The 137,603-nt window shown below is 45.9% G+C and overlaps 8 protein-coding genes across 11 annotated transcripts; 3 read left to right on the top strand and 5 right to left on the bottom strand.

Moving 5' to 3' along the window:
* Nucleotides 1-3,616: 3,616 nt before the first annotated feature.
* Nucleotides 3,617-15,304, bottom strand: LOC144107399 (uncharacterized). Its single transcript, XM_077640390.1, has 9 exons — nucleotides 15,216-15,304; nucleotides 13,286-13,909; nucleotides 11,896-12,015; nucleotides 11,127-11,326; nucleotides 9,165-9,298; nucleotides 7,943-8,027; nucleotides 6,537-6,680; nucleotides 4,588-4,692; nucleotides 3,617-3,760 (listed from the first exon to the last, which is right to left on the bottom strand). The coding sequence occupies exons 1-9, from the start codon at nucleotides 15,277-15,279 to the stop codon at nucleotides 3,617-3,619; spliced, it is 1,620 nt and encodes a 539-aa protein (XP_077496516.1). The 5' UTR covers nucleotides 15,280-15,304.
* An 11,247-nt stretch (nucleotides 15,305-26,551) lies between these two features.
* Nucleotides 26,552-43,759, bottom strand: LOC144106176 (uncharacterized). Its single transcript, XM_077638915.1, has 15 exons — nucleotides 43,593-43,759; nucleotides 39,184-39,241; nucleotides 37,305-37,461; nucleotides 37,115-37,164; nucleotides 36,206-36,438; nucleotides 33,714-33,898; nucleotides 32,859-33,096; nucleotides 32,343-32,396; nucleotides 31,208-31,344; nucleotides 30,792-30,883; nucleotides 30,124-30,224; nucleotides 29,102-29,253; nucleotides 28,441-28,551; nucleotides 27,028-27,144; nucleotides 26,552-26,946 (listed from the first exon to the last, which is right to left on the bottom strand). The coding sequence occupies exons 1-15, from the start codon at nucleotides 43,652-43,654 to the stop codon at nucleotides 26,735-26,737; spliced, it is 1,959 nt and encodes a 652-aa protein (XP_077495041.1). The 5' UTR covers nucleotides 43,655-43,759; the 3' UTR covers nucleotides 26,552-26,734.
* Nucleotides 43,760-44,215: 456 nt separating this feature from the next.
* On the bottom strand, nucleotides 44,216-47,473 carry LOC144107398 (uncharacterized). The gene is made up of 4 exons (XM_077640389.1): nucleotides 47,335-47,473; nucleotides 46,038-46,120; nucleotides 44,700-44,845; nucleotides 44,216-44,290 (listed from the first exon to the last, which is right to left on the bottom strand). Exons 1-4 carry the CDS (start codon nucleotides 47,409-47,411, stop codon nucleotides 44,216-44,218), a joined length of 381 nt encoding a protein of 126 aa, XP_077496515.1. The 5' UTR covers nucleotides 47,412-47,473.
* Nucleotides 47,474-50,455: 2,982 nt separating this feature from the next.
* Nucleotides 50,456-57,003, bottom strand: LOC144107395 (uncharacterized). Its single transcript, XM_077640386.1, has 4 exons — nucleotides 56,973-57,003; nucleotides 53,858-54,042; nucleotides 52,652-52,862; nucleotides 50,456-50,693 (listed from the first exon to the last, which is right to left on the bottom strand). The coding sequence occupies exons 1-4, from the start codon at nucleotides 57,001-57,003 to the stop codon at nucleotides 50,479-50,481; spliced, it is 642 nt and encodes a 213-aa protein (XP_077496512.1). The 3' UTR covers nucleotides 50,456-50,478.
* An 8,520-nt stretch (nucleotides 57,004-65,523) lies between these two features.
* LOC144107477 (protein FAM135A) lies at nucleotides 65,524-97,659 on the bottom strand. 4 transcript variants are annotated; one of them, XM_077640491.1, is made up of 22 exons: nucleotides 97,325-97,465; nucleotides 96,345-96,454; nucleotides 94,426-94,520; nucleotides 93,562-93,701; nucleotides 91,770-91,840; nucleotides 91,232-91,409; nucleotides 90,041-90,069; nucleotides 89,304-89,406; nucleotides 88,495-88,654; nucleotides 88,362-88,411; nucleotides 87,487-87,558; nucleotides 85,050-85,279; nucleotides 84,466-84,638; nucleotides 81,534-83,310; nucleotides 78,074-78,133; nucleotides 76,151-76,260; nucleotides 75,393-75,484; nucleotides 74,521-74,618; nucleotides 72,505-72,656; nucleotides 71,153-71,263; nucleotides 69,585-69,701; nucleotides 65,524-67,159 (listed from the first exon to the last, which is right to left on the bottom strand). In XM_077640491.1, the coding sequence occupies exons 2-22, from the start codon at nucleotides 96,419-96,421 to the stop codon at nucleotides 66,954-66,956; spliced, it is 4,101 nt and encodes a 1,366-aa protein (XP_077496617.1). In that variant the 5' UTR covers nucleotides 96,422-96,454; nucleotides 97,325-97,465; the 3' UTR covers nucleotides 65,524-66,953. The 4 variants fall into 4 exon arrangements, with proteins under 4 accessions (XP_077496617.1, XP_077496618.1, XP_077496619.1 ...); XM_077640492.1 differs by lacking the exon at nucleotides 90,041-90,069 and having other exon boundaries at nucleotides 91,236-91,409; nucleotides 97,325-97,659; XM_077640493.1 differs by lacking the exon at nucleotides 87,487-87,558.
* Nucleotides 97,660-106,913: 9,254 nt separating this feature from the next.
* Nucleotides 106,914-108,983, top strand: LOC144106185 (uncharacterized). The gene is made up of 2 exons (XM_077638922.1): nucleotides 106,914-107,176; nucleotides 108,300-108,983. The coding sequence occupies exons 1-2, from the start codon at nucleotides 107,092-107,094 to the stop codon at nucleotides 108,860-108,862; spliced, it is 648 nt and encodes a 215-aa protein (XP_077495048.1). The 5' UTR covers nucleotides 106,914-107,091; the 3' UTR covers nucleotides 108,863-108,983.
* Nucleotides 108,984-112,381: 3,398 nt separating this feature from the next.
* On the top strand, nucleotides 112,382-113,383 carry LOC144107392 (presenilin-2-like). The gene has a single exon (XM_077640384.1). The coding sequence runs from the start codon at nucleotides 112,382-112,384 to the stop codon at nucleotides 113,381-113,383; it is 1,002 nt and encodes a 333-aa protein (XP_077496510.1).
* Nucleotides 113,384-122,320: 8,937 nt separating this feature from the next.
* LOC144107391 (presenilin-1-like) lies at nucleotides 122,321-123,673 on the top strand. Its single transcript, XM_077640383.1, has one exon. The coding sequence runs from the start codon at nucleotides 122,321-122,323 to the stop codon at nucleotides 123,671-123,673; it is 1,353 nt and encodes a 450-aa protein (XP_077496509.1).
* Nucleotides 123,674-137,603: the final 13,930 nt, after the last annotated feature.

Below are 137,603 nucleotides of genomic sequence, written 5' to 3'. Positions count from 1 at the left end.
TAACGTGCACTGACATCGCGCAGCACACGGGCGCCTTAGCGTTTCGCCTCCATCGAAACGCGGCCGCCGCGGTGAGGTTCAAAGCCGAAGACGACTGTCCACCGGCAAAGGTGAAAGCGGAAGCCCCTCCTTGAGGTTTGAGGGCAACGGCAATGCGGACGCCTTGGCCGGGCGAGCCGCATTGTTCTGAGGCATGTCCATGTCCTTGTGATGTGTGATTTGAAATAAAAAGATGGCTCGCGGTTTAGCACTGCTAAGCACGGAATACTGTGCGAGAGCATGGCTTTAGAGCGAAAGCTCTACTCTACTTCGCCCGTCCAAAGCTGTCCAAGTCATGTGGCTATGAAATTTGACCTGCAAACCAGGAGGAGCGTACGCTTCTCTTACGTCATGCCACGTGACTCGCCACGCTTAGCCACAGTTGCGTATGGGGAGCCGACGGCACCCTCACAACTGCCGGAAATCGCGTGACACGCCGTTCTATATATAAAAGCGTGCGGCGTGTGCTTTTCCTTCGTTTCTCCACTGTCTGCATGTGGCAGCGATTGTGGGCCAGTGGGCAGGCCCATGCAATATTTCTTTCTCGTTCTTCCTCCAGTCACAAAAACAACAGCTTACCTTCGTGCTCTTACCTTAAGGGAGCTTTCGCTCGTTTTGTTGTTGTTGTTGTTAGCGTATCAAAAGATGGCACATACCCACAATGGGGGATCGGCCAAGAATCGGGTGGCTATTCACCTGAACGCAGTTAATAAAAAGGAAAAGCACGTGGGAGCGCAACACCAGTGAATTCTTCCTCATGAACAGAAAAGGGATAAGAGTTTTGATTTCAAAATTGTAAGAATAATAATAAAGAGAGGGATTAAATAATAATGATTTAGTCAAAATGTAATAATTGATAGAAAAGTTTGGAACACTTAGCAAGGCAGTCGGTGAGATTCTATCAGGAAATTTAGAACAGCGGTACAAACAGATCTGTGGCTGAACCCAAATGTGGTGGCGCCAAATGATAGCAAAAGCGGGCTGCTCAAACTAAGGCCAAGATGCTGCAAGGGCTCCCCCAGCAGCCTTTTTCTCAGAGAGTTGAATCGGCGACAATACAGCCAAAAATGTTCTATAGATTCGGGCTCACGGCAAAATGCACAAAGGGGAGAGAACGCCAATCCCGACTTGTGTAAATAGAAATTTAGAGGGGGGATGCGACAGCGCAGCCTCGTCAGTGATACTTCAAGCTGCCGAGAGCAACAAATTTTCCTGTTCAATAATATTTAAGGTGCACATAATCCGCCGATGTTAAAAGTGTTGTGTCTTGCGTGCTTAAAAACGCACGTCGCCGAAATCTAGATGCTGTAATATAGGCTGTAGCAGGGATGATTGGCAACACGGGGCCGCTGAGAGAAGCCTTTGCGAGATTGTCAGCAATCTTATTTACTGTCACACTGCTGTGACCGGGAACCCATACTAAATGAACAAGGCTCAAATGCGGAGGAAGTAGGGATAAGAAAGTTGTTAAAATGGGACCGTCAACATGTGCAACGAGGGACGAGCACAAAGATAAAGAATCAGTAATTACTGCAACTGCTGTAATAGAGGGGCCTAGCTTGCGTAGAGCAAGTACAACTGCTAGAAACTCTGCTTGAAAAATAGGGGTGAAATCTGGAAGGCGCAGTGAAAAGGACCAGTCTAAATGCGAGCAAAATATTCCCACACCTGCTTTTTCATTGCATTGCGATGCGTCAGTACTAGGTTCAGCAGGGTTGAACTACAGCTAATTTCTTTTTTTTTCTTAGGTGGACACCATCGCCGCGCAAGCGTAATTAAAAGCGCGGTTGAGACGTCCACTGACGCTGGGAGTGAATTATGCGCCTTTCATTTCGTGACCTCACGCCCACCTTTTGGTTTTGAGGCGTAGGACGCTAATAGTGGTTTCGCACCGAAAAAAGCCGCATTGTATCGTTGGCGAAACTATGGAACGTATACCCTTCGATTTCTTTCCTGTCCCCGTCATGTTGCCCTTGCTCTGTCTTGTACGAAGAGCCGTGCAGACAGACGCGTCCGGCATTCTTTCCGGTGCCCTTTCCTCTATATGCATTGCAAACCGTAAGGTCACCTTGCTGTTACGTAAGTGAGGAACAGCCATAGTTCATATCCGGACTGGCTCCGGCAGCCCGGCCTCCCCGATTGCGCGTACCGGCAGTGAGGCGTCCGATGGAGAAGCGAAAGCCCGCCAAAGGCACGCCTTCGCAGTACGCAGTTGAGGCCGCGCCGCCGTGCGCTCGCCAGTAAGCACGGGTGGTAAAACAATCTTTGTAATCGCAATTATATCGTCTTTCTTTCTAGCCTCTATACTTTCACCGACACGGTTCCTCTCAGTGCTCACTTTCTATACTCATACCGCAGAGGCCTACAATTGATGCGTTGTGAGGGGTAAGCCTTAGCTGTGGACTCAAGACAAGCGTCCATAGCGACAGCTAGCCACAGGATAGGTAGCCACTCTGACCAACACATTAATTATTTAATAATTACTTATTTGATTATTTGGTTGATTAATTAATTGATTGATTGGGTTGATTGATGATAGGAAAGAACGAGAGAGAGACGCCAAAGTGAAGGACTCGGGGTTAATTTCGACCACCTGGGCTACACTGGCATCTTTTTCAATTAGATCCCATGAAATTTTCGCCCTCGAAGCCAGGACTTGAACCACGTGACCCGTGCTCAGCAGGCGAACTCTGTTAACACCCTACTGAAAGTTTCCATAAGGCGAGTCCCATAATCTTATATATTTCCATATGAATTATGTGAAGTCAGTATGGAGCTTATGGAGTCACTCATTATGGAAAGCTCGTATGAAAACTTGCGGACTCCATATCAGGCACATTTTTGGGAAGTTATATGGAAACTACTATATATATATAAAAAACGTATGGATGTCTATGTATTTTTCCTCATCATATGGACTCTATGTGACCATAATTCCATACAAGCGACTCATATGAAAAGTTTCAGTAATACAGTATGCCACAGCAGCGGATAACAAGGCGCTCCTGTCAGGTATGTGCACGGCGCAAAAAACAATGCGTTCGTCGCATAACCCTACCTTTTTCCGCTAGGACCAACCCCGCCCGCAGGTTATCTTGAATTCCGGGGTTCAGCCATTGCCGGCTCTAGTCACAGTATCACGGATGCTCAATACAGTCCTCGCCCGCCCATGTCGAACAAATATGAAACAATGAGCACAAGCAGTCGCAGGTTTTTGTCCAGAGCACGCGAACCAGTTGATTTTTTTACTGCCCAAAAGCACCGGAGAATGCATCCCAGTGAGGGACTTTGCCGCTGCTGTATGTTCATTCATTCATTCATTCAGAATTTATTTCAGACAACGAAGAGGTTGTCCAGGGTGACGTGGCAAAAGGCATACATTGCCTGACGAGGCCACACCACCCGGATGACAGGCGGCACCACCGGCTACACAAAATCAAGAAGAGCATTACATAATAGAACACACTTTCAGTATTTTTACACAATATATTAAGACATCTTTACAAAACACTGGCTTTACAATACACACACAGCATACATTAACGGCTGTATGTGACGGCTGCAGTTAAAGCCGCGGTCACACCGTTGGCGCAGGCCTGGGGAGCTTGAACGCACTCAGGTCCAGCGGTGGGCAGTTGGGATACTGGTCCAGGTGGTAGTGCTGGAGGTCAAATATCGCCACACCATACTTCGCTCGCTGCTTGACAGTGCTGTCGGGCAGCTGCGGCGTTAGTGCGTGTTACTCATTCCATTCAACGACATGCCAATGAATGCGAAACGTTAGCCTTGTTTTACGTGCATGACAGCAATGAACAAGTATTGGAGAAATGGGAAAACGATCTAATGATACTAATTATGAGAAAAGCATGTTCGGATATTTGCCTGGAGCGTGCAATGGTGAACAGACGGACAAGTGTTGTGTCTCAACAATCCAACATCAAAGATAAAATATACCAATACACGTCACCTGCAAGTGCTACATTCTCTACCGCCCAACAGCAAAAAACGATGAATTGTTGAGGTTTGTTACAACACGCCGTGTATCGCAGTCAGGAAAAATATTGCTAATAATTAACATTGATTCGGACTAGGAGCAAAGCCTTTTCATTATCAGTGGAATAGGTGATATTATGCGTTGTTTGGAATCTACGACAAAGAGGCAAGCTTATAGAAATAGTTTAAAACCTTACGTGACAGCAGTAATAATATTTTACCAGCGACTTTGCCCAAAGTGCCTTTTACTCTACAAGAAATAGTAAACTTTGCGCATTTATTGATTAAGCCTAGGCATTAAGGAAAACTGCCGCCGTGGCAACGAGGGAACACGAGCAAATACACAGGATTCAGATTTTCGGTCCTCATTTGGGCCGAAAATGACTACTTTCAGTTGAACTCAAATACAAGGTGTGCGCTTGACACAGGAGTTTAGGAAATCTCTTGGACTCTGCTGAGCAGGTTCTCTCAGTAAACTAACTTCCCTACTCGATCAGAAAATCTGACAGTTATAATACTGAACGCAGCCAAAAATGCAAAGCACAGAAGACTTGCCATTGAATTCGCAGAGTCGGTAACGAGGTATTCGATGACCACTCCAAGGCCAGGAATCACGCTATGCCCGTCCTGGGCTGCTCCCCCCAGCAGGCCGCATCTTTGCTGTAATAATAATAATAATAATAATAATAATAATAATAATAATAATAATAATAATAATAATAATAATAATAATAATAATAATAATAATAATAATAATAATAATAATAATTTGTTTAGGGGGAAGGAAATGGTGCAGTATCTGTCTCGTAGATCATTGGACACCTGAACCACGCCGTAAGGGAAGGAATAAAGGAGGGAGTGAAAGAAGAAAGGAAGAAAGAGGTGCCGTAGTGGAGGGCTCCGGAATATTTTCGACCACCTGGGGGTCTTTAAACCGGGAATTTAAATGCAGGCACTTGGCATCAGCAGCAGAGCAGAATAGTTTGATTGCTGGTTTTTTTTTTAGACACCGTGTGTCCAGTGTCTCTGGCTAGTATATTTTAGCCCTTGTTCAATTGCGCTATCTGTTCTGTGCATTTCTATAAGAAGAGGTTTTTTTGTTAAAGTTGCGGCTAGAGTCAGCCACATAAGCCCGAAAGCAAAAGGAAAGATTTCTTCCCGATTCTCGATTACTAGGTAATGCACTTCGAACGGTTACTTCCAACTTATTTTGCTCATTGGTGACCACTAGATATACTGTATAAGTACATAGAGTTGCGCGTATGTCTGCCGAGTTCCCAAAGAAACCATCTAAGTTGTGCGGCGAAGCCGCACTTCGCGTTTGCAGAAGACGCTGTACGACGCAACTCGGACGGCGAAACCACCGAGCGATTACCTTCGGTAATCCCATTCCTCATTTTTACAGTGCACCCTGCTGATTTATACATATAATTATACAGAATTAAAATCCCGGAGAGCCTATCTAGATCTGCGGCAACTCGGCATACCTAAGCGCAACTTTAGGTACTTATACATTAGCATACGTAATCAAGAAAACTTTGCTCAAGCCAAGACTAGACACTAGGCAGAAACACGCACACACACACGAGCGCAAACTCTCCCGGCAATCCCAATTATCTGCTCTAGTAAGCATATAGAGTAACTCTAGTGACCACTGTTCGCCATACATAACCCTGCTCTTGGTGGCGAACAAGAGCACAACTGTTAGGCGCAATACCGTCATAAGATTCATGTGGTGTCTCAGCCTTCCGTGTACAGCTTACGAGAAGTACTATTGGACAAAAAACTTAGCACGAAGCACATTCTCAGGAAAAAAAAAAAACTTGCAGCACTGCCTCGCAACTCAGCTGATGAAGCATGCACTTTCCCGCATGCTTTCATACATTCCATGCGACTGACATGCGTGACTCCATTTCAATAAAATTTCTCCCACACATCCGCATCTCGTAAGCTCTTGTGGCGGATAGAGGATACGCATTTTCGCAAATTAGTTTCATATCGGTAAAGCGCACTTGGAATGACATCACTCCTTAATTTCGACTGAGGCTAAATTCTAGAGGCCCGTGTACTGTGCGATGTCAGTGCATGTTACAGAACCCCAGGTAGTCAAAATTCCCGGAGCCCTTCACTACGGCGCGTCTCATAGCCTGAGTCGCTCTGGGACGTTAAACGCCCATAAACCATAAAACCTTAATGTGATTAATCGGTCACACGTAAGTAGGACACGTAACACACTGGTCTAGTGACCATTGACAGTTGGTCATGTGAGGCTGCATTCATTTGATGCCGGCAATGGCCACAAGATGTCGTGGGTGCTTGGTAAAGAGCCAACGCTGCAAAAGAAGGCAGCCGCTATTATAGGGACCACCTTGCAGAAAAATCTGACTCCTGGAATTAAATCTGCGGGCAGTGAAACAAGCAAAAATCAATAACTAGAACCCTAAAACTATCACGCACAAGCTCGCGTGGAAAGCAGAATCATGAAAGATAGCCGTAGTACTTACAGACGAGCGTGGGACCACTCTGGAACCTTTACAGTTGCTCCCGCGGTCGTTACGTTGGCCGTCGGTAGTGATTAAAAGCAATCCTGCCGTCGAAGATATTGCCACGGGCAGATCGATGTCTTCCGTCAGTTTAATCACGTTATTCTGCGACGCAATAAGAGCTCCCGCGTTATAAGCCGCCTTCTGCTTTGGCTTCCCCTTTCATTTTGAAAGAAATCAACACCAAACCAAACGGAAAGACGGTCAAGGGTTAAGTACGGAGCACACGTTCAACACCGTTGCCTTATGTTTTTGAACGTCTGCTACGTACTTCAGCTGCTTGTGTGTTTCTGACTATATCAACACGCATCAATCGGATGCTCTATTCCAAGGGAAGCTTTGCTGAACGCAACTGTCGTGCCTTCAAGGAATGTCTGTTCATTCAGTGATGGTGACGGGGGTATAATGAAGTTTTATGCTATGCGTAAAAACTCTTTAAAGGCACTGCATCATTAGTGGTATCTCACTGCGAAGCTCTTAACTTTAAAAAAAAACACAAAACAGCTCAAACGAGAACAAGAGCCAGACATGTAGCGCTTTTATTCAGTCCAGGTTTGTTTTTGTGGTGTTTATTTGCTCATCATGCACCACCAACAAGCACAAGCGTTGTCAGGCATGATACTACTTCTGGTTTCCAGGAACAACTCTGTCATGAGCTGCACGCGTTCTCTACATCTTCCTCTTCAAATACATCTTAATTGTTAAGTATTTGCTATCGCAAATATATTTTATTGATCAAATGATCAATTTATTGCTAATGTACGACCCCAGGACGAAAGTGACGACATGACACGGACCACCGTCTTGTTCTGTTTCGTGTAGCTTGTTTCGTCCTGTAGTCGTTTATGCTGCACAACCTTACTTTAAAAAAAAAAACATTATTGGATACTGGATGCGTCATTTCAATAGCATATGTCTACGAATCAAGTACGGTAAGCTTTGCCTTCGCGCTGGTGGCGGGAAGAGTTTCATCTGTTGCGACGTTACAACAAAGCATAACTGCAGGTCAGATCCATATGCACAGAGTCTAGGCTGCATGTGTTTTGTCCCTTAGTTTATGTCCCCACTCTGTTCACCCTCTCTATCCCATGCATCAAGCAGAGGTCCAGCTATCCACATAAAAAGGGAGCTCCCTCATCATTCCTTCCTTAACAGCCGATTTCTCCCCCTCGTACAACTCCTAAAACCCTCCCGGATACAGCTGTCATTTTGTCACCCTAATCACCACTTCATATAAGCGCGCGCTTTCCAGGTTTTCGAAGATTGTGGCCACCTTTCATGTGTATATCCCAAAGAGCCCCTCATTGGCTTACCCATGTTGCACTGGGTAATTTTTGTCAATATGCAAACGAATAATATCCTCTCACCTTATTTATCAAGACGTTGCTCACTGCAATCTTGCACGGCACGCCTTTGATTCCAGTGTGTGATTCGAAAATGACCAGTGAAACGCTGTAAAAAACCCAAGGCCAAAAACGTTACGGAACGAAGCGCTAATGCCAGAAACGCATTCGGTGCTGTGTGGTACAGGGTTACTGCGCTGCGCTGCCTAGAAATAGAGGGCCGTGTTTCAGCTCCGTAGCTTCTGATCCACTGGCGGAAAAAGTTGTGGAGTATAGTTGTTCTGCGTCTGCAACGAAAGCGTACTCTCCCAAGCCCGCCTGCGTCACATGACGACAAATCACGTGACCCCGACATGTCACTTTAGACCACCCCCAGCGAGGTCCACAAAGGGAAAAGCTCAAGGGGGCACCATTCTGACTGTTGAGTGTTTCTCATTTACAGCATACGAGGGTGACACCGTTACCCGCGCAGACAGATTCAAATAGAATTATTGTCATCATCATCCCCATCGTCAGCCACTGAAGACAAAGGCTTCTTCCTTCTGACCTGCAACTGACCATGCCCTGCGTCTTTGGAAATTCACTCTTTTAAGCTAAGCGATCACTGTTACATGTTCTCCGGTTTGCATATACTGCTTCCCGTTTTTTCTGGTATGATTTAACTTTATACAGCATGTCATTGTGATCTATTCCTGTCTCGGCTGTATCCCTACATACTTCCTTTCCGTAGCTCACTGCATTGTCTGTAATTCAATTCCAAGCCTTCTGGGACAAGCGTATTTTTTTCAACGGGAAGTAGTCTATGAACGCCATTTTGTCACATATCAGAAGATTGCACCTCGACAACCAATATATCTGCAGAACCCACCCCCACCCCCCTTCCCCGTCGAGACCTCGCAAATTTCTGCTGTTTATTGTCACAAAAGCACCCATTGGTTTTCTATGGCAGGCTTAACTAATCGGTGCGAGCGGAGGGAAGTCTTTAAAAAGCAAGATTTTGCTACGCATTATCAATATCTCCATAACAGTATCTTACAATATTCCACAGCCGCCTCAAAAATAGAAGTGGTGTCCAAGAAAGGTGGAATGAGTACTGACAAGATACAAATAGCACACAGATACAAATCATGATAGTCAAATATATAGGAAGAATGGTGGAGCGTATTTTGTGGGCTTTCTCAGGTAACGAATCATCCAATCTCAATATCATAGAAAAAATAAAGCATACAATGAGAATATTACTCACTTATTCACAAGGAGGAGTTGAGCGAGCTTTTCCGCATTCTCCTTCGTAATGTCGGCGTCCGTGGGGTTGATTTTGATGCCGGCAATCTTCGGCATGTGAGGGCGGCCTGTTCCCTCGATTGTGTCGAAGGCGTGCTTCCGAAAATAAGCCAGATAAAACAGGTGAGGCAGCCATGAGGACGCTACAGAAATGACCACTCCGAATGATAGATGTCATGTCTAGTGAAGCTCTACCTTGAGCACGGGTACCTCAAGTGAATAACATTGCAATACCATCAGATCAATACTATAAGATTTAACTAGCACCCAAATTGGCAGCGCCCTGCAAATAATCCGCAATTTTCTTTCCCGCATGCTTCGCTGCAGTTTGTATATTTTCGCATCCGTATGCGTCAAAGAAAATGGGCGAAATTTGTATGAAATTTTAAGAGCCTGATAGAAAACATCAGAAATTATAGCAGCAGATACGCGGAATGTTTCGGCAGCGATCATTTGGAAGTTATGAACAAAACATCATAATAAAAGTTCTTTTACAGATCAAAATTTTACATTTTTAATTAGGACGTTATTAACTGGTTTTCGGCCACTTGGTGGGCGTGGCGTGCCCCGCAGCAACTAGTCTGTCCTCCTCGTAGGTGCTAGTCACCCAGCTTTCTGCTACTCTTAATCATGCCTTGCCTACAGTCCGAGACAAATGTACGACGATTAGTTCAGGCTTCACCTTCTGTTACTAAAGTATCCTATAGCGGTTCACGGTTTCAAGGAAGCTGAACGAAACACCCAAGCTTAGCTAAACAGCTTGTTTTCTCTCTCCCAAACCGTCGTTCTTACTACTAAGTGATCATCATCAGCAGCAGCCGCAGCAGCATTACTACACCCACTAAAGGGCAAAGGCCTCTCCCATGACTCTCCAATTAACCCTGTCCTTTGCCAGCTGCATCCACCCTTTGCCTGCAAACTTCTTAATCTCATCCGCCCACCTAACCTTCTGCCGCCCCCTGCTACGCTTACTTTCTCTTGGAATCTACTCCGTTACCCTTAAGGACCAGCGGTGATCTTGCCTTTGCATTACATGCCCTGTCCAATCCCATTGCTTCCTCTTAATTTCGACTAGGATGTCATTAACCCGCGTTTGTTCCCTCACCCACTCTGCCCGCTTCCGGTCTCTTAACGTTACACCTGTCATTTTTATTTCCATGGCTCGCTGCATTGTCTTTAACTTAAGCTGAACTCTTTTCGTTAGCCTCCACGTTTCTGCCCCGTAGGTGAGTACCGGTAAGATTATGCTGTTGTACACTTTCCTCTTGAGGGAAATTGGTAACTGCGGTGTAACTGGTGGGTGCGTTAATGCAACGCTCACGTGACATGAATTTCACTTGATGTTATCTTACGTGACGTTGATGTCACGTGACCTTGTGTCACAGTCAACCTGGGTAATTAAGCCTAAGGGTGGCTCTGCTTGGAACAGCAACCTGCCAGTGCAGGGTTGCATTACTTGGCCACTGAACCAGTGCGATATTTTTTCTTTATTTTTTCTTTATTGCCTGGCTTTCGCCCATAACAAAGAAGCACGACAAAGACACACGACAAAGACGTCTTTGTGACAAAGACGCACGACCTGCCCGAATTTATTTTCGGGAAAGAATGGACTGCTTTCAGGCCATCCAGAAAGCCGCTGCGGAGCCTCCCGAGTGGCTCTCGAGGCTAGAGCCGCTCTGTGTGCTTCGTGAATTTTAGTATGACGAAGCCAGACTCATGCTGGCTGACCACGACTGAACCAGTGCGATATGAGGTCACTGTATCTTTTCTACCTCAGAATATCCCCAAAACTAAATGCCTACACAGCTATCACTGAATCTCGCGTTACAGAGTCGTAGCCGTCCTGTGAGTTTTTTTCTTCGGTCTTGTTTAGCCGTTACGGAAGCGACCGCACCTTCCAATCCCGTCAGACTGCGAGACTCACCTTGAGCCTCGTCGCCACCTGAGCCACGTCAGAGAAGTCATTGGCGAGCACAACTCCGAGGGCAGCGTAGCCGTTGTCCTCCCAGCCTTGCACGCTGCCCAGGTTGGCGTAGCAGGACACGTCCACCGAGCCGTCGTAGTTGAAGCCCAGGAACTTGCCCTTGTCCGCCAGTCCGGCCACCACTAGGAGTCCATTCTCGTCTGCTCGCGAGACCGGAAATGAAATTCTCGCCGAGCCCCGCAGAGTTGCCATACCATGCAATCGTGTGTACGGAATAAATGTCCGCGAGTGAAAGCTAAGGACGGCGCCGTATTAAAACGAGCTTTCACTCCCTCCTTTATCCCTTCCCTTACGGCGCGGTTCAGGTGTCCAACGATATATGAGACAGATACTGCGCCATTTTCCTTTCCCTCCAAAACCAATTATTCTTATTATTATTATTATTATTATTATTATTATTATTATTATTATTATTATTATTATTATTATTATTACTATTATTATTATTATTATTATTATTATTATTATTATTATTATTATTATTATTATTATTATTATTATTATTATTATTATTATTATTATTATTATGTCGCGATATCAAGCGCCCGCCGACATTTGACAAAAAAAAATTGGCAGTGGCTTAGCTCACCTATGCCAGGATATATGTAGCGAGGGCTGTGGTTCCCACCTGGTGGTCAGTTATACGACAAGCCTAGCGAGAAAAAGAAAGAAAGAAATACAGCGCGTGAAGAGGTTGACTGTCACTCACTTCCCGTCAAGCGGCATCTTGTCCCCACGCTGTACACCACGTTGTCGCATGGCTGGTACAGAAGAGTGTAATCGACGGTGTCATCTGTGGCTCTCTCCGACGTAACGCACGTAAGGCCAGCTGGAAGAGATAATATGCAAAGTTTTGAATGCCTTTACCACAATGGTACTCATAAGTTGAGAACTACTCCTAATTTAGACATCAATGTACAAACTCAGTATTTACTGTTTTCATAGAAGCTCACGCACAGCGCTGCGTGCCGTGATGACTGTTTGTGCGTCCTTATGGTCATGCACGTATACCACTGACCGTCAGAGAAACCGAACATTGGCTTGCACCAGCAACATGTGCGCCCTTAAACTGGCGATTCTTTTGCACCCACATTTAAAGCCCGGCAGCCACAACTGATCCGCCTGCCCTGTCGGCCTTATATGCACGACAATCCCCATCACTTATCTCAAGACCGGGAATTTCGGGACATTCTGTTTTCGCATTGGTGATCTGCCGCAGTGTAAGACCTCTACCTATCGACATTTCTGCACAATCGTTCTTGCCGGATGAGAAACAGATTTAAAGGAAGGAATTACGACCGGGGGGGGGGGGGGGGGCTCAGAAATAGTTTTGTTTTGGAAAACCGCATTCGCTTCAGTTCTGAAGGCGAAAACCTTACTTTAATGGCTCATCGCTGTCCGTCCGTACACGAAATCTGTCACTATGACGTCATCAATGGCATGATAGTTATAACCCATATACCCTTAGTAAGTACTGAGTAATGAGTTATTAGCAATCAGTCATTAATTTGTAATTAGACAGTAATTTTTAACTAGTTAAATACATTTAGGAAATAAAAATAAAATAAAGAAATATATAGAAAAATAAAGCATAAAAATAAGTAACTGATTAAACTTTAAAAGAAAATTTAAAAACTAAAAAGGAAAATTTAAAATGAAATAAATGTAAAAATAAAGCGTAATAATAAGCTGCAAAAATGAAAATAAACATTAAAAATTTTAAAATGAAAATTAAAAAATAACAGAAGCAGCCAAAGTGGGCGCAGAAAGGCTTTCGCCACGCGCGCTTTAGATCGCCAAAGTGCCCCTGAATTTTTGTCGACAAGGAACTTTCCAGGAGTGCGTCGTGCAGACGAGCAGGAAGAGCTTCGTAGCGATAGCCTGGCTATCACCCAAAAACAGCCCAGTGTTTTTAAGCAAGCACGCACATTGGTTGACTGTGGCCTCCAGAGTTTGCAGAGGGAAAGCTTCCCAAAATCTGAGAATAGTCGCTAAGCGGCGAGTCGGCCGTGCCCCAAAACGCCATCATTTCCTGGAAAATCAAATTTCCCCCTCAACGAGTGCACCTGCAGTCGTGCTTTGCTCACCGCACGACTTACCGTAAAGTTTAGAGTCAGTTGAGGGGCCAGCGTCTGTAGTCGTATCGTAGACCACTGTCGATGATGATTGTTCGACAGTCGTTGGCTCGATTGTCGTTAGTGTGACTGTCGTCGGTTCGACTCTCGTTGGTTTGACTGTCGTCAATTTGACTGTCGTCGGTTCGACTGTCGTCGGTTCGACTGTCGTCGGTTCGGCTGTCGTCGGTTCGACTCTCGTTGGTTGGGCCGTTGTTGGTTTGACTGTCGTCGGTTCGACTGTTGTATCTTCCTTGGTCGTGAGGTCAGCCGTCGTATAGCCCGTCGTCGTACAGTCTGTCGTTGTATAGTCTGTCGTCGTGTAGACTGTCGTCGTGTAGTCTGTCGTCGTATAGTCTGTCGTCGTGTAGTCTGTCGTCGTGTAGTCTGTCGTCGTGTAGTCTGTCGTCGTATAATCGATCGCGGTATCGTCTGTCGTGGTATGGACGACCGTCGCTCCCTCTTTTGTTGTCGATGCGACGCTCGTACTGTTCACTGGAAGACGCGGAGGCGCGATCGATTGCGGTGGCTGTGGAGCCTCTGGAATGCGCATCCGGGGATCCGTGGCGTCTGGCACGATATCCGTGGCGACGTCCGTGAGGCCGCTCACTGAAACATGATACAATGCTTAATAACTGTACCGCTCCAAAAGCCTACCTCAGAAAACAGGAATCTAATTTGGGCTATCTTCAGATACTGGCAGACGAATATATAGAGCCTTCTTACTCGAAAGATGGGTGGGAAGGGCCTACTTGCCGTTCTTGAGTATAACAGTTCGTGTAGAGTAACAATGTAAACTGTTTAAAACCTTATTTCCAGGTTCGTCTAATATTCGAAGACTAAGCAGCGTTTAAGGGCAATTGTCTTGAGTGTATGGACCTTTTTTTCAAACACCGCTGCAGCCTCAGTTTGGTGGCTTTCTCTGCTGCCTATTCCATTTACTTTTTACTCGAAGAGATTAAAGCACGCCGCTCATAAGGGTCACTTTTAATCATATTTTGATTTCATATCAGCAGTTGTATTTTAGCTTCAAAGACTGTGTGACATTCTGTATGATTTTATGTTTGTGGCTGCACTGATGTGCCGATTTTGAAAGAATCTCTCAATGAAGTTTCGTAACTGGAAGCATTAAAAAGCTGCGATGCAAGAATCGCAATCTTCGTCAGTGTCTTAGACAAGAAGAATACGAGGCTCAACTTATGACTGCCGAATTACAACACTTACTGACGCAAGTGACTTGCGAGCAGTTAGGTCACACACCACGTCGAAATAGATCCTATTTTTTACACATTTAGTGCACCCGCTTTATTGTTGTTTGATCTAATCCTACTTGAAGGCCCTTAGTGATTCACACTGTTTCCTTTCGAACGCTAAGGTTCGAGAGCTTCGGTAAAGAGAAACAGGCTATCGGGGAAATCCTCTTGGAAAGCCTCATGGAATGTCAAAAAAGGCTGATTTAGAAATAGGTTTTATTCTCATTCACACGAAGCATCATATCAGTTCCATATTATATCATATAGGAAGCAGCCAAAGTATTGCATAAGACAGCGGTAACTCCTGAACCCTCTTGCACCACAGAACTTCCTTCCAGACACTGAATCAGCATGCAATCGCATCCCCCATGTTCGGCACAAGTTGTGCAATGCACTGCGCAGAAAAAAATACAGACCTGTGGTAAGAGAAAGCCTGCACTCTGATCCAGTCTTCATTTTCTCGTTCACTTGTCCTGCTACCGTCACAGGGATAAGGACACGTTCAGCTAGATGCGACTAAAGGCCATCAATTTATATCTATTTACATGTCCTGTCTTGAATGGTCAATTTGGGACAAGCTGTTCCTGCAGCGATTGCATCAAGCATGGCTAGAACCTGCCTGATTTGAGGCAGAAGCATCTGTAGGGCATCCGGACACTCACCGAAGAGAACGCTGAGGATGGCGAATATGCAGGCTAGGATGATGACCGCACCAACAATTATCATCTGGGTGCTGTCTCTTGAGACGATGGTGTCCCTGCGCAAGTAGTTCCTTTACTTAGTTGAAAAAATTGTGGCTCTGCGGCGTAGAAAGCGCGCCTCGGTTAACCACCCAAATGGTTTATGTTGACTCCTTCACTGTTCAGCAATATACAGAAGCCTTATGACGTTGAGAATAAGCCCTCAAGACAATTTCGCTGTGCATTCTAGCCGCCGGCAACATCATTCTTGCAATCAAGCAAAAACGGATATTGAACGATGTTAATGTTCATATTGTTATGTGGCCTCAAATACAACTACCTATCTAACCGTCGTTATCATTTATTTTAGTGTTCACCTTACTGCTTCTGACATCATCGAAAAACCAAAATCTGTACGCCAACTAAAGAGCAGCCAGTGCCTCTTGCAACCTTTCCGCAAACACACATCACCGTGATCATTAGAATGCTGCTGGGCGCAAGTCGTTTGTATCAGCTAGCTCTTTCTCCACCCAAGAGATTTTTCCGAAATGCATTACTCACGTGCACAGAGGTGCCTGCTTTCAGCGATACTCTTGAATAAGCTTTTACCCCAGGCGCCACTTAAAGGATGCTTTTGCAAACTGGTCAAAGACGACTTTTCTCTCTTACGCAGTTTGTTCAAACGCTTTCTTTAATATTTCATTGCAGAACGCTAAATGCGGCAACACCGCGGTTAGGTTAAAGACACAAAAATGTTGGGATGGGCATCCATCTGTCGTTCTATTTTTCCTAATTTGAACGAAAAACAGCCCAACCATGTAGAAGCATAAAAGAGCACAAATATAGCCTTGTTTTCATGCGGTCGCGTTTAGAATGTCGTCTCACAAAATGTTTCCAGCTTCCCTGTCTCGCCATTGCCTGATTGGTCGTAAGAGGTCACGTGAGCTTCTGACGTCATCACAGCCTGCCCAACGTGGCAGGTGGCAACCTGCCCACTGAACTGAGAGCAAACTGCCGCCGTAGCGCTGCACATGGACCCTATGGGAAGTCAGGAAGAGCAACCTGGGTATCACAAGCCGGGGCAGTGGCTTATGCACTTGAGCACGGCGCTCTAACAGTGCTCTGTGGAGCAAACGACGCACAAATTTCGAACAATTATGGCGTACTCGAAATGGCATGCGCTCAAACGCAGTCGCTTATCTAAAGAAACGACAAAACACAACCACCGCCCCCTTAATTGAGCACCCGCGCTAATGATAGTCGTTTTAACGCACAACTTAAGCAATCTAGACGAGCCTGCTCATGTCTGCGCATGTCATCTATAATCTCAGCATAATAGATCAACTTATCCAAACACCTGTTTATAGACTCTTAGCGCTGTTCCATACATGACCCGTGCTAAGAAATAGAAAATAACCGTACGACGTGTACTGTAATTTGTAACGTAATCAATAAGCCTTGACTACAGCGCAACAAAACGCATAAACTTACTCGGTCTTCCCTGTGGGGAAAATCAAAATAGGTCAATATAAGTAAATTTGTAAGCTTACAGAAGAACAAACTTTATTAGCGGAGGATGAGCACAAAAAAGGTTCTGCAATTAATTAAAAATTTTGAGCCAATTATTCGCTACCTGTTACGAACATGTCAGTGCACCAAAAAACCGCCGTCTTCTGTTATTTTACTGTGCGGGTGCTCGTTCTTGTGTGCGTATGTCAGTTTCTGTTGAAGTCAGCCATTCTTCCTATGTAGTAGTTTTGTCGCTGCCTTCGGTATTTTCGTACGCGCTAACAAGTTTGCAAGCTTCTGGAGCGCATAAGTAATATTTCGTGAATTTAGTCGAATACCTCTCATGGAAGCAAGTAATATAACCGACAGCCAAGCGCAGCAACCATTTTGTAGCTGTGCTCGCTTAGCTCAGTTATTGAATCAGGTAATGTGAGACGCCTTCTCACAGAAGCAAAAAAAAATCAATGAACGCGTGTTTGACATGTAACATTGGGCTCAGTGGCAATGAAGAATATATCGAAATGTAATGAATATAGTTATAGAGAATGAAGCAGGAATAATTTGATCTGTTCAACTTCGATATATATAAGAACGGGATGTATTGGGAAAAAAAGCTTTTTTTTTAGTTTTCTGGTTCATGAAAACTTAACGCGTTCACTACGTTGTAGGTCATCGGTGGTTTAACGGCATTTATTCATGCTTTGCGGACACAAATTCTGAGTAAAATGATGAATCCACGGGTCAGATTTTATTGTGAGGTCCTTCGTCTTAGAACTAACAATAATCTCTGACTCGTGGCTTCATCATGTGACCCAGTATTCGTATCCTGAAAGCATGAATAAATGACGTGACCCACCGGTAACCCACTGCGCAGTGAACGTGTTAAACATCAAAAAAGGACTCCTCCTTCTTGCTTTCGGAATTGGCTACCGTTGGGAGTGCTCACGTTGCGACTAACGCTTTCAAAAGAGACAATAACATTAATAATAATAATAATAATAATAATAATAATAATAATAATAATAATAATAATAATAATAATAATAATAATTATAATAATAATAATAATAATAATAATAATAATAATAATAATAATAATAATAATAATAATAATAATAATTGGCTTTTGGGGAAAGGAAATGGCGCAATATCTGTCTCATATAACGTTGGACACCTGAACCGCGCCGTAAGGGAAGGTATAAAGGAGGGAGTGAAAGAAGAAAGGAAGATAGAGGTGCCGTAGTGGAGGGCTCCGGAATAATTTCGACCACCTGGGGATCTTTAACGTGCACTGACATCGCACAGCACAGCCATCGGACATACCATGCTGAATACGCCGGTTCTCGTCCGAGACAATAACGTTAATCATGCATTTAATTTTCGTTTCTTAAGGTTTTGGCAATGCGGCCAAAAACTAAAGAATCCCTGTCACTGACTTCAGCACTGCGACGCTTGAGGAAATAAGAGCGATGACATACGTACCGGTGCTGCCAGTCGTGGCCACAGGAAAGGCACCCTGGGGTGTGCCTGCGGTGAATGCACTGACAGTTTCAGTCAATAAGCCCTTCTTTCGTAATAATTAAGTTCTTATAATTCAATACCGATTCCCATGAAACTCACTTTTTTCGAATTCAAATATCTACAGCGTAATGGTAGAGCACATTATTTATATATCCAAGGAATAATTTCAAACGATACATATGCTTTGCTTTCTCCACATTATTATTATTATTATTATTATTATTATTGTTGTTGTTGTTGTTGTTGCTGTTGTTGTTGCTGCTGCTGCTGCTGTTGCTGTTGTTGTTGTTGTTGTTGTTGTTGTTGTTGATGATGATGATGATGATGATGTTGTTGTTGTTGTTGTTGTTGTTGTTGTTGTTGTTGTTGTTGTTGTTGTTGTTGTTGTTGTTGTTGTTGTTGTTGTTGTTGTTGTTGTTGTTGTTGTTGTTGGCAATTAATGAAGTAACAGTGGAAGGAAAAGATGTTGCTATCCGAGGCACATGCCATCGAAACCTGAAGCACCTGAGCTGCGTCTAGCATATGATACAAATGCTTTCTTCACATTATTATTATTATTATCATTAATAATAATAATAATATTATTATTATTATTATTATTATTATTATTATTATTATTATTATTATTATTATTATTATTATTATTATTATTATTATTATTATTATTGTGGTTGTTGTTATTGTTGGCAATTAATAAAAATAACAATGGAAGGAAAAGATGTTGCTATCCGGGGCATCTCCCATCGAAACCTGAAGCACCTGAGCTGCGTATAGCGTGAGGAAAAGGACAGGGAGAGGGAAGTAAGGAGGGGAGCTATAGAAAAAGCGGCTAGAGGTAAGGTGGTAATATACACTATATACAAAATACACGTGGGATTCGGTGACACGCATGGCTGCCAAGTGTTCTCGGCACGTGGGTGTGCAAATTGCTAGGTGGAGGGGAGCGGCTGGTCGCGACTTACGAGATGTCTTTCTCGCCTTTTCTGTTATATTTAATTCACCAAATGAACACACTGCATCTCCTCCTAAAACATTGTGGCTGTAAAGGAAGAAGCTCTGTTGTTTGTTTCAACAGCGCGAAAATATCAAAACCGAAAGTGTTGGCGTACCAGCGTTGAGACCCACGATTTCAGGAAAGGCATCCTCTCCTGCGCCTGCGGCAAGAGCGCTGGCAGTTACTGTAAGCCAAACAATCATTCAATCGGTTAATCAACGAATAATTCGGTGAGTGAACGCTGGTAATCAATCAATATCAATTGTTCAGTCAGTGAATCAATGAAAACTTAGGAGGCACCTATGCTATAGCGCAGCGTGTACGGCATGCCACGGTTGCAGGTATTCTCTCACAATAATCTGTGTAAAATGATCACAAAGAGAATGGGAGGGCAAAGCAAAACCACGCGGCAGTAAAAAAATAAACTAAGCTGTACGAAGCTGCACTAAGTAAAGTAAGGGTGTTCTCAAATGAAATACGAATAGCGGAGCCAGCGGCCTAAGGTCCGCTTTAAGCCGTCTGCCTGTGGCCATCAGAGCTCACTCGTGCTCATTCGGTCTGCGATAGTTTTGCTCGTGTTTTTGTCGTTCATTTTCCCGCTTTGCCATTAGAGCGCTGCATTCACTCTTTCCACTGATCTGAACTTGCGCACCACGGTTTCATTGGCGGCACCTGCTGTGACCCACGTGTGTGAAGCGAGCGTTCGTATACCTCCCTGGCCTGCAGCACTTTGATTTTGCTTCCATCATCGTCGTTGCTGGGCGAACAGTGAAAAAACGAACGGGTAGCGGTCGGTGCCAACGCAACAGTTGCGGAATCGCTTGTTTCTGGTAGCTTTCCCACCACCAGAAAAGCTCAGATAAACTGGGATCGAACATTCCCGCATCAGCTTACGGCCCGAAAAAGAGAGCGCGAATAGTTGCTCTTTACCGTCACGGCGTGCAGCAACGCGTCAAAACGGGTCGTCTACTGTCTGCAATTACCAGAATTTTCCAGACATTCTGTGGTGTGGACGGCTTGGAAACAAGCCTCGTGGGCGTAGAGGGTTACCGGCAAGGATCGAAACCTACTTATTGTGGCCGCTGGTGCAGACACACCCAACATTACGGCTAGTGAGGAAAAGGACACTCTTCAGTTGTGCCAGCACGTCAATCACTGGGCATCGTCTACTCGAGGATGTTCTGCGAAGCTATTGCATCGTCGCAGAAGCCAGCGGTCTCCGCAGCAAATAGAAAAGCAAGGCTTGTGTTTGCACAAGATTATGCATCACGGACTACGGAGGAGTGGCGCTGCATGATGTTCTCTAGCAAGTCAACGTTTTCAGCTCATTGGGACCAGCGTCAGCGATTTGGAGAGCCGACAACACCAGGTGTGTCTTTCCTGCCATATGTGCCTGTCTACCCTTCTATATATGAGGTAAGATTGCTTCAATGCAATGGTATCACATTGCGACTCGAGGAAAGGCATTCGTTCTTTTCTTAATTTAAGAAATCAGACGGCCTCTATTTGTTCACAGCGCAACCAGACGCTGATAACACACTATCGCTCATCTTGTGACAACAAGATTACTTCTCTGCCATGCCCATGCATCTAGTAATGATGCCGATTTTTTCCTAGATTTGAATGGAAGTACTTATTTATTTTTTTTATTACGGATACCTCAAGGGCCCTTGCAGGGCTTTTCGTTTCCAAGTTCACCCATGAAGATCATCAGCATAGTTTATCGCATTTTTTAGATTCACAGCTCACGTTTAAACTCAACCAGCTATCTAGGAAATCTTCCCTATAGAAGCGAGAAAGCCCCTTTTTACCTAGCTGATAACACGCCGCAGGCTCTGCTGCAGGCCAGGAAGAGCGCTCCTTAACCCACGCGATCTACAGCCGTGGCTGCCAGCGATACCACGCCGCGCAAGTTGTGATAGGAGGAAGCATTGCACGTGGCGCTCCAGCGGAAAAACGAGAAAACGGACCTCAAAGAAAACAGAAGCAAAACTGTCGCAAACCGGATGAGTGTGCCTATCTATGAAGGCGACGGGCAGACATAGTAAACGGGGTCTTTGGCCACGCGCTCCGCTATGGGAAACCTGCGCTGCCAAGGTGGCACTGCAATTGTTCCATTCGGTGACTCAAAACTGCTTTTGTCAGCCGCTTGGGCCGCTGCAAACGCGATAACACATTCTGCGCGATTAGATACCCGCGTTCGGCTGACAGCATTCATTGCCTAGCTTCTATCGCTGTAGCACAGATAGCTGATGCACGGAACGTACGCCTTCGACAGAGCGCGGAGGCTCACGCCAATAAGCCCCTGAAGGTGGCGCGGAAAAGTACTCAGAGTATTACCCAAAACTGCTTGCTCTTCTCGCTAGGCAGCGTGTTATGGCGCTGCAATCGGCACCGCAAACTTCAGCGCAAGTTCCCTATTCGCATTTCGTTTGACGTCGGTAGTACGTGCGTGCCTGCTTGCTGTTTGGTGTATAGGTATCTGTCTGCGTCTTTTGGGTTGTCGATTTTCTGGGGAACTTTCATTAGAATGCGCTCTAATAATGCATTCATGTTACGTTTGGTTTATGGGCGCTTAACGTCTCAAATCAACTCAGGCTATCAGGGACGCGATATTCATGTTACGTATATTCGCACTCGTATTGCAACTGCTTCTTAAGGCAGCAGTGATAACGGTATATTTAAATTCTGATTTCTTTGCACAAATTCGACCGCAACGAAAGATGTCGGGCTATCACTGGTTTCAGCAGCGTGAAACTATTAGAAAGAAAAATTTTCACGTACCGTCGGTGCTGTTGATTATGACAGGAATAACATCCTGTGCTGTACCTGCGGTCATAACGACGACAGTTACTGTGATTCGATAAATCCTTATATCACCAATCAAGCAATTAATAGATGAGTAAATGAGTGAGTCAGTCATGCAGCCAACTGATCATTGTTTCTAGAAGAGTAAGTGAGCACTTAAATATCTTCAGACCAGCACACAGACATTACAGGACGGGCGCTAAGTTTATTGAGACACACTCGTACATTTACCCAGAAGAAAGCAGTGAGCTCAAGCACATTTATCACCATAAAAAATGCATTGCAGAATAAGAAGGCAAGACAGCATTGTGTAGTCTGAAGTCGAGAGTTTGACGAAAACTCGTCTGCTCGGGGACGATCATAATGAAACTTAAAAAGGTGGACGCTGACCAAAAGTAAAAACGAACTTTTTTACATTTAAGTTTTATTATTGTATTGTCTATTCTTTAAAATCTCATTTCACTGGCTCACAGGAAGACTGAAGTGGTACTGATGCACTTGTCGCCTCTCTCCATCTTAAAAAATAATTCAGGTAATTCACGTGCTAATCGATCCTTAGCTCTCGTTAGAATTTTGATTTCCTCCAGTCATGTCTGCCTGTGTGCTTGTTTCAAAATAGATAGCGGCCAGTTATGTCCCCTTTACACGGACCGCTTAACTATAGTTAAGCTTAACTGCGGTTATAGAGCTTAACAATGGTTAGCGCAAACCGTAATTACCCGCGCTTACACGCGGTTTGGCCATGTTTCTATAAATACTGCAACACCTACTAGCCCCTCGACGTGTCTTCTTAAGCTAACCGATCAAAAGCTCATTTATCGGTGCGTTATTATATGTTAATTAGACTTCTACGCTACGGCGTACTCATCCCCCTCCCACTCATCCCAATCGCACAAAAGGGCCCACAGAGACACATGCGAACAAGCAAGGTTTTTGTCAGTTTGGGAAAGGCTAAGATTTCAGCAACTACCGCTGAGTCATTACGGCGAACTGCGTCAACACGGGCTACGCTACGAAGCAGCCTCCAGACAGATGCCGGGAAGCGTGTGCGAGATTTGAGCACAACTTCACATCACAAGGGGAAGTAGACAATAAGCCTGCAGCTTCTTTAAATTCACACCGCTACAGTTCCAAAGGAAAAAAAGTGCGAACAAAAATCGCCCACTCACCGGCCATCTTTACCCAGCGTTGACTTCAACTGCTTCTTCCCGAGACACGTGCAAAATGCCAGCGCGTGCTGTCGCAGCTCTTTAATCGCGCTCGAAATTGCTCACGAATATGTCGCGCAAAGGAAGTCCGGGGAGTTTCTTGGTACCGTATCTGCTGTCTAGACGGCTGTCATGCTTGCTGCACTGCGATAAACTGCACATGCATGCTCAAAGTATGCCAGAAAAAAAAAAGTGTTCATACGCTATTCATCATTGACAGCACACTGCACAGAGGGCGCTTCGCACGCCAGTTAACACCCAACGGCAGTGCGGTCATCACCTGCTCATCAAAATTCATTGAAAGTGTAAAAAAATGTCTACTATCATAATAATATTTTCTTTGTAGTTCTCATCCATTATCCAATACGACATACATGGGGCCTTTAAAAAAATAAAATGAAATCACCGCTCTGCCACCCCGTCACAAGCGGGAACTGGCTCCATAAGGTACCCGGAAACCATTCAGCCATTTAGTAACTGTAATCGCTACATGGACATTCCCATCGGTTACATGTTACATGCAGCATGGAATGGTTGCATGGGAATGGTGATCAATCGTTAATCTAAATGCCACCCATTCCGGTGGGCATGGTGCTCAAAATTCGGAGGCCAGGTTGCCACCTGCCAAGGGCCCGAGGTTGTGATGACGTCACAAGCTCACGTGAGCTTTCCCGACGAATCAGAGCATTTCGTCCCGGTCATTGGCGGGGATTTGATGTGACTAAAACGCAATGCAATCGCGATAAAACAAATTTTCGCGACGTTCGTAAAAATTTTAGCAACCGAAACTCTCATTTTTTACGAATTCAGGGAATTTTCAAGCTGCTGCAAATTAAGGGAAATTTTGGTTACGGTATCTCACCTAACTGAGCTGAACCTTGTACCAGTTCCGCTGGCAGACTGTCACTGTTATGTTTGTGCAACGTTCATCTGCGTTGTGTTGTGCGATCGTGGCCTGCCGCGTTCAGACCGAGACGGGAAAAGAGGTCCTTTCTAATTACTTTCAATAACTTCTGCCATGTGTAAGATACCGTCCACGCATAATGTTAGAGATTTTAAAAGCTCGCCATTTTAGCTCTCTGCCACCCCTAACGGCGCTTTTCTGCACATGGTATTCAGTGTGCCTTACAGGTTGTGCCCGGTATGCATAGTGGCGTTTATTATTAATCGCTTCTATTTTTTATCCTTTGAATAAGAAATGTGCTGCATGTGCTCCACCCTTTGGGATGTTGGCCTGGGCCCACGAGTGACACGTCACCGGCAAGTAATGACAACACGGCGCCCAAATATGTAAAGGCTGCTTTACTTGGCAACGCGACTAGAACAAGTTGTCAGAGTCCCATGCTTGAAATCAAAGAAACCATCCATGCTGAACAGTTGTATCGTAGAGCCAGTTGTGACCTACTGGTTGAGCAGTATAAGCACTACACTAGCAAAGCGTGGTTAAGTAGATAAGCTTCGGTACTGGTCGTGACGCCCTCTGCCGGGAACATCAGCTTGAGGAAGAGCACAAAAACACAACAAAGTAGAAGCTTGAAGAGAGCAATAGGAGAGGTTCTTCCAGGAGAATTGTTGTCGGTCGTGATGTGAATAAATGCTCAACGCATTTGCTTCATCCTATTTATCGACAAAAATTATCAGCCAATTATGGAAAAACAATTTCTAAAGCCTCCTTGATAAAAATAGTTGATGCATAATCTACATGCACCGATATCAAACTCCGCGGCAACGCTGCACCATTCGAACCCATGGCTGCGTAAATGGATGCTTCACTGAAGAATCTGCATTAGTTGTGGCTGTAAACTTACGCACGCTAGCCTGTAAGGGGAAAGGAGTGGCGGTGTTATGCAGACACAGGGCCCTTCAGAGATGGGAATATTTTCAAGTAGTCTTGAATATGACGACTCTCCGGAGTGAACGCAAATGACTGACAAGAACAGCTTAGGAACATTTTGATTAGACTATAGCAGTGTTCCCATTTGCTCTGCAGAAGTGTTGCACACCTCGACGAACATTTCCAAAAGCTACTCAGGCTATGAGGAACGCCGTAGTGGAAGCCTCTGGATTATTTCGATCAACTGCGGTTCTTTAACGCGCACTGACATTGCGCAGTACACGGGCCACTTAACATTTCGCCTCCATAGAAATATGACCGCCGCGGCCGGGATCGAACCCGCGTCTTTCGGGTCAGTAGCCGAGTGCCATAACCACTGAGCCACCGCGGCGACTCTTTTTACGAGTTCTGTCACTGACCTTTTCAAATACAGGCTTTCTGATGCCACCACAGCAAAGCTTCCACCAGAAGAGACGCCTTACAGCGCAAGAGACCTCGGAGCGATTTTTCTCAGCCATTTGGCGTACGCTTGCAAAATGTACAGATATGACGCTTAACGTATGCACTGCTAAATACTTCAGACAGTGATTGAAACATAATGCAGAGCAGAAAGCAGAGAAAGACTCCTGCGAAATTTTTGGGGCGCGAAGATTCATCTCAGTGGGGCACAACGAATCTGACATGGCATAAATGAGGCTTTCAGTGCACATCTCTATCCAGATAACATGCACATGGCCGTGCCACTGGCTTTTGGCCATTTGCATAGACGTTTCCCTTCCAGGGTCAAACAAATCAGCAAAAGGAATATAAAATTTACGGAGAGCTCATTTGCTCTAGAAATCAGACCGAATGATAGAACATGTAAAGGACCACTGTAATAAACTGCTGTGTTGCAATTGTTCTAACCGACCACCATCTTTCTTCAGAAAATGGCCATCAAGTAATGCATAGCATAAAGACCTCATATCGGTATATAAAATAATATCAATTAAATTAGAAAATGGTTTAAATACCCAACCCCACTTAGTCTCCAGCGCTTATGCAGTACAGCTAACTGTTGAATAATCAAGGAAAATAGAAAAATTGCGTTCAAAGCAGTAGTCAGCTTTTTTACACATAGAATTCATGCATTAAGAGCCACGAAGGCAGAGACTGTGCTGTTCTCTTCCCTGGAACAAAGCACTGGCTGCTGACAGATCCTCTCAGATTACTTATGCGCAACTAAGAAAATTTATACCTCCTGGAGTATGCATAAAAGTTTATGTGCTAAAGCTACAACAAGATTGTCCAGAAATAGCATAGCAAAGACCTTTTGACCATTTGAGTTGATGTTATCCGCCTTGCGCTTTTTGTTGTGAATCTAAATTAGTGTTTTTGGACACGTGAATTTGCTTCAAACGAAAGCGCAACGCTGCAGCTGAGATTCGTAGTTGTACTTTCCACGCAGAACACAAGAACAGGCGAAAAACTTCAGCTCTCTGTTTCTTATTCTACGTATTCTACGTACTACGTATTCTAACTTTAAAGCGTCAGTTGGTTCAGCGATACGGAAGAGAAACTTCTTTCGCACTCGTTGCCTACTAAAGCACAACGTTCCTCTTTCCGCCACCAGGGCGGTGCCAGCTGGTCACTTGAAGCACTCGGCGGCCGAGAGTAGCATGAACTTCTCGAAGAGGTTGCGAGACATCAGTGCGCACACGTGCGAGAGGCTGATGAACACCGGCTCCAGGTAGCGCAGCCGACCCGTGTCGTAGAAGACGTCGAAGCGCTTAAGCGTCACGTCCTCGCGTTTCAGGAGTGGGCCCAGCAGGTTCTTGATCATCTCGTCGTACGTCTTGCCTGTGTGCCCACACAACTGTAATTAATACTGTGCTTGCTCGAAGAAGTGTAAGAATAAATTCACAGAAATGACCGCCGTACCCACGACGCTGTTGTCGACGAGTGATTCGGGGCAGTGCTGTATATTCGAAGAATGTACCGGCACGAGCTTGTCCTGAGACGAACCTACGAGCAACACGTTCTTGAAGTACTCAAGACCTGTTGATGAAAACGACAATGGAAACAAATAAAAATTATGGGTACACATTCATCGCAGCTTCTATTGAAACTTCTGTGCGTGTTCGCTTATGTTTCTTTGCAATTTTCGGTCCATCAACTGCCATATTGGGACTGATAGCAGCAGCAGCTGGTATCCGCTATGCTGTGATGGTGCCCACATTTGCGTATATCCCATTTTTTTTATAACTTTTGATTTCGATTCTCTATATAGATTGCTGTCTAGAAACTAGGTTGCCCAAAACCCGGTGGTAAGCTTGTGATGACGTCACAAGGTTACGCGACTTCTGTAGACCAATCATCAACTTAATTGTCACCAGTCATGGTGGGCAGGTTGTGTTGTTGTCAAAAGACCATGTGGCCCCTCTCGACCAATCAGCGATTTTCGTCACAGACATCGGCGGGTTTTTGGTGTGAATATAATCCTGATGTTATCGCATAAGAAAATAACTAGTTATTAATGCGATATATGAGGCAGAGTATGCGGTAGCATTAGTCACCAGTGAACGGAGCAGCTGTTACTGCTCAAGGGCTCAGACCGTGCAAGCGGATAGCGTGATACATTATATCATTACTATATCGATTCAGTCCAACAGCAGCAGTGTGACATGCCCTACCCCTCACCACCCGTCATCTCTAATCCTTCCTTCTCTCTCCCTCCACCCACTTGAGTGGAAATAGGGATTTCTTTCCCTCCGCTTTGTCTCCTGACAACCGAGGCTTCATACGCCAACACCGACACCGCACACTTTTTGCGATCATGGTCGCTCTAATGCTAACGCATTAAAAAGTATATAAAAGAAAGGAATGTATGCACCGCAAAAGGGTGAGCAATCCTCCAAGTACACGTAAAATAATAATTCGGCTGGAAATAACAGGGCCACCGAAATTTTCAGGTAGAGTAGCAGCTTCAGGACACAAATTGATGCCTACTGTTTAGCTCTCATACAAGAGCCTAGATGCTAGCTGTTATTGCTGGCCACTCAGGGTGCAATAATGAGCTGGATTCGCTGTTGAGTGGACCAATCGCGATAGCTGTTGAGGCGACAGCAAAGCATCAGGCAAAAATAAATCACACTTTTTGCACCAGTTTGTCAAATTCGGAGCCCGATGACTCTTCACTAAACCGGGCAACAATTCTCTAATAAATGCGCAAAGTCACGTATCTATCTGTAGGCCTGTACCACTGCTAACGTTATTAGCGTCGCTTAAAATGATCCCAAAGATTCTTTTCTTTTTTTCTTTTCGTCACTACTATGGTTCGCATGCTTGCATCACCTGGTGCCCGGCTGAGGATATACAGGTAGCATTTCCGGATGTCCGCAGAGTCTTGAAATGTAAGCTCCTTCATTGATCCTTTCATGCTGATTTTGGACAGCACAGAAATTTCTGAAATCATAAAGAACTTCTGCAAACATTTTCCATAGTAACATCTTTGTTAAAATGGAGCGTTTTCTAGCTGTCTTGTGAAATGGAGTGTTACTCGCAAATCCTACGTACAGATTCCGGAAGTGTGACTGTTAAAGTATGCAGTCTAGTGCCTTGCTGCACTCCGAAGGTTCGAACTCATGGGCGAAGCTGGACAGGAGTGACTGCCCCTCGTGTACGAGCTTTTTTCATCAAGAAAGCACGTGCATGCCTGTTTTATTCGAACAGAAAGTTCAAAGATCCTATTATGCAAATAAGTGTGACCGCTCTTACTCAGTTGTCAGCCCACGAGAGCCCAGAAGCTGCAAACACACATACACGAGAGACGGCTTACACGAGACGATGCTGCTCTAAGAAATCAGATGAGGCGTTGATTCAGATTCATCTCTTCTACATCCTGCTCTGTGCTCGAGTGCTTTTGCGGTAGTTTAAAGCATCAATAATGTACGTATCAGGCCCGCGAAATACCAATTAGGAAGCCAGCAAAGCTCATTTGGGAAGCGATACTCACGGAACCTGAGGAATCTGTTCTTGGCGTAGACGACGCCCAGGTGAGGACCATTGAGGGAAAAGAAGGTGTGCAGGTTCCTGATGTACGGCCTCAGCTGAGCGCAGGTGAGGGCGGCACGAACCAAGACACAACCAAGGGAGAAGCCCACGAAGCTGTAAATTCGGAAACGCGAGATTGGAACAGAGGGACAAGAGACGCAGATGTGGGAGAGATGAGCATGTCTCGGCCGGCTACTCTACGATATGGGGAAGATAAAAGGAATAAATAGACGACGCCAGTGAGCAAAACCCGGGTATATATAATTGTTTTTTGTGGAAAGGAAATGGCGCAGTATCTGTCTCATATATCTTTGGACACCTGAACCGCGCCGTAAGGGAAGGGATAAAGGAGGGAGTGAAAGAAGAAAGGAAGAATAGGTGCCGTAGTGGAGGGCTCCGGAATAGTTTAGACCACCTGGGGATCTTTAGCGTGCACTGACATCGCACAGCACACGGGCGCCTTAGCGTTTTTCCTCCATAAAAACGCCACCGCCGCGGTCGGGTTCGAACCCGGGAACTCCGGATCAGTAGTCGAGCGCCCTAACCACTGAGCCACCGCGGCGGGGCCAACCGCAGAAACTGGGCTATTTTTGTCGGACATCTGAGTGGCGTTCTGTAGGATGGAAAGAGCTAGAAAAGGAAGGTAGGCAAAAGGAAAAAAATAACCGGAAGTGACAAGAAAGGAGCTATCAGGAAGAGATGGAAAGTTAGTTGGGAGACTGAGAGAGCGAAGAGGAAACACAATGATGTAATACCACTAAGAGCTGTATACACAACGTATCAGAAATATTACAATGGCAACAAGAAAATGTTAGGGGACTACATAAAATGCACTCCTCAAAACGGCCTCAAAGGATATGTCATTGATTTTCTAACATTTCACTTCGTGTCCAAGTAAAGGAGGAAGCGTGAAATGAATTAATGAGTGAAGTAGTTAATGAATCATTGAACGAATGAAGTAATCAATGAAATAATCAATACTACCTCAATTTGAAGTTCGTAGTGCCAATATTGTCCAGATATGAGGCAACCTCGATGGCCAGTCTGGCTCCGCAGACAGAAATCTCGTCAAATGTCTGTTCTTGCTGTAAGCATGACGAAGACAGGCGCGTGTAGGTAGATGTGTACTGAAATTAAAAATCTGTGGGCGCTAATGTTCAACACTCCGAAACAAGGTGATACCCTGACTGGATGGCTTTAAGCTTTTTACTAGCGAATCAAGCATGAAATGCTAGTCCATTGCTTAGTACTGGCCGCCTTGTACCAAACACACTTGGTGTGAAGAATTAGCGTTATGTTCACTTTATGCCATTCGACCAACAAAATATAGAAGCACGCTTGCGCCCAATTCCTGCCGGAATGTTTTTTTCCTACATCCGTAGTAATGAGAAATGAACTGGGTAACAATAATATTATTTATCTTTTCTGAGGGCCCGCTTGGAACGACTTGGTATAGAAAAGTACGACACAACGTACGTTTTCCCATAAAGGGTACTTGTCCCCTCAGGGTTGTCAGTTTTGTGCGCGATTGCATGAATATAATCACTGAGCGCTATCAAAGAGGCTACGAATTCAGAATCTTTTATTCCGTGTCATTAATATATCCAAAAATGCTACGGAAGCATCCGGTTGTATTAAAGTAGACCACGTACCTCGTTGGCCTCAGACCAGATGAGGATATGCTTGGGCGTAGCTATGAGCAACTTCATCCACCTCTTGGCCCAGAAAAAGTCGCTGCTTTTGCCTGTCAACAGAAAATAAAAAAAGAAAACAAGTGGCAGCGCAGGCATGTTACGCCAGTGAAATCCATGTATTGAGTTTCTTGCGGCGATTTGAGCCTCGGTAGCAAATGAAACGAATAAGATCCGTCACATTACTCACAAAAGATGATAATGCAGCTTAAATGTGGCGGCGTGAGTTCGAGATTATAGCATCAAGCATGACTTTGCTTGAGTCAAAGTTAACAAAATATGTTTCGAGGCAGCTTGAACAACGGCTTTTATAATAGGCACTGTTTCTCAGAATGAGCGAATCGCCACAATACAAAATAAACTGCGCAGTCACGCACCGCCAAGGCCGTTGACGAACACGACAAAGTGGATGGGCTCCGCGCTCCGGTAGACTGCCCCGATGGCTTCGCAGCTACCATGCAGCTGGCGGAACACCAGCGACCGATCGGCTAGGTTGACGAATTCGGGATCCGACCTGGGCCATTCGCTTTTGCTCGATCATTCGTTACATCTCTACGCGAGTACTAGTGCAGTTTTGTGTCTCGTACTTTAAAACTGCCTGCAGGACTTTTTCCGTTGGGGATGGCAACAATCGCTGTGTTTGCTAACAGAAGGCCCGACTTACTAGAATGATCTACGAGTATCGCTACCTTCAGTCAGCCGCGACCTCCTTGCGTCGACAAATCCCATTATCCCACCACTTCCACTGATTCCCTGCCGCACTAAATCACGCTTCACTTAACTGTGAGATGAGGTTGAAGCAAACCTAACTGCCTTAGGACGCCGGCACCCGCTTCAGGTGCCGCTCTTCTACAATCAGCAACGACGAGAAATGCTGTTATTCGTGGCTACCGTTAGCGACTGAGCGGTCAGTTCACAAGATGGCGCATTCTGGCTCAAGTGCTTTTAGATCCGACGTAGGCTATGAACTTGACAGTCATGAAGTCGCTTTTCATCGGCGCACAAACCTTTTTAATTGGGCCTCTGACTGCGTCCCTCATGGCAGTGCACTCTTGTATTACTGTGCACACAGTTAGAATTTCCATGAAATTCTACGGGTCATGGTTACAGGCGAAATTACCCTGAGATATGCAGGAAAGGGGTGTGCCTTTCGATATGTACAGCCTTAGTAAAAAGTGCCTGGCCCACAGTGTTCTCTGCAAAGGCATGTAGCAGAATACCTAAGGGTGCAAATTCTCAGGTGGTTCCAAATTTTCGTCTTCTCGTCGAGCTCTGCGAAGCTTTTGAGCATTTAGATTGCCCTAGCTGCCTTGCTACAGATCTTCACAGCAAATAGCGAGTAAGGAACAGCACTGAAGCCAAGATGCTTACGATTTGTAATGGACGTTCACAGTACTGATGTTTCATCAAGAAAAGTGCCCAGAACGATCAGTACTAAATAAAGAATGCAGTGGAATGCTAATTATATTTCCTCTGTGGTGTCATGTTGTACATTTTTTTCATTCCACTCACATGACCCAGTTCGTGCTTCCAAAAAGGTTGAGGCGAAGCTTGAGCTTGCGGTACCTGAAAGAAGACACCGAAGACCGGAATGTTGACGGTACACTCTGAATGCTGCGTGGAAAGGGGGGGGGGGGCTCTGTATATAAAAGCTTTCCCTGTAAACGACATCAAAGCGGGGTTCAAGGACAAAAAAATTCACGGGTGATCAATGCGCTTGATGCATTTTTAGGCGTGAAGCATGCTAGGCGTGAGCATGTGGGCTCAGACTTTGTATGACTTGAAATCAAACTTTGCTTTCTCATCATACTTCGGTATGACTTGAAAGGCGTCCGTGTTCATGGCAAAAGATCACAAGGTCCTCGCTTCGATTACATGCTCGTTGCGTTCTCGATAAAAGATCACAACGTGTTTTTTTGTGTCATGAACGCGACGAGCATGCAGAACGAAGCTAGGACAAGCCGTATGCAGGATCGCGGGCTGAGGTCGTACCTGCAGGCGCCATTTCGTGTCGGGCGCCCAACTAACCTGTCGTAAGCTCGCTTGTCAGTCTCTACGGGCATCTTCCTGACTGGAGGCGTAGACGCTGGGTCGGCCACTTGCGAGTTGGAGAAAAGCATGGGCGTGTAGCAGCGGGTAGGAGACCCGGATGTGGACATACTTCGGGGATGGTGGGCCACCACTGCCGCAGCTGGACCAGCTCCGGGAGAGCCATTGCCTCCGGCCCTGGACTGGACTCCCAGGTGCACTTCCGAGATGCAACCTGCTGCGAGTCAGTGCACGAAGATTGGACACATGAACTACTGGGGAGTGAATATAAAACGCGCCTCTTTCCCAGCAACTGTAGAGAGGACACAAAGTCCCTATTCTGAAACCACTTTGTGCGTTTGACCGGTTCCTGATTGACAAGCACCTGGAACGTACCTCCAGAATGGCTGAAGCGCTCTAGCACCAGCCATATGTTCTCGTAATCCTTACTTGCTACCAGTATTAGACATACCCAACAATTCTGAAGAAAAGCATTTTTTAACGGGAAAAAGTTCATAAGCGCAATTTTCTATATACTGTAAAACTGCACTATAGCAATAAATATATCCACAGATAGGCTTGCATTTTTTTTGCTATTAACGTTTTTGCTATCGTCAAAAGCGTTCCTCATTGGTTTGATATGGCAGTCTTAACTGCTGCATGCGAGCGATGGAAAAAGTTGAAAAGAAAGACTTTGCTACACATCGGAGTGATGAATCATTACCTTCAATTATATCTAACGGCACCATACAATTTTCTAATATCCAAAATTTTTCTTTTAGAATGTTTGAAATGCAGAAGATTAAAGCCGTGTGGTGGCCATGAATCGGAAATGCTGTCTTGCTCCTTCCTCACCGTACTGCGGGATGAGTCCACAGAGCGGGCAGAGGTCGCCGAAGCGGTCGTAGTTCTCCTCAAAGACGACCACGGGTCGGGAGGGGCACTCGTCCACATCGGGGCAGAAGGCCTCCAGCGGGGGCACAACGGAAGAGAATTGGAACTCCCGGATAGCCTTCGCCAGACTACGGTACGCGCCCGTCCTGTGTACAAGGCCGAGCACAACGGCACAGTAGCAGACCCCGCTTCATCCTCATCAGCCGAACAAGGTTCACTGTTAAAGTCCCTGAGAATATGCAACCCTACTTATTGGGGGACATACCTCGGGTGATTATCGACTGCAGGACAAAGGCCTCTGCCATTGGCCAATTAGCTCTGTCCTGTGCCAGCTGCGGTTAACATATCCTTGGAAACTTCCTAATCTCATCCGCCCACCTGGCTCTCTGCTGCCCCCTTGAGCGTTTGCATTCTCATGGAATGCATTCTGTTAACTTGAATGGCAATCGTTACCGTCCGTTCGGAATAAATGCACCGCCCATGTCTACTGCTTGTCGATTTTAACTAAGGTACATTATCTAGCGTTTGTTTCCTTAGCCAGTCTCCTCTTTTCCTCTCCGTCAACGTTATCCTTGCCATTTTCCTTTCAATTGCTCGCTATTCGCTTCCCAGCTGCAGCCGCTCGTGGGGAGAAACACAGAACCGATTAGGCAGGCTCCCGTGGCCGACCGACTTCGCGGCGCCCATAACGAGCGGCTGGAGGAATCGCTGCGTTTGTCTCTGCTTTTAATCTCTCTGTCGGCAACAGCCTCCCACCATTTTCTCTCCCCACTTCCTCCATTTTTTTCTCGTCTTTTTGGTCCGGCTGCTCAGATTGGTGACCTTGGACGGGCTTCGTCCACGCGACGGCTGGAGGTGTGCTCCGTAAAACGGGTTTCGCCGTAAAATAGAGGATGAGAACTGAAACTGATGTTGGATGACAAAGCGTGGGAAAAATTTGTGGGGTTGAACGCTGTTAAGCCAAACTGGCCGAGCGAAAGGTCTGTTTTGCTTGGTTTATCTCGATTTATAATGGCTCAACTTTTCTATCCTGGCAGCAACTGAACGATGACCTGACAAACCTCCATCGGCGCGGCGAACTTCAAATGGTATAGGGTTTTAACGTAGTCAAACATAAGGTGTCGACCAAAAGGTCTGTTTTGGTTAATTTATCTTGGATTAGCTTGTTTTTTTTTGGTAGCAGTAACTCGGTAGTAATATTCATAGGCGTGGCATGTCGGGCGACGATATTAGTTCGATAGTAGTGTTAGTTGATGAAGACAACGACGTGCAATGCACAGCGCGAGTGTGTTTCAGTTTAACATTAGGCGTGATCTGCTGCGGCGATAGCGTACAGTGCTCCTGTGCAGTGGCCAGCGAAGCTGATCTGTTCGCGCCGTCGCGGGTTCTAAACCCAATCGCGTCAATACTTTATTTATGTAATGTCGTTTCAAGGTCAGGCTTCAGCTATGACCCGGCCTTTGCACCTTAGGTCGTGAAGTAGAGCTTTCGCTTGAAAAATAGAGCCAGAGAGAAGGGAGCTCAGCAGAGATGGCTGCGCCACCACTGTCTATGCAGCCGAAGTATGGCGGTCGACGAAGATCGCACAGCAGCTAGAGCGGCGACAACGCGAAGACGGTGGATTTTCAACTGCTGTCTCGGACGAGGTTCGTGCGATGAGCTCAGAAGAGCCGCTCAATATCGGTAGAGTAGGAAGCGTCAGCACGAAGCAGATTTGCCACCAATGACGGCTCTCGCCGAATGTTTACACTAAGCCGTAGTGTAGCTGAAAACAGATTTTTCTTCGCCCACTTATTGTTGCTTCGTAGCGCGCTAATTGCCATAATGCACGTCCAAGCATCTCAAATCACTGCTCTGCCAGCGAAGCTTACTTTTTATTAAGTTTCTAATTTCGCAGGTGCGTTGGGACTAATAATAATATTAATTGGTTTTTGGGGAAAGGAAATGGCGCAGTATCTGTCTCATATATCGTTGGACACCTGAGCCGCGCCGTAAGGGAGGGGATAAAGGAGGGAGTGAAAGAAGAAAGGAAGAATAGGTGCCGCAGTGGAGGGCTCCGGAATAATTTCGACCACCTGGGGATGTTTAACGTGCACTGACATCGCACAGTACACGGGCGCCTTAGCGTTTTTCCTCCATAAAAACGCAGCCGCCGCAGTCGGGTTCGAACCCGGGTACTCCTAATCAGTAGTCGAGCGCCCTAACCACTGAGCCACCGCGGCGGGGCCGATGGGACTGCACAATCAGTGTTCGAGGTGTGTGTCTCAGTGCTATTTCGGTGATCCTAGTCCTCACAAGAAATTCAAATAGAGCTCGTATACGTTCGTATACAGAACGAAATGATGCCTTATACCCGTGCGCTTATAGGTCTGCTGATATTTTTTCTTGGCCGGCAAAACATCAGTGCGAAGCGGTAAATAAAATCTAGACCCGAGCAGAACGTTTTCGCTCACAGGCATCCCTGGGAAGAGAGGACACTGGCGCAGCGGTCCCTGGCGCAGCTGAAGTACAGCTCCTGGAATCGCTCGGCCTTCCTGTGGTAGTATTCCACGCACAGGGACTGCTTCACACTAGACTTGCCGACGACCAGGCGCAGCAGCGACTCCCACAGAAGGGCGTTCAGACAGCACAGTGTGGCCGCAGTCTCCCTCGCGAAGTCCACGAACGCCGGCTCGCTCGTCACAGCCTGCACAGAAGTTACCTTAGTTTATGAGGGTAAATAGTGCCGGAGACACTGCCACGCCTCGTTCGGTACAAGTATGGGCCAGATGCACAAAGCTGATCATCCGTCACTTCTGACGCAAGACGTCACTTCATAGCGAACGCAGCCCCACCTGCAAGGCGCATGCAGACAGCTCACCCAATATGGCCGATGTGCAACCAAATTTTATATGCCTTTCCGATAATGCAACCCGAAAAGGGGAACACGTATGCATAAGCAGCTGTGGCTAAACTCGACTGAGCCAGAATCTACAGAGAGAAAGCTCTGTGAAACATAATTAGACACCGTTTAGCTTTGGTTCATCTTTATTGTTTCAAGAATTCAGTGAGAGCAGATCACGTGATGCATCACGCGCCACAAGTGCAAGGGCGAGCGTCCAGTGCGGCGATCGGCGGACGTGAATGCCAAGTGCGCAGCTATGGCGTCGATTAAGATCAAGGCACCTGCAACCCGCGATTTTGCATATGCAGCGTACCTCCCGTTAGAGGTCAAATCTAAGAGCCAGATGACCTCCAGGCTCAGCATGGGAGGAGGTAAGCGCATAAAAGGAGGTAAGCGCATAATTGCATTGCGGAGCTGTTACCCACTGGCGGCTCCCTCAAAATTTGTTTCTGGTCAACTATCTGATGACGAAACTTACTTTAGATATGAACTGTATCTTCGCAAAGGTAGCCTCCAGGCATATCTTGTCTGAAAGAAGAAAGCAGCGCAGCATATTGTTCAGTTCACACATCGAGTCGGGCAGCGCATCGCGGTTGCCGTAGAGCTCCGAGATTTCTGCAACCCAGTAAAAGGCGGGGCTTGCAGTAGGAAGGCAGGCCGGTACTCACTGAGAAAACCAGCGTCTTCCCGCGGGAATAGGGCTTGGAAAGTCTGGAGCACCATGTGGTGAATGTTGCCAAGAGTGGTCAGCATGACGTAGCACATCTCTCGGTGTACAAGCCTTGCCGAGGCGACTCGACTTACTTCGTCCGTTTTACCCCGCTCCTAGAAAAAAAAAAAACACGAGGCGTTATAAGACGAGGAATTTGAACGAAAAATATTGGCTAAGCTAAGCTCTGGTTTAACTGTCGCTTGAAGTCCAGCGAGAGTTATTGCTCATAATTTAGTTACGGCAGACTTACATAGTTTTAACTTTAGTAGCCGTATCGATTCATTTGCATCTCCTGTTCAAATTCGGCTGTCGCTTGACCCCAAGTGGCACAGCGTTACTTGGAAGTGGTTAGCTGCCTGTCGGCTGCTGCCACACGTTTGCCTCCTTCCGCTGGCGTTTGCGATGTTCGCGTCGCATTATTTCCAGCGCGAGCTTCATCTGGTTGGATTTCCATGACAGGCGGATCGGTATTAATAGCCGGGAGGTCTGCACAGGTCTGTGGTTGCTGTGGCGCCCCGTAATAGCTGCCAAATATTGGGCCTCCACTCCACCGCGCTGTGACGTCATATGCCACCGTCACATGACTTCAGACCAGCCGGTGGTGACGTCATACAGCTGTGCGCCACAAAGCAGCCTCATTCACGCTTTGCGCAGAGGTACCACTCATAAGATATACAAATCTCGCTCTAAAAATACCTCTAGTCGCGCAATCAAAACTGGACCTTCCATGCACTAATGTGGGAAGCAACCCAGGCACAAAGGGGAAATTCTTCTCAGAAGACGCCGAACGACAAATGGCGTTCACCTACAGTCCTCACGTCGCAGCCAGCTGCCTTCCTAGAGGCCGTGGCAGTTGCAAGGCGGTTGAACACAACTACATAAGATAGACCGATGCTATATGTCGGAGGACGTCCTTTAAGAACATTTGCCGCTTCTTTCTTGAGTTTTATCCGACTATATAGCCAATCGGAGCCACTTGCCTTCATATGGTTACTCCATCGGGCTTATCGCAATGCAAAAAAGTTTGGCAGGACTTAACCGTGGTTATATCCAAAGGTCAACCGATAGCATTTTGGCAATGGTCCGAGCCAAATTTGGAGGTCGCCATCATGTTGTGAATTAGGGTTGGACATCAATTTTTGTCCAAATCTGCCAAGGTCGAATTTCGGAGGTGGCCCAGGCCAAATCAGGTACGGAATGGCGATCGACTTTTGCGTAGAGTAGAGCTGCCGCTGTAAAACGCCCGTGTACTGTGTGACCTCAGTGCAAGACAACGAACCCAAGATCTTTGATATTCATCTAAAGTCCTCCACTACGGCGGGACCCCTGACCGAGTATGTTCGTTCGCTCGTGCAAATCCTTCGATTAAACAATCAATTTTAACAGGCAAAAAATAAGCTTATAGCTTATAGAAGGCTGCTGCACTTGTGTGCAGTACTTCCTTCTTGCTTCTATGCCTACGCAAATGCAGTTTGAGTTTCCGAACATCGGAAAAGTAGTGCACTGTCGAGAGAGCAACAGTTGTGTGCGCCACACGATCTTCAGTTACACTCGCCGCGCCTCTCACCGGCACCACCTCCGGCCCAGAGTGAGCAGGATGTCAGCGATCTTATCTGGAGGCCTGTCAGTTTGCTCCTTCGCATTCGCTATGCCCTCGTTTAAATAAAACGCTGGAAAAGATTGCAAGAGCAGCGCAGTAGAGGCTGGCTATAAACCACCTAAGGGAATAATGCTCTCACGTGCCCTCATATACGCAAAACAACGCTAATATGTAAACTAATGCCACACGCATCTCTTTGACAAAGCCGTCCCGTAGCAAGGGCAGGTCTACAGACCAGATACGCAAACAGGGTGTCCTCGAACTTGCAAGATGTCCTGCACAGCGTTTCGAACCTGCGTGTAAAGAACGAGAGGAAAATCAGAGACGCCTATTAAAGTAAAAAAGTGCAGTCACAGGTTCACAAAGAGGTTCGTGTGCCCTCGCAGGTGGCTTCGTGAAACAGCTGCCCCACTGCCGTATTGCCGGTTCTAACTAGAAGTCTAGACTCCACTACAGTCAGCTTTCGGCAATAGTGTTAGGGCTGTACAGTTCAAAAAGCATCTAATAGATACGAAGGCGAGCATGAATTTTCGTGCCTGTTAGTCCTGAGTATTCCACTCTAGGTTCTGACTGCCCTTACTGCATGAAGCACAGTTGGACATTTATTTAAATAGTCAAATACCTTTTCGTTCCACCTCTGTCGGGAGAACTAACACGGACGACACTTCGCGGCCCCCATCATCTTCTTCTTCTTCTTCTTCTTCTTCTCCTCAAGTAATATGGCACATACCCACGTGGGGGGGATTGGCCAATGTATAGAGTAGAATGCCAATGAAGCATTTGCGCGGGGAAGGAAACGTCAGAAGACTGAATCAAGATGAAGAAAAATTGGGAAAAATAAAATGAATTCAAGAGGTATGAGTCATCCCGAATAGAAACAATCTAGCCTTTTTTGGACATGCGAAAGAATTTTGTATATAGCTAACAAGATAATCGATTAGTTGCACTTATGTAATTGTGAAGGTAGCCGCATACACTGCTTAACGGGAATCCCTTGGCACTCGCACCGAACGATAGAAGAACTGTAAGATACAGAGGCAGTCCTAGTCTCGAAAGAGGAACCTCCAGATATTGCTTTCTCTGAACCGCGAACCGCCGGCAAGAGAGGAGAAAATGATCGATTGATTCAACTTGCCCACATGAGACACAAAGGTTTGTCGCAGCGAACCCGCACCTGCATAAGTACAAGTTTAAGTGAGGGATTCTACATCGCAGGAGCGTCATGGCCACTTCACAAAGCCTTGACTTACACCACCGGATATTCCATGGGTACTTTAGGTGTTGAAAGTCCACGGTATTGAGCAACGGATCACTCAAAGTGGCTGAAATATGTTGGAACCGCTGGAAACGTGAAGCTGCTAACAGAATGAGGTGAGGGACGGGATATATTACAGGTGCGCTGAGAGCTGACCTTGCCAATAAATCAGCCACCTCGTTAAAATAGACGCCTGAATGCCCAGGTACCCAGACCAAACGGATCTCGCGCACTGTGCTCGGAAAAAAAACCTAATTGAACGAGTCAAGAAACATTTTTCCGAATTTTGGAGAGACAATAACTGAAAGGCAGACTGTAAGAATAAGAACCCGTGCGACATGTCTGGGAATTTTGAGAAGAGCCAAACCAATGGCCAAAAACTCTGCGAAGAATATAGGAGTATAAGCAGGGATACGAACGGAGTAGCTCCAAGCTAGATCCTGCGAATATATGCCAATCGCCGCCTTCTCACAGCTGCCGGAGGCATCAGTGGAGAGAACAGTATGATGTGGAAAATTCTGTAGGTGTTCAGAAAGAAGACCATTTAGGGTATGTGCGGGCATATGCTTCGCATGGGACGGGAAAATAAAGTCGTAATAGAAGACGGGATCAGCCTGCGTGTCAGCAACTCGTTGCAAGGAGATCAGATCAACCTGAAGCGGAGCTAACAGATTCTGCGTGAACCTAACTTGCGGAAGCTGATAACGTGGCCAGTGATTAGTCAAAAAAAGGTGTGGTTGGGATACAAAAATTGGAATACTAACGCCTGGGGCCGGGTCAAAAGACTTGAGGAAAGTACGCACTGTTAGAAGTTGGAAGCGGGAATAGAGGTTGGGGATACGGGCTTCCAGATAAAGGACAGCGTTGGAAGCTGATTTTGGGAGCCCGAGGCATAGCCGTAGGGCACGTCTTTCCAGTAAGGCTAATGGCTGCAGCTTGTAGTTCGCGCTACCAGAGAACAAGGGGCAACCAACTTCCAGAATCGGTCTCATATAAGCCTTATAGAGCAACAGTAGCGTGTCACGACGCATGCCAAACTTTTTATTGCCAACTCGGGTCAAACGGCCCAGTGCACGTTCCCCTTTAATAACATTATTCTTAATATGGTGTCGCCAGTCCAAATTTTTGTCATAAGTAACACCTAGGTATTTAACCGACTCCACCTGCGGAATTGGAGTGGAGCGGTAGGCTAGCGAGATGTACATAGGAGCGTCGGGTGGAAATAGCAGCACGCCACCTTTGCTGACATTAAGTGATAAATTGATTTGGTCCAACCAGACTTCAAGAGCATTCAGATATGCCTGCAAATACCCGTAGAGCACATGAATATCCTTTGCTGATGCGAAAAAAGCTATATCATCTGCGTATACATAAACTGTAACGTTAGGATGAATGGGGATGTCCCGAACTAATATGTTGAAAAGCAGCGGAGAAAGAACAGAGCCTTGCGGCACACCTCTTGATTGACCATAGGTATTAGAACAAAAAGCGATCGGCCGAATATTGTCTAATTGAAATCCATTGTCTGCATTTTTTAAAAGTAAAATTATTTTCGCAATTTTCCAACTGTGAGGAATCCAAGAGGTTTCCAATGACGCATTTACAATATCTAGAAGGTGAGTTGGAAAGTCGTGCGCTAAAATCTTTAACATGCCCACAGTAATCCCGTCAGATCCCGGAGCAGCAGAGTGCTTCGAGGAAAATTTGCAGGAGCTCCGACACGTCGACCTCAGGATAGTCCGAGCTTCTTCCTCTTCATCTTCTTAGAAGCTCACGAGGACAAAATGGTTAACCTAATATGTAGAAGTGCGCGCTATGTTTGGCGGTGCACACAATTCACGCTCTAAACTATATTACTGCTTCTCTGTTATCTCCATGAACTTGACCTATATACAGAATGAGACGTGCTCCCACACAGTCTCATATTATGCGTCTAGGCTATCTACTTTTACGTGCGGCGCTGCTTCTTTGTAGTCTTGCAATGTGTGCAGTATACGCAGTCATCGTCTGCCTGACTACACCCACTGCTGGGCAAAGGCCTCTCCCGTGGCCGTACATGGTCATTTCCACTGCGTGCGCTCGTAACGACTATAGGGTGGTATTTATTGTTAACGACGATGGCGTTTTATTGTTATTTAGACATATCCGCGAAAGGACGGACAGGGGGACAAAAAGATTTCATGCTTATTCGTGCTCGACCTCGATTACCTTGCTGTAGCGCAGTAGTGTGTTCCATTAAGCAGTAGGAATCTTCTCGATGCGCTTTGTTAAAGGAGCTCTCATTGAGGCCAATGTATTCTTCGACGCCATCATCTGCGCTTTGGACAACTGTTCCTGAAATACCGTCTGTGAGTTTGTACCACCGCGCCTCCTCTCCATGCGCTTGCTTAGCTCCTCTTTATTCTTCGCGCACCTTGCACTTTCCTCTAGAGAGAATAGGCATTGGGTCCAAGTGAAGCGGTACCGTCAACGAATGAAAAGAAGGAGAATTATACTCTGGTACCTGACTAGCCAGCGAGCGTCTTCTGCTACGATCCTGACTTCCCAGGTTGTGGGAAACATGTCTCTCCAGCCTCTCTATGCGGCTCACCATCACGTGTCGGGCGGTTCCACTTGGATTGGCGAGGGGTCATTAGCTCACTCTTGTGAGAAGCAGAAGTAGCGACGACATCACCACCTAGACGCCTGCGCCCGCGGGACTTACGACAGGTTCTTCTGGTTTTAGGCAGTGCGGCGAGCGGTTGTGAACGTCATGCTCGCCCTATATCCCACAGCAGGCGCCCGTCGCGGGCAAGCGCTCGCCCCTGAAGTCGCGCCCCTACTCCAGCCGGTGAGTCTAAAGCCATTCTTACTTAGTCTTCTCCTTCCGATGATGCTTTTAAGCTAGCTGACCCACTCGGTGTATTATTTTCATTACCAGTGAATAACATATTAGTGTAGGCGTATTTCAGTTAAAGGGACCCTGAAATTATTTCGATCGACATATTCTAGTGCAACAGATATGAAGAAGTGGTCTTTGTGCATTGGAGTCAAATTTGAAAGGTCTGCCTGGACCCTATAATTTAGAAAAAAATTTAAAAATCGCTGCTCGCACACCTCACCGCTCGTCTACATACCCTAATGACGTGTTGCCCTAATCGATTGCGAGCTGCTGCGAGCAGCGAATTTTAAAAATTATTTATGGATTATAGGGTACACGCAGAGCTTTCAAATTTGACTCGAATACCGACAAAGACCACCTTTACAGGTCTGTTGCACTCGAATATGTCGATCGAAATAATTTCAGGGTCCCTTTGTAAGCATCGTCCTCTTGAACATGGCCCCCTCCGCGGTTAGCAAGCGTGACGTCGGACATTCATACGAAGTCCCAATGTGGTAAAGTACCGCACCTGGGCGTTGGCGGGCAGATGTACAGCAGCGCGGCGAACACGGTGATGTTGAGCAGAGTCATGGGGCTGAAGCTCGTCACCAGGGGAACGTGAAGGAACAGGCCGCTGGTTGGATCGAAGTTCAGCACAAGCGTCCTCGTACTAACACACTCAAATTTGTCGTAAAAATTTCCCCTGCATTGGATGAGAGTACCACTGATCGTTCGACGTCTGTATCGATCAGTAACGAGGTGAAATTAACAGTATAACAATTATCCAGCTATTTCCTTCTTTCATTTCAATTGATTGATCCATTCATTCGCTCACTGGCTCATTGATTGATTGATTGATTGATTGATTGATTGATTGATTGATTGATTGATTGATTGATTGATTGATTGATTGATTGATTGATTGATTGATTGATTGAAACTTTCATTAATCGATGTGTATTTTTGAGCGCATCCAGAAGTTTCTGGATTTTTTCAGCAAACTACCCGAGTCTCTAATGCTCATATGTATTTCGCAGTAAACTATAAACATCAGTTACACCATCGATGCGAGAAAAGCCTCTGCGTGCATATTTTGGTTATGTATATTGTGGTCGTTAAAATGCAGACCTACAAAAAAAAATACCTGCATTCCTACCTGCATTCCTCCGTCGACCGGAACACTTGCACTTTGAAGCAAAACGTAAAAATTTTAAAAGCTTCTCGAAGCTGTAAAAAAGTAGAAAAACCTTATAAGGGCAAATTCAAACTCTCAAATATATCTAAAATAGAAACAATTTGAATTCTGCATGAAGAATTATTGCCGATAAAGTGAACTTCGTTAAAGTCATCACAGCGATTACTTTGCGGGAAAATTTTTTGGAACAAGTTTAACAGTACACCATACGTACACTTTTGGTGAAATCGCTGGCCAGTTCACTAGCCACGTGCCTTTCCATACATGCAGGCGTTAGAGGTATATAAAAATAATATGCTCCATTTGTTTTTTTTTTCGAGCGCCAAGATCTTCAAGCTCTTCGAAAACACATGCCAGTGTTCTTTCTCGATATAGTAATGCACAGCAATAGAGGAGGCCTAATGAATGTCGACCACCAGTGAACGAAAGAAATGAACGAACCATATGCAGGTGTTCCAAGAGGTGCAGCTTGAAAGAGAAAGTGTCCCCGAAATGAATCCTGCGATCGTGCGCTCGAAGCGAGCAAGTCTTGCTCACCCCGGAGCCGTTGTGTGTTCCGGCCGGAAAGCTGCACCTGTCCCGATCCTCTGGAAAGCGGACGCGTTTGTCCCGATTTAGTAATAGTGCAGGATGTATTTAAAAAGCCCACAATTAGTCGTGGTTTACATCTCTAAGAAAGCAGCAGCACACATCACTTTAAATGACTTCGGGACAATTGGCATTACTTTGATCATTTATAGTTCTTAGAAAGAAATCCCAGACGAGCAGGTTCACGTGACATCCTCGCTAGATGCATTAGCAAAACCAGAACATGAACAATTTTGATGGCTACGTATATAAATTAAAATAAATTCTGCCAGCAAAGAAGAACACGACTACGAAAATCATGCACGTCCAACTCACAGCTCTGCTGTTAGCGGCATCAGTGACGACTATTTTGCGGCGAAAAAAAATAAATTCATCACAAGGTTACCCGTCGCGGTGGCTCAGTGGCTAAGGCGCTCGTCTACTGAGCCGCAGTACCCGGGTTCGAACCCGATTGCGGCGGCCGCGTTTCGATGTAGGCGAAACGCAAAACGCGCCCTTGTGCTGTGCGATGTCAGTGCATGTTCAAAGATCCTCAGGTGGTCGAAATTATCCGGAGCCCTCTACTACGGTACCTCTTTCTTTCTGTGTTCTCACTTCCTTCTTTATCGAATTCCTTACGGCGTGGTTCAGGTGTCCGCCGAGATGAGACAGATGTACTGCACCATTTCCTTTCCTTAAAGCCATTTTTTAAAATTATTCTGAAGCCGTTCACTACAGCTCCTATTTTCCTTCCTTACTTTTACTTTCTTTCTTCGTGCTTTCCCCACGGCTTTGTTGAGGTGTAACCGAGGAGTCAGAAGCTACTGCGCCTTTCCTTTCCCAAGGATCTTTTTTTTTTCTTTTGGCCATTACTAAACCTGTGTCATATTATCTGGGCAAATTATTATGGTCCAAAACGTCTGCGTCGTGAAAATTTCCGTTTGACTCTATTTATACCCCCCCACCTGCTACAACACCCGATGTGACTGCAACCAAGCTCTCCAGAAAAAGGGACATTCCACGGCAGAGTGAAAGAAGCTTCTCTAGACTTCGTTCTGCTGCAGCTGATCTCGAAGGAATCACAATTATCCCGGAATTACTACCAATTTCGAACTATTAAGCGACTTAGACCTCGTGAAAGGTGATTGAGAACGATCAATACGGCGTGCAGTACGCTACTTCAGGGACGACAATCAGGTAGGCGCAACGTACCCGTTTCCAGGAGGTTGACATCACACAGCAGGCGACGCCGGTCTTTCTTCCTTATCAATGGCGATAAATGAACGTTGTAGTATCTGGAAAAAAATTCCAATTTGCCAGTTTATTCTCTTGCAAAAAGACTACACCAGCCACCTACGATGTCGGTACGATTCGCTAAAGAGATACCCACGACAGTGCGCCAGTACGACTATCCTGCATCCCGTGGCATTTCTGCATGTATGTATATAGGGGACTGTGTATATGAGCTTGGGGCAGGGCATGTAATGCGAAAGGGGGGGGGGGGGCAGAAGATTAGCTGGGCGGATGAGATTAAGAAGTTTGTGGGCATACGGTGGGTGCAGGTGGCAAAGGACAGGGTTAATGAGAGAGGCATGGGAGAGGCATTCGCCCTGCAGTGGGCGTAATCAGGCTGAGGCTGATGATGTTGATGGTGATTATAGGGGACAAAAACTGCAGGACGCGCAGCTGGTAATTTTGGCGCATAGATGCGGTGTGTGCTGATGATCGCCTGATTTCACTAGCACAGGCGAGAAAGCCTTAATCGAACTTTAATTTCCACAAGTATGGTCTAGGGCCAGTGGACGTTAAGCAGGCTATACGATTTGGTTGTAGCTCGCGTGCCCTTGGGAGATTCGACTGGCAGCGCAGTTATAGTAAATATCATTCATTTTGAAAGCAGAACGTTAGGTCTTTCTTAGACCACCATCAAGACAGTTTTAACGCGATAGCGTTAAGGCTCCTGCTGTGCAGAAAGGCGTCGTCGATGTCGTCGGCGTCATCGTCGGCGTTGTGATCGAAAAATAGGGTGGCGAAGGGTGCCCCAGGTGGCCACTCTCAGGAGAAGCAACTTAGGTGGGCCACCTAGGTCACGTGACCTTGTGGCGTCATCACAATCTTCCCATCGGATTGTGAGCAGACTGACCACAGTGGTAGGCGGCAGTTAAATTAATGGTTGGCCGCGAGAGGTTGTTTGGCAAGACCAAACTCGGTATCACAAGCCCCACCGATGGCAGCACCTGCCATGGCAGGGCAATATGGCGCATCCCTTAACCGCTGCATCTCTGCGCAAGTAGTATGTGGACTCCAAGAGACCGATGAATGCAAAGTTTAGAATGACCAATTGTGCACACATGGGCATTAACGCTGTCGAGTCATACCCTTAAGGCGGAGTTTAAATGCCCCATCCATTTTTTCTTCTTCACTGCGTTTTCGTCCTGTGTTTAGGAACGCGTGCTACATTTTGAGAATGATGAATGTACGATGGCTCTACCATACATTTTACACTTACCCGTCAATGCGATCGGTAGTGAAAGTGAAGTGGCTTACTTCGAGCACAATTTCGATAACAGATTCAATCCTACTCATCAGTGGGCCGGGGTCACCCTGGAGCTTGTATTCTAACCCTTTAGAGTGTGAACGGCCATGCCAGCCTGAAAATAAAATGTAAGACGAAAGTTTACCATTCAAAGACAACACACAATGCAACGCAATTGAAATGACTTACTTCATGCACTTCAACTCACATGTCACAGATATTAATGCAGGCCAATATTTCGGCTGACTTACCAACTGGGCGTGCTTCTTTTGGCCTGGCGGGTCTAGTCCCACCCTTGGCAGCTCTCCAGTTGACCTCGGCACGAAGACTGCCGTTTCAGGAGCGAAACGACCTCTTCGATACACTACCCCGAGCTTGCTGCCTTTCACATCGGCTGAGGATTGGCTCGGCTAGATGCACCGCCATATCAAACATGTTGATACTCACAAGACCGGGCAGATATTTATATTTTCTTAAAATAAAAAAAGCGCGTGTTTTGAGCTTTCTGCTGCTCATCGGCAGCGCATATGCGAGGAGTCAGCCCAGTACATCATCTTCATCATAATCTGCGATCATTCCTATTTCCTTGAATAGGAATGATCGTGAAGAAGACGGAGAAGATTATCGGATCATCGAACCACACTTGGGTTCAACCACAGATCTGTTTGTACCTAGCCTCTGCTGCACTGGCAAAAAAAAAATTGTCCCCGTGTATTATTAACATGTGCAAGTGACGTTAGGAAAGGCTTGTATTAATGTCCTTATTAAATCAATGAAATTGCCCCTCATATCCTTTTGTCGATGCGAAGATGTCCTGGCGTGGCTCACTGAAGGGAAGTGGCGAAACGTGCAGAATTAGCAGATGTAATGATAAAAATATCTCCTCGTGGAAGTGAAATTTTAATTCATCCTGATAAAAGTCCAGAGAGCTATATCCTGCTCCGATCTTCATTTATGCTGTCTTCCATCATCTATGTTGCCTTTTGCTCGTCGTCGTCTTTCCCACGAAGTCAATACACATCTTTTATCTTATATGTGCTCTTCCTTAATGATTAGCATTTTAAACAGAGCTAGTGACAATTTCCTTACAATGAAGAGTTCTTAGCACACAGTTCGTTCTGGAAATGTCCACGTATTCCGAAAGAAAAGAAGTGGCTTTCATCAGATGGAACATGATGCGGACGACAAGGGCGACGGCACTTGCTAACGCAGGTGCCAAATACTCCACTCCATAAGCCCCGCGTTCCATTAAGCCTGAGGACATCATCATCATCATCATGTGCTCAAGCCACGCGAGTCGCGGTAAGAGGAGAAGCCCACGGCTTTACCGACAAGATGTCTGCTGATGGCTCTCGGTGGACGCCTCAGTGCAAACGTCCTTGCTTACGAAGACCGGCGGCACTGGCTCGGTGTAAGATGGCCTCCCCGAGGCCACAGATGGCAAAATAAAAGGTGCCCGGCCCGCACCGCCAGAAGGCACAACGGGCTGGTTTTGGCAGACAGCCGGGCACGGCCAAATACCCTGCCATAACGATCAATCATACAGCCACTGGACTGCAGTGACTTGCGGAATGGGCGAAGGCGGGGGCCACCTCATATGGTGCCCCTGACACGCGGGGCCACATGAGAGGTAGATACCATGAACATGTTCATGGTGTCTACCTCCATTAATTTATTCAACACTTGTCACTCTTGCAGACTGCCCACCTTCCCAGGTCTTTATTTAGTTCTCATATTTTGCTGCCTTTATTCCCCCTCATATTAACATTCTCCGTTCAGACATACTCGGTAGGCATTGAGGGTTCCTTATTAGTGTTTGTAAACTCGTGTTAAAGCACTGGACTGGTCGGCACAAAAAAATTTCGTTCTCGTTTTGGTCCGTGTGGCAGTTTGCGTCGAAGTACAGAAAGCCTGCCATGCCTGAGAAATAAACGAATAAATATTGTTCTCCACTTTGGATACAATTCGGATAAGACGTAACCGTTACAGTTGCGTCGAGCTGTGGGTGTACGCGGGGCACGGCACCATAATTCGAAGCTGCAAGGGTGCTCGTTACATGTCGTCGCAGATCCACGGACTTCAGAAGGGAAAATTATAAATGTGCTGCTGTCCGGTAAGAAGTGCGCCATGCACGATAACACGAATTAACGGCTGCACAAAGATTCCGTTCAGTTACAGAACTTAGTAAACCATACCACGGCACTATAATTAAGTTTAAGAATTGACGACGAGCGCAAAACAACAGCAACAAGACAAGAAACGAAGTGTATGAGCTCTGGCTTTTAATAGCTTTTGTTCAGAAGGAAAACCGTGCCCACATGAACAAAACGGAACCCATGATCGTCGCTTGCGTGTAGTCTCAAGAAACAGCAGTGTATCCGGCATAAATGGCAAACCGGGCGATACCTTCGTAACTCGTGGATATTTGTTTATTTTTTAATTAAGTGGTCCTCAAAGGCCACATTTAAGGGGCATTACATGAGGGGTGGGCGGGGAGTACAGCAGTTATGACAAAAAATGATTTTCGACAGAGGATCTTGAATTGCTGCACAACTGTTAAGGGAGCAACGTGGCCGGTTAGGTCGTTCCAGTCTAGAGCAGTAAAGAGAAAAAAATGATTCGTGGGACTTCGTGCTGTGGACACGCAGGCGGTAGACGGCCTTGGCGTAGCTAAGACGGAATAAATGATGGGTTGGACAGATGAACACGTTGTCGGGTGGCAAGCTGTAAAAAAAAAAACGCGATGAGAAAGGCAAGCTAGTTTGCGACGCTATGCTAGAGTACGAAGTTCAAGTTGGGATTTTATTTGGATTACGCTAGTGCGATAAGAGTATTTCGAAAGAATCGTGAAGCACGATTCTGAATAGATTCCAATAAATTAGACCGGTTAGTCTGGTGAGGATCAAATTGTAGGATAACACGATTGATCATCCTTAATCACAGAGTGACCTATGATGATGGTGGCCACAGGCATACATTTCAGAGCAAAGAAAATTGAAAACAAATGATGTATAAGTAGCCAGTCTTTTTTATTTACTCCGTTTTCAAGAGATGCGACGGCACTTTTCTTCTTCGAAAAAAATACGGAATCGCTTGTTCAAAGTTTCCTGCAGGGACTCAGTCATCGATGTTGCGCATGTGGAGAACGGCCATTTTTTCGCTTGCTGCAGACTTATATGCAGTTGAGAGTGTGTGGCTGACGGTCGCCAATGTTTGAGATATCATTTTGCTATTGAAATCGCGAACTGCGTCTTCGGGTAAGTTCATGGACACGTTGAGGGGCTTCAACCGGCCGGAGGCATTCTCAACGGTGGCGTTGGTGATGCGGGAGCCTGAAAATAAGCATGCGCAGTGTCTTTGATGATAAAGAAGAATGGCTGAGTCTCGCGAAAGCGACTCTTTTATTACATGCCATCTAGTCAGGCGGTTACAGGTTTCTGCTGAAGGACTAAAATGTTGTAAAACGAACACCACAACTCACAGATCACTAGAGGTAGCTTAAAAAACGGAAAGAATTTCGGAACACTGTGGCTCCGTTTTTGCGACTGAAGACAGCTAATAGCAAATTATTAGCATCGTTAGGGTGGTGGGTGCAGTAGGTTCTATTTTATGGCTTAGTCTTGTTCTGTGCCTTTGCCGCTTTTAGATTCATATTAGTCGACACCTCCGTAGTTAATACTTCAACTTTGTTCATGTCTGATATGAAATGGAGCAGCTGATTATGCACTCAAGTTTCAAAAAACAAGATAGGTGAAATTTAGAGTACAGAAAAGTATGCAAAAGATTACTGCAACCCAACTGATAGTAACAGGTTTTAACGAGGCAAACTTTCGAAAGCCCAAAATGTCTGCATCGATCAAAAAGGTACACATTTTTCTAGCAATGGTAACAACAATAACAACAACAACAACAACAACGACGACGACGACGACGACAACGACAACAAAAACAACATGGGTCTCTCAAACCTCATCGGCGGCTCCTTCTGAAACAGCCACCTACCGGCGCAGTAGCATTTCGTGTATCAGATAGTGACTGAAGCTGGAGTGTGATGGTTCATCATGGAGTTACCCGCATCTGGGTACCACACTGAAGACAAGAGAAAGACAACCAGGAGGAGGAGGAGGAGGGGTGGTGCGGTGCGCCCCTTAACAGTCCCCCACTGTGGGTATGTGCCACCCAAGAGAGGACAACAACAACCACAACGGGAATTAGGGATAGAGGCCTAGTTGATTGCTTCGCCACCGCATGGAGCATGTCAAGAAACTATTGGTTGTATTTTCTTTAAAGATGATCTGGAAGCGGCCAAGGCTAGATTCGAGCGTCTCTAAATCTGCGCCGTTAACGTTACAGCACTCAGCAACGGCGTGACTTATACGTACGCGTAGATGCATTGGCTCATAGCCCTGCAGTTTGAGATGCGGTGACGGTGTAGTAAATGTATAATTTTTTAAAATTGTTTCCCTTTCCTTTAGAGAAACACGGCGTTCAAAATAGAAAGCTCAGTCACTACTATATTCCAAGGCGCGGGCGAAACGAGATTGGAGCAGTACATTCTCCGAAATCGATCTAAATTTCCGTCGTTCCCATAGACGCCGATTGTTCCAGCTTTGAATTGTTTCGGCACAAATGCTGGGCGAATCGTCGAGGCACCGCTGCCTTCCCTATAAAAAAAAAAATTTAGACAGTCCAAAGACTGTCCATAGAGTTCTGCCGATGAAGTCTATAGACTCTCTACAGACAAATCCCAGAGGATTTGTCTGTAGGCAAGACAAATCTCCTAGACAGTCTATAGACAATCTATAGATTTATGGTCATACACTTTTAGCAGACTTCGTCTATAGACAGTCTACAGACTACGAATAGACAAAAATAAATATAGGAAGGAAATAGAGTTTATAAGAAATCTATAGACTGTCTAAGACCATTTTTGTAAGGGCTGATATGTGTGGCCGAGGGTCCTAGAATCTAAAGCTTTACTAGAATCTCCTACCACCGCCTAGAATCGATGTCCGGTTGAAACACCCGGTCTGTTAATTGTCTCCACACTGTTAAGCAAAAAAACAAACGCGACTTCTGTCTTTTGAACGGCGTAGGCTGCCAAGCTCAGCGGCTCTAGCCAGCAGCTGTCCTAAATTCCTGTAATGCTAAGGGCGCTTGCGGGGCATCGAAAGGGGCTCGTTTTTTCTACGCGCCAAGCACTCGTCAAAGGTGTCATGCATCCTTCACGGCCAAATCAATCACCTCACTCTCAGTGCTCCGGTTCAGAGCATGTGCACGTGTAACTTAGAGTTCTTGCAGTAATAATTCGCCACGCCTATCCACATGAGGAGGTCTCCGCCGTCCACATGCACTTCGGCGCCCTTCCAGAGAGACAGGCTTTCCTCGACAGTCACCTCGACGTCGTACCTTGCCACCAAGCCGCGAATGCTAAAGCGGCACTCGACCGGGATGATTTCAGAGCGGACGTTACTTCGCTTGCAGTCGCTCCGTCTTCGGACCTGCGTGAGGAGAGGAGGCTTGTTTTTCTTCCATGCAGGAAAGACTTCCAAACTTCCCGGCCTACTGTGGGGTGAAACCGCGTCAGCCATAGCTTCAATACGCATACCGCTCCTCCTTACCCTTAAAAAAAACAAAAAAACACGAGTGTTCCGACGTCAAAACCCACATGGGCAAGTTTACATGCGTTACGTGACAGAAGAGCGCTACACTGCGCATACTGCCACTTCTGGGCTTGATTGTAAAGACTAGGAGCTGTTGCTGCGTTTTTAGTGTGCTGGCACTTATAGTGGCCATTCCCCGCATTTAGCCGTTGTGGGTTTGTTTGTCTGAAGCCTGTTTTGTGAAAGGCTGCTCAGCTACCCACCAAGTGCTGGTAAGCGGCCTGCCCACCGTGTAATGTGGCAGCTCAGTTAATTAACCGTGAGAAGCTGCTCGAGGAGAACCACTTGGATCGTAAGCCAACCCAAGCATCCCAAGTCCCCCCTATATGGCAGCAGCGCCTGCCATAGAAGAGCAATGGCGCATCGTTGGACCGCTGCATCAGTGTCAGAAGGGGTAGGAAGAATCCCAGGGATGTATGAATGTAGAGAATGACCAATTCCGCATACATGGACATTGACCCATTATATTGCTATCCGAACAACCATCAACCGTGAACGCTGGATCTCAACACCAGCAGCGAAGTGAAAACAACTGCCAGCACACCTAATTCGCATTTGGCCTAACTACGCAAATCGACCAACATTTTTTTTAAATCTCGCATAAACACGGCGACAAAACTTTTTGATTTTAGGACTGACTCCGTCAGCATTTTCAAGGATCCTTGCCCCACGACATAGGTATATGGCAACGTGTCGCAGGACCGACGCGTGATTATTTTTGATGGGGAGAAGAAGCGCCACTCGAGTCGTTGCGGTTGACTTGTAACCTCTCCTGGCCTATCGCCCAGGGACCCGAGCATAGGCAGAAAGACCTGCACAGGTGGGGTACCTACCCTTCGGCGCAGGTTGCGCACAGTACCGTTCTCCAGATGAAAGCCGACGAATCCGGAGAAGGTCCAGTTAGGTTGGCTGTCCACGTCGAAAGAGGTCGCCACAAGCGGAAGCACGTCAACGTCGACGTGGTTCAACGCCTCGTCGACCGCGAAGTTGAGGCGAGTGATGCTCGCCCAAGCACAACCTACCGCGGAGAGAGAGGAGGGGAGAGTGATGACGGTTGAGAACGAAGAGGACTAAGTAGTAGACAAAAAAAATACAGAAAGACCAGACATCTTAAGCGAAAATTCTGCTAAAGGAGTACTACTTCGATGCTTTTAAACTTAACCGAGGCTTGACACACGCGACAGAATCCTGTGGCAGAATTCTGCGGACGGTAGAAGACAGCTAGTATAAAAACGAGTATGTGCAGAAAACTGAAACGAACTCTTTAAAACTATGTTACGCGCCGCGGTGGCTCAGTGGTTAGGGCGCTCGACTACTGATCCGGAGTTCCCGGGTTCGAACCCGACCGCGGCGGCTGCGTTTTTATGGAGGAAAAACGCTAAGGCGCCCGTGTGCTGTGCGATGTCAGTGCACGTTAAAGATCCCCAGGTGGTCGAAATAATTCCGGAGCCCTCCACTACGGCACCTCATTCTTCCTTTCTTCTTTCATTCCCTCCTTTATCCCTTACCTTACGGCGCGGTTCAGTTGTCCATCGATATATGAGACAGATACTGCGCAATTTCCTTTCCCCCAAAACCAATTATTAGTATTATTATTATTACTTTAAAACTATGCAGGTATGAAGTCGCTGTCATATTCTCTGCCTCAACATATCGTAAATTACACATACCTTAACAAATGCCACCGATTATGGCGTTACGCAGTGTAGCCGTCCTGTCAACTATTTCGATTTATTTATTAATACTTTACAGGGCCCCGAAGGGCATTGAGTATAAGAGGGCACAAAACGTCATAACTACAAGTTGAACATGTAGTAAAATACAACGTGAAATATCAGTCAAAAACGATAAATAAACACATTGTAAAGGGAAAACTTATAGTATAGGTGGACGATACATAGCCTTATAACATAAGCAGTGTATAGCACAGATGCAACGCATATGGAAAAAAAACTAGCTGCGGTTTAACTACTGCTAAACCTGGTTAGAGAGCGAAAGCTGTGGTGTATCAGGCAAGTAGACTCGGCTTGGCGTCTGTAAAGTTGAGTGCGTTCCGCACACTGGATAGGCAGCGCACCCACCCTGCCACCCTAGCAGGTGGCAGTTAATGATTCATCGCGGGTGGTTGGTCACCCAATGAACGCTACGGCCTATTCTAGCGCCCTCTACCGGCAAATAGAAAGGCCAAAGTTCAAGTGGTGCGACACCGTGGTGGACCACATACGACCACATATAGGCCTATAGCCACATTTGACCTCTGGCTCAGCGGAAGGTCAACCGGCAACGCACGGCGAAATCAGCTTTAAATAGCGTCGTGAAGCTTTCGCTTCAATGCACATCTGAAGAAAAAGCAGTGGTCATACTAGAAATGTGAATCGTAAGATACCCGCCGCGGTGGCTCCGTGGTTAGGGCGCTCGACTACTGACCCGGAGTTCCCGGGTTCGAACCCGACCGCGGCGGCTGCGTTTTTATGGAGGAAAAACGCTAAGGCGCTCGTGTGCTGTGCGATGATGTCAGTGCACGTTAAAGACCCCCAGGTGGTCGAAATTATTCCGGAGCCCTCCACTACGGCACCTTTCTTCCTTTCTTTCACTCCCTCCTTTATCCCTTCCCTTACGGCGCGGTTCAGGTGTCCAACGATATACGAGACAGATACTGCGCCATTTCTTTTCCCCAAAAACCAATTATTATTATTATGTCGAATGGGCACGGGGGCTATGAGGGATGCGGTAGTGTAAGTTAGCTTAAACCAGAAGGGTTTTTCATCGTGCGCCCACATCACACGCACGTTTTCGCATTTTGCCGCCACAGAAATGCGGCCGCCGCGGCCGGGATAGAACCCACGACCTTGGGATCAGCAGCCGAGCACAAGAGCCATTATGGTGTACCTAATTTTGTATCCATTTTCTGAGACAGTAAATTCATCCAAAAGTAAATGCTCCACAACGTGGTTGTGCCATTGTACCCATTTCACGTATCCGAGACTGTAAATTCATCCGAAACCAAGCGCACCACAATGTGGTTGTGCCATTGCACCTATATATGGTTCATGAGTCATGACACAAAGAGAAGCTATTTTCACTTGTTGGTTTCAGTTAGAGCAGTGGTATAATTCGATTAAAACTGTCTGCAAACATGTGAAAGGGAGAGAAACTAATAAATTCAATATTCCACACCAATCGGACATAGAATGCTTCAGAATTGCTGAAAGCACATTACAGAAGTGCCAATTACGCTTCTTTCCTAGACACCTGACTTCCCTGTTTTGTTGTGTAGACTGGGCGCCATATTCACACTGCCCAACACAGATGGTCTTCAGTCAATCTATGCGGTAACACATCTGATTTTGTCTGAAAAAAAAAGTATGCTATGTTGCAAGAGAAGTATGGCTGAATAAAGTGCCGAACTGGTTCGGAATGGTTCTTTTGGACTCTTCGAGTTCAGTTTCGGCTTTAGTTCGATACTCTGGTTAAGAGCCCTAGTCAACAACTCCGAAAACAAACTGTAGTGTGCCTGTTTTGCCACATTACTGCATCCTAGCGACAAAAACATTTTCAATGAAAACAAGCCTTTTAAAAGCTACAAAAGGTAACTGAAATACAGGTGGTGGTCACTGATAGTAATGTTTATTCTTAATACAGGCGTCGCCACCACTGGCCATTTTCACAAGTAAACGGCGGCGCATCAACACTTCCATGAGGCGAGTGTTCATGGCCATTCACTTTCAAACTGAAATCACGGAGCCTATTACAGTTTCGGCATTGGGGGTTTGAATCCAGGGGAGGGATAATTTTAAATCCAATTTTTTGGGCGACAAAAGCTTCTTTTACAGCTGGACAAACACCCACACAGCCGGAAAGAGCCATAGAATCTATTTTTATTAAGAACAAAACTTGAATGAAATTGACCTCAAGGGAAACGCTAAAGAAAACGGCTTAGGTGGAGACCTGCTTGTAAAGCATAGCTGTCCAGCGTCATGCTTTCTTCCTATTTCTCTGTCAACAGACACTATAGTGCTGGCAAGTGAGGAAAACCAGACAGAGTCTGTCATGCGACTTTGCAGTAAACATCCATTTAATGAATAGCAACAAGTGCACACACAATGGTTACACACAAAATTTCGCAAAGACAGCCATGTACATAAATTGCGTGGCATCTTTCCAGTGAGCACGCAGTGTAAGCCAGCAGCGCAGAGTTATGACCGGCAACAAAGTGATGCATCTTTGTACGTGAATAAGACTAGGTGACGCTTTCTTGTGATAATGGGAGGCAAGCCATGACTTCGCAGATTGTTCTCTGAACACGTCGGTAGTACTGGTGGGTGAGGTCGGTTAACGGAAAACAAGAGAATGAACTGGCACATGAAACTTTGGTTCAAACATGCATTGCCCATACACACAGACAAACATGCGATACAGCGGAGTGTTGTTTAACCAGCACGTGGTACACAACCATTCCGGAGCTCGAAACTTTAGTACAAAAATTGACATCAAGCTTGGGACCTACTTGTGGTGAAAGTACTGGCGCTTTGACGGCACTGTATTGCCACTATACCGTAGTAGAATAATGTAATGATTTCAGAAACAGCAGCATGTCACAAGTGGAATGAAGAGTTCACAAGCGTCTGTTTTTTTTTCCTCCTTACATCATATTAAACATCGCATACAGCATTATTGCGCCACCCCTCGATATAACCTTTGACAGAGTGCATGGCGCCATCTGCAGGACATGGCTGCAGGTGTATCACACCGCATGCTCATTCCTTAGCGCATGTGACTTCTGTGCAATAGGTGGCACTGCGGATTTTTCACACCAAAACGGCCACCACTGCACTGTCCCTTCTGTGTGTTGTACTGAAGGTGGGCAGAGAAATTCTGGCTGTACAACAGTTTTCGGTCGACAAGCGCAAGGCCTGAAAAAAAATTCTTCACAAAGTAGCTCCCATTGTTCATGCTTATAATGTATACAAGCTTGTACTTTCAGCTAGTATCAGCACACCATCAATCAGGGTGTTCACAACCAGGGTGAATGTTCGGCATTATTCTTTACATGGCAGATGGCCCACAAAATCATGTGTCACAGGCATTACTGGAGGGAACAGGAAGCATGCAAATTTGCATCTGAACTGATTAAAACTAAAAAGTATTGTTAAACAGTGAACTGTTCAAAACTATTACTTTTGCATGCTAAAGCAACATGAAAAAATTTTATATAATCAGTTTTGCAATGTTCAATGCAGCAACTAGCTTTGCTAAATGCTGATGCATGCTACTCCCTGCCAGTTTCTCGGTATGTATGTTGTACCTTGCTGTGAGAGAAAGAATTGTGAACACGATGCATTAGGAGCTAAACAATTATTTGGCAGCACCAATTAATGCTCCTTCAATCAAAAGAATACTGTCACAAGACTAAACAGTTCTACCATTGCGACCATGCATACTACCGCCTTTTGAGAATAAGATATACAGTGAGTAAAGTAAAATTTATGGCCTCAAAGAAGATAAAACCTATATATATATATATATATATATATATATATATATATATATATATATATATATATATATATATATATATATATATATATCAGCATGCAGAATAAAAACTGACATAAAATCACCACATATTTCACAATGTGAAGAAGGCATTGCAAAAGCAACTAGAATAAATATATATTTGGCAACTTAATAAGAAAAAAAAGCAAACAATAAAATCTGATTGCATGCCTAGAAAAATATAACATATGCAGTGCAAAGAAAAATAAAAACAACCCAATAAGCATCAAGAAACAAGAATTATCGTATTTACTCGCATATAGGTCGAGCACGAATATAGGTTGACCCCTATACATTGGGCTCGCCAAGAAACAAAAAAAAAAAAATCGAATATAAGTCAACCCATATCTTCTGAAAAATGAAAAAAAAAACATTCACACGACAAACCTTCATTCACAATAAACTTGGCCACTAAATACCACTAGTCGCTGTCACAAGCCGCATCCTCGTCGGAACTGTCGGGAAAGTCTTCCTCTTAAGATGCTTCACAGGCGACTTTGGCATCCCAAATTACGTCGTCATTGCTGCCGTCGAGTGCATTAGAAATGCAGCATTTTTAGAACCCTGTCCTGATGATCTCCGCTGGAAGATTCTCCCACGCATCCGGCGAGCGCGACAATAGAGCTCCATTAGCTCGCTACTTTTTCTCACTTTGGTCACGAATATAGGTCGATACCTAATTAAAAAAAAGGTTGACCTATATGCGAGTAAATACGGTACACAATCAACAAAACTGCCAAGAACAAAGTCACACATGCCGCATATGGCCTGTCACAAATGCGAACAATATCCATGATTTTTATGCAAGATTCCTCACTGAAGCTGTTTGTTGCAGGGCTTACATGAAAGCAATGGAATTAGTCTGCAATAACAACACATCAAACAAACAATAAAAGACAAATGCGCTGTACACATTATCAAACTATCCAAAGACAAGTGAAAACATCACAAGATGACTTAATTCAAAAGCAATATATACATAGAATAGAGGTCTGCATGTGAATTCAGTACGGGAGATCAGTCTCTTGATACTGCTTAATAACCCTCAGAAACTATGCCACAGAACAGAGAAAGTTCACAATGCACATGACAGCTCCCTTTACCTTCTAAACTATTAGTGTACACACAAAGGAACAGCACTAGTAGTTGCACTGGAATGTTACTTGCACTAAACTAAGTTTTTTTTAGCACCTGTAAGCCTGTAGAAAGGACAATATTAAAGGGGCTTTGAAAGGGGCTCTCAATAAAGGTGCGCTATTCGTAGGATTTTAAAGACGCCACTTCATGAATATTCTCCAGCAAGAATTTTTTTTAATGTGTTTTGTAGAAGTAGAGTTATCTGTAGTCAAAATTTTACTTTCAGCGCCTTCGTGCCTTTCCTTCTCCTCTCCTCACATTCTGCACTCGACAGAGGAGGGTGGGAGCATAAAAAGGTTGCCAGAAAGGACTCATCAACGTTCGACCGGGATTGTGGGTCCTCCGCTAGGTGTATTTGGTGCAGGTGTTCATGGCGAGAGAATGTAGTGACTGGGCGGGTTTATGCACTCTCCTCGAAAGTGTTTCAGAGCCCCTTTAAACGACATTTAGAAATCGAAATTAGTCAACACTGATGTACTACAGTAAAACCACGTTGATACATATTTTTTTTAATTGCGGGAAAAACGCTTCATCCAGGAAAATGTATGATCCAAACCAAATAATTTTGAAAGATGTAACTGTTGAATGAGGTAAAAAGACATTAATTGAAAATTTCACTTTATAAAAGTGTCGATTGGCATTTCTTGGCACAAGAGCTGAACAGATCCTATTTCTAGTGCTCGCCGAATTCAGTTCGCGTTCGCGCTGTCTTTAGCGAGGAAGGAAATTCGTAACGCATCCGGTCCGTCGACGGCAGTGACGAAAGTAACCAAAATCTCTTCCTTGTCATTTTTGGGTGCTTCGCCCTGTTGCACCCGAGTATTCTGGAAAAGCCACTGCGGCGGCCGATTGTCGCCGCAGTGTTTCTGCTTTTCAAGCTCTGTTTCCCAGACCCGGCCCGTTCGTATATGAGCGCACCGCTGTAGTTCGTAGAAGCTTTGCCCTCTTTGCCCTTATGCACCGCGAATAAAACCTCAGCATATTTCCTCTTTATATCGCGTGCCCCCACAAACGGTCGTCGCGCATGCTAGCGCACAGTTTTTATTTTTCGTTCTTGTTGACGGTAGTAGTGCTTTGCCTCGTTGCATCGATGCACTGCGGAGAAACCATAACAGCAGGTGACTGTCGCAAAAAACATGTCGCGTGCCCTCACGTTCTGCCCACTTGTATGTTTGCACATGTGCGGTTGGTCAATAAACGTATTATGCGACCACAGTTTGTCGAAATTTTGAACGCAGTGGCCAGGAAATCGTGTTTTCCAGGACCGCATTAACCGGCAAATATATAGTGCAACTGTATGGAACATTTTTAATGTCCGCTATTTCGAGCGTACAAACCTGAAATCGTTTGAACTGGGAACGTATCAACGAGGTTTTACTGTATTTGGCAAGTTTCCAAAAAAAAAAAGAGTAAAGCCTGCACTGGAGGTGCAACTTTCTCGTGGCACTGCAATAAATAATGCACTTCCCATTTTCCGAGCCCTTTGCTCAATCCAAGCTCTACTTCAGCCAGCTATTGAACAAGATGCGAAACTTTTTAATCATCTCTGAGGTGTCACGGTTTGGCGAATAATGTCAAAGCATACGCAAAAACTAGAAGGTTTGGTGCGCACGAGTGCTGGCCACATAAAACACGGCATGTGCAACCGACATGATTACTTTTGCATAGTAATCGATGCCACACGTACTATGCTGTGTAGACTGAAACATGCAAAACCAGAAGTAAAGCAAATAGAATTGAATACAACAGAATAGAAGAAAATCAGAGATTGCCTGAGGTTACAGAGCAAAACTGCGTCTATTCTACAAATACAAGACACATCTGCCACGAATACGCCACGCACAAATGCGCTCTTGCACCACGACATGGCAAAAGGACCATAAGTGGTGCCCGTAAGTGGAGCCCATAACAACGAACACTGAAAATATGACAACTAGAAATAAATAGTTCGAGCTCTGCACACGATGAATTATACATTCAACAATGATCAAAAGAAAACAATAAAAACAATGACACAAACAAAACACACAAGTGCCAAAAAAAACCACGTAAAAACAAGTGCTCCAATAGGGGTAAACACTGTAGCAGTAGTACAGGGACCTCAGCAGTCAACAAAAGCGAGCCGCAGCATTTACATGGCAACAGACTTCCAAGTGGATCAACGCTTCTCTCAGAACACAGTTTGTGGAAATGAGCAAGACGACTTCCAAAACTGCGCATATCCGCAATAAAAAAAAAGACGAGAAAAACAGTTTGCGGACAAGCAGCTTGAGATTGCTTGTGCAGGTCTGGGCTTGGGCCCACAAGAGATTGCCATGCTTTTGGGTGCACTGCCGTGCTCATAATCTGAGTACTACTTTCGCAACTTTGCAGTTGGTATATTTTCTGTTGTAACAAACACAAAAGCACAGGCGAATGACGCGCAGCACTTCCAGGAGCTTTGTGGCCGGGAGAAGCAATGGGAGATGCACACAAACCATGGAGCTGCCAAGTTAGTATGGAGTACCTAATCCCAGTGTCTCAACTGAAATTTTGGAATGAATCCTGCACAAAAGTTTGACAAATTAAAAGCAACTAATGTATGGATTTGTATTTGTGGGTTTATAATACACTAGCAGACTACTGACAGGTCAAGAAACGTGACTGCAACTTGTGCGACGCTTAGCAGTCCTGTGTTCACTGCCGAAGTGGTTCAGGCATACGCTTATCCACTTACTATCCCTTATATGTTCACTTCACAAACCTTAAAAAAATTACAGATAGGTTATGGTACCACCAGCATAACTACAGATGAAATCAGTTGTAATACTTTCTACACAAGATAGGTAGAGTAGTCCAAGTTTTTTCGAACGGTCGCCTTTCAATCTTTACAGCAATAGCTGCACAAAGTACTCTTCTGAGAAACTGGTGTGGCATTGTCAAGTCCAACCCCACTGGCCTAAAAAAAACGAAACTACAGGCTTGCATAACTGCCTCAAGACTAATGCAAATAAACTTCTGCCATGTTTGCATCCTCTGGCCAATGAGAATGAGCCACACTTCATGCAGAAACTAAAATAACAACTAGGAGCATAAAAATATTTGAATACAAACGAAATATACTTGTAATTTGCTTCATATTCCGGAAGCTCAAGATATTGGTATTAAAAAATTTCCGAATATTGCCGAGTTTCATAAATCCAACCACGGCCAAGACACGGTATCTGGGCAAATTATCCGAAGACTAAGTTTAAAGTGTCAGGGAAGTAGTACAAAGGTGTCCTGTTCACTTTCTTCTCCGCCATTGATCGTGTGGACCGCTCACGTTCATACGCTGCTGGTCTCTGACCTCGCGCGAAATTCCGCAAGCGGGCTTTCCCACATAACAAACGAGATATGTAAGGGCAACGTTTACTTGTTTATTTTTTCCTGACACTTTGTTACGCAACAAGTACTTGATGTTTGGTTTAACATTCGAAGGCATTTTTTTCTTCATATTCGTATTTGATTCATATTTAATAATTTCAATATTTGCACACCCCTAATGACACCATAGCTGCACACTGACACTGGTGGATGGGTATAATATACAGTCCAAACCAGACATATCAAATTGAAAAGGGATTGCAAAATACTTCGATATTCCATTCAATATGCCATTCGAAGCCACAGTGGACGGTGCTTTCAAACCAATTCCTATCAAAAAAGATATGATCCTATTCACCGCAGCCGTGGCCTAGTGGGTTGGGCGCCCGTCTCGGCTGCGGGAGGTGGTCGGTTCAAAAACCCACCGCCGGACACCCACCTGTAAAAATGGGTACAAGCGTCCCCCGGCCTGGCGCCCGGCTTTCATTAGGGGGTGTTCGCTTGGGAGAAGCTCCGTAAACCCCGCTGCGCCCCTCGCGGGCAAAGCCCCAGTGTCATACTATCTCGGTGCCTGCTTAAGGTGGTGTCACGGCCAACGTGGCTCACACCTTCATCACCTGCAGCAGCAGTCATAAATTAGCATTACATTATAAACAGAATAATCTCTGTAGTTGGTGGAGCGACTGGCCCAGACAGGCGGTGGTCCCGGGTTTGATTCCCGGACTAGGGGAAATTTTTCTCCAACTGCGATGTTTCTGAGAAACCTGAATAGCTTTCCCCTGTAGCCATATGGCTGTGCTTGGGTGGATGCTAATGAATAATCATGCCCCTATTAAAATAATGTCTCATTAAAAATATTGGACAGTTGATTTCTGCAGCACTTTCAACTTAGCAAGCAACGCCACAAGCCTTTGCTCAGTTAGTTTGGCTTTACCCCGCGACAAGTGGAAAATCGAGCACCAGCTTTCCCAGCATGACAGTGGTGTCGCACTGAAAATAACTATGCCAAACTAAAGGCTATGTTGCTTGCACTGCCGACCCAGCACTGCGAGGGAAAAGTGATCGTGGAAGTGCCATTTGAAGCGCTACTTGCCACGGCTCACTGCGAATGAGGTTTGACTGCTATGATACAAAAAATATTAATGATAATATCTAATAATAACAATAAAGAAAACACTCCATGTGAAAAAGGCAGTAAAAGGCTCAGCTTGCTGTCTAAATTTTAAAACTGACAACAAGCTACTAACCTGTGATACAACACACCACTTCCCAGCGAGGGCACAATAACACGAAATCGGAGCCGCAGGCCAGGAGACGAAATGTGACCGAGTGTGGCCTGGTGACAGGATCTCTCAAGGAGGGGATGAACGTATGACCACCACTGTCGCTTCTATTGTTCGGAAAGCGATGAAATATTGTGGCAGAATTTTGAGCATTTGAGGTTACTCTGACATGCACATGAATGGCAACGAAAAAAAAATCAGTCTCTTACCTTCGAGACAAATGTGACAGTATCTTAAACACATATGCATACAGTCATAGTTAACCGGAAATGACATAAAGGCCCATGTACTGTGCGATGTCAGTGCACGTCAAGGAACACCATGTGGTCGAAATTTCCGGAGCCCTTAACTACGGCGTCCTTTATAGCCTGAGTCGCTTTGGGATGTTAAACCTCCATAAAGCATAAACCACAAACAAGTGTAATTGACTAGGTGCTCACAAGACACCACCTTCACTAAACATTCAGTCATTATCTATGGAAATTGGTTTTTCATTACAATAGTAATAATAATAACAATAACTGGTTTTTTGCGGAAAGGAAATGGTGCAGTATCTGTCTCATATATCCTTGGACACCTGAACCATGCCGTAAGGGAAGGGATAAAGGAGGGAGTGAAAGAAGGGAAGAAGGGTTGGGGAAAGGAAATGGTGCAGTATCTGTCTCATATATCATTGGACACCTGAACCGCACCGTAAGGGAAGGGATAAAGGAGGGAGTGAAAGAAGGGAAAAAGGTGCCGTAGTGGAGGGCTCCGGCATAATTTCGACCACCTGGGGATCTTTAACCTGCACTGATATCGCACAGCACACAGGCGCCTTTGCGTTTTGCCTCCATAAAGACGCAGCCGCCGCGGTCGGGTTCGAACCCGGGAACTCCGGATCAGTAGCCGAGCGCCCTAACTACTTAGCCACCAAGGCGGGTAATTTTTCGTCCCAAAGCCGAACTTTTGACAGGAACAATTCGGAAACCTCAAGCTCATGAAAAAAACTGACACTGCGCTTAAGGAGGAAAATGCACTCAGTTTTGTACAGGGCTGCCCACAATTAACTGCTGTCCTTCCTGAGCCTGGAAGAACCCCAAGATGCACAAGTTTGTTCAATTAAGCTTTCCAGGCCCTGAAAAAATATATGCCTCAACCAAAGAGCGCGAGTTGAAATATTTCTCTCTTTTTCTTTTACTGGCACAGTGTCTATAAAAAGCTAAATCTGCATTATCTAGAAATCAGATAATTTAGCCAAACAGAGTTTGTCTGAAAGGAAATCTAATGCTTTTCTCCAAGGTTTCAGAGACTCCAAACTGTACATATAACATGTCTAGCTGAAATGTCGAAAAATAGAAGGAAATCAAACACTTAAGAGTTAAACTGAAAAGGCATGTTTGAAAGCTGAGACAGCCACGGCCAATTCCAAATGGCTGCGGAGGGGTAATGGACAATGTGTAAGAGAACTCGGGCTGAAACCAGTGAGACTTTGAAAGCCAAGTTATCCACAGCCTCCACCACTATGTGAACCTCAAGAAAGCTTGCCTGACATGGCCTACTATTCTGGTGTGCGGTAAAATTATGTGCCAGCAAGTTTAGATTTCAGCTGCTTGCTTGACTTGTCAGTAGACCACAGTGTCAACAGAACAGCATGAAAATAGCACCTCACAATACTATCAATTGAGACAAGCTGTTTGACTGGTTAGGTACTGTCGTCCGTAGGACTGGTGCACTGTTGATGGAGCAGGTGTATGTGCAATTCTCATGGCAACCACTGCAACCACTGTGCTGTGCGATCAGTTTAGTACATAATATCGCATCACGTTGCCTGCCAGTTTTATCCGAAATGAATGAGATTCATCCATGTCTGTGGCAATGCCTGACCAAAGATGAAAGCAATCTGAAAGGAGCGGTGCAGTATCTTCACTACGAAAGCAAAGTGCCAGCAATTTTTTCCCTTCGCATTTTTTGGTGGACATTATGCAATCCAAACAAATTATGGCAGCAAAGTTTTGTTCTTCCGCCAAAACTATACAACTAGTTCATGGTACCCTTGAAACGGAGCGTATTTAAAATCAGTTTGGACCAGGGGTTTTCAAACCGGTTTGTGTGGAACCCCGAGGTTTCTAGGACTACTTTTTGGGTTCCCCAAACACCCAAGTCAGGGCACGCCTCAACTTCCACTTTTGCTTTCATGCATATAATTTTGGGACTACAATCGCACCGTAACTGCTTGTAGTAGTCCATTTTAGTACACAGCCAGTCATGATTAATTGAAGTCAATTATTTTTCTAATAGGCTGTATGTCTCCATGGCATTTTTTGCATCCATGCTGCAGGTAGGGATGAAAGCTAAGACACATGGGGTTCCTCAGCAACTTTTGAAAGTTGTTTGTGTTCTCCCAGGCTAAAAAAAAAAAAAGGGACTGAGAACTCCTGGTCTCGATGAACCAAGCAGGTACTAGTACAATCAACACACCTGGAAAACATAAGAGCAAGCCATTTCACACGCAACAAAAACTCGTACCTGAATCCACTACGGATGCAAAAATCGGCACAGTTACCGCAGGCACGCATTGCGTCCAGGTTAGAAAAGGGGAGGAAGTGGAGGGCAGGGTGAAGAATGTTCACGCGAAGTACTTCAGTCCAGTGACCACCATGAACTTCTCGATGAACAGCTCTGAGTCAAGCACGGCGATGTGGGCGGCACGACCAATGAGTGAGTTGGCCGAACTGGGCAGGGCGTGGTGTACATCATACCGCACAAGGCTAATGTCCGGCTTGTTGGCCAGTGGCCGCAGCAGGTGGCTCACCATCTCCCGGTATGCGGCTCCTGGGGAGAGTTTGGGGACCCACGGTGAGTATGCAATGCACTGGACTACCATGATGACAATACAACAGTGGTGATGCAAGGGCAGCTTAGCCAAAGGGAGGCAATGACACAAAGTTGGTCTTTGTGCGGTGGGATAAGACATCAGTTTTCCAAAGAATTCACCTGCCAAGAGAAATCCAAGCACCAAGCCTGCAGAAAGCTCGCACCCATTTGAAAAACTAGTGCGTACTTGGCGGCACTAGGGATCGAACCCTGTACCTCCAGCATACAACTGGGATGGTCAGACTGCTGAGTTGCGGTACTGGACCATGATGCTGTCACGAGTGGGTACCAGCTTGTCAAACGCTTGTCAGCTAGTGAGCTCGCTACAATAGGTGTCATATGCACCAATTGAAATGCTTCCTGCAAGCTGCAGAACAAAATCCAGCAAGGGAAAAAACAAACTCTGACAGCTCCTTTACTTGTATCGTAAACATGTCAATGCAGCTGACCTAGCACTTTGTACCGTAACAAAAGAAATGAGGAAAGTGCAGGAGGCTAAGGAAAAGAAGAAGAGAGAGTAATGTTGACAGATAGAGAGTAACATGAATCAGATAAAACTCGAGCTAATTATGATATGCTGGAGGCAATTAAAAGGAGAAAATGCACTTAGGGCACGACATGTAATGCAAAGAGCAGGTAACCAACAGTCAGATGGGGAGGTCAGATTGGGAAATGAGTTTGCTTAAGGTGACCACAGCAGGTGCAGAGAATGTAAGCTGACTTGTGATGAAGTTGGTGAACAAAAAATTGATAAAATTTCCAGTCCATCTACAGAATACCAATCTGATATCACCACACACTGTCTTTTACTTTAGCAAGATCAGGAAAGCCACTGGAACTGAGATATCAAGTTACAATGCGAGGTTTCACTGCTCTGGCACATCACCTTGGAAACAATCGGAAACTGCCAGAAACAATAGACACAATGCACACGGTTACACTTAGTCGCAGTGAAACTCTTGCGGCAATTATTACAGGACATATAGGTTCCAATTTAACTGCCATATTCTGTCATTCATAGCATACTGTTCTGCAATGAAGGATTTGACAGAATCCTGTCTGGTGATGGGGAAGCATAGCACATCAAGGAACAAAGCATACAGCAAAGAAAGAAAACTGTTATACTACTATTGCTTGTTTGTTCTTTGGCAATGTGTGTTTAATTACTTAAAATTTTCATATCCTGTTGTCATGAATACAGTTGAACCTGATTATAACGAAATTGACAAAAAAAGTGTGATTTTTTTGTTACATTAAGGTTTTCGTTATATGCAGTTTTCACATGAAGACTCGGAAGGATAATGCAGACCGGAAACCAAAAACTGGAGGGCGCACTTAGGCTCTGCCTGAGACGTATGATATGATAGCATTAATGGGTTAATGCTCGTATATGCGGAATAGGTCATTCTCGACTGAACATTCACAGATCCCTGGGAGTCTTCATACCACTCCTGGCGCAGTGGTGCAGCGGTTAAGTGACGCACCACTGCCCTGAAATCGCAGGTGATGCCACCAGTGGGGGCTTGTGCAACACAGGTTGCTCTTCTCAAGCAACCTCTCGGGATCAGTCATTAATTTAATTTCCACCTGCCACGGTGATGGTCAGTTTGCTCATAATTTGGTGGGCAGGCTGTGATGATGCCACAAGGTCGCGTGGCCTAGGTGGCCCGCCTTGGTTGCCTCTCCGGGTACTTTTCGCTCACAACATCGACGACGCCAACGCAGGATTTCATGCAGAATGGGAGCCTTAACGCTATCGCATTAAAATATGATATATCTGCAGGTGAAATCACCTTGAAGATGTTTAGAGTAACCACCCCCACCTTGAGGTCATAAACGTAGGAAAATATTTCACGATCGCGCTAATGTGACTGTGGCATCAGCCACCGCCATCTACACTGTGGCTTGCACAACGCAGCTAACGCAGCTAAGAGTGGGGCGCAAAGAGTCGGGCAGGTGGGGGAGCCGGAGGCATCACGGCTGGGCAAGGGAAGAGCGCACGTGGTTGTGCCACCACCGGCAGAGCTAGACCGACTGCGAAAGCACCTGCTTCGTGCATGTTCCTGGTCTCGGTCTGCCCACCATCGTTGCCCCGGGAAATGGTCTCTTTGCCTGCTGCCGCCAGAGTCTGTTTTACAGTCACAAAACTTTGCATGGTTTTGCCAAATTTCCAGTAACTTGGCACTAGCTAGCAGAGAGTCTGTGAATCGTTATTTCAAGGTCAATCAACCTTTGTTGCATGGAGCTCTCAAATATACACACTTCTACAGGGGTGCCATTCTGAAATTGAGAAACTTAGTAACATTGAGAAACTTGCTACACGGAGGTTTATTACATCCAGGTTTAACTGTACAAGACACGACAGCATTTCCGCAAGCCCCACCTATAGGTGTCGTGTCCTTGGCTGCTGCCTTGCAAAGCTCGATCCTGGCCGAGTGAATGGGAACGTAGCGATCTTGCAGCGACCCAAAGAGCAGGACATGCTTGAAGAATTCCAACCCTGCAATTTCAGAGAGGGGCAGAAAAACGGAAGAAATGTTGCAGTTATGTTGAAATTAGCGTTAGCACAAGGTGGCTGTGCCAGCTTTCTGCTTTGACTGCCTTGTGGCTGTTAACTCATTCATTCTTTTATTGGGCCCAATCAGAGCAGCAAGGTAAAGAAACAGTTCAAGGGAGAAACACCATGCATTACTGTATGTGTGCTTTTGCCATGTGCTGGTAACCGACGCTACAAGAAAAGAGCAAGTTCACTGATGTAACAGCGCAAGATCATTCACATGTGAGCATTGCTATAGTGATCGCCGCTACAAGAAGTCTTCAATGTTTTAAAATTGAATTGTAAAATTGTAACAGCGGGGCCCTGAAGCGACCCATGGGCTATGAGCGACACCGTAGTGGATTTCTCCAGATTGATTTAGATCCCACGGGGTTTTTTAATGTGCGCTGACATCGCACAGCAGACGGGCACCTTTCGTGTTTCACCTCCATCGAAATGTGGCTGTCGCAGCCAGGACTGAGCACGGGCCCTTAGGCTCCGTAGTGAAGTGCCCTAACCACTAAGCCACCACGGTATGTGGTTCTACCATGAGTGCAACAGAACTCAAAACGCATTATTTACAATTTTGAAATATTAAAAAAAAATTTACATTTGAAACACTAACCATGTATCAGGGTATGCACAGCAGATACAGAGAAAGCAAGAAGGAAACCTTGACCACACAAAGTGTAGCCCCACAAGCCTAAGTCTACTGACCAACATTTCGATAAGGATCGACTAGGACTGCCACTTCAGCACAAGGACTTGTCTTAGCACAGCACAATCGAAGACAAATCCCCTTGTCGAAGCAACTGAGACTTCCCTCCTACCCCTTGTTCATTTCGTGATGCACTACAGTCGGACACAACTAAAGAATGAAGCGGCAAACGCTTCTCAAAACAGGCCCTCAAGCCAATGTGGCACAGACTGATTTTCATGACATCACAGTTAATCTGTTTTAATCCTTTTCAGTGCTAGCTGACAGGGTATCAACCATACATAAACCATGATGTCATGAAAATCGACTGACGCCACTAGCCGCAGAGCCTGCCTAGAGAGGCATTGGCCACTTCGTTCTTGAGTTCTACCTGACTATCTAGGCTAGCAGCCTGGGCTAGTTGAAGAAATATAACGAGGGGTGCACAGTGCGAGAAAAACAAGACAGAAGAATAAAAGGTAAAGGAAAAATTATGAAGATCGAATCACAACTACTACAATAGTAAACCATACAAGATTTTTAGCATTTGCACAATGCTGGCGAACCTCATCATCAAAGTCACACGTTTAACACAAGAAAACAAAATGAAGTTTCTGAACTAGTAACGGTGAGCTAACTTGAAATAGAAAGTCTCCTCGTTTCATTTGCCAGCAAGTAAAGGAAAGCAAGTCACTAGAGGACAGATAAGTGTACCAACCGGGCTTCTGGCTGAGCTTGTAAAGAAACGACTGCCGGACGTCAGCTGTGTCCTTCATGGAGAGCTGGAGCAGGGAACCAGACTTTTTCCACTTCTGCATGAACCACATACCTGTCAAAGCAAAGGTGGAGCACACAATTGCCCAGACGCCCACTAGTGCATTTGGGCACCGACAGCAGCTAAAAAGTTTCCTTCCCGCATCTCTTAGACACACGATGTTTTAATGCAATACAGGTCCTGTTCTCCAGAAAAGCCGGCATCCACCCGCGTCACGAAAAAGCAGGTGGCAATGAAATTCAAGTAAATTCAATGCAACTGTCACCTACCCACCGTGTGGGTGCATCAGCTCATTGGTAGAGGAATACACAGCCTCCTCAAGAGCCATCTGTGCAAAATTGACCCTGACCGGAGCTCAGAAAGAGGTCTCACAGCCCCTGCCGGTGGCTCCCAGCGATCAATAAATCTATGTAAGTGGAAAAGTACTTGTGTGGGAGGGATCTCTAATGCTGCAGCATTGTAGGCTAACCATCATCCAAGTTTTTCTGAGGGTATCTTGACCTTCAAACGCTGCTTCCCAACTGCTGGAAACGCACAAGCTCATTTTCATTTTTAGTAATCCAGGGCCGTTTTCAAGAGAAAGTTGTGGTCCCAGCGCAATGGCCAATGCAGTGACGAAAAAAATTTATTTCTGTATCGCTCTTGAGAACACAGTGCCACCCTATCAAGCAAAAAGACTCGGCATATTGACACGTGAGGTTCAAGCTGATGCTTCTGAAGAAATTATTGATAGCAAACTAATGACATGCTTCAGTTATGTCTCAAAGATTTGGTGGCTGCTTTAAGCCAACTGCCGAAACTTATTCCTTACCAATTCCTAGGGAGTTTTTTCACGCAAATGAACACAACCGTTTCTAGCTCAGAACAAACAGAACCTACTTCCTATTTCATTGAAAGACATGATATGGTTATCATGATAACTAAACATTAAATTCTATTAATTTCGGTATATTTTTTTCTCGCAAGATAAGTCATGAAGCAAGGTGTCGCATGCTTCATAATTCTAGCCACAAAACCGTTGATATCCCTGCCACTTACCGTGAACAATCAAAAGCACTAAACTTCCATTGATGTAATTCCCATTAGTTTCAATATCTGCACACAGGTTAATTTTACATGGTAGCACTTGGGAAAAAAAAGAGCCGCGTCTTTAGCTGCAGTTCCCAGGACGAAACCTCTAGGAGTGCACGTCTGAATACACGCTTCATCAGTTAGGGATTGTCAGAAAAGGTCTCAGGCTCTCCCAAATGGCACAGCTGAGTTGGACCAATGCCAAGCTGGGGCCAACTACTGACCCATGTTGACGAGGCCACTGTTGTTGAAGAGCGTGCCCAGGTGGGGGCCCGAGAGGGAGAGGAAAGTGCACAGTTGGCTGAGGTAAGGCTTCATCTCGGGACGAGTGAGGGCGCTGCGGATGATGATGTTCCCCAGGGAGTGGCCAATGAAACTGCAAGCAGAAAGAGGAGGCGCAAGACGAACACTGGAGTGTCAACAGCAATCAAAAAGTAAAAAAGAAAGAAGTGCCATCGTATCTTGCACGTAACAGCACCTCTGACATGTGAACCGCATTCTCCCTATGAAATCAACACCCTTCAAGGGGCCAGTGGCTGTCCACAGAATGTGAAGTGGTAAGCAGACAAGGAGTTTGTAGTTACAGTATACAGGCCGTGCATGAATTGGGTTGTTGTTTCCATCAGTTTCGCTGAGGAGCGAATACACGGCTTTGAGTATGAAGAGGTGCAATACAAAGGTGTACTAAATACATCTCACTGAAAATGCACTCACTGAGTTCGTGCTTACAAGACACATCTTCCTTTGTCATGGTTTAAATCAAGTACAATAAAAGCAATGTTCGAATTATCAAATGACCCTGAAAACATGAAGAGAACCACTTGCATCAAGGCGCATTTATTTGGTGATGCAGTAGCGGTGGAGCCCCCCTCACAAGTAAAGCCTACCTCAAGGAACTTTACTCGCGAGTCGCAAGCGGTTGCATCACATGTGAGGAAAGTATGACACAAGAAGTGAATGGCATGTGACGAGCACACTGGAGAAAATATGTGGACAAAAGTGAGAAACAAAAAGTGAAGGAAAAGCGCCAGTGCGCTTTTCTCTCCTTTTTTTTTTTCAAAAGGGTCCTAAGGGTGTGCAGCTGGGCTCGGTTGGCTGCCTGATGCGCGGTCGATAGCCATCACCACCACACGCCAGTGCAAAGTTCAGGAAAGTGAAAACGAAACTCGAGCACAAATATTCCCAGAGACGGGGCCGTCAGATTTTCGTCACTCCTGCCATTTGTTCACAAGTCAGAGGTGCGCAGGCAGCTATGTAGCACGCAATTCAGGTTTGAGTCGGGCTATTTTGATGATAATTTGCCGTGCCAGTTGTACCTGGACGTGGCCTCCCCTCGAGAAGCTGTTCGAATTAATCGGCGTAAGATGCGCAGCACAGCATCCAAATTAGCGAGCATTCTAAGCCATAGCCTTACATGGGCTATGACCGGGACCAAGCCAGTTGTTCAAGTTATTTAGATTTCAAAATTAACGGCGGTCAAATTAACCAGCTTTTACTGTACCACACTTTCATGTGATTTCGTTGTAGCCATACAGAGGACCGCAAGTCACAATTTATTTAATGGAACACTATAAAGCAGCATGAACATTTTCCTTATGTTTACCTTGCTTCGATTTCTTTCCAGCTGTCAAGCGGGAAGCAAGACGAAAGCTTAAGGTATGCGACTCTTGTGCCAGCTTAGTGTAATGCATAAAATCCTTTACTGGACACTTTGGAAGAACATATAAAAAAAAATACTCATCCATGCAGTACACAAGAAAGATCATGATGATAAGAGGTGATGGTAACAATAAATATATACTAGACTTTTCACAAGAATGCAACAAAGCAAAAGGAATCTCCGTCACCATCTTCTCATGCATGAGTTGTAAAAATAAATGTTTTATGTGCTACCTGCAGGCGATGTGAACAGATTCTTTGTTTTATTTTTGTTCTTTCTGCAAGGACCTAGCATCTGCAGTGTTACGTAAACAAACAAAAAATAATACAAATAAAGCTCAATCACTAAGTGACGTAACATATAGACTAAATGAAGCACAAAGTGACGAGAAAAAAGAACTGTCTGCCCGCAAAACATGCTTCTAGCATGATGTGCCACACTGGGGAAGGGGTAACGACTGAAAAAGGAAGAAAAAAAAATGGAGGCTATGGCATCACAATAAAATGAGCTGCATGCAGTTTCCAAAACATAATGCACATGCACATGCATACTATGGTTTGCACAGATATATTGGACTTGCCTGATCTTGGCTGGCTTCAAAGCAAATACTTCTATGTGATAGCTAATCTCAGAAACCAGGCGATCTGTCATGGTTTCAAAATCCTCAAATGTTTCTCCCTGTAACAAAGAGCACCGGTAGTAAGTAATCCCATCATTCGTATTCGTACTGCTACTGTACGGGACTGGTAGAGTGGATTAAGAAGACATATGATAATTTAGTTGCTATTATTGCCTCGTGAAATGAGTAATGTTATTCTAACTTTTAAAGTTTCCCAGTCCACTATGCCATACCATAGGTTACACCAAGGCATGGACTAGACTAGCATACGTGCCAAGCCATGAAAGTCCATGTAATTTTTACTTCCACCTATATATTTTCACGAAGGATGATGTGCCTATGCAGTCAAATATCGTAACCGCTGCAGAAAAACATTTCAGATGCAGAAACTGCACTCAGTATGACACTTGGCCTTTTGTTTGTTTAGGCACTACAACTCTATAAAAAAAAAAGAATATTTACTGCTATCATAAATGCAGTTTGACTAGTCTGGAACAACTGCCCACTTAATAGAAATGACTTCTAACATGCACCATTTCTAATGATTCAAACAAGGGAAAAGCGTAATGGAAGAATATGTTTTAACATCTATTAATAATAAATTACAAAAGAAAAGTGTAGCATAATTAATAACAACCAAACAGACATATGTCAAAAGCCTCCCATATTTAATTGCAACTAACCACTAGCTACAAGCAAAGGCATTCCAGATGAGCCTAAAAGAGCATAAAACAGTGAAGACTACACCTTCCACCTCAAACTTTTCCTATTATTGCTTTAATATTAAATGGTAAGTCCCTGGCAGATAAAAAAAGAGAAGCAAAAACGATCACCTGGTTTCTTTCAGACATGAGAAACTCGAAGTTGACCGTAGGCAGGCCCAACTCCAGGTATGTGCGGACTAGCCTCAAATCAGCACTGTTTCCTGTAGCCATAAAAAAATGAGAGTATTGAAGATTGCTGCATACGCACAAATTATTAACAAACCTCGCTGGTAAATATAGCAAATACAAACAACTGTTGCAATTATGCAAAGAAAGCTTTAGATTACACCATCCATAACTACAAAGCAGATTGATGAAGCTGCCACTGATGAACACTTTCAAGTTTAGTCTACATGCAACATAGTAAACACAGTATGTCTTACATGTTACTTCTACCATCTTTTTCACGGCCCACATGCCAGCACGCACAAAAATGCACAAAAGATTTTGTTTGCTCAGCCTCTCACTAGTATGAGCAAAACTAATCGCACAAGGAAAGTTGACCATGTAGTAGCTGACAAATACTGCATAGAGGGCCGCGTTTGTTCAATAACATCGTTGTGTTCAACTCTTTTGTGCTGTTTAACAGTCGTGACATAAGTTTTATTTCCAGCGCATTCTGTTTGCACTAAGGAGATAGGTACCAGAGACACAGTGCTCACAGCTTACATTACCCATTAAATCTACATAGATTTTCCTTAAGAAGCAATACATTTTAGTCAAGCTAGCAAAGCAGTTGCTTGACTAAAGACGTCTGCGCATCACACAAAGCTTCCTCTCAAATCACCGCAACCGACACAAAAATTAAAGTGAATGCGAGCACTCACCATCCAACCCATGCACACATATCACAAGGTGCAGCCCCTCGGGACTGAATGCTCGCAAGTCATTGTCGCACTGAAAGTATGGCACTGCCGACGCCAGCACAGGGAAGTCACTGCAACAGAGCAAGTGTTAGAGGTCACAAAATCAGTTAAGCCCTAAATAATGAAGTCATTATATAACCATTGCTTAATCACAAAAGAATTTACAACCTTCAACGGAAGTACCAGTACCACCTGGGAGCGGTAAGCGAAACAGCCTGGCTGCCATTCTTTGATGGTTCCCATGGTTCTTTGCTCACCCTGTCCTTCAACGGCAGCAGCAGTGGCCACTAAGTCACGACTGTTGCTGCTACTCTCAAATGTACTCATGCAGGTGTGCTTAGCACACTTGGAGCTTTGCCAGACTAGTATCTGCAGTGACCTTCGTATGTTTGGAGCTTTGCCAGAATGTGTAGCAACCTTCATATGTTTGGAGCTTTGCCAGACCAGCATCTGCAGTGACCTTCATATACCTGGAGCTTTGTCAGACTAGCGTAGCGACCTTCGTATGTTTGAAGCTTTTCTAGATTAGCATAGTGACCTTTATATATTTGGAGCTTTGCCAGACTAGCTTAGCGACCTTCATATATTTGGAACTTTGCCAGACCAGCACCTGCAACGACCATCATATATTTGGAGCTTTTAGAGACTAACACCTATGGTGGCATTTGCATGTTTGGAGTATTGCCAGACTAGCACCTGCAGCACACTTTGTATGCTTGGAGCTTTTGCAGATGAGGTCAGACAATGTTGTAATAGAAACATCATGTGTGAAATCACTATTTTTTCCATTTTAGTTAACTATATCAATTTAGAGGGAACCTACCTTCATTACATGCTGGCATCAAGTACACAAATTACTATGGGAGATTTCACACTAATCTTCCACACTAGCACTAAGTTTACACTGCATTAATATGAGACTTAAGCGTAGTTACAGTAGAAGAAGGTTACAACTGAGGTTTAGAAAGCAATGAAAAAAAATTACCATTCTAATAAGCGGCAACTAACTGCACCGTGGGAGATTACTTCACAAAGCCATGGGCAGAGTTAGCCAGTAAAACCACAGCAGTCAGTCACACGGCCCCTCCTAAAACAGCACTTTACCCCTGTGCCATAGACTGCAGCAGAAATAGCCCTTGACTCTCATCAGCCAGCTCTACCACAGTTTTACGGTAGACGACACCAAAGCAACGTTCGACATATACAGTTACTCGGAATGTGACACAACATATACGAAGCACCAACAATGAAAATGCACAAAAAAATGCAAATAAAATGCACACACCAATAAGGCTGGCTGTGCCTGCTCCAAGCCTTCAGCTCCCGCTCTCCAGAAACCAAAAAGCATAAAATATGAAAGCAACATGACATTGCCTCAGCTAATTCAGATGAATTCATTACCACCTGCAAATTCTTTTGCATACAGGTTCTGGCTGCCAACAAAACAAAACCATGTGTGGACCTATAAGGCTTGGATACCTTTCTTATGATAAAAGAAGCAAGTCACTTGGGTGCCTTTATTTGCACCTTTGCCACACTACGGTAACACTGAACACATGAGTAATCATGATGTGCCTTGCAGTGGACAGCAAAAAGAAGTGTTGTTGCACCTTATCTACTGATCGCTGCACTCTAACCAGAGCACCTTGCGGCCGTTTTTCTGACTACTGCCACAGCACTCACCTCTTTCCAAAGACTAAGTTGATTTCACCTTCGATGACCCTGTGCAACGTGATATCTAATGTTTCACCAACAACCATGCATAGCTGTTAAAGGTTCACCACTAGCAATTTTGCAGCATGCCATTTCTCAGCCTTTAGCGCTTAAATACACTGTAGCAATGCCACTTCAAAAGCAACACTGGCAGAGAAAAAAAATACCGACCTGTACCACAGCCAAGGCATGTTTAGGTGCGCACGAAATTCCTCTTTGGCCTTCACAAAGCTGTGGCAAAAAAAAAGAAAGAAAAACAGAAAGGTGAAGTGAAGAAGTGTTCATGGAACTGCATCAATGTGGAGTAGATTCCGATACGACAGTTTAACAATTAAATAAACCAGTCTGAATATGAATCTGGAGAGTAACTGCTCAATGTCTACTAAGCAGCTGGCCCTGCTGAAGACAGCTGAATGATAGCTTTTGAAGCTTAGTGTAAGAATAAGGACACTGGTTATTGCGTGCCAAGATGTGTTCCCTAAGGAGTCATCAAAGCACTATGTAGAGTTTATCACGAAATCATTAAAAAGTCACTGGCTCTTAGACAATGCAAGGACTGTAAACACCACTCAGAAACATGCCAGCACAGCTGATTTCCACAAATTAAGCACAGAACCTGAATGTAGCATGCGAGAGCTCTGGTTAACAAATTTTTCTTCTTCTTCCGCAAGTTTTGTCGAACGTAGCCAAACCTTGAAACAGCAAACAATGCTACAGCAAAATTTCCACTACAACAAATTATTCTGCACTCCCTTCAGCTAACCACAAAGTTTAATGCAACAAATTTTTTACCACTACAAACATTTTTCAGTACAAGTGTTTGCTTCATTTAAGTTTCTGCAAGCAGAAGCTGAAATGTAGAACTTAGTTTGAAATACAACAAACTCAAGGTTGCCTATTTGTTTACTCTGGCCATCTGACCACGCCTGCAGAATTTAATGCCACCACTTATTAATTGCAGAATCTCATACAAACAGGAATCCCTGAAATTATCGGTGCACAGTGATTGCAAGCCACTCAAGTTGAAATTCACCAATTCAGACCTCTGTGCATTTCATTTCTCTGCTTGAAACCTTCAAATGTCACAGCAAGCACCCAGTGCACCCCTTAATATCCCATTCCAAAAACTAGGTCAGAGCTGCCCACAAGTGTAAGTAACAAGGTACCTGCATATGCGTGGCTAATTCGCAATTACTGTATATTACCACGTATAAGTCAACGCCGAATATAAGCCGGCCCCCAATCTGCAGTCCCCACTGGGCAAATAAAAAAGTTCTAATGCTCCGCCATTGCACATGTTTTGCAGTTTCCTGTGGGACAGCTCTGCGACACATGTGCAGCTCGAAGCAATACATATGTAACAATGCTGGCACTCAGAGGCAGATGAAGATGAAAGAAAAAAAACTGCACCTTATCCTGCCCTTCACACTCTCATGTGGCTCAGCTCATTGGCAACGAACCAAACAGCCAACTGTCCTACAGTTTCAGGTTCAAGCCCCCCGAAGATCACCGGAATTTTTCGCCTGTGCTTCTAGCGTCTACTGCTTGTTCAGGAAAGTGACTGCCAGTGCAAGCCAGCAGGGTAAACAGTACGAAATTTGAATTTTTGTAAGAAGAACTGATTTCCACACCAATTCACGATTTTTTTTTTTTTTTGCACACACCATTCCCTGCATCCTGCCAGACAGGCACCAGCACGGGGCGCACACTACCGCAACTTCACCAAACCAATACCTCAGACCCTCCAAATAAGTTGACTGCACGTACAGGTTGACCCTGATATTTCAAATGGTTGTTTCCATAACAAAAGGTTAACTTGCACATGGCAATGTATGGAAGCGGCTTCCAGCTCTAGCTTTATATTGCCGCGAATCTTTGCAGTGTTTATCTCGATTTATATCGATTGATCGCGTCCATGTGGACCTGATTCTACCTTGTTCCAGAAAGTTCTAGAATCTTTGCACCTTTTATCTCGAAAGTTTGCTATCAGCTTTAAATTGAGTACAGCCGAGAGCGGAGGGCACTCTGTTCCGACGACCACCGAGCACGCTTGTCGCTATGCCGCCGCCAAGTGATTCGGTCCATTGTGGGCGCAAGTCAGCCAAAATAAAGAGTTTTGTTTAAATGCCATTTTCGCTCTTTCTGGTCGCCGAATTGGAGTCACCACCACGTGACAATATAGAGAAACCAAGCTTCTTCCCTAAATTTACGACTGGTGGCCCATGCCCATGGTGATGATGACTGATGTTTCCTATCATTCATAATTGACGTATCAAATGTATAAAGGTGTAAGCCGATTTTTTAATGCAACAAATAGAATCCATCCCAGATATACCGAGGAGTCAGAATGATCTCCTTTTGCGTGCGGAATTGCATCAGCTATGTGGCCTTCAGCAGCTGCTGGCAGTGCTAGTGCTATGAAACTGTGCGAAAAGGTAAATGCGGAGTGTGCTTGAGGTTAATCTTCAGTCTCGTCCACAAATTTTCTCTGCAACGTTGCTGTCATGCGGAAAAGGCAGCATTCAGTGCACAGCTCTTCATGCGATGAAGCCAACCTGTCAGAAGCCTAGCTGCAGCCCCAGCCTGGAGTGCTTCGCGCGTTTTGCAGGCGAAGGCGTTGCAAAAACCAACTGCACCTCAACTTGGAAAGATTATTTTTTATAGTGCACTGGTACAGCAGAATCTCAATAGTACGAATCTCACAGGGTCACAAATCTGAAAATTGGATCATCCAAATCAAACAAAACTTGTATGCAGAATTTACGAAAATCTGTTTTCGGCTGACAAGGTTTGCTTACACCCTTGCGCCACCACCGACTTGTGACGTCAGTGCTGTGCAGGGCGTGGGCATGAGCCATCGCTCACTGCTTGTGCATGCTCACCGCGTGACTGACGATCCTGGCATCGGCGATGTACAGGCAGGAAGTATTTCGTGCTTATGGATGCAGTCGCGGCTCGCAAGTTCGTATAATCCACAGTGGGGCAGGGAGTTGCTCGTGACGTCCGAATTTCTGCCCATTGCACACAATGCACTCTGGCCAAGGCATTTTACAATGTCGCATCAACTGGGATCCTATCATCGACATTCTACTGTAAAAGGATTCAGCGTCGTATGATAGGCAGAATCTAGTTCCAAAGCATTGTTCGCTGCAGCTTCACTGCAGCTTCAATGCAAAGCATGCTAGACTCATAGAGCGGTATGCAGCCAGTATGCCGGAGGACAGCAAGTCCCTACAAGCTTGGATGCACTCATTCATGCTTCAAGGCTTGAGTTAAGCTTATTTACTGCTATTTTTTTATATATCGAGTGATCATTATATTGAACTATTTCGCGATCTCCTTTGAGTATGATATATCCGGGAGCAACAGCAATATCGAAGACATAATGACAAGCGTAGAAACAGGGCAGACATAAGCTGGCTAGCATGCCCTGCCTCCTTTCTTCTGTCCACTGTCTTTTTGCTCCAGCTACTATGCCTCAAACACCAAATTCCCCAGGTAACACAGCGCAACGCCAGCAGATTACAACCAGATTATCCCACATTTAAATGCACATATTCCACACAATCTGTAAAGCAGTTCTTCCCATGACATGAACACAACACCAACTATTTGAATATGATGCACACACCTCACAACATCAGCGTTGACCGCGGATGCCCTCCGCACGCAGACACAATCTTCGTCTTCCCCGTCAACACTTTCATCCCTGCAACCTTGCGCTGCTTCCTGCCAGAGGTCCTGTGACGACTCGACGACACTGTCCAGGGCTGCATTGTACTCATCCTTGGGGTCGGTCAGCATTTCTATTAAGGTGCACTTGGTTTCGAGGTAAGACCTGCACTCCTCGAACCGCCGCCTCGCCTCCCCGTCGACTGGAAACACTTCTTTCTCAACACCGTTCTGAATCATGTTGGGGTCCTCGGGTGGTTCCTCATCGTTTCCATTCTCTGGCACGACAGGAGTCGAGTGTGGAATCTGGTCGCTCGCAAACTCAGCAGGTGGCTTGGGAAAAAATGCTGTCCCTTCGCACGCCATCATGGGAGCATTAACGGGCTCCCCCTTTTTCTCTGTTGAAGACGTGACACCGTTCGAGACAACCTCTTCGACGCGGGAAGCAGCTGAGGATTGCTGGTCTGTACAGATGGAACCGTTTGCTTTGCAGCCTTCTTTATGCGGTGACGAAGAACAAGGATGAGTGCTGTGATTCCTTGCCGTAACGTCCTTGGGAGCATCCCTGAACTGTGGTGGTGGAAGCGGCGGTAGCGATGTTCCGCTGTCTTGCGGGGACAAGGCTACCTTTTCGGGCATCGGTGCAATGGTAACAACGTCAGACGAAGTGTCTGCACTTTCATAACCTGACGTAGACTTGCTGGAGCCGCCAGTCCCAGGACAGAGAAAGACTTCGTCCAACGAGTCTCTCCTCGAATCAGGTATACCAAGAGATTCTCTTCTAGAGTCGGGTAAGCAAAGGGACTCCCGCCTGGAGTCGCCAATTCCTAGAGACTCCCGTCTAAAGTCGGGAACGCCTGCCGACTCTCCACTTCTCGAGTCACGAGCTTTCACTAATGGTCCAGAGGGGAGATAAGCGTCGAAGCCCACTTGGCATGACACAGATGGCGTTGACCTCCTCTGGTGCTTAGTGACTGTGAGGCTATGAGCCAAGGGTTTTCGAAGGTGCGGTCTCACGCATGAGCATGACTCTGAAACTGCCTTCCGAGCAAATGCTGGTTCACTGACGAAAAGCGCATCGAAGTTGCTATGTAGACTGTCGCTTGCAACGCGCGTCCGCGGAGGCGGAGGAGCGGGTGGTACGCGCTGCGGCACAGTTTGGACCGGTCCTAACTGGGTCGTCAGATCAGGCATTGACTCACTGTTGAGAAGATGAGACTGCGATGGCGTTGTGGTGCTCCTTGGAAGAGAGAGATTCGCTGATGTGGTGACTACGACAGAACTCTGGGAATGCTTCATCTGCGAGACACCCGGAGAAGCAGCACCTCCGTTGGTGTCACCAGTGCGGCTACGCAGGGCGTCGAGCCTCTTGAAAGCAAGCAGGGTCACCGACGAGTTGTTCAAGTGTGGCCGCTTCAGCTGGCGAAGCAGGCTGGCAGTGCGCGCTTTTAACTTGACTTTTGCCCGCGATGAAGACGTGCTCCCTTTGCTGGAGCGGGTGGCACTGTCACGATCTTGCGCATCAGCGGAAGAAGTGGAAGAGGTTGAAGTGGGAGAACCCAAGTCGGCGTCAGCAGAGAGCGTTGGCGAACCGTGCCGCAGTGGCGCGGACTTCTGGCCCAGCAGCTTGGAAGAAGCAGTCTTCTCTGCAAGGTTCACATTGCCCACAACAGCAGCTGAGGGACGGCGCCTGTCTTCAAACTGAAGCGAGATGTCACTGAGGTTCAGGCAGGATTCTGCGATGAATGTGCAGTAATTCAGTGTTCCCGTTCTCTTACATTCCGCATAACAAATGCTTTGTCAGAACAGATGCCAAGTGCTCAGAAGTGTTCTATAGGTTGGACTGACATGCAAGGCACCTGTTTATAAAAGAACAGTACAACTGGTACAGATAAACATATGGAAACACTAGGGGTGTGTGAATATTCGAAATGTCGAATACGAATTGGATATGTTTGTTATTCGGTTCACATTCAATTCGAGAAATTCATACTATATGAAAATTTCTGAAAACTTGAAAAAATTTCCAAAAATTTCAGCAGCCAATTAATATCATGCAACTGTGCACACAGAGATGCCACTGCCATCCCACCAGACATCTCGATACTTCGTATGATTTGGTCTGAGCCCTACTAAAAATAAAGCCTTGTTGCATGCTTGCTTTCTCAAACTGATTTCACCCTCAATTTTTTTTATCTTTGTCGTCATTGCACCCAGAACTGACTCCTACTCTAACCTGCTACTTCTGAGCCCTGGTTTGTCCTGCACACTCATCCTTGGTACAAATCACTGAAACATGATCTATACCAATGTTACTCATTAAGTTCAGATAGATGGCCACTGCTTCTCCAACACAGCTATAAAAGCACTCTGCAGATTTACGAATGGAGAGAAACATAGCGATTGTTTATTTTATGCGGTACAGTGGACTCTAATTCAAGCTTCTAGTCATATCAACTGAAATTTTGCTTCCATCGACATCAAGTGCTTAGACAGCCCTCCTTAATTTGAACAGATCTGCAGTCACCTTCGAGTCTGAATTGTCAAGAGTAAACTTTAAGGCCTGTAACAATTTAACAATTTAATTTTTCAATGTTTGCATTTGTTTCATATTGCTGCTCTTTTTGTAACTTTTGCCTTGTACCAAATTCTGCACAATGGGCCCCTGGGCCAAGTGAAAACAGCTAGCTGCAACTTTCACCTCTGAAGACCTCCTAGTATTCTGGAGAAGACACAAATGAGCTGAAGTTAACAAATTTTATGCTGTCCGAAACAAACTCCAAAGTGCATGAGGCTCCATGGCCAACCCAAATGCTGCGCTAAGCCCTGAAGGAAAGAACTCACAAATCAGCCGCCACGGCACTCTGCATGCATGTACCATGCACACTCACGTGATCCGCATCCCTGTGGTGTCATGTGGAAGTCCTGGTAGTGCTCCTCGTAGATGATGGGCAGGTTATTGCTGTCACCATCCAGCTCGGCACACTCCACTTCCAGCGGGGGAAGCAGGGCCAGGTAGTCCGAACGCCTCAGAGCCTCCGTCACCTCGTAGAAGAGCTGCGTGCTGCGCGTGCATCCACGGGGCAGCACAATTGCCAATCACTTCGTGACACTCCATTTCCGCACACGCCATGCCACACTGCGCGCACACGCATATTTAGGCGAGCTATGCAAACACTGAGAGAAAAGTTTTAACCTGTTTAAAGCGATGCACTTAAAAAAAAGTTACAATTCAAACACGTAATAAAAAAATTATATATTAGACTCCCGACAAGACGAATGCCGATAAAATGAACAATGTGAAACCATTTGACGAAACCAGTGGACTCAAAAGTAAAAAAAATTCGCTTAATACGAATTGTTTCGCATGTCCTTTGGTTAAGATCAACCTTCGCAGCAACCATGGTGCAACCCCATGCAACAGCACTCATGGGGCGTCAGGGTGGCACTGTCAAGGAAAGCAGTGGCACAGCACCTGGCATCATTGGCCGAGAGGACTGCGATGCGGGGCCGCTCGATGATGAAGTAGGCCTCGGCAAAACGCTTGACTCGCTGCAGGTGGCGCTGGCGAGCCAGCTGCTGGCGCACCTTCTCCTGGCCAGCCACCACCTCGAGGAATTGCTTCCACAGAACAATCAGTGAGCCACACAGCTGGGCAACGTCACTGTTTGCCACGGCCAGGAAGTCCTCCTCATTCTCTGCCCGCTGCACATGAAGTGCCGCAGGGTTCCACTCAATTAGCACGACAAAAACAATGATGCAATTAGAAACAATGAGTAAAAACTAGTCGGCACCTCGTGCCATTTGACTTCCTGCTCCTTTCAATATCTGTTAGCACTGCTGGTTTCCTATGATGGACTTGCACTGACCAGCCTAATTCCAGATTTACCAGAGCCCCATGAAAGTGAGGAATTGCTAGTAAATTACTAAAGGCAGATGCATGAATAGATGGCTCGTGGTATATAACTTTGCAATGTGCGACTGCAGTAAAACTTATACACATCATCCGGTCATTGCTATCACTCTATTCCTACATCCCTATTCCTGTATCCCTATACTGGAGTGGATGAGTGGACAAGTTGTTCTACAGCTCAGGCATCTACTGCATTAAGAATCTCCTCTGACATTGCCAGTTCAACACCACAACTAAAAGAAGCTTTACTTCGAGTGATTTTGACAGCCTTAAATTAAGACATAATACACTTCCCATTGCAGTGTAAAGTCCAGATTATTTTTATTAAAGAAGCTCTTTTAAAACTGCAAAATGCTTTTTTCAAAGATTCCACACAACAGTAGAACCCCGCTTTTACATTTCTCATGAGGCTACAGGACAAAAAAAGAAAGCACCAGCTGAGAAATGCAGCAGCCAAATAAAGAATAAAGAAATTGTATATCCTCTACCTATATTTTTTTTTTACTTCTCGTAAGCACAAGATGCTTCTCTGGAATTCGGAAGGTTTTGTGGCTCTTACGACTGTCCTGCATGCACACGACGTCCGAAACACCCTGTGATGGCTCTTCCCTTCTGCCTGAGCAGCTGCAGGCGGAAGAAATGCAAAGTGAGAAGGGCACGCGCACGCGGTGGGCGAAGCTGCGGCACTTGCGCATTTTTGTGCTGTTTTCGCAGCGTCCGCTTTCATCCTACACAATCTTAGTCTACTGACATTTACAAGCTATGTCTTTTTAGCTACAGGGTACTTGAAATAAACGGATGACGGAAACAGAAATCTCGGTTGGCAAACTTGCGCAACTGCATCTCGTACAGCGCTGTCTCTCACAGCATAGTTTCGTTTTTGCCTCTCAGATCGTTCGCACTCGCACTGCAGTGGCCTTGGAACTGCACCAACAGTCACAACAAAGTTTGCGCTGTGTGTAAGCACACAGGCATCGGCATGGGCGCTGGGCATGAGCGCAGTGGGCTAGAAGCCGCTGAACATGCTGGCTTCGAGTGGTGAAGCGGAGTATCGGTTTGGCTGGCATGCATCTCCATTTCGCACGCCAAACATAGGCTGTCAAAATGCCGGCATTGGGTACAACACTAACATCACACAATATTCATTATACATTACATGGGAACAACGCCACAATTCTGATACAACAGCCGAGTTCGCATTGCATGGGTTTCTACAGAAGCTAGAGCAGGACTGGCTGGAAAAATGTATGAACTGGAAAAATGCAGCACCTGGGAACGTAACAGCAGGGTTCTATTGCAAATAAATCACAATGACACCACTGTTTCGGACTGAATTGATCGAGTTCAGTATATACAGCCTATATTCCCTAGAACTGTGCACAGCACTATTGAACACTGCCTTACTACCACTTTGGCCCAAAACTGTGAGCTCAAATTAGTACTTTCCTTCCTATAACACATAAGCCTTCTACTGCTTGCTACTCTTGCTTTCATCAAATCAGGACTATCTGTAGTGCACACATTGCAAGTTCACAGAAAGGCTGAAGCAGTACAGTAGCTCTAATTACCAAAATAATTAAGTTTGTAAGTGCTGCTGCAATGTGAACTTTATATAAAAGTATTTCAAGCTGATCAAAAGCCAAAAGAAAACTATATTTTAATTTGACAGCTGAGCAAAATGTGACATTCTAAGATGAGTCTTTGATAGTTTTATATGAAATCAACATTCAAAGGGAAGTGACACTGACGCAACTAGGTTGTCGTTGATCAACACCGCAAATTTCACATTGCCAGAATTTTGTCATCTGCAAACTGAAAGAACACTCGCCCTAGTGCACACATTTGTGAGCGCGTGACTTAAACGTTGTCCCAAAAATCAACGCTGCACACAAGTTAGCTGACAGGCCAACCAATGTTAGCGGCATTTGTACTAATTTTTGCCCAATGTGACTAAAGAATGCTGACCGAGAGAGAGGTCAAGAAAAGCGGCAGCCATTACCGTGATGTGAGCAAAGATTTTGTCCCACTGTGGAGGGGAGACATTCTTGCACTTAATGTGGTGAAAGCAGTCCTAGTACCACAAGGAGGAGGACAGAGAGGTAAAAGAAAGGGAAGGGGAAAGAAAGAAAGAGAACAAATAAAAAAAGGAATGTGAGAGCTGACAAATGTAGAAGCCACAACCACCAATGCCAACCCACAACCAGCACAGCAGAAGAAATCATTCAATGCACTAACCAGAAAACAGCATAACCCCCACACCATACACTTGCAAGAGAATTAGATCTCTTTGTCCTTTCTTTTTTTCACTTGAAGCAGCGTTAATGAGAGACAAAGGCAAAGAAAATACTCAGCAAGAAAAATACCTAGCAATTCATCCGTACACATATTCATTTGCCATTTTGTTCACTATCCAACCGTAAGTACTTCCACATGATGGCAGTACACAATTGAAAGAATGGTTTGATTATGTGATAACCCAGAGAACTAAATAGTTACAGAGCTCTCTGTAAGAATAACAAAACTCCATATCAGAACCACTGTCAAGACAGGCAAAATTGTGTTGATTATCCCCACGTTTATAGAAGGCCCTTCAACAGAAATTTACATGCAACCTCAGTCAATACACTTGGCTTCGTAAACTAAAACTGACAGTTATTTCAAGGAGCTGCACTGGTAAGGAGTGATGGAAAAATGATTTTACCGTAAGGCGCACTACTACAACCAGCCCCTGGCACATCAAGCTATCATAACTAAGGAGGCATGGAAAGGAGCAAGATAACATACACCACTTTCCATAATAGCATGTACTTTTAGCTGTCCATGGATCCAGTATAATAAAAAAAATCTGACAAATACAAAATAGGTGATGCTCACTTTTGCCATACTGCTGAGTCCTTCCAGACAGGAAGAAAGGTGCAGCGAATCTAGAAGAAAGAAAACAAAATCAGACTTTTAGTTCACGATAATTAGACTCCGACAAGTGAGTCGGTGAGTGACCCCTGCTCACCCAGCTGCAGCTGTTCCCAGGGTGGCAAAAGGCGCATGAATTCCACGAGACGGCGCTGCAGGCTGCCATAGGCAGTCAGGAGCAGCGAGCACAGCTCCCAGTGAACCAGGCAGGCACGCTGTAAGCGTGCCACCAGACGGCCACCACTAGTGGCACCCGCCTGCAAACATCGCAACAAGTTCTATCCCCTGTTGACCATCAATGTGGGCAACCCTTCTCTTGTCAAGAACCCTTCTTGTGTGCAGAATCGAACCGATATGCTTCTGCAATATGCTAGTAGTATAACCCCTCTATAGTAAAGTCACTTGGAACAGCAAGAATTTTTACTAGATGAGTTGTCCGAGATGGCATGGCTCTCAGGACGCTGTCTGGTAATTTGGCTGCTTACTAAACACACAGCGTCTGTTCAAAAATGAAACACAAATAAATATACCTTCCACAGCACTTTTATAATTCATTATGTTCTCATTATTCATTTTTAGTTATCACATTTTGCGTTATCGCATTTTTGATTTCGCTGAAGTCTTGTGGAAGCATCCACAAAGATGCAAAAATGGACCCCGCTAATCTACAACAGGCCAGGCAAAGGAGCACTGGATGAGTGGCATAGAATCAACTCTTCTCAGCACATTAAGTGATGCTGAAACAGCATGTTGACACAGCACGCAACAGGAACGACAGCTTCAGTTAAGGATGTCTCCAGTGCAATATAAAAACTGCAAAATGTTATGCTGTCTAGCTGAGTATTTTCACACGCTGCTCAGAGTGGGAGCTCCCACATTCGACAAAGCAGGAGATCCAGTGCTCACCTGAGCCCCAAAGAACACACTCTCCAAGCTGGATGACATGGACCTGCGGGAAGAAAGCCTTGGGCTGCCTGTGAACCACTGTGCCCTTCCTGTCCTGGCAAAACTGCGTTGCAAGAAAAGGCATGATGCCCAGCCATTTGAATTATGCGGTGCTTCAAAGACACAATTTGATTTCGATACCTTCAAGCGACTGCAAAGCAATGCTGCAGACTGCCCACAAGGCTGGAGGCACTTTTGTATTCGGCCACCTGTAATGCGACAGTCTTGCCTAGTTTTAGTCTTTTACTCTATTATGATATTGATAAGTCGTTGACTAGTTCATTACTTTTGCGTTTTTTTTACCCTACACCAGGCAGTGATTACCCGTCCATGCAGTGACTGAAATTAAGTGTGACATAATTTAGTAAACTGAACTGAAATTGACTAAAGCAAAAAAAAAGCTGCCTTTTCATAAAAGCAAGCACCTGCTTTTCTGACAGCACTGCTCTGACTAACTGAGGAGGTCAGGCTCGTCACAAACGAAACATTATTTTGGAATTATTTCAGTACCCTTGCTTAGCTTCAATCTATAGACACGATTGAATAAAGACAGAAAACCAACACCATTCGAAAGCCAATATTAATGCAAGAATGCAGCACAAAAACTTGTTTCAGTTGATAGCTCTTTAGCATGCACAGGTAGCGTAGCATACGGACAGGGGCCAGTGCCAAGATTAGGGTTAGATTCAAGAGCTTACCCTGGATGAGATGGTGTCAAGACAGGACCCTTCCTGGAGGGCAGTGGAAAGTGGACAGGCGAGAGAGAAAGGGTTAGGTCAGGAAATGCCGGTCCGGCAGTCCTGATGAGAGATTTGTTAGAGAAGCCTGGCTAAAGCAGTCACTTCACAAGTTTGGTGAGCACTACTCGAGCCACACATGCATCAGAATGTCATCAAATATCAAACACCTTTGCCAATTTCGTTATTTTTGAACCAGTGCCATATGCCTCAGATTTACTGCTGTTATTCGCCTTATGATGACTCGCAGAAGCTACTTGGGCATTTACGTGTGCACATGAAACTCTGTTCAAGGTATCAAAATGACGTCAATACTATTTTTAAAATGCAACCCAAAAATTATTTTGCAAGTAATGATGCTGCATTTGCTTGCTATGCTGGCAAAGTACACACAAGCCCTTGAAACAGCATGCTAGCCAAACAGCCCCATGTTGCTAAACCTCTACCTAACGCACCTTCAAACCCCAGACATGTTTCACTTGAGAGTAAATTGCAAATAAATGGTATGGCACGCTGGGTTTAATGCCCCAACGGGTTTAACGTGCAAAGAGAGATGCCATAGTGGACAGCTGCAGATCAATTTTGGCTATCTGGGGTTGTGTGCTGGCAGCACACAGCACCATGTTTTTTTTTTTTGTATTTCATCTGCATCTAAATGCAGCCACCGGGACTCAGCCCAATGTCCTTGGGCTCAGCAGCTCAATGCTACAGCCACCAAGATATCAGGATGGGCAAGTTGCAAATAAATAATTTTTTACTTGACAAAGCAAAGGACTTAGCGAATACATATTGCATGAGGACAAATGCAATTAAGTTTGTCCCCATAGGGCAATTCCGACAGGAATGAAATTCAAGGCACTGGGCAATTAATGCGATCTTTCACGGCCGTGCGGCAAGGATATGTCTGACAAAAAAAAAAAGCTATGCGGAACAGGTACCACAAGATTACAAAGAACCTTCTCCGCAAGTAGCACATGCAAGTTTAGTCAGCAACCTAAAAGCAAATGAAGAGCACCACATGCAACAGTGTTTGAAAGCAATCACCAAAGTGGTCAGAACAACAGCATAGAGCGCAACCCAGTTTCCCAAAGGCAAGACAGAGTTGGCACACATGCTGTGCCTCAGCAAATGCCGTACGTCACACCGAGCCACCTGCCTGAGGTAAGGCTGGCACAGGGACAGCAGCGAACCATGGATAGTGACTGCAACTGCCGCCAGGTGGAAGTAGTCGAACAGGACGGGAATGTGGTGGTGCAGTCCACGGCTGGGGTCCAAGTGCAGGGTGAGAAGCCGCGAGCTGACGCATTGAATTGTCTTGTGGTGGTCAGGGCTGTTGGGAACAGAACGACAGAAATAGTCTGCTTCCTCCAAGGATGCTGTTGCAAGAAAATTCAGCGAAAAAGTTGGCCACTTGACAGCTCAGTTAAGTGCAGGAAAATAAATGACACTGAACCTGCACGGAAGCATCCTGGGCACAGAAATCAGGCAAATACTGCTGTATTAACAAGGTTTTAAAACGAATTTCTGCAGTGATTTTGAAGATCAGCAACATTCCTATACCATTCGAGAGTTTTGTAAGCAGGACTGAATGTCCTGTAATACAAGTGTTGTCACCTGTACAGCCAAGTGGTATCAGAAAAGAACCATTATGAACTAAACTAGACACACAAAAAAAGAAACCAGGACTTGCCCAAAGTTTTGATCAGTGAACCAAAGTTCAACAGAGAGCTGGAAGTCTGTTTTTGCCAGTATGTCCCGAACCTGCATAGAGTAAAAACATTAAAGTATGGCATTCACAGATTATGCATAATACAAGCTTCTACCAAGCCAGCGCACAAATAATCGAAGCAGAGTAACAACAAACCTGTACGCATGTCACTAGCAATTACGAATGTACCTAAAAAAGAAAGGGTGAATTTCTCAAATATTTCTACTTGAGAAGTAAACAGCAACTAATGCTGCAACAAATTTTTGTGGGCACATTACAAGTATGGTCGTCATAGCCTAGTAATCAGCAATTCGCCTTTTTTGCATGGCCTCTCCCCCTCTGCGCTGTCTCGAGCTCCACTGGTTGAAAACAAGCCACCACATCCTAGAGTGCATGTGCAGTTCACGCTGGCGAGAATAGCAAGTGATAGATGGCGGCGCCTCTCTCTCTCGCATGCACGCATGCACACGCACGCACACAGCACTTCACATGTGCAATTGGCATGTCATGGAAGTAGATAGCGCCTGTGTCGCCCACAATATTCTGGGTAGCAGATGAATATTCATGTGCTACCTGAAGGGCGGCACATCCTGTGAAAACGAAGGATTACCAGAACGCGACCATACAACAAACACTAAATTAGAGAGCAGCCTCCAACCACACAACTACAAGGGGCAAAATATAAATAACAACATGACAGCAGTTGCAACACTCAGCCTCAAGCCATATATTTTATATAATATACACCAAGTTCCAACCCATCACTTAAAAAGGTTCGATGTGCAGCCACTGTTGTGTAATGAACGCTCAGCTTTACATTTTGCATAATATTGCTTCACCTTAACTTCTTCTAATGAGAAACAACAGTTAAAAGACAGTGGCCAAGAGACAACCAGGGCAGACAGAAACTGAAAATTGAAAACTGGTTCTTTGAGGAGAGGAAATGGCGCAGTATTGTCTCAATCTTGATGGACACTGAACCGCGCCATAAGGGAAGGGAGGAAGGTGGGAGTGAAAGAAGAAAGAGACAAAGCAGAGTGCTCCGGAATAATTTAAACTACTTGGGGATCTTTAACGTGCACTGACATCCCACACCACACGGACGCCTTAGTGTTTCGCCTCCATCGAAACGCTGCCGCCACGGCCGGGTTCAAATCAGAGAACTCCGGCTCAGTAGCCGAGCACCCTAACCTCTGAGCCACCACGGCAGGTAGACAGACAGAAGTAATTCTTTGTTTTGTGCAGCATTTACATGACACTGGTCATGAAACCAAAAATATTCCCACTTTAGGTCCTACAATGCCGCATGTGATGAATTACCTTATTCACAGCAGCCACTGAAAGCAAAAGCTACACCCAAACAGTATTATACACACCCACCAACCAAATTAACCACTACCACAAAATTATTAACGCCGCTTTAAGGTTAGCATAGGGGAACGATCTGTAACCATCTCTAAGAGGGGCAAACAGCAAAAGAAAGAAAAAGAAAGTCGCAATTTAAAGCCTAATTAAGACCTTATATGAACTCTTCCGCCAAGTGGGCAACAGCCAAATGGTGAGCATGAGCTGCTGAAGCCAGCCGCACCAACCAATAAGTAGGAAGAGGGTTGGGGTATTGTGAGGAACGGATGGATGGCTGTGGGGCAAGCGAAAAGGACATGTCCCGCATTCGCTAAGGGCAGGGGCAGTTCGGGAAGGAGGAAGCAAGCTGTTGCACATCCCGAGAACAAAAGACAACATAGTCTCACAACACAAGGGCGAAGCAACATACCCTGTGTGCATCGACAAGAGCATGGACTTTGAATACAATGGTATCGTCCAAGTGGACCTCTTCGTTCTTGTACAGTATCTGGAAAGTCTTGCTCACAGCCGTGCCATTCACGATACAGGCAGGAAAAACTATGGGCAGCGCTGCAAGGGACAGAAAACGCAACAGGCAGGCTGTGAGAAAAAGCGGTCATCTAAAACAGCTTACTGGACAAGAAGCCCAAGCTTGAAAATAAACGAATTTTAGTGTGGTGCCACTTTGGAACCAGTTGGAATATGTGGAAACACATTTACTGCAACTGCTGCACGAATCTAATAAAATTAATTGCATTTAAATGAAATGAAACTAAACTATGAGGTTTAACTTCTCGAAGCAGCACAAGGACTATGAGGGATGCCGCTGAGAAGGGCTCCGGGTTACTTTCGACCAACTGGGGTTTTTGGACATAAGCTGAAATACTGCACAGCACACAAGCGTCTTTGCACTTCACCTCCATAAAAATTCGGCCCCCATGGCTAGAAATGAACCAGAACCTTTCGGATCAGCAGGCAAACACCAAAGCCACTAAGCCACCGCGGCACGCAATTGCATTTAAAAAGTCAAATTGAAACCATGGTGAACGACAGAAGCAGAATTTCCACTTAAGGCCTCAGTTTTTCCTTTCGCAGAAGCTTGCCAAAAACTGCACAACTTGGAAATTTCAGTTTAATTTTTACAAACTCAAGTGCTCTCTGTCTGAGCAGGCACTACTGATGTCGTCAGTGATTCTGGACGTCAGCACTTCACATTAAATGCTAATATGAAAGTCCCACATACTAGATCAGTCCTAACAAGAGAGAGAGAAAAAAAAAAAACCCTGGCTCATACCATAACCTTGAATCACTGTGTTTCTAGGCAGGTGAACTTCAACTTTGGCTGGAAGCCTCTGTGGTACCTTGAGAGACAATCGAATTTGGTAGTACCTGCAGGAATGAGCAAAAAAAAAGTACAGGTAAGTTTACAACCATCCACTTTACATTTTTTCCAGCAGTACAAAATTCTTCATGCAAACCACATGTATGAATACATACAGACTCTTACGCTCACATTACTTTTAACATGTCAGCTTTCGGTCACTTTTAGCAATTACTGGTCCATTGCAGCATCACACTAACATCCTAAACACACGCAGTAAAGACACACTGCTCGTACCCTTTTTCCGCACCGATTACAAGCTCCAGTCCTTACGTCACAATCTTCCATCCATATTAAGCAAATATCAACACATTAAATGTTTAACACGTGTTCAACTGCTACAGCTTTTTTCCAATTTGTAATGCAGTTTTTCGCAACAGTGTTTCCTAGTTATTCTTTCACAGTTTCCTTCCAACTGCTCACGAAGATGCCTTCTCATTTTTCATGCGATTTGTGTCAATCTGTAACAAAAAATGCAGTGTTTGTGTACGCATTTGCTAATAACCTACTTGTAAGTGTTTCTTATGTCTTGTAAAGCTGAATATTTCATGTTAACCTTTTTTTCATCATTATTATTATTATTGTTATTATTTAGTGGTCTCGTCTATGCTGCCTTGTAAGGGTTGCCTCGGCCTCGTCAAGCTGTTTGATTACGGCTTTTAGCCCAGGTGACCCACCAGCCTTTCTGGTAAATAAAGATCAAATTCAAGTATGTTGTTTCAAACAAATTCAGCATGATCATATAATGGCTGGGAGATTTTTGTCATGTTAGCTGGTGAACACAGTAAAAATGTTTCTAAAAACACTACACTTGACAGCCTGCTCTTTGACACCATCATGAAGACTTCCACTTTGTGGAAAATAATACATCCGTGAATGAATATTACATGCACTTTCAAATGCCTACTGCCTTCCCTTGTCAGAAGCTACTTACAACTTTGCAGCCATCATGACACCTCTTGCACAATTTGTGCATATACCTGTGCAACATGAACAGTAGGCAGTTGATGTTCGAAAAAATTTAATTGGATTTCTTCAGGCCTGCATAGATCACATGGGCAGAAAAAAAGTAGCGAATAGGAATGGCGAGCCACAACTAAAAGGGCTAAATGCTTATCGGAAATGAGTTACTTTCAACATGTCACATACGCAAGTATTGTTCCAGGAAGTCCTAGCATCAGGACAATTAGCACTGGAAATGGCACATCACTGCTTATCACCACAGCCTATCAGTTCTCTGAAGAGTTTTCCATATCTGATATGCTGCCATGTCAATCGGCTGAATAAGAATATGCCGCCTGCAAACCAGACCAAAGTGCGGTGCACAATGTGAACATTGTTAACCACATTACAGCATATCATAGCATATCATATCATTACAGCATAACACAACAAACTAGTGCAATGCGAGAGCACGTGCTTCTCTATCTTTCAACTTAATATGCACATTTTTTCTCCAGCAATCAGTATTTAGTGGATTAATTTAACATGTCATAAGTCAGTAAAATGTAACACTTATATCACATAGTACAAAAAACTATATACGTTAGATGTCAATTATTCACAAGCTTCGCTCATGAAGCTTTATCGACCAGTAAAACACAACTCACTGAGAAACTGTATACTGCAATTCTAACTCAACAACAAGCCATGTCTGCAGATTACTACACAATATGGAACATTAACATCACAAGACGCCATCAAAGGACATCAGCAAACCGAGCTCAAATAGGGCAAATATCAAAAACATCACATGATGTTACAGCAAACGAATTTTGTGTACGCGCAAGAATTTTTGAACATCAATCAGAGGGTCAGAAGAGACAGCTCACCCTCGCTGGAAAAGGTCAACATTGCTGAACTTGTAGAGCTCGATGAAAAACTCTACTGATGCCTGGAGTTCAGCCATGCCTCGAGTCTTCACAGCATTGAGGCTCGATCTCTGAGCACACGAGAGAATTCATACACGATCGATGAAACACTGCCACCAAAGGTATCAATTAACGCATCCGCTAGCAGTACAAAGCAAAGCTCCCTCCCCCTTTTTTTTCCCGTCGATTCTATCGTGCCAACATATGTGGAAAGCTTCCAACACAGCACAGAGTTGTGTAACACTCGTCTGCTATTATCCACTCTCATCAAACTGACATGCCCCGAGTGCTTCTGACGTGAATCATGCGTACGGGCACCAACCACGAGCAAATGGAAATATATCGAGATCGCGCGTCGGAATTGGTATGATATAACGGTTTTGTACAAACATCAATGATACATAAATGAGTAAATAGCAACTAAGTACAGATTACGCACGAAAAACAGCTCTAGGCAGGGCCATCATTTCAGCGCTAGGGTGAAGCGTGTCACGAGCCGAAAAGTTTTTTTTTAATCAATGGAGAGCTAAACTTGCCCCAGGCATTAAATGGCCCACGCGAACCCTGCTAAATTTAAGCGCAACGGCTCATGGAAACAGGCCAGATTTATGAGATATTGACAATAAGTCGCATGGTACGTCGTTTTAACAAGAGAAGACGCACTTTTACTAGTATTTCGCTCTTTCCCAAGCCAGTTTCATATCCGGTGAAAGATGTTACGCAATCGCGACACTTATGAAACAAGTGCCAGGAAGTGCACCGCGCAGCATCAGACTGTGTCGTGCAGGACTCGGAACAAAACGCTATCGGGAACGAGCTATCTTTTAGAAGAGATTACTGCTGATAAGTGAAACTAAACAAAAGTACCAAGCAGCTGCGCGGTATCACAATCGCACGCCGACAAGGGCCGACGACGACGCAACTCACAACCGGGGACTTACTGATAACGGTTTCAGTAAAATGCAGCCATCTGAACTTCTTGCCGTGGCACATTGCAGCGCTTGTGGTTCACACTTTTGGCACGAATAGCCGTCGGAAAAGAATTAAGCCTAAGCCAAGAGCTTGCCAGAGTAACCGGCATCGAAACAGACATGGCAGGCATCTGCTGTAGCGCGCACAGCGCGTAAACACACAGCCAAAAAGTACCGATGATGCGCTGCACCACTCAGGCGACTAACAGAGACTAAGCAAAACGAAGCACCGTTTGTGCCAGTGCCAAACATCTAGAACAGCTTCAATGGCATCAAACGAAGCGGCCATTTTCAAACAGAAATCCAGGACGCCTGTGTTGGCAGAGGGAAGACAACTTGATCAGCTGATGCGATAACGGAACATGGCTGTTCGAGCCCGAGTTGCCCTGCTTGGTTTCGGTTGCGTTTTCCACCAAAAATATTCCACGCACCTCCGGTTTCGAGCGCTTTCCAAATATGAACTTCCTAGAGCAGACCGCTTCAGTCTCTCCGGCATCGTTAACTGCTGGTTGCTAAAGAAGAGGAGCTTGGTCGATTATTCCATGGCTAAAATAGGCAGACTTGCTGCCATTAGTTACCTTATTTTATTATGTTAGCCGCCTCGATGGCTCAGTGGTTATGGCTACTGACCCGAAAGACGCGGGTTCGACCCTGGCCACGGCGGTTGAATTTCGATGGAGGCGAAATTATAGACCCGTGTAGTGTGCGATGTCAGTGCACGGTTAAACAACCCGAGGTGGTCTAAATTTCCGGAGCCCTTCACAACGGCGCTCCTCATAGCCTGAGAGTCGCTTTGGGACGTCAAATCCCCATAAACCAAACCAAGCCTAACTATATTTTGTTGAATACTTCTTGCGGAGCTACTTTGCCCCCATCCCTGGTGGCGGGCTGGCATCCAGACGCTGAAGCCAGTGTCGAGAAGACAAGATCGCTGTAATGCCGTAAAAGGACCGCTATATAGTGAACGGGTGGTAGTTTTACAGCACTAGCTCTTTCCTGCAGTTCTGCCCCGTTGGCGATGGCGTCTGCCAGACCGCCACTGGAAACCCTCAATTAAAAATGCACCTATCACCTATGATCCTGGTACCTTCTACCCAGCGCCCGCAGCTTGCATGGTTGCGGTGGCAATTGTGGTTGTTGTTAATTGTCCTCAAGAAGATTAATTGTTGTTGTTGCCCTCAATAAGATAATGGCGCGTACCCACTGCGGTGGCAATGCCTTCGCCTACCTTGAGCCCAATGCCATCGTTTCGAAGGTTTAAGGAACACTGAGGACGACTCCACGAAATTGTTGCTCTATGTAAAAATTGGTTCTCTGGCTTTTTCAAGATATGAACTGATGTTTGTACGACAGGAAAAGACGTGTTTGTCGGCGAGAAAATTTGATTTAAGACTCTTCCCACCAGTCGAGTCAAACTCGTGACATCATCATCAGCCTGATCAGCCTTACCGAATAACGTAAAATTGAATAAATTACAAATTTCTAGCGGCTTCATTTAAGAGGACCATTGGTCAAGCGAATGAGGAGTCCAATGAGAATTTGAACAGTTATCTATTCAGCCCTAATAACCGCAAAGCTTTGTACCGCTTCATGGAACACACCCATACAACTCCGACCTCTCAGGTCACACAGTTCGTGGTCTTATCACCAGAGGATGCAAAAGATCAACTTGACCACATAGCACAAGGCCTTGCTCTGCGCTTTCAGGCGCGGTTGGCGGTTCCATTCGTACTACCCCCTCCGCGCGCAGACTTTACTGCGGTTACATCCTCTGAATTATTTTCCATTGTTTCTGGCCTCAAACCTGCAGCTCCCGGATGCGATGGAATCTCTATTGGTATGTTGAAATCTCTTGTGCAAGAATTTACCTCGGATGTTTTGCATATGGTTAATGTCTCTCCGGAGAAATCTTGGCTCCCTCTAATAATCTTACTTCTTAAGGATCCCAAAAAGGGGTTCGAAATGGACAACATTCGACCCATTTCCCTCTTGTCTAATTTAGTTAAAGTTATTGAACGAATTGTGCACACCCGTCTTACAGATCATGTTCTAGCGGTACAAGCCTTCAGTGCTTCTCGGATAGGGTTTCGTTGGGGGTGCTCGATTTGGACCGCACACTTGGATCTGGAAAGTAGAATTAGGATGACAATGGGGAAGCAAGAGGTCGCGGCTTTAGTCACCTTGGATATTGCTAAAGCGTATGACAGTGTTGAACATTCAATTTTATTGAACAAGCTGGTCGAAATTCGGCCGCCTTTTTATATTATTGCATGGGTTCAGGAATTCCTAAAAGAAAGGCGATTCTTCTGTTCGGACGGTTCTTTTACGTCCGAGACTTTTTCACAGACTAGAGGCGTGCCGCAGGGCTCCGTACTGTCTCCGTTACTTTTCAACATACTGGTGCGAGATATACCTATTCAGGGTGACGTCAAGGTGTATGTATATGCAGACGACATTGCCTTTTTCGCTTCTTCTAGAGACATACACTCACTTTACCAGCTTTTGCAGACCTACCTCAATGCACTGGAAGTATGGCTGGGCAAGTTACACTTAACTCTAAACGTGAACAAATCTTCAGTTCTCATTTTTCCTCCAGCGTCCCCTCTTTATATCAGTCGACAGTATTGTGGCGCCCAAATCCCGCAAGTGCAGTCCTTAAAGTATCTAGGGGTCATTTACGATCCTCACCTCGACTGGCGACCTCATATCAAAAGTATAGCCTTAAATGGTGAGCGAGCTCTCGGTCGCCTCATGCGAATCAGCAATAGGAAATTTGGTATGCGCAGAGACACTCTCTTATTTCTCTACAAAACTTACGTTAGACCAATTTTGGAGTTCGGTTGCGTTCTGTTCTCCGGTTGCCCTAGATATAAAATTAACCGCTGATGCTTTTGGAGAGACGTGCTCTACGGCTATGCCTGGGTCTACCAAAATCAGTGGCCAATTGTGTCCTCTTTCTGGAAGCTCGCATACGGGACTTGAACTCCCGCTTCCAACTTCTCACAGTGCGCACCTTCCTACGGGGACTTGAGCCAATGCCTGGAGTGGCCCCTCCGATTTTTTTGACAACCCCGGCATTCTTTCTAGCTAAACATTGGCCGATCTACAAACTGCCTCAATTTGTGTTCACAGAGCACCTTTTGTCCAAAATTGCAGTCACGCTTAGGTCCGTGCAATGCGTCACCGATTTGCAGGCTGCACCAACTGTTTGCTTTGACCATGTGATGCCGCTTTACGCAAAGCAATTACCTGCCAACATGCTAAATTGTCTCCTGGAGGATTATCTATTGCAGTATCCGAGCCATGCTGCAATTTTTACGGATGCCTCTCAGCAAGCCGAAAAGGCAGCAGTAGGTGTTTATTCACAAACACTAGATTGGCGTTACTCTCTTCGGATCACTGATTATACTCCAATTTACACTCCTGAATTTCTCGCTATCGGTTTGGCCCTTCAAAGCGTTCCCAGCAATATTGATCAAGTCATCATTCTCTCGGACTGCCGCTCAGTCTTGGCTGCACTGGAAAGCTCGCAAAATACTCTCCTTTATCGATCCCTATTGTACTTCGTGCCACGTCATGTCATAGAGGGGCGTTTTCAGTGGATACCAGGACATTGTGGCATTTCTTCCAATTCCATGGCTGATTTCCTCGCGAAATCTGCCATCAATGGCCCTATTGCCCAGGGCGTTCCAAACCTCATACTTCTGACCACGTCCCGGTATGAACGCTTCCAAATTCACCATTACCTGAGCCATGAGCCCATCCTTGGTGCAGCGGATTTCGAACATTTGAAATTCCCATGAAATATACGTTACTGTACATCAAGACAATGTGAGGTTTCTATGACACTGCTGCGTTGTAGGATACCTCGCCTTAATCTATACTTATGCCGTTCGGGGTTCACGCCGTCGAATCTATGTGCGTCATGCGGGGACGTTGAATCCATAGATCATTTCATCCTCTACTGCCGGCGATTTGCCCGACAGAGAATTCAGTTTTTGGTAAATCCGCTTGCTCAATCAGGACTGCCGTTTACTCTTCCTGTCCTCCTCTCATTCGGTACAACCGTCAAAGGGCATGCCATTTGGCAAGTGTGCCAACTACTCCACAAGTATATCAGTGCAACTGGGAGATTTTTGTGTTAATTTCTAGATTTATTTATTTATTTATTTTTTATTTTATTTCATTTTTTTTTCAAACTTTCATTCACTCAAAATTATTTGCTTTCTTATCAATCCTCACATTAGTAATTCTACTCACACAGCTTTGTTTCCTTGATTTACAACTCGATTTCCTCATGCTCAATCAAATTAAGGATTTCCTTTTCACTCCCAATCTTAATTGATAAATCGGTTGAGATTCCCTTAGATTAGACACTCCCTGTTTGGACCTGCACCAAACCCTGGCCAATCCCCCACTCTGGGTATGTGCCATCATCTTTTCAGGCAACGACAACAACAACGTTATACTCTGCGGAGCGGGAATTTATTGAGACGCGTTTAAGAAAGAACTGAACACGTTTTTATTAGTCCTGTTTGTTTTTTCTTCCTCATATTTTTCTCTGATTCATCGTGTCGATTACTGGTGTTTTTTTTTCATTCCTTGTTGCTTGCTTTTCCATAAAACTCAAGATATACATCTTAACTTTTTGATATGAAAAAAATGTTGACGCCCCCTGGTTGTGAGCATGATGTGATGTGACAATTAAGGCTTTAAATACGTACCCTGGAGCAAAAAATAAAACAAGTTGTTAGTAGCACTCATCTCTGTCCTGTCGTGTCATCGTTCTCTCGCCGTGTGTCTTTTTTAGCGCTGACCTGTTTCAAACAAATGCTTAACCAACTAGCCCCGCACCAAGTTTTACTAAAGCCTTACCGAAAACGGTTAATCGTCACCGCTTTGAAGTGAATGGTGGCGTAGCGTTGCTTCCGAGATCCACGCAAAATATATCAGTGTCGATGCATGCATTTCACTCGCGAAATCGGCCGATGATGGCGACACCTTCGTATTTGGTCTAAAAGCTCCGTTCTAGGTGAGGCCATAGGCGTAATTAAGCATATGGGGACGGGTGGGGGGGGGGGGCACGAACTTTATATCGTATTGTTCTCTGTTACCCAGGCTACCCCCCCCCCCCCCCCCACCCTTATAGGGTCCTGTACGCGCCTATGGCTACAGTTGTCTTCTTGTGATTAGAACCCGATACCGGCAGATCCTAGCCGCGGCTGTCGAATTTCGATGGAGGCAAAATTCTAGAGGCCCGTGCACTGTGCGACGTCAGTGCACGTTAAAGAACCCCTGGTGTTCGAAATTTCCGGAACCCCTCACTACGACGTCCCTCATAGCCCGAGTCGTTTTGGGACGTTAAACTCCCATAAACCAAACCTAAAGAACCCCAGGTGGCCGAAATTTCAGGAGCCCTTCACTACGGCGTTCATCAAAGCCTGAGTCGATTTGGGACGTTAAATCCCCATAAAATCAAAACAAAAAAGGTCCCGATGCCCTATCAATACAGGTCAGCTATTTGTCCTCAATGTCGCTTTTACTTGTCTTCCTGTATGGCGCAGGTCTTATCCCTAACCCTGAACTGCGTCTCTTTTGTGAATATGATTACCTTGGTTCTGAAATGACTTTGATGGTCATATCCTATTGCAACAGATCTGTACAGGTTGTCCCTGTGAGCATTATAGTTAAATTTAAAGCTCTGCGTTGGGCCTATAATTTACGAATAATTTTGTAAAATTGCTGCCCGCAGCTGATCATGGCGACACCTCACCAAGCGTTCTTAGCCCCTACCCCGATGACATGAATGGACAATCTGGATGAGCCTTCTCATTGGGCGTGCCCAACTGGCGTGGGCGGGATGGGTCACTGCGGGTTGCAGTGTCGACTTGCTTTCTTTATTTATTTTCTGACGTGTCAGCGTGTATGAGTTGATGAGGGAGAGGAGGAGCATCATTTTAGTCTATTATGTCTCCGCTGTTAATGAAGCTGGCCTAAATTACCGCAGCAACCATCCTCCGCTTGCGCTTTACGCTATCGCCATACAGTCCTCCTTCCTCGGTAACCATCTTCCGGTTGGCGATTCCTCTGCACTTGTCACATTGTCCGCGATACTTGCACAGAAACCATCTCCAGGACGGTCCCTGTGGGAACCCTCCTCCGTTTACGCCTTTGTATGCTTTCGACATAAGCCTCCTCCTTCCACGGTAATGCTCCTCCTCCTCCTTCACGGTAACTACCCTCCTCTGGTTCCAGTGGCAGCCATCCACCGGTGGCGGCTTTTTACGCTCTTGCCATACCCTCCTAGTAGTAGTAGTAGTAGTAGTAGTAGTAGTAGTAGTAGTAGTAGTAGTAGTAGTAGTAGAAGGAGAAGAGGAATAAGAACTATTTTGTTTGGTTGCTCAGCCTCCTGGCCAATCCCTCGCCGTTGGTATGTCCCATTAAGCCTGAAGACATCACCATCAGAAGGGAGCGGGCCCGGAGCACCAGTGCCACATGATGCCATCTGCACTCCTTGAATCGCGGTTTCGATCAAAGAGTTTTCGTCCGTTTTTCTTTAGTGCTAGAGACCATGCCGTTGCCACCGAGCACACGATCAACAACGGTTCGTATTTGTGATCAATGGTTAGGCGCTGGACATATGCAGTTGACCGCGACGTCATGACAATGGGTTGACGTCACTGGTTGGATGAAACCTCCTTTGAGGGGCATTTGAAAAAAAAAGAAAACTGTTGGTCAGGAAATGAAAGGTGCAGTAACTGTCTCACTTGTCGATGGACACCTACTACGCCATGAGGGAAGAGAGAAGGTGGCAATTAATGATAATAATAATAATTGGTTTTGGGGGGAAAGGAAATGGCGCAGTATCTGTCTCATATATCGTTGGACACCTGAACCGCGCCGTAAGGGATGGGTAAAGGAGGGAGTGAAAGAAGAGAGGAACAAATAGGTCCGTAGTGGAGGGCTCCGGAATAATTTCGACCACCTGGGGATCTTTAACGTGCACTGACATCGCACAGCACACGGGCGCCTTAGCGTTTTTCCTCCATAAAAACGCAGCCGCCGCGGTCGGGTTCGAACCCGGGAACTCCGGATCAGTAGTCGAGCGCCCTAACCACTGAGCCACCGCGGCGGGCACAGATAAAGAGATGCCGTAGTGGAGGGCCCCGGAATAATTTCGACCACCTGGGGATCCTTAACGTGCACTGAAAGCTTAAAGTTGTGTTAGACTACTTCAAGAAAGAAAAAATGCGCTACAGGGCAGGAGGCATGAAAAGACTGTAGATGATTTACTATAGTGTTCGAGTCCATGGTAGGGAGAGATTCGGCAGATGGTTCTTGATAATCACAAAGTGAACAAGACAGGGAAAACCTCAGGGCGCTTGCCAACGTTTCGAAAAGACAAGTCCTCTTGTCGGGGCCGTTGGCAAGATCCCTGAGGCTTTCCCCTTCCTTGCTAACTTTGTGATTATACTGTTGGAGAATTAAATATATACTATACGTCCATATTATATTCATTTTTAAAAATAGGCTTTTTGAGGTAATGAATATTTCTGCGGCATAGTAATACCATTGTTGGCAGACGTTAAAAAACAGGGAAATCATGTTAACTAGTAAAATGATTAACTAATTTCTAATAGTTCACTTCTAACATATTACAGTTAGACAGTTGCAATTAGCTATTTTTAACCGGCCGTTAGTAATAGCCATATCAGTTGTTCTAAAATGCGATTACTGTCGCCACTGTGGCTCAACTAAATTTGGCTACATCGTGCCAGAATACATGCGCATTCGAGAAGCCTGCAGGCAAGGCAACCCTTCCAGCACCCGTACCAGTCGAAACAGAAAAATTTGTCGAGCCGCAGCGCCAAGGGTAACCGTGTTTTCGAAATTCTAGAAACTGATATGGCTATTACTAGCGGCCGGTTACAAATCTCTGATTGCAACCAGGTGTCTATCGGTAACAGTGAAAAAGAAAACTATTAGAATTTACTTCGTCTCTTCGCTAGTTAGTACGATTCACCTGTTTCTTGACGTCCGTGAACACTGATATCACTATGCGACTAAAAGCTTCTCTTGACGTCAAAAACACTATTTTTAAAAATTTGTGATCGGCTTCCCTGAAAAACCTGGCATACTATAAATACATAGTATAACGAGAGTATACTACACATCCGCCTATACTACGGAGAGTTTTAGTACAGCCGCATGATCGTATGTGGATGTGCTGTGTGGCAACTCGTTCCCGTTAAGAATACAAGGAGATGGCTGAATCGGGCTGGTTGGTTCATGTTGAACGTTACGGCGAAACAGCGCTGATGGACGGGGCGGAAGAGGAGGCAGACACAGCGCATTTTTCTGTCTCCTCTTCCGTCCCGTCCGTCAGCGCTGTTTCGCAGTACTATCTATTAAGAATACTCTGACAGGAAGCTAACACCAAGTGGAGCCGCTTACACACCAGTACGCATGCGTAGTAGTACCCTGTTGGTCTGCCGTACGCTATTGCACCTGAACTGAGGAAAAGAATCCATTTTAACCGTTAGCTATATTGCAAAAACTCATTTCGCGCTCTGAGGACAGCGTGCGAAGTCCGAAATCACAGCGCATGTTTTGAACATCGCGCGCAGGGAGCGCTACCGCATTGGCCGGTTGATGCGGTACATGCTGGAGCATGCGCAGTCGCTATCAACGCGCGAGAGGCAGCAACGTTCTTCTAAAGTTTCGATCGCGGCCTTTAAGGCGCGGAAAGGTTTGTCTATCTTGAAATAAGAGGCGTTTCCGGTTTCGACTGTCAATTCGCATACATATCCAGTTGCTTAAACGGTAATTAACAGATTTAAACTAAATGAGTGGACAGGTATGATGCAGAACATACTCCTGAGCGCTCTGGACTGCTTCCAGCACGCATGAAGTCACCCAGTGAGCGGTTGGCTCGGCCGTTTAAATGAAACCGTGACGGCTACCCCTGTTGCCGAAGTGCAGCCGTGCAAATTTGAAACTTATGGCGTATTCCAATCGTCGATCCAGAGCAGATTTTTTTTTGCTCCACGAAGCAGAAGAGCGTGCTTCAGTAAACAATTTGGATTCAGTTCCTCAGTTATGATTGAACCTTGATGGATATTTGGCTCCTTGGAGTGTTCGGAGGGCTGCTCCAGATGACCGACTGGAATACGCTATTAAAAATAAACAAATCAACGATGTATGCTGTATTTAATTGATTTTAGTTTGCATTTTTCGCTCGGGATTGGCGTAGGGCCAACTCAACTCCACTTCATCGTCTTGCTTCAGCTCGGCAGACCAAACACGTTGCTAGGGGAGGCTGCGGCGGGTTTTCCGCTGGGGTCAGCTGCAGCCTACGAAAGGGCAGGAGCGCACGTGACAAGTGTGCCAGTTGCCGGCAGCAGCAGTCAATGGCGTGACGGACGCACTCATCAAAAGTGTCGACTCACCACACAAACACACACAACCACCAGTGCAACCCACTCATACCTGCCGGTTGTTATCGGGTTATCGCTGACCAAAGTCTCGAACCCAATCGGCGGTGACGGACGTAGACGCCTACATAAGCGGTCCTTGAGCGCAGCTCGAAACTGGACACGCCGCCGGCTTGCTTAGCCGCCGAAGTTTGTAGCGGCACATTCCTGCAGGAAAAGCAGTACGGCTGGGAGGCGAACGCTGTTTGGAAGCTGTACGAACTACAACGGAGTCCAGTGAATATTTTTCCGCCCGTAGGAAAAATGCGCGACGTCAACGTGATCCGGCCGTTGGCACTCTTCGCCTTCCTGGGAGTTGCGGCGGCAAGACCTACGGTCGTAGACTACGGTGAGTTCGTGTTGCTTTTTGTAGATCCTTGTGAAAGATGGCGTTCGTCCGTTTTGTTGGGGCTTCCCCATACCCTTGCGAACTTGGCATTCAAGTCTGAAAGCGAAAAAATAAAATAAAAACGCCCCGACTTGAGCCCGCAGAAAGCACAGCTCGAATCAGTTGAAATTCAGTCGGTTCCAAATTGTCTAGTTTGTAATCGTTATCATAAGTTCCATCCGACTGTCTTCGATTGAGATGCGACATATGTTTTTGGCATATTCTGCACGAAACGCCCGAACGCGTTGGGCAAGTTTTGTTTCTGATAATTAAGTGCTAGAGGTCACTAAAATGGTGGATCACTTAATTCCTAGCAGGTGGAATTCGTTCTTTTCATTTGTCTCGACAGCTGGTGTCACCTATAAATGCAGTGGCTTCACTGTCTGCTACATAGGGCTGACGGAATCTGTTCGATGTTTTTCGGACGGTTTTCTTTGTGCACATTCTCTACAGTGCGAGTATTGCGAGGTAGATTTTTTTTTCTAACCACATCACAATTTCAGTTTGTCTGCAGCTTACACTCCTTATTTTAGACTAGTTACTTTCGGTGCGCAATTCGGCGACATCCGTGTACTCAGCCTTCAGTCCACTGAAAAGACACTGGCGTGGTCGAATTTATTAAATAAGCCTCCCTAAATGAGCAGTTTACTGTAGATGCACAGCGCAGCTTTGCAGCCCAAATATGCATGGAAGTCCTATATTATTGAATACCAATCCGTCACTTATGTACGACATATGGGCCACACGTCGCGTGTAGTGCACCTTGCCGCAGTGAAATTTCATCCTTCTGTCTGTTTCCGTAGCCCGCAATTGCACGTCCCCGCTGTTTCAACACATAGTTTCAAATACCTGCCTGAGACTCGCACCTTTGGGGACTGTCCATCTGCAGCAAATACGTTGATGCATTTACTTATTTTGACTACGTTCATCCATACTTTTAAACTTTTGCGCGCACACACACAGTAAACTGAAACAAACCGGGTGCACTGACGCCACTTGATATTGTCCGGTACTGCGTTTTCGCTCGCTCGGTACTATTACTTACAAACGTTCTGCATTCCTTCTTTCCCTTTTATTATTACAGGCACAGCTAAGCCTTCAAAGTTCGCTGAGTACGTCACCGACGAGCCAGGCAGTGCCGAGCGTGGCCTGCATGTTCAGAGGTCGACCAACCGCGACGACCTCAGTGCAACCTCGGGCCAGCCTCCCGCCGTGCTGGCTCCTGCTCATGGACCCCACTACCACGAAGTAGTGTTCGACATGTCGTCGGAAAGCACTGGGGACTACTTCGATGACGGCCTACACGATTCTGCCTTTGGGAACTTCCCTGGCGGCCCCACACACTATTCGCCCTCGTACGAGTCCGCTATTCATTCATTCGGGTCCCTTCAGAACCTGTCCTCGGGACCGGAACACTCCGTAGCGCACACGGGAGTGGCCAAGCGATCTCTGGTGTCCCGTGGTCGTCCTGGAACTCGCCCTCGACCGACGACTGCGGTTCCCCGGAAAGCCCCGTTCTCCGTGGGCTACACCAGGGAAGACGACTGGCGACCTCTCTCGACGTCTGTCCACAGCTACGCCTCCTCTCATCGCGAACTATTCAACGTGCCGCCGTTCACCACTGTCACCGGGTTGAGGCATCGGTAGCTGCCGTTTATAATTTATAGGTAGGAAAATTGTTGCAAATTTTTAAATTAAATAGTTGGCACCTTCTTTTACCCCTAACCGCGTGTTGTATTTCTGTGCCAATTAAACGTTTTCGCACTGTATTTCCGCTGTTTCTCCTTCGTTTTGACGCTCCCATTGGTACGCGCACGGGAACGCCGCTGGACTACCAGCCACAAAAGCTCATGCCCGTGTACTGTACGATGTCGAAGAACGTTAAAGAATCCAGGTGGTCGAAATTTCCGGAGCCCTCCTCTATGGCGCTCCTCATAGCCTGAGTCGTTTTGGGAAGTTAACCACCCCCTTCTGAATAAACGGATGCTTCACGTGAGCTGCAGCCTGGAAGCAGCGCTGACATCTGCTGGCACGGCGTACTGTCGAGACACCGCTGCGCATGCGCTGGCTCCGTAGGATGTGGTTTTCTTGAATACGCCTAGCGCACATCGATATTTGGAGATTATCACATGGTCACTTGAATGGTGTCTGGCGTAGAGCGACGCGCATGTAGCCGCTTGTAGGCACTTTTGTCTCAGCCTGACAGTGAAAAATTGAGGTCGCGACCTTTGCGGGTGTGCGCCGCTCTAGTGACGTGTCTGTCTTTGCCAATTACTTCTCGGCCATCGTTTGCTCGTCACCGGTATCAAGATACTGGTGACGTTGCCAACAATCTCGCAAGAAATTTTAAAAGTAGAACTTCGGCCGCTGCGGTGCTTGTATTGGTCAAAGTTTACCTAATGTATAGGTCCTTTCTTGCTTAGCCAGAGCCATCTGCGTCGCTTGAAGTTTGGCGCTGAAAATGGCAAGAATCGGCAACTAGGAATTTCACCGAAAAGACTAACTCTGCGCTGTTTTCTTGGATGTATGCATTGGTTCAAATCTCGCGCGTTATCAATGTCGTTTTACTTTCAAATGGGCGTAAATACAAGCGGTAGAGCATACAGAGCACGGTTATTTCTTGCTGCGTGCACAAATGCGTTGCCCACGATCAACTTCTGTGGCACTGCAGACTCGTGCGCGCCGGCGTTTGCAGCTGCGTGCAATGCAGTATAATTACACATGCCTGTCCGCCAGTCATCTTAACTTTCGGATACTGCGTTTTTCAATGTCGCCATTACAGAGGCTGGCTCAAGTGTCGGTGTTGCTTTTCCACGACTTGGCTTCTAGCTCCATGCTTTAAATGAGACAGAAGGCGCGTGTGGAATAGATATCGTGCTGTTAGGAGTCGATGTTATAACGAGAGTAAAACAGGTGTATATATTGTTTAAATTATTACAAGCAAATGCGCTGTTATTTATTTTATATTTCCTACTTCCGAAATTAAAACCATCTTTCTTGCCGGCATGAAAAGCGCGCTTGACTAAAAGCCTACAGCAGTTGATGGGCTTGACAGGCTGGCCGTGCAGGTGTGAAGTTCGCAAGCTTTCGTGGCTTCCGGAGCTTATTGGCTAGCTTCCAAGGCTGGAAGAAGACTTAATTGCTTTGACATAGAGCAGATTGTTGCCGCTTGTCACGATGATAATAAAATCGGGCGGCTTCAAGTATTTTCAGAACAACGTAGTGCTACTGTTTGTAACTTTGAAATGCATTCCTTCACGATAAATTAGCTGCATTGTTCATTAAAAAAAGAAACTTTAATCTCGTTCATGGATTATAGGAAGCATGAAAAGTAGAACATTCGGACACCAGTTTTTATACACAATTTATTATACTACACAAAGGCACATTAACGCGCATAACACGCGGGCGCAAACGCACATCAGGGAACAGTGCGTGGCATCTCGCGACAACTGCACTGTCACGAGAGCTTTGCTAAAAATAATCTGAACACGGGGTAAACTGAACGGGTAGAGAACGAAGCTTTAATCAGCTCATGACTCTTTAAGTGCACTGTAGGCCACGGCTCAAACGACCGACGTTTGTCGCTGGAGCGCACTAAGGGCCCGTAGGATAGTGGAAGCTATCGGAGTCCTGAACTGGACTGGACTGAGGACCCCGCCCACGAGGACCGGTCTCTCAGTTGTTGTTGCCTCTGAAGCAATTGCACATACCTATGGTGTGGGACTGGGCAGAGTTTGGTGCAGACCGAAACAGGAGAAAAATTCATCCAGACTTATCTGAAACAGTTCATAGATAAAAAATGAGGAACCTGGGAAAGCGAATAATGAATTTTGAGAGATTTTGAGGAGATAGGAATGAAAATCGAGGAAACGAAGAGCCGAGGGTTAGAATAGGCGTCAAAACAACTGAAGGGCAATAGGGCAAAACGGTGTCGCCTATCAGTACGTTAGATATGGGAAATGCAGTGGATGCGCCTATCTCGAGAGGAGCTTCTCACGTTGGCGCCGAAGCTTTCGTGTATATGTGGTGCGCTGTGCCGTTTGCATGAGAGTGGCTCGAAGTTTCCACTGAACGACAATTTGACGTTCCATCTGTTTTTAGAGCGAAAAGCTCTACTTCTCCCATGCTGACCCTGAACGTCATCTGGCTCTTAGACTTGACCTCTAACGGGAAGCGCGCCGCATGTGCAACATCGCCGCGTGGCTGGTGCCTCGATCTTCTTCATCGGCGCCTAGCTGCGCGCTTGGCAGTCCTGTCCGCCGCTGCGCTAGCTGCTGCTTGGCGCTCCTCCTCGCCAGTTGTGGCATGTGATGTGTCACGTGATCCGCTCTTGCTCTTGGCAGTCTCGTCCGCCGCCGTTCTGGACGCTCGCTCTTGCACTTGTGGCACGTGATGCATCACGTGATTTGCTCTATCTGAAGTCTTGAAGCAAAAAAGATGAACCAAAGCTAAACCGCGTCTATCTTGGCTCAGCTGAGTTGAGCCACAGCCACTTTATTTTTTGCTTTCCGGTTCTGCAAGTAAGGAGTCAACCTATATATTCGACGTATCGACCAATAAGCGAGTGAAATACACGCGCTTACGAAAAGCACGCTTCCATGTCTTTTTTTTTTTAATTTACAGCGACGCCAGTCATGGGCGAGAACAACATACTGTTTCTTTCTGATGTTGCTCCTGATACATAATTTATGGTGCGCTCGCTGAAATGGCGCGTAGTAGTACAGCATGCGCAACTTGCTGTTGTTAGCCTTTCGAAAGATTGCACACATCCACACTTGGGGATCGACCAAGAATCGGGAGGCAGAGGTAACTATTCACCTGTACTCAGTAAAGGAAAAAGAAAAGCACCCGGGAACGCAACACCAGTGGATTCTACCTTAAGAAGGCCATGGACAGAAAAGAAAAAGTGTTCTGATGAAAAAATAAAATAATAATTAAAAAGAGAGGGATTAAGAAAGGAATAATTAAGTCAAAATGTAATAATGGATAGAAAAGAAAATATTAAAATACTTAGCAAGGCAGTTTATGAGATTCTAGCAGGAAATTTTGAACAGCGCTACAAACAGATCTGTGGCTCAACACAAGTGTGGTGGCGCCAAATGATAGCATGCGCAACTGAGGCGGGCCACACAATGAGGGATAAAGAAGATGCGAAGACGGAGAATGGCGTCAGAAGCAGCCAAAATGGGAAAAGAAGAACGTTCCAGGAGGCCTGCGAAGGTCACCTTGAAATCGCTGGAAGATATCATGAGGCACTTATTTCAGCTTCTGACAGCCATCAGCTGCTGCATGATGCTCGTCGTTGTCACAGTCAACGCGAATCCGCAAGGCCTTCTGATCGGGGACCACTCGCCATTTGGCTCCCCTCTTCCGGACACCAATGAGCAAGAGACGTTCACCCGAGCCATAAACGCCGTGGCCAACGCCGTCTTTTTGCTCGCACAGATCATCGTCCCAACGGTCATCATGGTGACGATGTACTACTACCGCTTCTACCGCATCATGCGCGCCTGGATAACCCTCGTCTCTTGCTGGATCCTCGTCGAAGCGCCTGCCATGTACATGAAGATAGTCTGCGGCGCCTACGGAATGCAGATGGACATATTCTCCGCCGGGTTCTTAGTCTACAATTTCATGGCCCTGGGTCTCGCCGTGAGCCTTTCCAAGGAGCCGCACGCACTGCGGCAGTTTTACTGGATAGTCGAATCTTCCTTCATGGCTCTCATCCTGATCAGGTTTCTGCCCTCCTGGACCCTGTGGGCCGTGCTCTGTCTCATCCCCATCTGGGACCTAGTCGCCGTGTTGGCCACCGTTGGGCCTCTCAGGATCATGGTTGAGGCGGCCGCGGAGAGAAAGGATGGACTGCATGCAGATGGATTTGTCTTCTCGACCGCGGCTGATGGCATCGAGATGGGGCTTGGCGACTTTGTTTTTTATAGCGTACTCGCGGGCAAGGTGGCCATGTTAGGTGACTGGGCCATTGTGTTCGCCAGCTTCGTCGGAGTCCTGGTGGGAGTATGTGTGACCATTTACCTTGCGGCCTTGAGGCAATCCGCGGTGCCGGCACTACCTGTGTCGCTGGCCTTTGGCCTTACGTTTGCTGCTTTCCAGAACATAATTCACAGCTTCAATAATGAGCTACTGGCTGTGCAAGCTTTCATATGATAACTCGAACCGGTGCCGCAGGACCAAGGACAGTGTGGTCGTAAGAACGCAATTATCACTCACAGAATCCTTCAAAGACCGTGCACATAGCCAAATGCGCGTTAAACAGCGCCTTAGCATTTTTATTTCTATGCCTGAAATGGGGTCGACGTTATCGAGATACTTTGCCATGGTTGTGCTTCATTTTACGTTGCAATTGATTAGTTTCAATTTTTTCTAGTTCATGCTTGTTAAGTTTGAGTGCAAGAAGAAAAGCTCGGGGAACTAAAGACGTGTCCCCACAGGAGTAGTTTAAGCCATTCGTCCATTGAAAATAAAGTCGCGAACAAGCGCTACTCCAGACCGCAGTCTGTACCCAGATGGATGAATGTTAAGAGTGGCCCGTTCGAAACGGTATGGCGCCAGGTGCCACTATGCTCGGTACCGCTCTGTACATCTTTATATTGCTCTATCAAATATGTAAAATTTGACAGAATTATAAATACATTTGCTATTTTTTACATAAAATTGTATTGAGTTTTACGTCTGAACACATGAACCGAGCTAGCCGCGCGCCGTACGCTTCAGCTGTCTTCCTTTCGGGGGCCTCTTGTTTTAACGGAACTTAATTCCCTTACCATCTTCTCTAAATCCGGACGGCTCCCATTTAGCGCCCCATAAACGTGCACCAGTCCAACATTTCAATGCCAACGGCGGTATGGCGCACGCCCCAAGGAAATCAGGTTCCGACTCGGAGCAGAGCTCACCGGCACGCACACAATCGGGAAACGCGATACTAGGTGATGATTCGATCCGCGCTTTTCGCTGGCCTCAAACCGCCGCATACGCCGCTGGCCTCCAATCTACGAGCTCTTCCTTCCAGCCTCCTCTTGATCCCATATCGTTAATCGATGGACCCCGAGCGCTCCGTCCCCGACCGCCTGTGGAGCTTCTGGATGTCGTCAACACGTGTCGCTGCATTCCCGGCGCGCTTTTCCTTTGGAAACCCACCGATTGGACGTTGGCCGTGGACGGTCGCGGACGTTGCAACAACGATGTTAAGAAAAGATGCGGTGAGAAGGAGGCGAGAGGGGCGCAGTCGAGCGCGCCATGATGGAATGCAAGCTTAGCTACATTTGGGAGCAAGGGAGCGCGAGACATTCAAAATTGCTTTTTCAGTAAAGGAAATGGCGCAGCATCTGTCCCGCATCTCGGTGGAGACCTGAACCGCGCCGTAAGAGAAGGGATAACGGAGAGAGCGAGAGAATAAAGAAGTGCCGTAGCGGAGGTCTCCCGAATAATTTCAGGGCGCTCGGCTACTGATCCGGAGTTCCCGGGTTCGAACCCGACCGCGGCGGCTGCGTTTCGATGGAGGCGAAACTCTAAGGCGCCCGAGTGCTGTGCGATGTAAGTGCACGTTAGAGATCCCCAGGTGGTCGAAATTATTCCGAAGCCCTACCACTACGGCACCTCTTTCTTACTTTCTTCTTTCACTCCCTCGTTTATCCCTTCCCTTACGGCGCGGTTCAGGTGTCCGCCGATATATGAGACAGATACTGCGCCATTTCCTTTCCCCAAAAACCAATTATTAAATAAATATTAATACTGAAGACGTGGGCAGGATAACCGACTAAATTAGCCGAAACAAATGTTTCTAACGCGAAACAAGGTCACGTTGCAGTTTTACATCTTGATTTTTATTTCTTCCATAGTGCGTGACGTCAACTAAAATTTTTACCAGCAGTGTCGTGCGAAGAAATAGAACGAAGAGCAAGGATGAGTAGAGGGAAGTAACGATAAATAAAGAAAAACGAGGAGAGGGAAACATAAGACGGGAATTTCAGGAATGTCTTCCTTTTAATTAGAGCGGGGCACGAAGGTCAGGGCCGCAGGGCTGCCTTTTTCCTCTATCGTCTTCAAGTCCTGCAGTTCTTTTTATCTGGGTATGCGATTATCCCAGCCACGTGGGATACATCCCCTGAAGCGCACTCGGCTTTCAGAGGTTATTTCTTCGACAAGCAGTCTCCCTTTTCTACAAGGCCGACGAGCAGAACATAGAGCAAACGGTAACGAGGCAAAGTGAATGACCCTGTACGCACAGGATTTCACTTCCGTTGCGACATCTTTTCCAGCTGGTATGAAGAGACAGTAGAAAAAAAGAGTAAGGGAGAGTGGGGTAGAACCGAAGCGAGAAAAAAAGAGGATACTGCGATCGCGTGTTCTCGAATCGTCCTTCGTGAAATCGTCCAAATGAGTAAACTCTTCCCGAGCCACTCTCCCTTTCGGCCTTCGGGCTCATGAAACAGTTCAAGCGAAATCCAATCCAAGATCACCGGAGTACACGTCAGCTACTCGAAGAGCCTCTTGGCCTTTGAAGTGGTTCGTATCGACCGCCTCATCTCCTTTTCTTTGGCTTGAAAAAAAAAAAAACTATCTTTGAAGTCAAACTCCTTAGTGGCTCCCAGCTGATGTAATTTGGCCTTAATGAGCGTTTACTACATTGTCTTGTTGTCTTCCGAAGTCCTCTGGGCCGGCTCGAGGGAGCTGCGCCGGAACAAATCATTAAGGACTATCTCTTGCCACATAGCAGTAAGTAAACGTAGAGTTCGGAGCACTTGTGAGCGATGTGTTGCGCAAGAAAGGCAGCCCCCGAGTGCCGAGACCGAAAAGCAAAGAAAATTAGGCCGAAGAAGGAAAAATTGTCAGCCCCGGTCGATTCACGAATGACCGTAGCGGGTTTGTGGGCAATGCATTCAGTGTGAACCTTTAGGTAAGCAGGAAACGGTTAGTTGAGTTAGCTGCGAGTAGAGTAGTGTAGTTAAAAAAATGCCAGCTTAGTTTTAAGAGGACTGGAATTTTAACCCTACAAAAATGTCGACGCAGTAAACGAAGCAGTCCATGTTCGCTCACAATCAAGAGCGGGAAATCTGGAGTCATCCCTCCGCGGTGGCTCAGTGCTCAAGATGCTGCCCCCCCCCCGCCCCCCCCCCCCTCCCCCCCGCCGGAGTCCAGAGCCGGAGTCCCCTGGTTAGAACGCGAACGCGGCGGCCGCGTTTCGATGGAGGCGAAACGAAGAGCTCGTGTGATGTTCGATGTCAGTGCACGTTAAAGATCCCCATGTGGTCGAATTTATTCCGGAGCCCTCCACTACGGCACCTTTTTCTTCCCTTCTTTTTTCACTTCCTTCTTTATCCCTTCTTTACGGCGTGGTTCGGGTGTCCACCGAGATAAATGGGACTGTTACTGTGTCATTTCCTTTCCCCAAAAACCGAATTTCAATTTTAAGGCGATAGCATTTAATGGCTCATACTCGTGTCCGTCCGTTAGATTTTAGGTCACGTGACCTAAAATCTAACGGACGGAAGGTCACGGCGCCAAGGTCACGTGAGCTTGTGATTTCACGTGATCTTTCTGCCACGCTCGCGCCAGCTGCTCTTCTTCTCTGTGGTGAAATGAATTCGAGAGCGGCAAATTCAAATCAGTGCAATGAGTCACAATCGGCTTTCGCCGTCCCGCAGTTAAGAGATATCTCAGTGCGCACAACGATTTTTTTTTCAAATCTGGAGTCATCATTGGTTAGGGCGTGTGCTGTGCGATGTCAGTGCACGTTAAAGATCCCCAGGTGGTCTAAATCATTCCGGAGCCCTCCACTACGGCACCTCTTTGTTCTTTTATAATTATAATTGGTTTTGGAGGGAAAGGAAATGGCGCAGTATCTGTCTCATATATCGTTGGACACCTGAACCGCGCCGTAAGGGAAGGGTAAAGGAGGGAGTGAAAGAAGAAAGGAAGAAAGAGGTGCCGTAGTGGAGGGCTCCGGAATAATTTCGACCACCTTTGTTCTTTCCTTCTTTAATTCCCCTCTTATCTCTTCCATTTCGGCGCGGTTCAGGTGTCTGTCGAGATGTGATACAGATACTGCGCCATATCCTTTCCCAAACAACCAATTTTCAATTTTTTCACCCCCGCCGCGGTGGCTCAGTGGTTAGGGCGCTCGACTACTGATCCGGAGTTCCCGGGTTCGAACCCGACCGCGGCGGCTGCGTTTTTATGGAGGAAAAACGCTAAGGCGCCCGTGTGCTGTGCGATGTCAGTGCACGTTAAAGATCCCCAGGTGGTCGAAATTATTCCGGAGCCCTCCACTACGGCACCTCTTCCTTGCTTTCTTCTTTCACTCCCTCCTTTATCCCTTCCCTTGCGGCGCGGTTCAGGTGTCCAACGATATATGAGACAGATACTGCGCCATTTCCTTTACCCCAAAAACCAATTATTATTATTATTATTATTAATTTTTTCACCATGTGCCGCGTGGCGCTGCAAACTTAAAATCAGCGCGAATTTCGAATGTTCGGAGCATTCCCTTTATATGCTATGGCCGTCGGAATTAGCCAGTGAGAGCGCACGAAGCACTCTGTAGGTAAAATTTTGTACCGAGGAGGAGAAGTCGGCCAATATTATCACCATGCCTGTGCACAATCTCTGGACTCCCTAGTTCTCTTAAAATAACTAATTTGAAATGCCCCCGTTGAGCAATGCGGTGTTTGCCACCGGCGCCCAACAGACGGCGCTAGTCTGACTACGTGGTCTCGATGCCACTTGGCATACGTGAGAGAGACGTGGAGAGAATGCATACAAGTATAATAGCGGATTAGCAGATGCAGTTCCGGCGATCTGAGCAGCACCACGTGCGCTTACGACCGGTAGAGAACATTATCGAGGAAACGCGAGGGTACCGGAAGCAGGAAGCGCGAAACGGAGGGATTGCCTACCGGAAATTTCTTGCCAGTAGAGATATCGCCGGCGGTAACACTTGGCGCCGCTCCTCTCGTGAAACAAGTCGACAGATTTGTCTATTTTTGTGTCACTTCCTCTCTAATATCGTTGCTTTTCTTTCTTTTAAATGAAAAATTCTGTGGCCTCTCATTTCCGCCAGCATCGGATTGGGAGCGAGATATAGTCGATGCAATGAAAAAAACGAAAGATAAAGAAAGAAAAGAAGACGGAAATGAAAGAAACCGTGCACGATATCTGCGTGTACGAAACAGCGAAAGCCCTTGAGATAGAAACAGGCATCCAAGCTTTGCTTGGGATTTCTTGCTTCACCTTAGGAGTCTTGAGAACGGAGAGAAATTCTAAACGCCTCTCGCTGACAATTAACTCCCTGAACTGAGCGGAAAATTCCCTGTGCGTCTTGGGAAAGCTTCTGGGAATTCATGAAACAATGCGAAATTTTGAACGAAGTGCGGGATGGAGCGGGAGACGCACATTTCAGTTCTCGTTCATTGGCTCCCTACAAGCTTTTACCGTTCATGCTTTCTCCTGTTCGACCACCAAAGTGCCCTCAACAGAGATGAAGCATGGAAGAACTCCAGCGTGGCCACGAGATGGAAACAGGGTGCAATGGTGCGCTCTCTGAGCGGCTACCTGACGAGTTCGATATTGAAATTGTGTTGTCGGGTTTTGTATGAAAACTTTAAAAATTTTTGAATCAAGGCAAGAGCCTTACAGACCTCATTATGTGAAAAGGCGCCGGCGTGTGTTAGTATTTTAGTGTGCCAGTGTGTTTACTCGCAGATGGTACAGAAAACCCCATCGATGGCAAGAAAAATAGCGTGATGTCATCAAGCGGTTGCAGGACACACACAGCAAGCCGAGCACCGCCATTTGAGATAGTTGTATTCAGTTTATCTATGTAATATACTCCACACTGGTTGATGTCAATGTGGCGCAAGTTTTTCCGACTATATTCGAAACGAAACTGTGCGCAACTATTTGTAGTACAGCGTTCCCGGTTGTGCCACAGATTTCTCGTTATATGTAGCTTACATGTGTTAGTCAAGTTGGAGGCTAGCTTGCGACTGGGATTCGAACCGGCGACATATGCACCTTCACTTGTATGCCTTCCCAGACTCGACCTCTTTCCTTAAGGTGCGGTTGAGGCGTCCACCAAGATGTGAGGCAGTTACTGCGCCATTTCCTTTCTTCTACTGAAGAATTCCTCTTCACTGCCGAAAAGTAGTTTCGCAACTGATTTAAACGGGATCTTAAAAAGAAGTGCTTTGATGGTTACTACCAAAAACATTTTTACTTATCTTGCACGTAGGATCGTTCACATTAAATTTTGTATATCTCTCGGAGTCTTCGCAATCCATACGCTGCTTGAACGCGCAAGACGAGCACATCTAAGCAGGCTTGGACAGAGAGGTGGCATTAAATAAAATTGCGCAATCATAGCTGCTCTTTCACAATCAATAAAAGGACCCTCAGAAAAAGAACATCGGGTTCATTTCTTTCAGCCAGAAATATTGGCCATTCATCACTGATGAACTAGCAACCGTAGCACATGGCTGCACACAAGTGTGAGAGAAAAAGATTAACATAATTTTTTCTTGATACTTCCCTAATTTTTTTTGCCCGTGTACTGTGCGATATCAGTGCACGTTAAAAAAACCCAGGTGGTCTAAATTTCAGGAGCCCTTTCCATAGCGCACACAATTCCACAATTCCAAATTCCATAGCGCACACACTTGAGGGGACACAACATGAGCGCTCGTGTTGTGTCCCCTCAGTTGTGTGCGCTATGGATCCTCATGTTGACTACCCACTAGCCCGAACCCTCACCCTTCTAAGGTGTCCCTCATAGCCTGAGTCGCTTTGGTACGTTAAAGCCCATAAACAAAACCAACGAGACCTAATTTTTTTTCTATTCTATTTCTTGCTTAAGAATGTTGTGTCGCTTTCCTCTGCAGAGCACGTTGGGCTCGGGCGGATGCTAATGATTGATTACACCCGTGGAAAAACTGCTATGTCGCAAATGTCCGTTTCTCTGAGGTGTTTTAGCTACGCTTAAAATGGGCCTGAAGTTCTTGAGTTCCAAATACGCCAAAACATTGGAAAGAACTCGACTGTTTCAAGCACGGCGGTTTCGACCGACAGGTAAAAGCGTAACTTCTGAGCAAACTCGGGTTTGTGCAACTTCGTAAAGCGAGCTATACCACATAGTGTTCGTTGATGTCGTTGAGGCTAGCACCTCTTGCGACGGTAACACCCCGTACACGCCTCTCGAGATGCTGGAGGCTTGGTGGTTTGTAGAAAATGCTTGGCGCGCCGAACGTTAAACAACTTCATCGAGTTCGGCACACTGGATGCCGAATTGCCCATACATACAGCGTGATCTGACTGGATGAGAAATGCGGATGGGAAAACATATACGCTTACGGGAAAGGCGACTCCGCCGTTGTAAGTGAGATGACGCTACCCACTATGGATCTAATTTGCCTCTTCGCGACTTGTAGCGGTGGTATTGGCGGCAGACTTTGCTTAAAGTCCTTTGCTCACCTTATACTCGGCAGCTGTTGCTCAAATCACACTAATAAACACACTTGAATCCATTCAAACTCGCGCAGCACGTTTCATCTTATTTAACTATTCCCGTCACGCCAGGATTACTTCCATGAAAAGCACCCTTTGCCCTGCCGGACCTTTCTTCGCGCCGTAAATGTTTCCGACTTTGTCTTTTCCATAGAATGTATCATCACAACCCTGTATTAAAGGATAATCTTTTTGCTCGCTTATCATACATACCCTCCCGTTCTGACCACATGATTAAAGTTGCTGTTCCATTTTTCAGAACAAAAGTATGCCATAATTCATTTATTCCCAAAACTAGCGCAGACTAAAACGACCTTCCTCCCTCCATCGCTGCCATTTCGGACATTAACAATTTCAAGACCACTGTATTTTTTGCCGCTTTGTAAAAAAATATTGTATGATATGCACTGTTTATTTTATGTACCATTACCACTCCTTTTTGTAATGCCTTCGGGCCTGGGAAGTATTTGAAATAAATAAATAAATAAATAAATAAATAAATAAATAAATAAATAAATAAATAAATAAATAAATAAACAGGAATACTAACCAGAACAAACTGGTTGTGTTCTGTCCACAAGTGAGCAGAACGCAGTTTGTAGCTAACGACGTAGCTAAATCACATAACATACCCCACTTAAAAAGAAGTCATAACTAATTAGCATCCACCCAAGTGCAGCCATCATACAGTTACAAATGAAAGCTAACAGGGTTCATGGAAGGTTAACAAACGGAAGAAAAATTCGTCCTGGTCCGGGGTTAGAACCCGGGACTACCGCCTCTCAGGGGGAGCCACTGTATCAGTTGAGCTAACCAGGACCAACTCCGGAGAACGACGAATTTTTCTTCAACTTCAGTGTTCCTGTTAAAGCTCATTAGGATTTATTTGTCGCCTTACGGGCGCACTTCAGTAGATGACAATTAATAACTGATCCCATATAACAATCTGCTCCGGAGTGCGAGGATTCCACTAAACATATAACTAATGCAATGCAATGATTTATAGGACTGGTGGATGCATGGAAAGCGCTGTTTGGAGTGCTTTTTGTACTATTTTTACCAGACACAGATTTTATGTGAGCTAATGTCTTGCTTCGAAGGTTACTCCCCGAAGTCACCCCAACCCAAGCGGTAACCTGGCAGTTACCGGCGCAGTACCATGCACCTTCGGTGACACCTGCTCCTCCTTTTCCGCTGCTGTCTCCGAGACGGACACTGTACGCCTGCTCTGGACCTGATGCTGCCTGCGCACCTTCCGGCGGAAACGCCTGCTCCGATGCGGACGGCCCCTTGGTCGATCACCAGATGTAAAATATCTGGATCTTGGGGCCGCACCAACAAACCTTACTGGGCTTACTTCGGGAACCCGGCGTGTATATGTTTTTGTAAATTAGTACATTATACCAGAAGGCACGCTTTCACAAAAAAGAAAAAAGAACTGACCTATTATTTTGTAGATGGTATAGCGCGCGGAACAGCGCGTGCCATAGCACGAGAGGCAAAGAAGAAGTAAAGACAGAGAACGGGACAAGAAGAAGAAGAACGGGACGTCTGAGGCCTTCCTTCCTTCCGTCAGAAGCAGTAAACATGGCTGAAGAAGAACGCCCTGAAGTTCCTGCGAACGCCCTCTCGGAAGCGCTGGACGATGCCCTGAGGCACGTCATTCGGATCCTCACTGCCGTCAGCTGCTGCATGATGCTCGTCGTTGTCACGGTCAACGTGAGTCCGCAAGTGCTCGACAACCAGGGCGCCACGCTGCCGTACACCCCTCTTCCTGACACCAATGAGCAAGTGTCCTTCACCCGAGCCACAAACGCCGCGGCCAACGCCTTCATGCTGCTTGGGGTGATCATCACCATGACGGTCTTCATGGTGACGCTGTACTACTACCAATTCTACAGCGTCATTGGGGCCTGGATTACCCTCTCTTGCGCCTTGATACTCGTCATTTCGCCCATCACATACATCGGCATAATCTCCGGCACCTACAACATACCCATGGACCTTTTCTCCGTGGGCTTCTTCGTGTACAATTTCATGGCTCTCGGTCTCGTCGTGATCCTTTCCAAGGGACCGCTTATAGTCCAGCAGTTCTACCTGATCGTCGAATCTTCATTCATGGCTCTCATCCTGATCAAGTTCCTGCCCGCCTGGACCCTGTGGGTAGTGCTCTGTCTCATCCCCATCTGGGACCTTGTCGCCGTACTGGCTGTCATAGGGCCGCTCAGGATCCTCGTGGAGACGGCCAAGGAGCGGAAGGAAGGTCTGCAGCCTGGACTAATCTTTTCGACCATGGTCGCGGGCACGTTTGCCGGTATGGCCAGCCGGGAGTCCGGATCGCCGGAACCAGTTCCTGGTTCCAGGCGGCCTCAGCGCCGCCCTTCCGACCGGCGGCCTTCAGACGCCGCCGAAGCACCCGCCAGTCTGGCACGTCGGAGGTCGTCAGAACCGGAGCCTATGGACCACAGGGCTTCCTACAGTGCACCTGAATCCAATGAACAGGAGGAGCTTGAAGCTTTGCCGCAGGTCCCCATCGAGCAACTCTTGGCACCACCTCATGCTGCCAGACTTCCTCCCGACCAGGGCGCGCAGGCTAAGACGAAGAAGTCGCTTCCTGCTAGAGCAGAGGACGACGACTCGAGTTCTGACAGCGACTCGGACACGCAGGAGAGCCAGGGAATAAAGATGGGACTCGGCGACTTTGTCTTCTACAGCGTCCTCGTAGGCAAGGTGGCTACCTTCGGCGACTGGGCTATCGTGTTCGCCGCTTTCATCGGTATCCTGGTCGGCGTCTGCGTTACCCTTTTCCTCCTGGCGGTCATGGAGTCAGCGCTGCCGGCGCTGCCGCTGTCGCTGGCATTTGGCCTCACCTTCGTCGGGTTACAGAACCTCATTCAGAACTTCGTGAATGAGTTATTTTCTATGCAAGCGTTCATTTGAGCACGTGAACCTCTGTAGCTGAGCCGAGGACCGTGTTGCCATAGTATGGCTGCAATCACTGAAAGAACCTTTTCAGGTGAACATGACACAAATGATTTTCACTGGGTATTTATTGCAGAAAATAGGATCAACGTAATCAAGTTGCCTTTGAAATGATTGTCGGATCAGTTGCATGTTGGCAGTTTCTCAACCAGATTTTATGACATGCAAACAAAGAAGGTAGACCCAGTCAATGGGTGAGCATGCATATGTCCGACGGTAAGTTGAATAGATTCGAGACGCATTTATCAGCACGCCCGTTATAATAGTACTTCAACGTGGGCATGCCGAAGCAGTCGCATTAAGCCGTTGAAGCATACATAATTTGAGGTTTTGTCCAGCGCAGATTATGACATACTCTTGCTTTTCTCTCATGTACAAGGCTGAATTTATTCATCACAATCGTTGCAAAGTTATGTTTTCTGCTGAAAACGACTTTGCTAAGAATCACTGCTGTGCCAACTTCCGTTGTGTCTTAGATATTAACCACGTTGCACGATATGGCCGATTGATGTCTTGTGCACCCTAAAATATTGAGAAAACAGGTTTGTGTAGCTCCTCTTGCTGAAGAAGAAAAAGCTGACATAAAATATGAAAGTTTAAGGTGCAATGAATGCTGTTGGAAGAATAAAGAATGACATGCTTAATTATGAAAGGATGGCGAAGCTTTGATCTATATTAATATCATCCCCAAAAAACTGTGTGCTTCACTTCTCGCAATCTCAAGTGCCGCCGGCGTACCCGTTAGTTTTATTGCGGATGGAAGGCCTCCTGGTTTAGGGCTCTGCTCCTATGGATTGAAATGCTTGGCGGAATTGTTTCTTGAGACAGTTTCGTGCTCATGAAGCACATTTGCTATGGAGAGCTTTGCCATATAGCTGCCTTTCCGCCATTAAAGTCAACTCATCATTCTTCTTCATCATCATCATCATCATCATCATCATCATCATCATCATCATCATCATCATCATCATCATCATCATCATCATCATCATCATCATCATCATCATCAGCCTGACTACACCCACTGCAGAGTAAAGGCCTTTCCCATGTCTCTCCAATTAACCCTCTTTTCTCAGCTGCAGCCACGCTATGCCCGCAAACTTCCTAATATCGTCCGCCCACCACCTTCTGCCGCCCTCTGCTACGCTTGCTTTCTCTTGGAATTCACTCCGTTACCTTTAAGGACCAGCGGTTAACAGAGAAGACATGCTGCCAATGGTAATTTTAATCTTCCGATCCATCACAACACATACGGTGAGAGATTAATTGAGTTCATTGGGACGAAAGTCTGGAATACATTGCCATTGGAAATAAAGCTTGCCAGAAATTTTAAACTATCTTCTAAATTATATTTCTTGCATAATGAAGTAATCATGTGATTTCCTTTTTGTGTTTCTGTGTTTCTTAAAATGCCGGTGTATACCTTCCTTGTACGTTTGCCAAAATGCCTTGTTTTTGCATGCGATCGGACACTGGATGCTTTTGCTGTGTTAATTCGCTGTTTTCATTTTTTTCTCACTTTATATATATATATATATATATATATATATATATATATATATATATATATATATATATATATATATATATATATATATATGTGGTTGCCTAAATGCCTAAATGACTTGATTTGTATTGGACCGGACACTAGCCATGTAGGCTATCGGTCCAAATATTTTGTACAATTTTTTTGAATTATGAAATAAAGCTTCCTTTGAATTGAATTGAGTGGATTCCAAGATTATGCTGATTTATAATCACCATAATTATGACCGTTTTGTTGAACTTGCCTCTTACACTGGGTCATCGTTATTATCATTGCATCCATATCACTGAACCAGGTATGACTGCGTCTGTTACTATGGTCGTTATGGCTATGTTCTCCGAAGACCAAGCAAGCTTGATGGACTCTGTAAAAAAAATTGCATTTTAGACACAATAAATGACCGGTGAACGGAGGCACCTTTTTGCTGCCCCGTGTCTCCTACAACCAGTGTTAAACAAGGAGACGAAATGGGCTGGAAACAATGAAGAGAGGTCAAGTCTCACAGGGCCTACCCCTGCACGTACCTCGGTTTTCTTCCCAACCAGTGCGGATTAGCTGGACGGAATTCCGGTGGAGGTACTTCCGCGCTTGTTAAGCGGAAGAGTGGCGGAAGCCACCCTCTGGAATACGAAGTGCCTCTCCGAATTTCTATGCCCACCTTTCAAAGCGCTCGGGTGAGGCCCATTACGCGCGATGGAGTATTGGTTTTGGATGAGAGCGGAAAGTGAGAGAGAGTGCATGGACAGAGAGAGAGAGAAACAGAAGGCGCGGAGAGGGGAGATATAGACGCCAAACTCTTGTCAATTGCCGAATACATAGTGCCTTATTTTCGCCGTGGCGCACGCGCCAGCGACCCATGAACTGCAATCAGTTTCATAGCGAGGATGAAGAGAAGGATGATTGGGGGAGAGACATAGAGGGACGGTAGGTTTTTCTCTCACAGGCCTTGGACTCGGCAAAGGCGTGCGTGGGTGCATTGCCACCGTAGTTGTCGTCGCTCAAGTGTTATCTCCTCTGGCTGAGCCCTCTTCCGCCTATTGCCTCCTCCCGTCACGCCGATGCGCTTTCCGGTTTGTGTTGTTTTTGTTTTTACCTGCGCGCGTCGATACAGCAAAGGCGGACTCGGAGATGGGAGGTATGTGTCGCTTGCGCAGTGGAGGGGCGTTGTCTCGCCGCTCTTTGTGGTAGACCGCTTTGTGGTAGTACCGTCTGGCTTCCATCGACCGGTAGCTGGTTGGTGAGCGACCAGATCATCAATCACACGCGCTGCGGGTCGCGGAACGCGCGAGAACGTTCGAGCAACCAAAAGAGAGGCTGTGGGTAGCGTGACAGCTCTATATCAAAACACTTTTGCCATCTGTGAGTCCTCTTATCCGAGGCGGTGCACCATAAATTCACTCACCCAATCACTCACTCACTCACTCACTCACTCACTCACTCACTCACTCACTCACTCACTCACTCACTCACTCACTCACTCACTCACTCACTCACTCACTCACTCACTCACTCACTCACTCACTCACTCACTCACTCACTCACTCACTCACTCACTCACTCACTCACTCACTCACTCACTCACCGAGTGAGTAGTGAGTAGTCGGTGAGTGAGTCATGTCCAGCATTCTTGGACAAAAATTTTTGAATATTGCAATGTTGTAAGCGACTGTTATGGAAATATTGAAGGTAATAGTCCAGTCTACCGATGCGTAGCAAAATCTTTCTTGAAATTTTTTCTCTCGCTCGCATCGAAGATTTAAGATTACCATAGGAAACCCATGAGAAGCGGTTCTGGCGATAGCAAAATTGTTAATAGCAAAAAATCGAAGCCTGCTCACAAAAAATCAGCGGATGTATTGATTGTTAAAGTGAAATCTTGCAATATATATGAAAAAAAAGCCTGGTTTCATAAATTCTTTCCCGTTGAAAAATGGTTTCGTACAGAATTGTTGAGTATATATACATCGCTCCTAAACACACCCGTTCCCTCAATCACTTTCTCATGTGTGAATAAGTGAGTAGTGAGTGATATCTAAACATAATACCAGACATGCCAGTGCGGAGCGCACTTCCTCACCGCCGCTCCGTGGACGGAAGGCACTCGCCTGCTCTTCATGTTGGCGCGTACGAAGACTGTTTGCTCGGACTCGGAAGTGTTAGCCGTTTTTTGTGAAGGCATAACAGCCGGACACTACGGACACCGGACCTGTTTTGCCAGTTGTTTTTGTTCGCGCAAGGGAGCGCGCCACTTTTCGCCCGGTCAGCCCTCGACCGTGTGCAGAAGCGCGAGCGCACTACCCCGGACCCCCTACTGGCAGAAAAGAATGGGTAAAAAAGCCTGACAAATGTCTATATGCAAACAAAGAACGCAACAGTTCGAGAGCGCGCCTCTCCGGGCAACGAGCATGTCGCTCAAGTGGCGCTGCCGGCAGAGGAAGAGGATGGGGAGGAAACCAATGTGTTTTCTAAACGGCTCGTCTATTATTTTTCGTGCCCTAAAAAAGGGCCATGGCAGATTGACTCAGCGCTTGCTTTGTTTGTGTAGAGTTCCTCCTTTCTCCTGACGAAAGCACAAAGCAGCTGATCAGCATCGTGTTACGTTAGCTTCAGTCATTCCTTCTATTGTTATACTCGGTGACAACTCTTCTTGGTAATGAAGAGAGAGTGTCAGGGGTGCAGTGTACGTAACTGCGCCATTCCGCTAAATAGTTCAGCCGCTGAGTGGCGCGCCTTGGCGCCGGGCGCGTTGCTCGCTGCGCACTTGCTTCGCTCCTTTGCGGGTGTAGCTGGCGCCATATATAGAAGCTGCTTATAACAGGGCGAGCTTTGAAAGTCTGTTGTATTTAAAAAAAGAAACGTTTTTTTCCATGATTCTTTAACTTTAAATATTGGCCGTTAAGCTCGGAATATGCCTATAAATTCCACTGCACATTAAGAGATGCCCCGCTTCGGTTTTATATGGTTTGCTCCACTGCCAAGAAAGTTCGTGTGGTATGAGCTGTTTTATCAAAGAGCACTGAAGTTCGGGCCAGTAGGTGTTGATACATAACACCAGAATTTGTCGCAGCGCGAACAAGACGGGGACACGACAGGACGAGCGCTCCAATTTCAACTGACAATTTATTGAAAAATCGAACGTTAAATACAGTCCTAGAGGTCATCAGATGGAAATCAGTCAGTTTTCTAAAAATGCTATTTCATTATCATGCAGAACTAAACATGGTGCGCTGATACACTGACTGCCTGATAATCTGATATGATATGCCTCCACGATATCTCTTTCGACTTGAGCTTTTCCACGTCCAAGAAATTTGGTTTTTCCAAATGTAGGTTTGCATTTGCAGTCCCGACAGTGCACGGCAAGATGCCCACTCTTCTCTTTCTTGACCAGATTGTGGTACTTCCTCGCTCTTTCATTAAAACAACGTACTGTTTGCCCGATATACACTCTATTAAAAGTAAGAGGAATGCTGTAGACTACATTTGTTGTACACTGCGTGAATGAGGTGGTGCTTGATAGAGCATGTAGTTTTTTTTTTACTAACATCGGACAAATTTTTGAAAGCTTGCTGGGAGCGGTGAATAGTACATGTACATTGCATCTTCTTGCTATCTGCTTTCGGTTGTGGGATACTTTGTGAACGTACGGTATCACTTGAGTGGGTCTCCTCTGATCTTGCTGTACTTGTTTTTTACAGCTCTTCTTTTGTAGCAAGTTTTCTGCAATGGTATCATGATATAGTATCTGCCAGGAAGCCTGACTTGCGTAGTCACTCTGTTTGCTTTTTAACGCTTTCTTGCATTTGATGTGGGCAAGTTTTCTCTAAAGTTGCATTGAGACAATTCATTACAAACACTCTTTAGATTAACTTCGAGTGCGCGCTGCTATATGGGAGAAGTGCCTTTTTGGATCTGGGATTGAACATCCAGCAGATATGGCCTTCCAAAAAAGTAATTTCACGCTTTCTGCATCACCTGATTGATGGCGTGAATATCGCCTATTATCGGGTAGCCTTTCCGAAAGCCATCCTGGTCCTCTGGTTCACTGAAGTTTAAGGCTGATCTAATTCTATTAGCGATTACTTTAGTAAATGCCTTGAAAAAAGGCATAACTTGATAAGTCTGTGTGTTTTCAAGTCTTTGACGTCCTCTTTCTCATTAATTAAGATGATGTTAGCGTTATTGCAAGATTCCGGTGCGCTTGAGGTCATGGAAGCACTACGTATATGCATGAATGTACAGTCACGTAAATGAAGATTAGATCTTTCCCTTGACTGTAGCGGGGGATTAGTGGTTTGAGCATCCGCCTCGTATGCAGGAGGTGCAAGGCTCGATCCCGAGTGCCACCGGCTACCCAAAGGTGATACAATGGGCACAGATTTTCCCCTGGCCTGGTGCCCCGCTTCTTTAGGGTGAAATGCTTGGAAAATGGTTCTTCGACCCCACTTTGAGTAGACGAAAACACCTTGTGGAACACCTTTGCCACAAAAGCCCTTGCGCCACAAAAATTCATGATAGTCCCAGTTCTTTCCCTTTTTAATCATTGTTCTTAAAGGTTCATACCTCCTTTTCTGGGTGCCCTCAGAGTAGCAGCCTCACTGAACCAGAGACAATTTCGAAAATTCAGTCAGGAACCGCCTTTATTTTTCGCTTTCTTTTCCTATGCAGCCTATTTTTGTTCAGGTTGGGCAACTCGGTCTTTGCGACACTTCTTAATCGAGTTGATGCTTCCGACTGGCCTCTCTTCCGCTTCCCCGCGTTACCTTCGTCGTCGTGGGGGTAGCGTTCTTTCCTGCAATCTCGTTATTGCAGTCGCCACCGCAGTGGCGCCCGCCAACGACCTGCCTCCTCCTTTCCCACTTCTGCTTCCCCTCGAATCAATCCCATCGGCACGGCCGGCCCTGTTGTGTTCCCTAACGGGAAGCGCACTCCTTGCCGTCGCTCGAGGAGACCGGTGCGAAGCAGAGGGAAAGAAAAAGGCGTGAGGCTGTCGGCCGCTTGTGTTCCTCTTTCCCTAATCTTGCTTGATTTTTTTCAGCGTCCCTAGATTTTGCATCCTTCAAGTCCCCTCTGTCATTCTCTCTTTTCCTCTACAAAGATAGCGCTAGACTTAATTGTTTTTGTACTTCTGACCTTAGCTCAGCTTCTCCTTTCCCTACGTCCCCATCGCGAGTGGTCCCCACTACTGTTTCCTCCATCCCGCATCGCGGCTTCTGCGTCATATCTAGCTCGCCAATTTTGCCTTCGTTCCCCTTTTCCCCAGAATGCTCCCCTTTCCTTCCTTTCCCGCCTGTTGCTTTTCTCACGAGGCCTGGCCGGCGGTGCCTGTCTTTCTCGGCTCCCGTCATCGTTTCGTTTCCCATTCGGACTGCCGCTATATACCGAGGCACCAGGAAGCTCAGACCCAGACAGATAACCTGTTTTTGCCGCCGCGTTTCTTCTCTTCCTCCCTATTTTCTCCCCGGCGCCGACGCCGTTCGCTCACTGGTCCGTGTATACGTCCCGTTTCCGCGCCCTGTTTATGATTCCCCGGTTGCTGCTTCCAGGAAAGCTTCAGAATCTTCCCTTTTCGTTATTGTTTCTAAACAATTGCATGTTCTGTGCGTATTTTATTTTGTTGCTATTGGCTGGCACTGTTGCTGATTCAACCTGTTGTTTCGCCGAGAGTGCATTTATATCAGTTGATTGGGCGCCAAGGGTCTCTGTTTCTTCATAGTAAATGGATGTTTCTCTCTCTCCATCTGTCGTGAGAAAACCTTCATAGTAGATAATTGTTTCTGTCTCTCTCTTTATCAGCCGCGAGAAAAGTTCACATGGTCACGGATTGGTTCAATCTACGTCCATTTTCTCGTCTGGAAACCTTTGTATAGCCGCGCCGTCAAGTGCGTGTTCATAAGGTAGTTTCATACAGCAAAACAACCATTTACATAAGCTCCGCCTTAAGGGTATGACGCGATAGCGTTAATGGGTCAATTCCCTCATATGCAGAACTGGTCATTCTATACTTTACGTTCGCAGATCCCTGGGAGCCTTCATACCACTCCTGCCGCAGTGGTGCATCGGTTAACAGGTGCTCCCAGCGGCGGGCCTTGCGTCGCCAAAGTATCTTCTCGAGCGATCAGTCATTATTTAACTACAACCTGCCACTATTGGCTGCTTGCTAACTATCTGGTGAGCAGGTCGTAATGACGCTGCAAGGTCACGTGACCTAGGTGGCCCACATGCCTCCTAGGTTGCTCTCTGGGTGTGCCACCTGCCAGAGTCATGCTCGTCATTTTTCGCTCACAACGCCTACGCCGGATTTTCTTCACAACGAGACATTTAACGCCGTCACGTTAAAATGGAAAATGGAGGGACAGGGGATAAGATGGTATGGTGTAGCGAAGACTGTGACGATGGGCCGTTAACCGCACTTTCCGAGAAAAACCTTGAATTTCAGGAAACGGTGGGTGTGCGTGTAAAAGAAGCTCTACTATTTGTTTTTGTGGCTTGCTGCTCAGATGTTCCTTTTTTGTTGTCGTATTGCATTTGCATTCATTCGTTTATTTTTTTATGTTCTGCATTTCTGCTCGAGGCTCTGCGGAAACTTATCGGATGCTTAACCAACTAAACCAAGCTTACGGCTTAAGTGGGCATGGACCTTTTGCCATTGCAAGAACTAAGGTACTTAGTGGAATTGAAGAAAAAGAATAAAAAACGCACCTGGACTTTTGAAAATATCTTCCGAGGCAATGAAGTGGTCACAACAGCTGTGCGAATCTATAAGCGAACTCTCCTCTAACCGTGAACACTTTCGTCGAATAAAGATTTTTAACTACACACAGACGGCAACATGCATAAACACTTGTCAGTATCTGTACGCGGTGCACAGCTTACGACGAGGCAGGTGAGCAGCTCAATAGATTTCGTGAGTAGCCGCAGCCGTGGCCCAATGGTTTGGGCGCCCGTCTCGGCTGCGGGAGGTGATTGCTTCAAAACCCATCGCCGGACACTTACCGGTAAAAATGGGTACACGCGCCCTCCGGCATGGCGCCCGGCTTTGTTTAGAGGTGTGCGCTTGGGAGAAACTCCGTAAGCCCCGATGAGGCCCTCGCGGGCCAAGCCCAGTTTCGGACGACCTCACAGCTTGCTAAAGGTGGTACCCTTCGGCCAACGCGGTTCGAACGCGAGAAGAGCCTCGATGCACTGTCACTGGGAGCGCACACGCCCTAGCGCACCAGCCTCTCCCCGTCTGCGAGGACAAAGCAGCCCTTCCGCAGAGAAGGTAACTTCCTTAATGCCACTGTGTCTCCGCGGCGACGCCTTTCCTCTCGCAAGATGCCCACACCATCGCCTGCAGATCTTTCGACACAACGGAGAACTCTCGCCGAACATTGATCAGCAGCAGTGTGCATATAGTTTGGCTACATCGTGCCAAAATGCATGCATTTTCGAATAACATGCACGCAACGCAACCTTTCCAGTGCATGTAACTAGTCAAAAAAGCCGAATTTTGTCGAGCAGCAGCATAAAGGGCGATCACTTTTTCGAATTAAGAAAACTGATATGGCTATTACTAACGACCGGCTGCAAATTTCTAATTGCAACTAGGCGCCAAACTCTACTACTTAAAAAGTTAATTATTATAAAAATTAGTTAACCAGCTTACTACTTAAGACGATTCACCGGTTTTCTGTTGTCCGCCAACACTGGTAATACTATGCTCCAAAAGCCATATCTTTACCCCCAAAAGTCTACTTTTGAAAATTTTTTAACGTCTTCCTTGTAACACCTGGTATATATCTACATATGACCCTCAGAAGTCGAGGAGACATCATCTGGATCTCACGCCGGATGTTCTTGCGAAAACTATGTAGTGTATGGGGTTTGTGTGTGCCTTAAGAAAGACCTCTGTCCACAAAGAATTACCGGGATGTACGAGACAGTTTCAATCTCTTAGACCATTACCCACTTCAGGTCTGCATGAGAAGACGGCAACACGTCATTGCCTCTCGCATTCTCAGCCAGCGTAGATATATGTGAAGCGTTGCCTTAAAGGTAACGGAGTAGATTCCAAGAGAAGGCAAGCGTAGCAGGGGGCGGCATAAAGTTAGGTGGGCAGATTATATTACGAAGTTCGCGGGGATACGTTGGCCGCAGCTGGCCAATGACAGGGTTAAATTGAGAGACATGAAAGAGGCCTTTTCCCTGCAGTGGGCTAGTCAGGCTGATGATGATGATGATTTGGTTCTCAAATTTAAGCATGCCGCTTGCTATTGTTACGAGAAAAAAAAAACACGGGCATTTTTTTTCTTCTCTTGGGACTCACTGCGTGCCAGAAGAGAACTGCGTTTGCGTATCTGCTTTAACTATTGCAGGAATTGAGCGCATCTTCGTAGTAAAATTTATATATTTAATATATAATGAATTCATGGAACGGTCCCTATTTCAAGAAATAAAAGAAGCTAGGTAATGTAGTCCTTAGTAGCCAAAGCCTTCAGTTATGTTCGGAGCTTAAGTCGTGCGCAAAAAAAATGTACTGGCACCGGGATTGCGGCGATATCTGTAACATTGCCGCGAATATTTGCAGTGTTTGTTCGTTTTTCAAATCTGCCGCCACACCACCTTATCGCTTTCTTTGCGACGCAAGACGCGACTAGATTTATCTCGATTGATCGCAGCCAGGCAGAGCTGATTCTACGTTGTTCCGGAATGTTCTAGTAACTTTGCACGCTTTATCTCGAAAGTTCGCTATCAGCTTTAAATTGAGCACGGCCGACAGCGGCGGGCATTCTGTTCGACGACCGCCGAGCACGCTTGTCGCTTCGCCGCCGCCGAGTGATTCAGTCCATTTTGGGTGCAAGTCAGCCCAATAAACAGTTTTCTTTTAGAAGACCCTTTCGTCCGTCTTCATCGCTGCTTCGACTGCTGTCCCCACTACGTGACAATATCGTACGGAGAGAGCCGCCGGGGATTTTTCAAATGTAATCATTCTCAATCCAGTCTGCGTGCCTACCAACGGCCCCACGTCAATAAACAAGCACTCCTTGTCGGTCCGATAGCACGAATACCAACGAAAAAAAGCAAATAAAACGAGAATCTTGAGAAAAAAACCGTGGAGGAGGAGAGTGCAGCTCTTTAGCTGTGACGCCCAAAGAACGAAGGGGAGCTCCTCTATTGACCGCGGAGGAAGAAACTGTTAACGTCGGTGGCGGCCGGTAGATGGCGCAAGGTGCAAAGAAAGCGCTGCCTCATTGGCGAAGCGACTTTCGTGGGGGCGGTGTTTAATTCGAGGGGCGCTGCGATCGACTGCGATCTGCAGATCGTTCCTGCACGTTGGATGCTGCAGGAACCGGGAGCGCTGTTCTACGGATGATCCGCATGCTATGCGTTCTTTCTCCTGAATTTCGCCGTTCGTGACAACAATGGCTTGCGAGAAACGGGGCAGAGTTTTTCGTTTTGTTAACTTTTTTTTTGCTTGTCTCCTTACAGTCGTTGCCAGCCCCCAAAACTTTCTCTACCTTTTAACGCCGCCTGCAAGTTGAACGCCGTTTCAGAAAGCAACAGTTTTGTCGCATTAGCATTGAAGTTACATTACTTCTTCCCAACTGTGTGCCTCGTTCGAAGGTACTCTGCCTCGTGTGTTGCCAAGCTGAGCTATTCACTCCCAGATATCTGCGAACAAGTTTTCCTTTTGTTGTTTACTTTTTGACGGTACAATAACCTGCGATTACTCGACTGCCGATAGCGGTTGATATCATCATTGCTTTGTGCTGAACGCGTTATACTACAGCCGTTTGTGAGGCTGGTAAAAATGCTATGGTTGGTGACGGTAAATAGCGGTCACCTCGAGAGTCTTCACACGGAGGACCAAATCCGTCGGCCTGTGTTATCACTCGAGTGACGAACGAACTCCTTATTTCCCAATCGTCGCGAGTCGACAGTGAGAGTGTCCTGTGCAACCGCGTCTATTAGGTCAAGGGTGCCTTGAAGCTCTACAAATTCTGCAGTCGTCGATCGGTCCCAAGCGGTGTGCACTGAAAGCGGGATCGTCCCTCACTTCTTGGCGACCACGTGTTCTCTCCGAAAGAAGGTTACAAACGCCTCCGACGCTCCCTGTTTGGGAGCTTGTTGATCGTCGACGAGTGACCCAATGCGCGTGGGTTCATTGACCTTGAACCTTGTGCGGTGAAGACAACTACACCAGAAACGAAGAACTGAACATTTATCTTCTTCGACGCGTTGCGACCGCTAGGGCACAAGAAAAAAAAGGAGAAGGTGAAATGGGAAGAACATTGACGAATGGTGAGAAGCCATTATTTGATATTGATTGAAAAATCAAGTTGTTTCTTTTAGTGCGACTTGATTTGGGAAGTCGTTCTGGGGTCAGTGCAGCCTCGGCACTTGACTTGCTGAGAAACGCGGCTTTTAACTTGTTGCGTTCACTACAAGCTTTTTCTTCAACAGCAATCAATTTTTTTTGGAAATAGGAGCGCACGTGCTGTCTTGAGGTTGCCTCCACATTTGATATTATTGAGTGCATTTATTTTTAAATGATACAGTTTTCAGCGTCAGACTGTTAATGATATGCAACGAGACAAGTGATTGTAATGCGATTGGATTTTATTGAGTTTAAATCATAAAAAATAGTCACTTGTCTGGGCCTGCCGTAGACTACGCTGTGTGCGTTAACGAAAAGAAACTTTGCAGCGCGTATTGATCTGATAATATCGACAAGTTTATATTATACATAGGGCACAGGTGCGTGCGTAATATATCTCTTTTATATACTCCATTAGTGCGCTTCGCAACTGAACATGGTGTTTCGTATTTGAAACTGTGATTACAATTTCGTCGGTGACCATATGTGACCAGCCCTCGAACAAGTCAAGCTTTGTAAAATAACGGTTAAGTTCTTGCACGTAATTGCCCTATACGCAAGCTATTCCGGATTGATGGGGTTATATTAGCGCGTACAGGAGAGCAGTGGCCAGCTAACACTCCTCGATGCTAAACGTAGTCTTAAAATCTACCTCACGTGTATTGAATGTAACGTTAGTGTATGCGCAAAAATGTGTTCATTGGTACGCCATGGAGAGCCCTCCACTACGGCATCTATTTCTTCTTTCACTCCCTCCCTTATCCCTTCCCTTACGGCGCGGTTCAGGTGTCCAACGATATATGAGACAGATACTGCGCCATTTCCTTTCCCCAAAAACCAATTATTATTATTATTACGCCATGGAAAGGTGTATGTTTCAATTGTATCTGATAGAGATTTGCTTGTGAAGTTGACTTTGCCTGACATCATTTGTTAGTGCGGTAAAACGACCTTTCAGCTTCAGTAACTACAAAAAGTCGATGTGGGAATAATGCATTTCACGGTAAAGAATTAGTGTTTAATGAAAAAATAAAAACAAATGAACATTAACCTGTTGTGTACAATTTTTCAGTACGCTTCCCTGCAACTCATAATCAAAATATTTACTAACGCGTGAATAACAGTACGATATTTCATGCGGTGTAATGAACGCCTGCGGACATACAAGTGAGACGTTTAAAGCGAGACGGAGCGCCGGAAGACTGACTTCGTGATCAGACTCAGCGAGTCTTACTCAGCTACACGTGCATTTCATCGACGCTTTACAGACAACCCGTTCGGCAGTGTGCCATGCACAGGAAGCTTTCGCTTCTCACGAAGGTGAGAAGTTTAAACTACACCTAATTTTGGATTTGATTTCACTGTCGCTTTTCATTTCCGCTGCTGATTGGGCTTCTATTGGCGAAGGCCTTGTAGATGGTGAGGGTAAGTGGTTGTAGTGGGTGGCGCTTTAGGAGGAAAAAGTTGGTGGGGTTGGGTTGGAACGGTGGATCCAGTATGGTGTTTGGCGAGTGGGCACCACCCACCTAGGGGGGGGGGGGGGGGGGGGGGGGGATTCTGCCTAAGTAGCTTTCCTGAATGTGAAAATGCTATTGAAGCCGGTGTTGCACATTTCTAAAGCTGGCAGCCATAACTTGGCTAAGCGCCAACCCTGTGTCTTGCTAGGTGCTCTCCCTCGAATTCAGTGCTTGCTTGTTTCTGCTTTATGAACATGCCAGCCTAAAGGGTACCAGAGAAGTATGGCTGGTGTCGTCAGGTCAGTTCACTTTGGTGGCTGCACACCCTCTGAAATCACTCTATTGGAGAAGGAGGCTTGCGCATCAGTTGTAAGCATAGTAATAGTAAGGCTTCCAAGTTTCCCGCCTAAAAAGAAACCATAGTGCAAGTTCCTCATTATTTGAATGGTTCATAAAAGCCTACGCTTTTCAATGGAGTAACTTAACATGCAGGACACTTGCATGTTTGGATCTGCACGATTGCAC

This window comes from Amblyomma americanum, chromosome 10 (assembly GCF_052857255.1).
Source record: "Amblyomma americanum isolate KBUSLIRL-KWMA chromosome 10, ASM5285725v1, whole genome shotgun sequence".
Classification (NCBI taxonomy): Eukaryota; Metazoa; Arthropoda; class Arachnida; order Ixodida; family Ixodidae; genus Amblyomma; species Amblyomma americanum.
The sequence above is the reverse complement of the archived record's forward strand: the minus strand, read 5'-3'. Positions and strand labels throughout refer to the sequence as shown.

What these genes read in the sequence shown, in the direction of transcription:
- LOC144106176 (XM_077638915.1), bottom strand. Translation starts at nt 43,654, where the DNA reads ATGACTCTGCTCAACATCACCGTGTTCGCCGCGCTGCTGTACATCTGC. An exon ending in ACACCCTGTTTGCGTATCTG is followed by an intron (nt 37,462 to 39,183) that starts GTCTGTAGACCT and finishes TTTTTTTTCTAG; the next exon opens with GAGCGGGGTAAAACGGACGA. An exon ending in TGGACTCATCCCGCAGTACG is followed by an intron (nt 33,097 to 33,713) that starts GTGAGGAAGGAG and finishes ACTGACTCGCAG; the next exon opens with CAGGTTGCATCTCGGAAGTG.
- LOC144107392 (XM_077640384.1), top strand. Translation starts at nt 112,382, where the DNA reads ATGGCGTCAGAAGCAGCCAAAATGGGAAAAGAAGAACGTTCCAGGAGG.
- LOC144107399 (XM_077640390.1), bottom strand. Translation starts at nt 15,279, where the DNA reads ATGATAATTGTTGGTGCGGTCATCATCCTAGCCTGCATATTCGCCATC. An exon ending in AACTGACTCTAAACTTTACG is followed by an intron (nt 12,016 to 13,285) that starts GTAAGTCGTGCG and finishes TATCTCTTCCAG; the next exon opens with CTGGCCTTACGTGCGTTACG. An exon ending in AGGTGGCGACGAGGCTCAAG is followed by an intron (nt 9,299 to 11,126) that starts GTGAGTCTCGCA and finishes TATTTTCGGAAG; the next exon opens with CACGCCTTCGACACAATCGA.
- LOC144107398 (XM_077640389.1), bottom strand. Translation starts at nt 47,411, where the DNA reads ATGAGTAGGATTGAATCTGTTATCGAAATTGTGCTCGAAGTAAGCCAC. An exon ending in TGTCAACCTCCTGGAAACGG is followed by an intron (nt 44,846 to 46,037) that starts GTACGTTGCGCC and finishes TCCGCTTTCCAG; the next exon opens with AGGATCGGGACAGGTGCAGC. An exon ending in TCTTGGAACACCTGCATATG is followed by an intron (nt 44,291 to 44,699) that starts GTTCGTTCATTT and finishes ACTTTTTTACAG; the next exon opens with CTTCGAGAAGCTTTTAAAAT.
- LOC144106185 (XM_077638922.1), top strand. Translation starts at nt 107,092, where the DNA reads ATGCGCGACGTCAACGTGATCCGGCCGTTGGCACTCTTCGCCTTCCTG. An exon ending in ACCTACGGTCGTAGACTACG is followed by an intron (nt 107,177 to 108,299) that starts GTGAGTTCGTGT and finishes TTATTATTACAG; the next exon opens with GCACAGCTAAGCCTTCAAAG.
- LOC144107395 (XM_077640386.1), bottom strand. Translation starts at nt 57,003, where the DNA reads ATGACGCTGGACAGCTATGCTTTACAAGCAG. An exon ending in CAGCTATGCTTTACAAGCAG is followed by an intron (nt 54,043 to 56,972) that starts GTCTCCACCTAA and finishes TCTCCGCGGTAG; the next exon opens with GTTGTGCTTGGGCGAGCATC. An exon ending in TGCGCAACCTGCGCCGAAGG is followed by an intron (nt 52,863 to 53,857) that starts GTAGGTACCCCA and finishes CTCCTCACGCAG; the next exon opens with GTCCGAAGACGGAGCGACTG.
- LOC144107477 (XM_077640491.1), bottom strand. Translation starts at nt 96,421, where the DNA reads ATGGCTGAACTCCAGGCATCAGTAGAGTTTTTCATCGAGCTCTACAAG. An exon ending in TTCACTGATCAAAACTTTGG is followed by an intron (nt 91,410 to 91,769) that starts GCAAGTCCTGGT and finishes TGTTCCCAACAG; the next exon opens with CCCTGACCACCACAAGACAA. An exon ending in TTGAAGCCAGCCAAGATCAG is followed by an intron (nt 72,657 to 74,520) that starts GCAAGTCCAATA and finishes TTCTGCTTGCAG; the next exon opens with TTTCATTGGCCACTCCCTGG.
- LOC144107391 (XM_077640383.1), top strand. Translation starts at nt 122,321, where the DNA reads ATGGCTGAAGAAGAACGCCCTGAAGTTCCTGCGAACGCCCTCTCGGAA.